Source organism: Adiantum capillus-veneris, chromosome 12 (assembly GCF_014529385.1).
Source record: "Adiantum capillus-veneris isolate H3 chromosome 12, ASM1452938v2, whole genome shotgun sequence".
NCBI classification, from domain to species: domain Eukaryota; kingdom Viridiplantae; phylum Streptophyta; class Polypodiopsida; order Polypodiales; family Pteridaceae; genus Adiantum; species Adiantum capillus-veneris.
In genome coordinates, this window is record NC_140942.1 from 147,261,139 (window position 1) to 147,405,317 (window position 144,179).

At 42.7% G+C, this 144,179-nt stretch overlaps 1 protein-coding gene across 2 annotated transcripts; it reads left to right on the forward strand.

Moving 5' to 3' along the window:
* Window positions 1-38,203: 38,203 nt before the first annotated feature.
* LOC147446653 (splicing factor U2af large subunit A-like) lies at window positions 38,204-106,155 on the forward strand. Of its 2 annotated transcripts, none has more exons than XM_086525843.1 (18): window positions 38,204-38,443; window positions 39,673-39,863; window positions 39,942-40,061; window positions 78,444-78,511; window positions 78,589-78,659; window positions 78,740-78,784; window positions 101,394-101,453; window positions 103,980-104,040; window positions 104,128-104,240; window positions 104,326-104,441; window positions 104,536-104,634; window positions 104,722-104,797; window positions 104,881-104,969; window positions 105,050-105,113; window positions 105,199-105,321; window positions 105,406-105,487; window positions 105,562-105,629; window positions 105,769-106,155. In XM_086525843.1, exons 1-18 carry the CDS (start codon window positions 38,384-38,386, stop codon window positions 105,904-105,906), a joined length of 1,644 nt encoding a protein of 547 aa, XP_086381969.1. In that variant the 5' UTR covers window positions 38,204-38,383; the 3' UTR covers window positions 105,907-106,155. The 2 variants fall into 2 exon arrangements, with proteins under 2 accessions (XP_086381969.1, XP_086381968.1); XM_086525842.1 differs by having other exon boundaries at window positions 38,205-38,443; window positions 105,196-105,321.
* Window positions 106,156-144,179: the final 38,024 nt, after the last annotated feature.

A 144,179-nucleotide genomic window follows, 5' to 3' on the forward strand; every position in this document is an offset into this window, starting at 1 on the left:
GAGAGGAAGAAGGAGTATTCTTACGAGAAAGATGTACATCTCCTCACATAATCACTCATATTAGCATAGCTTAGCTTAGTAATTAGCATGGTAGAGGAGATGAGCATGCATTGAAGCTTGGCTCTTGGTTGGATTTGCATCACAAAGCCAAGAGTTGTTGGTGTAGGCCTCCCTTCTCACAAGCTTGGAGTAGGTGATAAGCCTTCCATTAAAGCTTGAGAAGGAGAGAGAGTCTTCTTTACTTCACACATGAGATTGTGTGAGTGTGTGTGTGATAATGCCTTCCAAAAATCAGCCCCCTCTCTCTCTTGGTCGACCCCTATTGCTATTTGCTCATGCCTCCCTCTCATTGGACCTCCCCAGGGCTAGCCAATGACAATTAAGCAGCATAAGTGATAGCCTTCTGACATGTGTCCCCCTTTCCCCTTTTGTGAGAGCTTTAGGTAATTTAATAATTCAACTAAACTCTCATTGGACTCTTTTGCCTCCTGGCCAATAGGAATCAGGCAAGCCATTGGGCTGTTGAATGATCATTGGACCCCTTGGGAGACTGTCCAATAGTCTTCTAGAGGACTTAATTCTCATTGGTTCTTTTATTAAGTGTTTTCAAATTAATTAAACAAGATTTACTATAGCCTAATTCTCATTGGTCCACCTCCAAGGCCATCCAATAGGAATTGGGTACACCTTGTGGGCATCTGGGCTAGGGAGCTGGCATGTGTCCCTCATTCCCTTTGTGTAAAGGGAGCTTGTGTGTGTGTGTGTGTGTGTGTGTGTGTGACTTTCTCTCTCATCCCCGACAAGCAAGGCTCGCCCCCTCCTATGTAGGGATTTGTAAAGACTTTTGGGACACACACAAAGCATCCAATTCCTCCCATGGTTGACCTTTGGACACAACCTTTGAATTTTGGAACCTTAGCATTTTGAAAGTCTTAATGGGCTAAACCTTAGGGTCTTTTTAGCCCATTGTTGCACATGGCTCTTTTGCAGATGGCCCCCCCTTTGGATCCCTATTTTCCCTCCTTTGGATCCCTACTGTGGCCGGTCTGCTAGCTTAACCAATATTCTAGCTTTTTCTCCCCTGGCACTTCCCCATATTAAATGATCAGTTTAACATGAGAAAATCATTTAGGAGAATTAGATATTGATTATTATGACTCTCTCTCTCTCTCTCTCTCTCTCTCTCTCTCTCACACACACACACACACACACACACACACACACACACACACACGCATACACACACACACAAGGAGATGAAGAAGAAGAAGATGGAGATGGAGCAAGAGCAGTCTTCAATTGCACAAATGAGAGAATGAGTGAATTTTAGGTTTAGTTGACTTTTATATGAGCTCGTCCCATTCACACTTGGGCGCCCATGCTTAGCCAACCTTGAATGTTCCAGTTAGAGTGCGCCTCTCATCAGCGATCACTCTTACCCTTTTCCTATTGGACCGACAAGCCCGGTACCTGACTCTACCAAATAAATAATATAGCATCGTTCGTAGGTGATAGGAATGTGTGTAAGGGTTAACATTGCCCCCCTTCCTGATGTAGATTCCGTCCTCGGAAGCTATTGAGTTGAAGCTCGTTCATTGAGGTGGGAGAGCATTTAAAATGAATGTCCTTAGCCTTCTTCAACCACTGCAAAATCAAAAAACATTGGCACGATAATTGCATTCTCATATACAATTAAAAAGCATATGCAATTGTAGGTAGCCAATTTGATTGGTAGCATAATTCTTAACCATTTGTCATCAATAAACATTAAATTATAATATAATCAAACGCATAAACAGTTGTTAAGATAAGAAATTAAACAAGTCTGGGGTCGCTAATTTAATGGTCGAAAGGCACTAAATATCGACTATTATTATTACCATGGGCAAGCTTCTCAATTTTCTCTGGTCAATTAAGTTGTTTAATCGCGAGAGCCAAGTATTTCATGTCCGAGGGCTGACTAGAGGCTATACCTAGAAGACCTTGTAGTTAAGCTACAATAAAAGGAATTGCTCGTGAAATCATTGCCATACTTATTTCCTTTTCTTTCACCCCCCAAAGTCTTTTCACATTGTTTCAATTTTGATGTGTGTGCTTATTTTGTATGCCTTGGGTTTTTTGCTTTCAACAAAAAGCACCCACACTGGGAACCTCTAGGGCTCTAGTACCATAGGCGATACATGTGACTAAAGTACCAAATCAAGCTGAGATTTTTCTTCCAGCTTAAGATTTTACATTGTGGCACTTTGATTTGTTTCTGTTTGTTTGTTTTCAGCATTTTCATTTTGTAACTTTTGGGGGATCATATAACATTGTTACACCTCCCAAGCTCATCACACTAGTAAACTCCCTTTATAATACTTGAGCTAAAGGTCAATAGGGACTAAGCCCACTAGACATCCCTAGTACATTTCACACAATAATGCCTAAATCGGATTAAGAATCTAAGTAACCATTGATAATTAGGAAGGCATTCCCCATGGTATTAAGAGAAGATCTCTAATGCCTACCTTGGTCAAACTAGCTTAGTCGGACTACTCAATTTTTAGACCTGGACAAGTGATTATGACAAAAAATCACATTGAATTTAATGTTTGATACTAAGAAAATGTGTTGAATTTAATGTTTGATACTAAGCAAATGTGTTTAATAGTATGCTACCAATCACAATTAAACCAGACAAACATGGATGCAAAAAGATAAGGGGCAATGCTAATGGACAAGAAACACCTGTTTGTGTTGATGGTCGTACTTGAGTTGAAGTGTGAACGAGAGAAAGATTCTATGAAGGTCCAAATCCTAACCACAGCAACATGTTCCTGTACACACGAGGAAACACAAAGAATACCTCTAGGAGGCGCATCAGTGGGAAGAAAGAACTTTGCTAATCACTAAATTCTAAACAGAAACACTCTTATCATACTAATCCTACCTACCCTCCATCACTCGAGTGATGAGGATCAAAGGTGTTTTATGACATAGGTTTCTGTTTCAATGTACCGGATGTGAATGTGTAGGTCTGGGTCAATGTTTTGACTTTTATTGTGCATAATCATTTGCTAATTGCTCTTGCTCTTTATTATTTTTGTTTTTTGTGAGTATAAGGCTATATATATACATTCCCTAAGATTGGGAGATTGAGAGGTCAGGGAGGAAGGTTGAGAGGGGAGTGAGTGAATGATGACTGTCAGCAAACACTCCCCCCTTCCTTGGGTAGATCATACTGTTTGAAATGTGCTTGTCACCCTTTGAAACCAATTGTTCCAGTTGGTAATAGGTGAGGATTTTTGCCAGTAGTTTTCTATTACCTTAGGTGCCTTGTCGAGTTGCAAGGGTGGTAAGGTACTCTCCCATGATTTTATTTGCAACATTGTTGTAGGTGGTGAATTTACAACGGGAGGTGCAAGCTCTTTCTTGCTTGTATGGATATGTACAGTGGTAGGTGGACGTTGTGTTGAGGCTTCTATTTCTGTATAGGAACTACACGAAGATCAAGAGGCTTCATTTGATTTCGTTGTTCCTGAGCTAGGTGGAACAAATTGTTCTTTCTTTGGTACCCAAACTAGCTCTGGAGCGGGTGTGTAGCATTTTGTGATTTTTTTCTTTCCACGATCGTCGATTTTTTTCGGAGCTACGAGATTGGGCTCACATGGATTAGGTGACAAATAAGAACACAATCTACGTTTTGGCACCCAGATGTTATCATTTCCTTGATAGTAGCCTTGGGCTTGCAATAGTCGTTTAGGAATCCACCGTCACGTTTCCGTACATTTTTTGGAGCGAGTGGGACGTTTCTTACAAGGCTTCTGTTTTTTAGCACTAGCTATGGTCGCTAAAGAAGCTTTAGGGACCCACTTGTATGTTTTCTTTGTTATATGAGGATGAGTCTTCTCAGAAGCTATATGCATTGCTTCTAGCATATTTAAGGGTACGAGTGGTAGCATTTCATCCCCCTCATTTGTTACGCAGGTCGTCCCCCTATTTCCCCAAGTGTCTATGGTTGCTGCTAGGTGGACCCAATCCACATTGTCCGACTCAGTCATCCAAGGTAGTACATCCACATAAGGAGAATCTTCCCCAACATCAGTGTCCGCTTTACATGTGTAGAAATACTGCAATGGGGCCGAGTGAACTGTTGTGTCAGATCTATGATCAATTATAAACCTGTTTCCTAGAGGATGTGCTCAACCAATTACAAGATCCACTCTAATGACAAAATCTTGGAACTGCAGGTAGACATGGTTTTTAGACTAGTCATGCACCATTTTTGCTTCCCTCAAGAAAGGACGTCCTAAGATCATCTCCGATGCCATAGTGTGCTTGGAGAAATCCATAACAATGAGGTAATTCTTATTTTATGTCCAAAGACCTTGATCTTGAGATCTTCTAGCATCCCAATAGGTTTAACAATAGACCCATTGGCTATCTTCACTACTATGGGTGTGGTCGCAAGGTGAGGTCTTCCCATAGTTTCCCATCAATTTTTAGTCACAATGCTAACCCCAACGCCACCATCAAGGATTCCCTTTACAATTAATCCCTTGGTAGTGATTGGTATGGTCGCATTGGATTCATCGCCCTCAAAGTATTGTCCCAACTTGATAATAGGTATTTCTATAACAAGGTTCTCATCTAGGTTGGGTTGTGGATCTAAGTGTTCCTCCTCTTTTGGCATCTCCCCAGCTCCATCTATCTGTGCAAATTGTGGTAGCCCAAACTTTAGTTCTCCATTGAGGAAGTCTCAAAGAGCTGAGATAGGTCAGGGTCTTTATATAGTTTGGACATGATGGTGGTTCTAACTTCTAAAGACATGAAATCCATCAATTTGGCAATGTTTAACGACACCTTTGGGACTTCAGTCCCTTGACATGGGGAGGATGGTATCTCCATTTCTTTGATAGGATCAGGTAGTCCCTTTGTAAACATTCTTTCCATCAAGAAGTGAGTACGCCCACTTTCCCATGACTTTAAGTCACTTTCTTCTTGGATGACACTAGGTATGGCTAAGGGTCTATGGACTTGGTGAGGTTGTTGTTGCGTAGGGAACATGGTGTCTGTAATCTGGATCTGCTTAGGTGCTGGTTCTCGATCCCTTTGGTATCTTCTACCAAACTCCTTAATTGCTTGACTCGCTCAACCTCCTCTGTAGGGTTTGGATAAGTTCCTATCTTCTTCTTGGATCCTGGCCAGTGTGGCTCATGAAGATCTTCCTTGTTGGTTTGTATCTTAGTGGTTGTCTTGGTCTCCATGGTTTCACCTGAATCAGAATCCTCTTCAGCGTCGTTCATATATACGGGGTCGTCACCAGTCCCTATGTTGGTCTTTGAACTGGGGCTTGACTTCGCTGCTTTTTGCGATCTCTTCCTTCGTGTTTTCTTCTTTTTCTGAGATTGGGCAATTGATGCCGTGTCTCTTTCCTCAAGAATATAATTTTGTTTTTTAAGTATCGATCGTGGGAGTACGGTTACTGGTACACAAGTGTACTTTGTGATGGCTCCTCAGCAACTTCAATCAAGTTTAATAGCGTGATCTTCGGTGCATTTGGATTATTTGGACATTGGGCAATCAAATGATCTATGGCACATTGATTACATATGAGTATTGGCATTGTAGACGTGCTCGCTTGATTGGTTTGCATTAGTGTGGTGTTCTTTTGTAGCCTAATAGGACACTCGGCTACACGATGTGGACCTCCACACTCATAGCATTGAAGAGGTTGTCTCTTAGAAGTGTAATTGATATTTTGGCCTCTTGTCGCAAGAGCAGCTACTTGATATACAGGTTTGACTTGTCCCCAATAGTCCTCCATGTAGTATTGTGGACTTTCTTCAAGCACATCCATCCCATAGGCAATATTAGGATCTATATCTTCCTCACAGTCTTCCAAACAAGCCATAGATGACTCACAACCCACTTGATTCACAAAAGTGATTCTCGGATGTGGTGGTTGCGGTCCTAGCACTGGAGGTGGTAAAGGTGTTGTTTGAACAACATTTTGGGCCCTAGGGACCATGTGTTGTGTTGTTTGTTCAAGAGGTGGGGCCGGCATCAATGCAGGCACTCGAGGTGTGTCTGTCCATGCTAAGGTTGGTCTATTGGCCATCGCGCGCTTAAATACTATGCAATCCTTAGCTTGATGACCATACCTTCCACATGCATTGCAATTCCCATTGAATTTTACTCTAAAAGTAGGGCATTCATTGCTATGCGGTCCATAGCATACTGAGCACCATTGTTGCTCCCTTCTTGGATACATATGATTGTTTTGCGGAGCATAATTGTCTCTAAGACTCTCTTGAATAGCCTTGGTGAGATCTGCTAAAGTCATCTCAGATATCTTTGGCTCCTTACCAATAGGCTTTAGGGTCATTGACTGATGCCCCGATCCTTGTGAGCTAATAGAGTTAGACTCAACAGACACTCTTTCTCCTTTAATCATTAAATTATCCTCCAATTGGATTGCATTAGTGGTGACTGCTTCCCAAGTGGTGATACCTCTAATGACTAGGCCATGGTAGATATCCTCATGTCGTAATCCCCTAATGAATCTATCAAGCAATTGATTATTATTGAAGCGGTCATTTGGATTACAACGAGAATTCAAATGCTTCAGTCGACTAATAAAGTCTCTCACCGACTCTCCTTACTCTCGTTGGGCTTTCTGGAGCTGAGAGGCTACACCCCAAAGTACTCCCTCTCGTATGTATTCTTTCAAGAACAGTCTCCTAAGAGTAGGGTAAATCGTTTTTTCTTCCACCCTTAGGGTTATATACCAATCCCTTGCCTTCCCACTTAAGGTTAGGCTTAAAGCATTACTCTTATGCGGGTCATTGTGTTCTCCTAGAAAATTGCATATTTGTTCAAACACTTCGATATGCTTTTTCACATCCCCGTCTCCACTAAATTTTTGTGTGAGCTTGGCTATTTGTAGTGCCTTACTTCTATGCTCTCTATCAGGCGTGTTACGCATATTCTCAGCAATAGATCGACCAATAGCTTGAGTAAATGTTGCCAAGTAACCTAAGTGAGCAGGCACCGTGAAGGCGCTCCAGAGACTATATGTGGAGTAGGTATTGGCATTGGGCTTGGCGCATAGGAAGCCCTTGGGTTCCACGTTGGGTATGATGTTGTGCCATGTGGTGGTCCATAGTTCATATGTGTGGCCCTAGGCATAGCAGACGTCGTATGTGACATGCTAATGCTAGCCGGTATAGTCCCATGGAAATAAGAACTTGGGTGTTGTGGTTGTGGAACATAGGTGGTTGAAACAATGGGAGGGGTAGGGACTACATGAGTACGAGGACCCATGGGTGTATACGATTGGTACACACTTGTAGGTACTATTGCAGGCACTGAGCTACCATGTAGTGGTGCTTTACTAACAAATGTGGTCCATGGCGTGTTTCTTGGCATGCCCATCATTGGGGTAGGCATGGTATCCGTGGTGTCATCAAGGGAAAGATGAGCTAGACTTGGAAAGGTAAAGCTATCACTTGTTGGCTCAGATTGCACTGAGACCCCTGGCGAAACAACATATGGGGGATCCATCGGACTTACCAAGGGAGTCTCCATTTGCAATAAGGTCGGTTGTTTAGCATTTCCAGTATCCAAAAATCTCATGAGACCCGTTGAAGGCATGTTGATCCCCTTGTTCTGTCTCTCTAACTCAATGACCCTATGGATGACCTCACAAACTCTTTGTTGTTGATCCTCCACACTAGTAGCACCCATTGTGGATTGTAGGACATCTAACCAACCCACGTGATAGGTGTGACCTGTGTATAAGTCGGTTAGAGTTTCCATTTGTAGTTCGTACTCCCAGTTCTCATTTAAGAATGCTCCATCTAGGATTGAGGTGCTAGGGGTGTCCTTTGAGCTAGATGCAATGTTGCTTTCTAGGGGTTGGCCCTTAGCGGTTGCTAAGTCAAGAGCACTCGATTGCTCTCCTCGCAAGAATATTGACATAGGGGCTTTCGCTTTTAACTCTCTTCGTTGCTCCACCTTGCGTAAGCTCTCGATTTCCTTTTCCCTTGCTGTAAGGATAATCGCTCAATCTCTTGCACTTCGGCAAGGCTTCTACCATCGAGTAATATGACCTCGGAGGGGTATAGTTCTGAAGAGTCAGGGGGTGCAGTGAATGGAGTATTCACGTGCACATTCTCTAAGGGCATAGGGTCTACGTTGGCCATGAATGGAGAATTTACTTCCCCACCCCCCTCATTTACATCATTAGCTCCATGTTCGGAGCGAGTGGCTCTACTAAAGGTTTCCTTCAAGCGGCTAAGCACACTCAGCCCGGACCGTGGACCCATGTCATGCATGTCTTGGCTTAAGCTATCGGGATTAGGCATTGGGAAACCCTCCATGACATCGTAGTCATAGGAAGAGTCACTAGCTGCTATGTTCTTGTCTTGGTTTGTACTACCTTGGGTCCCCGCCGAGGGCCCGGAACGTAAGGTAGGTGGATAATAAGAAATCGCGTAAGTCAAAATTCTCTCTAGTTGCTCCATCTCTAGCACACGACCAAAGTGCAGATGCATGTGCCTTTTGCACCCTACAAGCGTTGGCAAATAACCTCGAAGGTTAACCGCTTACTTTTTTAGGCATTCGTTTTTACTCGTTTTTTTAATGTTTTTTAATGATCGATTTTTTGATTAAAGTGTGTGATAGCTCAAAACGAGCGTATCACTCAGAGGGTCGCGGTATGTTTTACGGCACAATGTTCGGTCACCTGAAGCTCCGTTGGTCCTCTAAAAAGTTGATTTTTAGCTACGTGTGAAGCTAAGATACGTAATTTTAAAGGGCGACTGATGTCTGAGCCTGAGCGTGAGCTTCAGCTTGGGTCTGGGAGATATTCCCGATCCCGGTCCTACCTTTAAATTTTATTTTATTTTTATTTTTTTATTTTTTATTTTTTTAAAGAATAAGGTCGTCGCGGCCTGCGCGTGAGCACACACACACTCTACCTACCCACTTACAACTAATACACCTACTATTACACACTAACACACTTCATTAGCTCTCACAAATCTACTTCCTACTTATTGTACTTTACATTACACAGAACTAACAACCTTAATACTAATACCTTAGCATAGAGAAAACACAGTAACCTTTCAAAATTTCATTAACAAAGAAATACACAGTAGCAACACAAAATCCTTCTTCTCAACACACTCACCTTCCTTCCCTACCTTTCCTACAATTGAAATTGCACCACAAAAGAAGCACAGAATGCCATTCAAGCTTAGTGTATGGCATTCCCGACAGCGGCACCAAAAATGTGCGTGTCTGTCGCACTTGTCAATGCAAGGAACTTGCCGATACACTGTGTGTGAGCCACAAATGGCTCCAAGCATACAACAAGCCTAAACTAGTAATCTCAAAGATGGCGATGGCGTGTCACTCACCGCTCTACGCTTGCTATCGTAGAGGATTCCTCGCCGCGAAGAAGAGGGAGACACCACTACGCCGCACTCAACCGCCTCGCCGCCGTCGTGCCGCTGCAATGCTCTCTCTCTCTCTCTCTCTCTCTCTCTCTCTCTCTCTCTCTCTCTCTCTCTCTCTGTCTCTCTCTCTCTCTCTCTCTCTCTCTCTCTCACGCATACACACACACACACACAAGGAGATGAAAAGGTCATAATCGGAGTTTAAAAGAAGTCAAATGGCGGGAACCAATTCTATTATGTACCCCAGGACTGGTTCAATAGAGTCTACGGACCCATTCTCAAATACAATCCTCACAATGTCACTATTACCTTTGAAGACTATGAAAATCCCAGATGCATTAGTGACTTTGCTCAAGTGTATCCAATGGCAGTGAACTCGAGTGGATATTTCTACAAAGTTTTTGTAAATGAACGGCACACTCATGTAAACTGCATTAATGCAATACCAGCCACAAATGTATCATGAGGAGAACAATGGTACGAAAAGGAAGACGTGAATTTTAGTGCACAAGTTGACGTTCTAAACTTTAGGAACCAATAACTAGTTCAGAGGACCCTTTCGTCTTCATGTATCTTTCTAAAGACACTATGTATCTTTTTGGTTTTTTGCGGTTATTAAAATTTGATTTTGGTATGACTCGTATTGTTTTGAGGTCATAATGCAAATGCTTCCGCAACTCTGATGTATATTGAAAATTGTATAAAGGTGTAAATTGTGTATTTTGTGCATACACCCCTAGGGAGGGGGATCTCTCACTTGGTATCACAGCCTATGCTTAAGGTTATGGGGATAGCGTAAAGCCTGATACTAGTCGGCTTAGTTACGCATCGTGCACGCATTCATGCATGTTGTTTGGGAAAGGATATTGAATTCATGATGCATCTATGAGTGACATTGGTTGGTGGTACGTATTTGACTTGTCTTCTTGAATGGAAGTATTTGGTTTGAGTTATGGTGAAGTGGTTAAAGTGTTCAACAACTACGTTGTTATTTCTTTGAATGTTTGTTTTGTAGTAACAAATGCCCCCCCTAGTGACGTCGGAATGCTTTAGCCAAGGGAATGAGGTTTTGGTCATAGTGTTCAACAATATGGCAACATGGTTATCAAGAGATGCAAGGGAACTCTTTTACTTAGAAATCGGGACCAAAGTATTTGGCATCCCAGGAAGCACAACTTGTTGGAAGAGTGTTGACCGTACTTACCTTTTCCGTCACGAAGAACCCTTTCATCGATTCTTTATTTACATTGACGATAGTCCAAGAGACTCGTTTTCCAACCTCAGGCTACTTCAACTCAGAATATGGTTAGGCCTGGAAGACATGTTCTACTACTTGGCAATTCGCACCCAAATGTTAAGGATTGTCAAAGTTGCGAAGAAGTTTGAAGCTCTCGCAATAGCTGTCACAGAGAAAGAAAAACTAGAAGATAACTATAGACCACGTTGTCGTCTGGGAGGTCTCAGAGAATACCGTGTCATGAGAGTTGAAATAATATTTAGAGAGTTGGCTCCGAGACATCCATAATATTGTAAGGAAATCATAAAAATCAAATTTATATGAAAAAAAGAGACATAGACTCGGTTTTTGTTTTGGTTCACATGTGTATTAAGTTTTCTCCCTCCTTGTCTTGTTTTTAGATGGATCTTCTTAATTGTCTAGATGAACTCCTAAGTGATTTTGCACAAAGGGTCTTTTTCAATTACGCGGTCTGATTCAATATCCATTGGAGAGTTAAAGTGGTTCAAACTTCAAAGGGAACTAGAGACTACCTTAAACCGAAGACTTGCGTAGCATGGCAGTTGTATGTTGAAGCCCAACCTGAACATCGGACACAAGTGCCTGATAGGTTTATGACCGATCCACAGCTTTGGGTCAAGGAAAAGATCCAGGAAGGCGACGTCAATGTACATGGATATGTTATGTACCTTAACTTGTGTTCGCTTTTGGGCATACCAAGTCGAGAGCTCATTCTTAGAAAGAAGGCCCTCATGCTAAACCAAAAATGCGATTCATTTGAAAAGGTCATAATCAGAGTTTAAAAGAAGTCAAATGGCGACAACCGATTCTATTATGTACCCCAGGACTGGTTCAATAGAGTTTACGGACCCATTCTCAAATACAGTCCTCACAATGTCACTATTATCTTTGATGACTACGAAAATCCCAGATGCATTAGTGTCTTTGCTCAAGTGCATCCAATGACAGTGAACTTGAGTGGATATTTCTATAGAGTTTATGTAAATGAACGGCATGCTCATGTAAACTGCATTAATGCAATACCACCCACAGATGTATCACGAGGAGAACAATGGTACGAGAAGGAAGACGTGCATTTTAGTGAACAAGTTGAAGTTCTAAACTTTGAAATTCGAGATGTGAACAAATATAAGGGTAGGACCTCGGTTGTAGGAACCAACAACTGGTTCATAGGACCCTTTCGTGTTCATGTATCTTCCTAAAGACACTATGTATCTTTTTTATTTTTTGCGGTTATAAAAATTTGATTTCGATATGACTCGTATTGTTTGAGGTCATAATGCAAATGCTTTCGCAACTCTGACGTATATGAAAATTGTATAAAGGTGTAAATTTTATATTTTGTGCATAGACCCCTAGGGAGGGGAATCTCTCACTTGGTATCACATCCTATGCTTAAGGTTATTGGGATAGTATAAAGCTTGATACTAGTCGGGTTAGTTATGCATTGTGCACGCATTCATGCACGCTGTTTGGGAAAGGATATTGAATTCATGATGCATCTATGAGTGAGAGTGGTTGGTGGTACCTGCTTGACTTGTCTTCTTGCATGGAAGTATTTGGTTTGAGTTATGGTGAAGTGGTTGAAGTGTTCAACAACTACGTTGTTATTTCTTTGAATGTTTGTTTTGTACTAACAAATGGCCCCCCTAGTGACGACGGAATGCTTTAGCGAGGGGAAGGAGGTTTTGGCCATAGTGTTCAACAATATGGCAACACGGTTATCAAGAGATGCAAGGGAACTCTTTTACTTAGAAATCGGAACCAAAGTATCTGGCATGCTAGGAAGCACAACTTGTTGGAAGAGTGTTCACCGTACTTACCTTATCCGTCACGAAGAACCCTTCCGTCAATTCTTTATCTACATTGACGATAGTTGTCATAAAATCTAATATCTAACCAACCCAAATGATTTTCTCATATTAAATTGATCACTTAATGTGGGAGAATAAACGGGAACAAGTGTTAAGATATAGATATGTGCTTATAGATCTATCTCAACACGGGGCCAATGGTAAAGGGGCCCAAATGAGAGATGGTCTATCAAAGAGCAAGGCTAACCAATGGAGCATAAGACCTTAGGGTTAGCTTCATTGAAGACCTCCAATAATGTGTGTAAAAGTCCTTTGACCTTAGGTAAGCTAGGGTTGAGCTTGAGGCGGGAACCCGGCCCAAGCTCGAGGTGCTTGTCGTGCTTGAGGTGCTTGTCATGCTTGAGGTGCTTGACTTGCTACTTGATTAAGGTGCTTGAGGTGCTTTGACATGCTTGCCTGAGATGCTTGTGGGAATACACCCTAGTCCAAGTGCTTAGTCATGCTTGATGACTAAGGTGCTTGAGCACCAAAAGTCAAAAGATCCCTACAAGAGGGGGGGCGAGCCCTTTTCCTAGGGGCTAGAGAGAGAACACACACTCACACACACAAAGAAGGCCCAAGCTTGAAGAGGCAGCAAGGACACATGTCAGGCCCCTGCCTATGTTACCTTCATGAGATGCATGAAGCCTATTGGTTGGCCATCCAAGGGGTCCAATAGTAATTTAGGAGATTTAATTAATTGATTTAGCATTTATCTAGCTCTCTCTCTCAAATGGGAAAGGGGGACACTTGTCTCAAGGCTACCCCTACTGCTTGTAATGCCTCCTGCTTATGATTGGCTAGGCCTGAAGGGGTCCAATGAGCTTCAAGCATGAGCTACAAGGGAGGGTCGACCCAAGCTAGCTAGGGGGTTGCTTAGGGGGTATACTCACCCACACACACTCACAAACACTCTCATTGTGTGCTATCCAAAGTGCAAGAGCTCCCTCTCCTTCTCCAAGCAAGTAGAGGTTGAGAGCCTACACCAACACTCTTGGCTATGGAGTGCAAATCCAACCAAGAGCCATGCTTCAATGCTTAATCTTGCCATCTCCTTCTTCTTCATTACTATGCTATTATGTATGCTAGCAACAAGAGTATGATAAGTGAGGAGCTAATTCTTTCTCCTACGAAATGTTTCTTCTTCCTCTTCCCTACCCTCATTCCCTTCTAGCTCTCTCCACCTTCGAAGGTGTTTGAGGTCTTGGGACTGAGGCCTAGGATAGTTAAAGCTTTCTTCAAGTTTATGTTATGTTTGTGATGCATGAAGCTTTCCATCTTCATTGCATCACCTAGGTCACAAGGAACACAAAGATTGTATTGTAACAAGTCTCTCTTAATGGGAGAAATCATAATACAAATGCCTATTGGAGGGGGGACCGGCTCCACATAAATCCGGTCTTCAACTGTTGTCACGTTCTCTAAATTCTCTCTCTTGCAAAAGTATTGTTCATGCCAAGTTAACTAATTGCTATGATTATGTTTCTATCTTCAATTATGTTCACCCGTTATGCTCACAAAGTTATTTCTCAAAAGTACTCTCATTAATTTTCGCTACTCTCAAGTTAAATAGGCCAATTTCATTACAATAGTCCAAGAGACTTGTTTTCCAACCTCAGGTTACTTCAACTCAGAATATGAATAGGCCTGGAAGACATGTTCTACTACTTGGCAATTTGCTCCCAAATGTTAAGGATTGTCAAAGTTGCGAAGAAGTTTGAAGCTCTCGCAACAGCTGTCATAGAGAAAGAAAAACTAGAAGATAACTATAGACCACGTTGTCGCGTGGGAGGGCTCAAAGAATACCATGTCATGAGAGTTAAAATAATATTTATAGAGTTGGCTCCGAGACATCCATGATATTGTAATGAAATCATAAAAAACAAATTTTGATGAATAAAAGAGACATAGACTCTATTTTGGTTCACACGTGTACTAAGTTTTCTCTCTCCTTGTCTTATTTTAAGATGCATCTATTTAATTGTCTAGATGAACTCTCAAGTGATTTTGCACAAAGGGTCTTTTTCAATTACGCGGTCTGATTCAATATCCATTGGGGAGTTAAAGTGGTTCAAACTTCAAAGGGAACTAGAGACTACCTTAACCCGAACACTTACGTAGCATGGCAGTTGTATGTTGAAGCCCAACCTGAACATCGGACACAAAGTGCCTGATAGGTTTAAGACCGATCCACAGCTTTGGGTCAAGGAAAAGATCCAAGAAGGCGACATCAATGTACACAGATATGTTTTGTACCTTAACTTGTGTTCGCTTTTGGACATACCAAGTCGAGAGCTCGTTCTTAGAAAGAAGGCCCTCATGCTAAAGCGAAGATAGGATTTCTTTGAAAAGGTCATAATCGGAGTTTAAAAGAAGTCAACTGGAGGCAACCGTTTCTATTACGTACCCCAAGACTGGTTCAATAGAGTCTACAGGCCCATTCTTAAATACAATCCTCACAATGTCACTATTACCTTTGATGACTACGAAAATCCCAGATGCATTAGTGACTTTGCTCAAGTGCATCCAATCACAATGAACTCGAGTGGATATTTCTACAGAGTTTATGTAAATGAACGGCATGCTCATGTAAACTGCATTAATGCAATACCACCCACAAATGTATCACGAGGAGAAGAATGGTACAAAAAGGAAGACGTGAATTTTAGTGCACAAGTTGAAGTTCTAAACTTTGAAACTCGAGATGTGAACAAATATAAGGGTAGGACCTCGGTTGTAGGAACCAAGAACTGGTTCATAGGACCCTTTCGTATTCATGTATCTTCCTAAAGACACTATCTATCTTTTTGGTTTTTTGCGGTTATAAAAATTTGATTTTGATATGACTCATATTGTTTTGAGGTCATAATGCAAACGCTTCCGCAACTCTGATGTATATTGAATATTTTATAAAGGTGTAAATTGTATATTTTGTGCATAGACCCCTAGGGAGGGGATCTCTCACTTGGTATCAGAGCTAAGATTGTTTTCAAGCTAAGATTGATTATTGATATTATGCAAAAGCTTGGTATATGAAGCTTCCACCTTCATACTACCAAAGAGGTCTCAAGGAACACAAAGATTGTATTGTACCAAGTCTCTCTTAATGAGAGAATCTATAATACAAATGCCTTTTGGAGGGGGGACCGGCTCCACATAAATCCGATCCTCAACTGTTGTCATATTCTCTAAACTCTCTCTCTCTCTCTCTCTCTCTCTCTCTCTCTCTCTCTCTCTCTCTCGCAAAAGTATTGCTCATGCCTAGTTAATTAAGTGTTATGATTAAGTTGCTACTATCAATTAAGTTCACCATCTATGCTCTCAAAGTTTCTCACTCTAATTCTCTTAATTCCGCTATTCTCTAAGTTCATAGGCCATTTCCATTACATTGGTATCAGAGCATTTGGTTTCTCTTTTCTTGCTTAAGAAGAGAGGTCCTTAAGTAGCCTGTAAATGGTTGATGTTGTTAATTATATTAGGGCAAGTGGAACTGGGATCTATTATCGGTTTTGTTGAGCCCACTATGTGGGATATGGTGCACACCTCGGGAGCTTTGGACTTAATACTGGAGTCTTTTTAGACTTGCCTACGGCTTTACCATTATTGAGCCATAAGAAGTCCGAAAGGAGCTAACCCTCGGCAACTCTGCTATGTTAGACCTACTCCTCTACTCTCTATAATTAACCACTTTGAGCCATGGGTGTAGATACTTAAGAGCCGATTTTCAAAGGCTAAGAGGAGTGGTAACTAAGGTTTTGAATTGCCAAATCATACACTAAGTACATACATAAATTTTGTTAACATGGCTGACAATAATCAAGAGAGTAGAACTAGCGTTGATAACTTTGATTTTACACATGAAGTTGCTAATGATGATGCTCCCATGTTTATCAAGTGTCTCGTTTCTAAGCTGCAACAAGCTATGGGAAACCCAGCCCTACAAGTTGAAGTTTTCCAACAACTTCATAGTTATGGGATTCTCCAAACTCCCCCAAAAGAGAGAGCACCTGAGAAGTCTCTTCAAGAGATTTCCAAGAGAGGGATCTCTATGGTGAGAGAAGAGGAGAATCCATATGAAGCGCTTAAACGATTACTAGCGGGCTTACCTCCATCCAAGAAGAAAGGTGAAGTCTCTACTATAGAGCCTTCCCCAAGAGAAGGAGAAAGAAGTGACTCTCCCAATACTTCTGAAGATGTGGCTCCAAGAAGACGGCAACCTCAACGATCTCCAACTCCCCTCAAGAGAGAAAGATTGCCGGAAAGTCCTCCTCCTCGTTATCACAAAAAGGAAGAGAGGTACCAAAAGGAAAAGGAGAGAAAGAGGTCACCCTCTTCTCCATCTTCATCATCTTCCTCATATTCCAATGAAGGTAGCGGCTCTTCTCTCAAAGAGCCCAAAAGGAAAGGCCATCGCAAGCCCTATCCGGTATGGAGAAGGTCCAAGAAGCTGAAGAAGTTCAAGGAGGGAGGAAAGGACACCACTTTTCTTACCTATGATGGCACCTTTGGTGCTACGGACAAGATCTTGGCCTTTATCAAACAGTTTGATGTGGCCTTTGGTGATGAGGACTTCATTGAGTCCTCTAAACTTCGTCAGGTATCTATGCATTTTCAGAGCTCCGCTCGTCAATGGTGGGCTAGCCTACGAGCCGAAAGGAAAGCTCCAAGGACATGGAAGGCTTTAAGAGCCTCCATCATGAAACAATTTCTGGCAAGGAACACTAAAGACAATGTCCTCACAGAATGGAAAATCTTGAAACTCTCTCCCTACGAGTCTATCCAGAAGTATGTAGATAAGTTTTGGGATTTAGTTCTCAAAGCTCAATCGGATGTGAGAAGTGGAACTGGAGATCTTCGACATGATTGGGTGTAATTTTATCATACTCACCGAGTAGCGGATTGGGTGACCATGGCATGCCATGTGTACGATCCAAGGTTCAATATTTTAGCAATATATTTTTCAATTTTGACATAGCTTAAGAAACAACTATCAATATGTATACTAATTTGAATGTCTTACATGTTATTGACATATCTTAAGAAACAACTATCAACATGTATACTAATTTGAATGTCTTTATCTCCAATATTGCAACTTGTGAGATGAAAGAGAAGGACATGGAAGCACAAATTCTTTTTTGGCAGTGCATAAATGAAGTTATGGAGGGGCATGAATGTGAGAGAGCGGATTGGATTTCCATGGATTCATGGGCGACAAAGCTCAAGCCAACTAGAATGCAACGCGCACTGTGTTCAATGGTGGGAAAAACAAGGTTCTTTAACATCGAGAGAGATCTTGCGTGTTTCATTGAAAGCAAATCATGGTGGCGCACACAACAAAGTACATCGTTTCTTCATCTCAACAAACTCACAAAGACATGTGCAAAAAGTGGCATTTAGCCCCCTCTAGAGAGGCAGTGGCAGAAGAGTCTTAGCTCCTTTGACAATGGTGGCGCAATGGACCTTGCATGGATAAGAACATCCCCGCAGTAAACTCTTGGTTGAGTTGCTGGGAGGTTTATATTGCACATTGGGGAGCATCATGAAAGCAGTAGAAAGAAGTAGTGATGGGGCAAACACTCCAAGAACCAACTTGGTCGAGAGTAAGCATGGGACCTGGCTTGCAGGCGAGGGATTCAAATAAAAATTCTTACTGTATGATGCATATACTTCAAATATGGCGAATGCAATACTACAAAGTATGAAGGCAGATTCTTACTCTCAAGGTAAACTTCATTAGAGAGACTCAAGGAGAGAGTTTCCTTCTTGTCTAGTGCAAGTGATAAGAGTAGTAAACGAGGCTACATCTGGAACACCCATGTATAAGGCTTGCACACCTCTCGAAGGAGACTAAGAAACCGTTCAACAAAAGTGAGGGCCATCGATTGTGATTGATGTTGAGGATGAATCCATAGACTAGAGTACAATGTAAAAACATGTGACTGCACATCACGTGGAAGGCCGAGAAGATCATTTTCTAGGAGGATTCAGGGGCTACATATGGGAGTAAGAATTTTGAAGACAAGGTGAAGGTTTTTGTTTTGGAACAAAAGGTCAATGAATCTATGAGGGCAATTATAAAAACTCCTCTCGGTAACCGTGTAACATATATTGGCACCCCAATGGTGAAAAAAGATGTGGACAAAATATAATGGCATGTAGTAAAGGGACTCCTGCACCATCTTTTAAAGGGTATAGAAAACATCCAAACGGGCTATTCATGCAATGGTTTTGATTCTATCCCAACCATGTTATTCATTGTTATGTGGTGGATCGTAACATAGATCCAAGGCCAACTCCTTTACCAACAATTTGGTCGGTTGAGATCTAGGAACAAATCTTATTGATGAAGAAGTTGAGATATTGCTCGAAGGAAGATTTCAAGTAGAGACAATTGGGAAAGAACAAATGGGTGCAACTACAATGTAGACCCTTCCTAGGGGTGAAGATGATTCCTCTTTTGCTTCAACAAAAGCAGGTAGTAATGGTTCAATACTAAGACATGGCATGAGAGTCAAATTTTGTACTCTATTTTCAGAGGAGGCAACAAAGAAAATTGCTTTGGCGCTTTCTTTAAAGGCTAAGGTGATTGAAGAGAAAAACCATCGGAGACAATATACATGAAGTTGTCAAGGTGGAGTCTCAAGCAGGAGACGGACATGTGGGGGTGTAGGAAGTGCACATCAAGGTTGAGCCCTACTGCACATGCCTCGATTTCATTGACAGGGTAGCCGATAAAAAATTGTATATGGCTTGCAAGCACTCGTACTTAATTTTCTTGAGAGTTATTGGATTGAGCCAAAATGAAAACATGTTTATACATCAACCTTTTCTAGGCAAGGGAGATGTCTACAATGCTCTTAGCCATGAACACACATATCCAAACTTAGAGTAAAGCTCCATGTAGCCTATAATTTTGTGAAACCTTTTCCGTCATGTATTAAATCTGGCGAGGTTGGTTTGGATTGTTTTGGTATTGAACCACTAGCGAAGATGTTTTGGATTGTTTTTGTTTAAAATTCATTTTGTCTCTCTACATAGAACCTGGGCAAAAAAAGAGGGAGATTTGTAAATGATGGATGTTTGATCAAGGTGTGTTCGCCAAGGGAAAATGAGAGAGAGATAGATAGATAGATTGAATTATCGTCCACGGAGGTCATATATGACCTATGGGACCAGAAACAAAACAGTACAAAGGATCTGTCTGATACATATCAGTTAAGGACTGAGGGTCCATCGAGTGGTGTGAAAAAAAGATAAGGTGGGATGGGGGATGGACAAAAACCTAAGATGAGATAGGTGAGGAGGGGGGAGCTGGTTTGGGAGTTCGAAACTCTTGGATGATGGCTTTACCTCCTCGGTACACTGCCCATTTCCCTGTTGTGCGTGCTTCGCGCATCTTTTGGAGTTCGGCCTTCTTCTGTTTGAGTTGGGTGGGTGTGAGATCTTCAGCAAACCAAATTTTTGTGTTCTTGAGAAGCTTCGATTGCTCAAGGAGCTTGACTCGATCCGCTTTGGTCTTGAAGGTAAGAATTGCATGGTTGGTGCGATGCTCGTGAGCGAGAGTGGTGATTGTCGATGGATCCCATTGTATCATGGGGGTTGTTGTTTGGATGCGAGCAAAAGACTCGTGGAACTTGGGGTTCTCCTTTCCTTGCCAATCGCTCGGGAGCCTGCCAATGCGAACATTGAGAGCAATGGCCTCTTGTCGTTGTTGTTCGCGTAGCGTAGACGCCACACGGTCTTCTACTTTGCGGAGGATGACACCTTGCACTTTAGTCTTGACCTTCTCGGTGAGTGTAATTTCTGCCTCCGTATTGAGCTTGATTTCCTTTTGTTCCATCTTCCCCTTGTTGAAGTTCTCCGCTGTGGTGAGGTGAGACTCAATGGCTGTGAGTCTTTCCTTCAGAGCGTCGTTTTCCTTGCGAAGTTTTTTGACTTCATGTTGAAGCCGGGCTATACTGTCCACTTGTGGGGGTGTTGCCATGACACCGGTGAATGTGAGCTTCTCGCGAGATGAAGCCCGAGTGGCCATGGTGGGCACTCAGTCCAGGAAGCAAATTCAAAATGAAGGCTTTGGCTTCGTTTAATTAAAAGCTGCCTGTGTGTGGCACGTCGAGAGCAGCAAAGCGAGCATCGCGAGAGCAGCAAAGCAAGCCTCTGTCCGAGTCTGGGCGCAATCAGGCAGAGGTCAAGTCATCAGAGCTTGAGCTTAGGTGGCTAGGGCCGGGGCAAAGACGACCAGCATCGTACAGAGCTTCGAAGGGGATCTCACTGTTGAGGGGGGTTGAGCTGAGGCTTAACGCCTCCCCCAAGGGCAACCCCTCGCCCAGGGGGGGCTGAGGAGGACGTTGGAGCTAGGTGCTAGGGTTACGTGCTCTGAGTGAGAGAGAGAGAGAGAGAGAGAGAGAGAGAGAGAGAGAGAGAGAGAGAGAGAGAGAGGGAGGGAGGATCAGGAGAGAGGAAAAGGAAGTGGATCCTCAACTATGAAGGGTTGAGAAAGAAAAAGAATCTTTTTGGAATTTGCTCGCTAGACTCCAAAAAAGTGCTCGTCAAAAAATGCTTGCCAGAAAATATTTCCCCATCCATGATGAGGGTGAAGCGGTCGATAGCGCACGGCTGCATTGGGAGGCTACAAGCAAATATTTCTAGTTAGGCCCACTAAGGGAAGAGGCAGGAGCACACATTTCTCTCTTTCTCCCTCACGAGTAGCCTACGCAAAGCTCTCTCTCTCTCTCTCTCTCTCTCTCTCTCTCTCTCTCTCTCTCTCTCTCTCTCTAGCTCAGACGGGTGTAGAGTGGAAAGGAGGGAAGGGTACAAGGAATGTTTTTAGGAGTATCTTTTAGAAATGTGGTTTCTTTTAGAAGAAGTTAATAGAAAAACATGGTTCTGTAAAATAAAAAAACTATAGACTCTCTCTCTCTCTCTCTCTCTCTCTCTCTCTCTCTCTCTCTCTCTCTCTCTCTCTCTCTCTCTCTCTCTCTCTCTCTCTCTCTCTCTCTCTCTCGCTGTTTTCTATCTATGGCACTCGTCGTGTCTCTCTATTGTTGCCCCTATCTATCTTTCACTCATGCAGTTGGCAAACCTCCCTAGTTCAGTGGCTGCGCACTCTCTCTCTCTCTCTCATGTGCTGGGCAGACGTCTGTTTTTATAAACCTTCAAGGTACGAGCATAGGGATTGCCTATGTGATAGTTGGAAATGACCTCTCATTTGTAACAAGGGGACCTTAAAGTGAGCAAATCACAGGTGCTCAGTTCTCTAGTTGTAGCAATAGAAGGGCAGGGCGAGGAGGAGATGGAGAAGGTGAGGGTGGTGAGAAGAGGTTTTGATGTAGAGGAGGTAGGCGGGGAGTAGATGGTCAAACAAGAAGAGGTGGGAGACGAAGATACCTTTTTTTTTTTTGGGGGGGGGGGGGGGGATCTTGGCTATAATCTATTTTTTTAAAGATAGACCTAGCAGTAGGGGATACCAATTTCAAAAATTCATCTTAGAGGGGAAGCTTGGGACATCCTCAAAGGAGACCTCTCTTTTTCTCTCTCGTTCTCTGAACAGGCAAAAAGTGCAAGGGACGTGTGTGGATTCTCTCTTTATTTCTTTGTAGCAAAGCTTGTGAAGGCCATTCTCTCTCTCTCTCTCTCTCTCTCTCTCTCTCTCTCTCTCTCTCTCTCTCTCTCTCTCTCTCTCTCTCTAGCATGTGTTGGGAAGTCCAAAAGCGTTTTCTCACAAAATTTATCTAATTTAAGACACAAACACCATATACGCTCCTACTTCTTGAGTCCTAACTTCTCTCTCTCTCTCTCTCTCTCTCTCTCTCTCTCTCTCTCTCTCTCTCTCTCTCTCACACACACACACACACACACACACACACACACACACACACACATGTTGGAAAGTCCAAAAGCGTTTTCTCACAAAATTTCTCCAAGTTAAGATACAAACACCATATATGCTCCTACTTCTTGAGTCAAGATCTCTTCGTATCGAGGTTATGGGCATGGAAAGGGTTGTGGATTCATGATAAAAGATGGGTCAAAATACCTCACCACTTTCTACAATTGCATGGGAAGCAAGCAAAAAAGTTCAAAAGACGCATAAAAGCAAGATCTTGATGGATGAAATACATAAAGAAGTGGTTTGAGAGATGGGATGCATTACACTTGCTAAATGATGCCTCAACCGACTCCCAAGTGAATGAAGTTTTTTTACAACGCCCGTGTATTATGACTCATCACCACAATTTTGGAGCAATGAGAATCACTTATCAGCCCCATACATACTACATCACATGTATTTTTAGTCCTTTAGGTCATATTTACTTGGTGAGCCAAAGGTCCTTTTTTGGATCTTTGAGCCTACAAGTGGCCACTTGGCATGATCAAAGCCATTGCACACAACTCGAATCGCATGGCCAGGAGCCTCGCAGGAACAAGTAAAAACAGGGCAAAAACATCGCTGCTTTTTACAGTGGCAGGATCTGCACCTGCGGACCCGCTATAACTAGGCAAAAAACTGTTCTCGTGTTTACCAAATAGTTACTTGGCATATTTACTTGGTGAGCCAAAGGTCCTTTTTTGGATCTTTGAGCCTACAAGTGGCCACTTGGCATGATCAAAGCCATTGCACACAACTCGAATCGCATGGCCAGGAGCCTCGCAGGAACAAGTAAAAACAGGGCAAAAACATCGCTGCTTTTTACAGTGGCAGGATCTGCACCTGCGGACCCGCTATAACTAGGCAAAAAACTGTTCTCGTGTTTACCAAAGAGAGGGCATCTGCAATCACCTACGCTTCTATGTTGAAGGCATGTCGCATTGAGCTTCCGATACAATGACCTAATGTGCATCTGGAAGGCATCTGGCATCATGCAAGATGTTGGTATGGGCAAAAGATTTCACGGTGATATTGTTAGTCAGGGGCTGACGTCGTGCATTTTGAAGGCATGTGGCTCTACCCAAGGTGTTGATATGAGCTCTTCCATGTTGTCTTTTGAAATGCTCTGATCGCGGAATATGCCCAACACTGGCAAGGCCAAGAAGCTCTAGGCTGTTTTCAGCAGATGCAAAGAGAGGGCAGCTCTCCAAATGCAATCACCTACGCTTCTATCTTGAAGGCATGTGAAATTATGCAAGATGCTGATATGGGCAAAAGAATTCATGATGATATTGTTAGTCAGGGACCATTGAGAAAAAACTACGTACTTGGCACTGCCTTCGCATGTATGCCAAATGTCGTGCACTTGAGAAAGCACAAAAAGTGCTTGAGGAGCTTCACGTTCGGAGCGGCGCCTCTTAGAATGCATTGATTGCAAGTTACACACAAACAGGATCAGGGCTAGAAATGTCTAGCTATGAGTCACCTATGCATGCATCTTGAAGGCATGTGGCTCTACCCAAGGTGCTGATATGGGCTTTTCCATGTCGTGTCATTTTATCTAATGTCTAACCAACCCAAATGATTTTCTCATATTAAACTAATCATTTAATGTGGGATAATAAACGGGAACAATGGTTAGAACATAGACATGTGCTTACAGGTCTATCTCAACACGAGGCCAATGGTAAAGGGACCCAAATGAGAGATGGTATGTCAAAGAGCAAGGTTAACTAATGGAGCTTAAAAGACCTTAGGGTTAGCTTCATTAAAGACCTCCAATGGTTAGTGTTAAAAGTCCTTTGACCTTAGGCAAGCTAGGGTTGAGCTTGAGGTAGGAACCCGACTTAAACTTACCTTTAACGTTAGGCAAGCTAGGACTGAGCTTGAGGTAGGAACCCGACCTAAACTTACCTTTGACCTTAGGCAAGCTAGGGCTGAGCTTGAGGTGGGAACCCGACCTAAACTTGCCTTTGACCTAGCTTGAGGTGGGAACTCCACCTAAGGTGCTTGTCATGCTTGATGACCAAGGTACTTGAGGTACTTGTCATACTTAACGAGGAAGGTGCTTGAGAAGCTTCCTATGCATGGGGGGTAAGGTGCTTGAGTAAAAAAGAGACTCTACAAACTTAATGAGGAAGTTGCTTGAGAAGCTTCCTATGCATGAAAGTCCCAAAGATAGGGGAATCTTTAACCTAACCTTCCACTCACCCAAAGGGCACCCCTTTTCTAAAAGGACACATGGGACACATGTCAGACTCTCACTAAGCTTAACCACATGGTGTACTTGAATGCTATTGGTTGGGCTAAAGAGGGGTCCAATGAGCTTCTAGTTCCATCCAACAAATATCTATATATTTTCAAGCTCTCTCTCTCTCTCTCTCTCTCTCTCTCTCTCTAAGGACACTTGTCAAATGACTACCCATGTACTTGACTGCATGCTGCATGTGATTGGCTAGGGGAGAGAGGGGTCCAATAAGCTCGAAGCATGTGGAAAAGCAACAACTCACCCCAAGAAAGCTAGGGGGGTGTTAGGGGGGTATACACCACACACACACACTCATTTTGGGGAACCATTCTCACTTGGTGAAAGTTGAGGAACACCACCTCCTTCTCCAGGCTTGTGAGAAGTGAGAGCCTCCATCAACACTCTTGGATATGGAATGCAAATCCAACCAAGAGCCATGCTTCAATGATTAAGCTTGCCACCTTCTCCATCTTCATTACTATGCTATTATCTATGCTAGCAAGAAGAGTAATGATAAGTGAGTAACTATTTCTTTCTCCTATGGAATGTTTCTTCTTTCTCTTCCCTATCCTCATTCCTCACTAGCTCTCTCCACCTTCGAAGGTGTTTGAGGCCTTGGGACTGAGGCTTGGGATAGTTAATACTTTCTATAACGTTTATGTTATGCTTGTGATGCGTGAAGCTTTCCATCTTCATTGCATCACATAGGTCACAAGGAACACAAAGATTGTATTGTACCAAGTCTCTCTTGATGGGAGAAACTATAATACAAATGCCTATTGGAGGGGGGACCGGCTCCGTATGAATCCTGTCCTCAACTATTATCATGTTCTCTAAACTCTCTCTCTCTTGCAAAAGTATTGTTCATGCCAAGTTAACTAAGAACCATGTTTATGTTGCTACCATCAATTAAGTTCACCCGCTATGCTCACAAAGTAATCTCACAAAAGTGCTTCATCTTATTTCCTAATTCCGCTACCCTCAAAATTCATAGCCCATTTCCATTACATGTCGTCTCTTGGAATGCTTTGATCATGGGATATGCCCAATTGTGGCAGGGTAGGAAGCTTCAAGCTGTTTTCAGCAGATGCAAAGAGAGGGCAGCTCTCCAAATGCATTCACCTGTGCTTCTTATCTTGAAGGCATGTGGCATTGAGCTCCCGATGCAATGACCTAGTCTCTTGGGATAATCCGATCGCGGGATATGCCCAACAATAGCAAGGCTAGGAAGCTCTGGATTGTTTACCTTGATTATATAATATCGTTTTTGAGAATGCTTCAAGAAGACTAACGCCGCTTGGTAGCATCTCATTAGACGGAGTTAATTATTATTAAAGAATAGAGAGGGCGAACAGAGAGAGAGAGAGAGAGAGAGAGAGAGAGAGAGAGAGAGAGAGAGAGAGCAAAGCTTCTTGTTCCGAATCATGTCTATTGGAGTGCATTGATTGCGGGATATGCCTAACAGGGGCGGAGCCAGGAAGCTCTGGACTGTTTTCCAGAGAGAGAGAGAGAGAGAGAGAGAGAGAGAGAGAGAGAGAGAGAGAGAGAGAGAGAGGGAGAGATAGATAGATAGTTCTATTATCGTCCTGGGAGGTCAAATATGACCTATGGGACCAAATGAACATGTCACGTGGTGTGAGTGGAGTTCATAAGTGACTCTCGATGCTCAAAAATGGTTGAAATGAGCGTCGCAATAGAGAGTCCACATCGTGGTTGGGAGAGGAAGGTATGTAGGGAGAGATCATGGCTGAATATATGGGGAAAAGAGGACATAATGTGGTCAAAAGCTGAGCACTCAAGTAGTGTGTGGTACTCACTCTCTCGCACATGACGAAGGCATAAGGTACAAAGTCGATGACACTCCTCGCCAGTGCCCCAACGTCCTGTCTCGCAGCGTAGAGAATGGGAGCTAAGACGAATGGAGGCAATGGTGCGGATCGCACTCAACGGGATGGGCTCAAGGATGTAGGAATGGGTTCGGTTACCTCGTTCCGAGAAGAAGAGAGATTTGTAGTTTGGGGCAACGTGTGTGGTGTAATGGCTGAAGCGAGAACCTCCGGATTTCTCCCAAGCCGTGATACATTGGCGTTGTAAGAAGGCCTCATTAACGTGGGAGTCGATCGACGCATCCTTGACCAAGTGACATGCATCCCATCTTCCAAACCATTTCTTGATATCAAGCATCCACCCCGAACTTAGTATTTTGCTCTTGCATGTCTTTTGAACCATTTGACTTGCTTCATATGCGATTCTAGGAAGTCGATGCAAAGGGCTACGTTGTGTCTTACGCATGTACTCCACAACCCTTTGCATGCCCAAGACCTCAATGGGAAGCAATCCGGACTCAAGAAGTAAGAGCATGTAGGGTGTTTGTGTCTTGACTTGGAGAAAGTTGGTGAGAAAACGCTTTTGGACATTCTCAAACTCTTTCCAAGTAGACTTCCCAATACTTCCACCCCACACCTCCACTCCATAAAGAAGCACCGGTGTCACCAATGTATCAAAGAGGTACTTTTTGAGAGCCCAACACTTGATCTCTCCTGCATTGCACATGTTCTCAAATGCATAATAGGCCCTCTTTCCGGCTTCCAAGCGACGCATTGCACAATCCTTCCATTTATGATTGGATGGAACCTCAAGGCCAAGGTACTTGAAGTGATCTACCACTTCAAGTTTCTCATTGTTATATACAATGCATGGATTTTCATCATTGAGGGTCTTTACAAGCATAACCTTGGTTTTGGATCCATTCACGATCAGCCCGCTATGTAGGCAAAAGTGTTCCAAGACACTCATAAGCTTTCGTGCATCTTCTAAGGTATGTGCCAAGAGCACTACATCATTGGCATAAAGCAAAAGCATGATCACCGCATTTCCAATCCTAACCTCTTCTATGCCTTCTTGCTGCATAAAGTCAAGAACCATGCATTCCAATTCATCAATGAGTAGCCCAAAGAGGGTTGGGGAAAGTGGGCATCCTTGTTTGACACCAATAGTGCTTGCAAAAAATTCTGAAATTCCATCTCTCATACGTAATCGACATATCACTTTTTGGTAGATGCGAAAGATTGCATGCATAAATTCTCTCGGCACTTAAAGGCTTTGCATACGTCTCCAAAGATTTCCTCGCGGTACCATGTCAAAATCTTTCTTGAAATCCACAAAGCAACAATACAACTTTTTTCCTTTCAATCAAGACGCTTCCATAAGAACTCGAAGAGTGACAAGGTGATCAATAGTGCTATGATGCTTTCGAAAACCTGCTTGGCCAAGTGCACGTTTGCCATTCTTTTCAGCCCATTCACTTATCTTCATCTCCATGATACATCCAAATAACTTTGCCATTAAAGAACCAACCATTATAGTGCGATAGTTGTTCACATTGTTTATATCTCCTCCTTTGTGCAAAGGTTTGATCCAATTTGCACTCCAATCATGAGGCATGCCATACTGAAGTGCAAGGTTAAACATATCGCATATCCAATATCGTGTTTTCTTGCTTGTCCATTTAATCATTTCAGCCTTGACACCTTGAAGGTCACCTGTCTTGCGAGTAGCAAGTTTCTCAAGCGCGCGGCAAGAGAGAGAGAGAGAGAGAGAGAGAGAGAGAGAGAGAGAGAGAGAGAGAGAGAGAGAGAGAGAATCAACAAAGCTTCGTGTTTGGAATCTTGTCTCTTGAAGTGCATCGACCGTGGGATATGTCCAATTGAGGCGTTTTCTGCTGCACAAAGAGAGAGAGAGAGAGAGAGAGAGAGAGAGAGAGAGAGAGAGAGAGAGAGAGAGAGAGAGAGAGAGAGAGAGAGAGAGAGAAGAATGTTTGTACACTGAGAGTAGCCAAGAAAAGCTACATGGAAGTTCAATAGCCCGTCACGAATAGGGATCATTGGCTCTGTGCACTGGACCAATCATTGTCTCCGCACAGAGGGGCTATGCATCCAATCACAAGGACACACAAAGGTGACGTTTTGCAGATCGACACCCTGGACGCATAGTAGGAGGATTCGGCTAGAGAAAGAGGCCGAATAAATAGGATGACCACTCGAGACCACAAAGAGAAATTGGAGAAAATATAGGAAGGTCGACGAAAAGGGTGTGCCAAAGCCGCAAGGGGAGGAGGGCACAAATAACAAAGTAGGAGGGGATTTCAGGAGCCCTCCAATGTGGACGACGGGGGGAACGGTCAGCAGGAGGAGCAGGAGCCAGAGCAAAAGCTAGTCTTGCCCGATGATGTTGTTTTGAACAATGTCCTACCATGTCTGGCCCTCCCCCTACATCTATCAATTGCTATGCGTGTCCTGGGCATGGAACTCTTGGCTCTGCTCCCCTCAAGTAATGTAGAACATCCTTTTAGGCCAGCATCAATTGGAGCAACATCAAATGGTGAGGAAGGTCCCATGCTCCAACTTATTTGCTAAGGAGTTTACCACCTATATTTCCTCCCTCAGTCGATGGTTCGATTTCCCCCTTCATCGCTTTCGCCACATTTCCAACGCACTCATAACTGATTCACATCGCTTGTGTTTTTACCTGCAAACAACTGGGGACTATTCTGCTGGAAACTTCCAAATAGCATCAGCTGGAGGCCTCATCTGCTACATGGTCTACAATGTGTCACTAGTGCCCGTGCCCTTTCATCAAGGAGATTGGAAGAAGATTACATATCCATTTGCCTTATTCCCAGATGATCAGCTTGCCTTGCTGGTATACCTACGAACAACCGGGGACTATTATGTCGGAAACTTCCAAATAGCATCAACTGGAGGCCTCATCTGCTACATGGTCTACAATGTGTCACGAGTGCCCGTGCCCTTCCATCAAGGAGACTAGAAGAAGATTGCAGATCCATTTGCGTTATTCCCAGATGATCATTTTACCTTATTGGTATTCAACGTGCTTACATGCCACATGAAGGCATTGCCACCATGACCACGTGATATTGTGCCCCTGCTCTTTCTCTTGTCCATGGATTATGACCAAGCTGGCGAGTCCTACACGGTAGTGTTGTCTCCTTGTGTGTGACACCCAAGGCCTGCAGAAGCACATGTTTATGATTCTAAGAGCGAGTCTTGGAAGATTCTTAAACCCACGGTCATCACAAGAAATGACATCACCAATGCTAACTTTTTTTTTAATCCTTTCCAGGGAAGTGCTGAAGGTAGGTGTATGCTCTAGGGCTACCACACAAAGTCAGATACATGGAGTTGTAAAAAGGTTTCTGCTCCGAATTCTCTAAAACACACTAGTAGAGTGTATGCTTGTATGTAAGCTTCAAATCCAGAATGACTGTTCTCAAGCGTGCTGGGTCCAGTTGGCAGCAAGATGGTGGTGTGCCAGAGAGCTTGTTGAACCATACGATGCATATTTTCTTAGTGAGCATGACATCTCCTTTGCTACTGATGGAAGGCATATATGTATGATGGTTGTTGATTATTTGGATGAGTATAAGGAAGGACTTTATAGTGCTCCCCTTCTCTATGATGTGGAGCATGGATCATGGAGTCAAATGTCATCCTACAAGGGTTTTTCAAGCTTTAATGGCATGCTTCTATTTTCAGCCTACTTCAAACCTACCTCAACATGTCTAGAAGTGAGAGGGGAAGACAAGGCATGGAAGAGAAGGCAGCAACCTATTGCAGAATGCATGATGGAGCTAATGCAACAAATCTAATTGTTGGTACAGATTTTGTTTTGAACTAGAACTGCAATGACATTCGATAGGTAGGCAATGTATTGTTGATTATGAATTGTTGTTTTTTGTTTGACTATGAAATGTTCTGCCTACTTGAGTTAGAGAGGAAGCAAAGGCATGGAATTGAGCACTAGCATATTCCAAAATGCATGGTGGAGCAATAACTTATTGTAGTATGCATGGAAGAGTGCTTGTGTATTTCAATATGACGCCATGACATGTGCCCCATATAGATTTCTCATTATCTGGCCAGCTTTGTTGGGGGCTTCATGTGGCACACTATTTCTGTTCCTTCTTATCCACCATGTTCATCTCGGTAATCGCCTTCACAGACGTGGGTTTGTGGAGTCAAAGTACTTGCATGCTTTTGGTATTGTTTATGCCAAGTGTGTAGAGCTTCATAAAATACACGTTTAGATGATAAGTAGTATCCCCTGGACTACATTACTAGCAGCCTATGCCTATGTGGGAATGGGGAACAATGCTGAGAGAGAGAGAGAGAGAGAGAGAGAGAGAGAGAGAGAGAGAGAGAGAGAGAGAGAGAGAGAGAGAGAGAGAGAGAGAGAGAGAGAGAGAGAGAGAGAGAGAGAGAGAGAGAGAGAGAGAGAGAGAGAATCAACACGGTTGAATCAGCTTCCTGTCCAAAATCTTGGCTCTTGGAGTGCATTGCTTGTGGGATATACCCAAGTTGGGCAGGGCCAGGAATCTCTGGACTGTTTTTAGTAGATGCAATGAGAGGACCTCAAAGCTCCAGATATAATCACCTACATGTGCATCTCGCATCATCCAAGGTGTTGGTATGGGCAAAAGAGTTCACGATGATCTTGTTAGTCAGAGGCTATTGACATAAAACGTCATGGTTGGCACTACCTTGCTTGACATGTATGCCAAATGTGGTGCACTGCAAAAAGCACAGAAAGTGCTTGAGGAGCTGTGTACTTGTCTAAGCGCAACGAGCAGTCGTGCTTAGCACAAGAGGAGCAAGGCGAGAAAGCTCTAGGTTGTTTTCAGCACATGCAAAGTGAGGGCCTCTGTCTAGATGCAATCACCTTTGCATGCATCTTGAAGGCATGTGACTCTACCCAACATGCTGATATGGGCTTCAATATTTTATCTTGTATTGTTAGCCAAGGGCTATTGCAAAAAATTTCATGCTTGGCGATGCCTTGGTCGACATGTATGCCAAATTGGTGCACTTCAAAAAGCATAGAAAGTGCTTGAGGAGCTTTGTACTTGTAAGAGCGCAATGAGCTATCGTGCTTGGCACTGCTCGATATGTATGCCAAACGTGGTGCACTTCAGAAGTAGCTCGAGGAGCTTACTGTTTGAAACGACGTCTCTTGGAATGTATTGATTGCAGGACACCCACAACAGGAGCAGGGACAAAAAACTCAAGGCTATTTTTAGTGGATGCAAAGTGATGGCCTTCGTCGAGATGAAATCACCTATGTGTGCATCTTGAAGGCATGCAGAGCTAGGTAGCTCGAGGGTAGCTCTGGGCTATTTTTAGCAAATGCAAAGAGAGGGCATCTTTCCAAATGCAATCACCTACACGTGCACATTGAAGGCATCTAGCATCATGCAAGATGTTGGTATCGACAAAAGAGTTCAAGATGATATTGTTAACTACGGGCTGTTGCCAAAAAGCGTCATGCTTGGCACTGCCTTGGTCGACATGTATGCTAGATGTGGTGTACTTCATAAATCACAAAAATGCTCGCTGTTTGGAATGTAGTCTTCTCGAATTCATTGATCGAGGGATATGTCCAGCAGAGGCAACACCCTTAGCATCGGCTGATTGGAGGGGGAATGGTAAAATGTAGAGAAGATAGTCTTAACTGAGCGAGTGTCATTGAAAAAACAATGCTATCATGTGTCTATACTACACGAATGCAATTGAAGCGAGGAGAGGAAAGGGAGCACTATTGCCAAAATATTGCAAGGCCGTGGGTTTGAAAAGTGGCATCCTTCCACCACAGGATGGTGCATGCCTCCCTGAAGAGACCATGACTGCAGATGCATGTCGTGCAATATCAACGTACTGATCCAAACCCCATCTTGCTAATGTCATCTCTTGGAATACCTTGACTTCCCATAAAGAAGCTCTAGGCTGTTTTCAGCCGATGCAAATTGAGGGCCTCTCCCCTTATGCAATCACATACGCGTGCATCTTGAAAAATTGTGACTCGATGCAAGATGTTGATATAGGCATAAAAATTCACATTGATATTGTTAGTCAAGGGGTGTTGAAAAAGATGTCATGCTTGGCAATTCCTTGGTTAACATGTTTGCTAGATGTCGTGTAGTCTGGAGAGCATCAGAACCTCTCAAAATACTCCTTGTCATGAGCAGGGACTCTTGGAATGCACTGATTGTAGGATTTTTGCCATAGCGACAGGGCCAGAAAGCTCTAGTCCGTTTTTGGTAGATGCGGAGCGATGGCCTCTCCCCTGATTGTAGGATTTGCTCCCCAAGGGCAATGCCAGAAAGCTCTAGGCTGTTTTTAGCAGATGTAAGGTGAGGGCTCTTGCAGAAAGATAGCGTGCTTGAGGACTCTTGGAGAAAGATAGCCTGCTTGGCTGTGATTTGATCAATATTTATGCCACATGAGATGCTCAAAATATTGCGAGTTTGTGTATGTGTATGTATGCCACATAAGGTGCCCAAAATATTGCGAGTTTGTGTATGCGTGTGAGCTTATAGACGAATAATTCGGTAGATTCAACCTACCCTAAGACCACGAACATTAAAAGTAGTGTAGGTAATGGTAGGCATGATAGAAAAAGTGAATGTGACAGTCGACATGTTGGTAGAAATCGCAGAAGGGATGATGATGACATAACACATACTAGCTGGAAGGTGATGGAACAATGCAAGGAAGGTCTAGCAGTTGATCCATCCAAGATTGTGTTTCGATGCAGACGACGGGTATCAAAGGTAAACTTGTATTCTGTGTTTTGATTTCCTCTATGTGATCTCAAAAGCTCTTAGATTACATCATGTATATATTAAACTAATGAATTTACACCATTTTTATTGAAAAGATTTTAGATGAAGGTGACAAGGACTAGTTGTCCTCAACAAAGGGACATGTGGACGATACACCACGACATGGCAATGTGAAAAGATACATGTCTTTATAAAACATCGGTAATGAGTTCTTCCTTGTACAACTAAAATATTTTTACATTAAAAAAGTCCCTCCAATATCAGAGGAGAAGCATGAGTCCCCCTACAACACTGGAGGGGATAAAAGTGGCGGGGGAAGGGCATGTTCCCTACGGTATTATTATAAATGTGGAGAATGGTGCCAACTCCACACCATACATATGTATGGTTTTTCTTTTTCGTTTTGGTCACAAGCATCGCAATGCACAAAATGCATCTCTCTCAATCTTTATTGTTATCAAATAAATTTCACATCCATGCATCTTTTAATGCACAATATTCTTTGTGATGCGAGGTCATAGAGTTTTGGGCGAAATCTTTGAGGAGAGATTCCATGGAGCCATCACCAAAAGCTACACCTTGCGGTAAAATCCATACTATTATCACTTATTTACTTCTGTCCATGTACATAGTGAAGCAATCAAGGCATACTAGTTTCAACAGATACAAAGAGAGGGAAGCTAGCAGCAATAAAGGCTACACAAGCAAAAATAGAGAGCAAGAAAATGAGTCTTTGTTTTGCGAGCTCACTTAAAGACTGTGCTAAGGAGAAGGTTTTGTACTAAGGTAGTAGGATTCATGCTGATATTCCGATAGTGGGTTACTTGAAAAGAATGCATACTTCGGAAAAATGTTGGTCGATATATATGTCAAGTGCGGTGCACCTGTCAGTGTGCAACAAGTCTTTGTTGAGCTTACTGTGCAGGATGTCATCTTGTGGAACACATTGATTGCATGGTATGCCCAATAGAGATCCAATCATCTCGAGGATGCTCGTAGATTTTCAACCACCTCTCAGGTAAAGATGTTATAATATGGGCAATCATGATGACGGGCTATCTGGAGTCTAGATTAAGCCAAGAAGTCTGAAACTTATTGCACGATTCACAAGAGGGTGGAGTTGTTGAATCGAATCACAGTATCATGGTTTTTGCTCTCAAAGCACGCTCTCTTCTAGCTGCACTGGATGAGGGGAGGTTGATCCATTGTACTACATTGGAAAATGGATGCAAGCTGGATGTGTACGTCGGAAGCTCATTAATCAACATGTATTCCAAATGTGGGAGTCTTCTTGATGCTTGCAAGATGTTCCCCCTTTGCCTGCACCCCCCCAACCTACTTCTTTAGGTCCAAGCTCCCCGACATATACATACCTGACCATCTAAAAGGTTGACGAGCTAGATAGTTTGGACCTGCCAAGAATCGGATGTGGAACCCCTTGGAGTTGGTATAGGATTCATGGTAACGAGACACAATATATTGAAGATGTCAGGAATGGGCATGCCATGTGGGCTATCAGATTCCCTTATGAAAAACATGGGAAGGCACGACAGCTCAAGCACAAGCAAGTCTTTTCAAGCGACAACGACAGATTTTTAAGATGTCTTTCAATACAGACTTGGAGAGTCTTCCATTGCTAGAACCCAATTCCCCTCTTCAAGACTATTGTAAGCGTCAAAGTGAGAGTGTGCCTTGGGAGTAGAATGGGAAGGAACACCAAGAGACAAATGGGGCGAGCTATTTGGATCCCGTACGCTCGATCTTAATGAGAGAGGATGGAAAGCATGCAGCATCAGAAATACATGCCCATAGCATTCGATGACATTGTGAGCCAGAATCTTGTCATACAAGCTCTGATCTATAATGCTTTATCAAGAGGTAAAATTGCACCCATAATGTACATTTTCTATGGTCTGCACGGAACAAGTAAAATCTCTTGCACTCAGATTTTTGCGGCAGCATTGAATTGCCTTTCAGTAGAGGGGTAGAGACCATGTGCTACTTGCATAAAATGTGAATTTGGAAAGTATTCTAAAGTTAAAGAATACAATGTAGGGGGCAAGAATGGTACTCGAGGAGTCAAGTTGTTGATGCATGATGTCATTTGGTCTTCATCTGCTCATTATGAAGTGTATGCCGTCAATTGTTCTTCCCATCTCATAGATGGGGTTGATTCTTGACAATAAGCTAGTAGATTTACTAGACTTTGCCTTGTTACTTGGTGAGCCTAACCTGCTTTTCTCTTTTCTTGAGCCTGGAGTGAACCATTTGGCACAACAATAGCCTTTGATAAAAACTTGATCAAATCTACCACGATGCTTTTTTAGCAGCAAAACACTACGCTCGTAACAATACGATGCAGAAGAACAGCTAGTTGTGCTTTGATGCTGCAACAAAACCTCCACGACAAGGATCTGCAGTCTAGACTTATCACTTGAGTAATGGGTATGGATCCCCTCTTGGAGCTGGTGACTACAGAAATTGAATTCGTACATGTTTGAAGAAAAACTATAGCTCTGCGCATGTCAAGATTTTGATAATATATGTGACGCTTATAGATGTGTGAAGGGTGAAGGGGTGTGGGTCGGCCGTCATCAGGCCTAGCTTTGTTCTACTTCGTGGCTCTCACTAACAATAAACAACAGGCTGATACAGGCACCAAGATGATTCATGTTGCAGGGAACTCAAAGCAGAATCGTGACCAAAGGTATATAAGCTGGTGAAACCAGTAATACTAGTGCAACATGAATAAACAGGACTAACAATTTTTAGTTCTCATGAGCTGCTCTAACCATGTCAATTTTCATATTGTAATTGACGAGAGAGAGAGAGAGAGAGAGAGAGAGAGAGAGAGAGAGAGAGAGGAGAGAGAGAGAGAGAGAGAGAGAGAGAGAGAGAGAGAGAGAGAGAGAGAGAGATGAAAATCGTTCTCATCAATTAGTAGAGAGTGGGGACGCAAGTGATGAAAGGGCACCATGCTTGCTCAGAAAATGCCATCGCCATGCTAACTCGCCTTTGGTTATATAGTTCAGAATCCGGCTATGGCGACTCTGCGCGTGGAAAGGAGAGCATATCACGAGCCCTCGTTTGTTGCCTTGCGTACCTCGGTCTCTCGACGTGTTTGGTTGTATGTGTGTGTGTGTGTGTGTGTTCATGTTTAGTGTCGGTTATTCATGGTTGACTGGCCAACACTTTGAGAGGCTGGTTGTCAAGCCTCCTTGGCCCGATGCCAGTCCCAAGCTCGGGCTGATGAGGTAGTTTGTGAGAGCATTCAGTCCATGACGTAGATTCTGATACTCTAAGAGCCGTTTTGCACGAGGCAGCCTCCTAGAGTCTATTCACTGTTAAGCCTGGGATAAATCCTCACACAAAACTCATTGTCAGTCTCTTGTCACACACATTGCATCCTCGCCATCTGCGCTGACACACACCCTTTTGTGCTAACTGGACTTGCTTGGTGGGCGTTGCTATAGAACATCTATAGAATATAACATGACATATGCAGATTGATATCAAGCATCTAGCACTGAAGTAAACAAGTACAAAGTTCACCAGATTCGCATAATTGCATAATTGAGGAGAAGCCTTGTTTGGTCTACAAGAAGAGGACGCACTACAAATAGGGAACTGGCTACAACATAAGGCATGAGAAAGAGTCGACGGTCGAGCAGGGAAAGAGAGTGTAGTTTTAACAAGGGAAAATCCATCGAAAAGCACCCATAACTCTTTATGTAGCGAACCTTTGATATAGAATATAAAATTATATATGCTTCTCTTTAAGCTTAATCAATATGCCACATCTCCTATATTTGTTTTAATGCGTGTTTTGTGTATGTCAGTGAGGATATATATTCACAACATTGGACGTTTAATTGCACAAGTGCGACTCCAGCTCGACAACACTACAAGGTTCGTTTTCTGTATCCAGCACCGCATGACTATGCGTTTGCTTGGTGCAACACATAAACGCTACAGGGCAGGGCACGGCTTCCGTTTCTTATAATTTGTGGAGAGACCACAGTGCCAGCTCTCGACCATACTTTTGTATGGCACCTTTGCATGACGTGCACTATATACTTTGCAGTTTTAGTCTATGACGTTTCATGCAATACGATATGTTTTAGCTGTTCACATTGCTTTTTTGTAGCTTGACTCAATCATTGTTCTCCGGCTTGCACAATTGGATGACATTTGTGTATAATTATCAGGTAGGTAGTGTTGTTCAATTTTTATAGTTTGTTTCTGTATTTTTGAGTTTGTAAAAGCTTCCTTAAGTTTAGTTTAGTCACATGTTTTTTTCTCGCTAATGCATGCTCAATTTCGATCCTCATATCTATATATCAAATAGACATGCATTTCTTTTCTCAGAGTTTGGTAAATCAGCCTATATATTGAAATAAAGGAAAATTGACTACGCTTGATTGAGAATAAGATGGGTGTCTCAAATATGGTTCCACGGTTTAGAGACTAAATGGTCGATATTACTAGGTTGAATGGTGCAATTTGCAAACAACTACCAAAGTACGTTAAGTTGCCAACCCTTTTGCTTGATTCAATTATCCTCTTTAGTAGCCCTTTGTTGTATATGGAGCTCATCAAGTTCCAAGCTGAGCTATTATTGGTGCTTATCAATTGGTTTTACTCATTTTCTCGTGTCACCACAACAAAACCCAAGGCTACCACAATCACAACCAAGTAACCAAGTAACCAACATCATTCCAACATCTATCAGATTATGTGCGGCAAAGGCCCACCAAGCAAGACTAGTTGACTTCCGAGGACAATAATACAATCTCTCTCTCTCTCTCTCTCTCTCTCTCGCAATGTGCAAAACCCAGCAGCATCTACGAAACTTAAATAGTTTCACCTCTGTATATAATATATAACCTCTCTCTCTCTTCAATACAAAACCCTCGCCCAATCTTTGTCGTATAAGCACAGACGCTGTTCTTTGTTGCCGTGAGGAACGTGTCGGCGATGCGATAGGAGGCGGTGTACAGCAGCACAGTTGCCAACAATTTTTTTTGCCAGGGGGTGTATTGCTGTGCTGCTTCTTTTGCTGAGCTATGGGGAGCTTTGAAGATAACGGTGAAGACGCAGCCAATGGAGAGTGGGCGCGAAGCGAGGTAGTTTGCTTTTCCTTTTTCTGCTTCGATGTTCAGATCATGTGTTAATCAGGGACTGAAACGATGGCGTTCATTTCCTCAGACCTAGAGAGAGAGAGAGAGAGAGAGAGAGAGAGAGAGAGAGAGAGAGAGAGAGAGAGAGAGAGAGAGAGAGAGAGAGAGAGAGACTTTTTTTGGTTTTGGAGAAAGAAACCCAAAGTATCCAAGGCTTGGCAAGAAGGTTTGATTTCCCACTTCAGACTGCAGAAAGTTAGCTTTAACATTGCATCACAGCAATGCAAAAAGTTTACATTTTATTTGTTGCTTGGCCAAAACTGCATGATTTTATGGACACACATGTGATGCCATCATTTAATGCCCATTGAGTGTGGAGGAACATGCTGTGATATGGTAAGTATTCCGAGCATAATCTTTAAGATTGTGAAAAGTATTGGGCCCTCTGTTTCTTATCCTCACTGCAGAGTTTTGAGCAAATCATTTGGTTTGGTCGAATCAAACCATTTTTCCTTTTGCATTGCCATGGATGCCTGTCACATATGTGGAAACATATGCATCGTTTCTGTGGTGTGAATGTATATCTAAGAAATCATGTCAAAGTGTGCAATAATTCAATCTCTTGTGTATGCTTTTGAATTATGAAGGTAGGACATCCTCTTGCGAAGACAGTTGAAACCCTTCTGTAAGCACGCTATCTAGAATGCGATTACGTATTGGCTTTTTACAGTTGAAAAGAAGGCTCAGAAATCAGTGTCTTTTTGTGTTTTCTGTACTTTTTTGTTTCTACCTACTTTGTGATGCTGTCGGGGCTTGAACCTTTGACCTCAAGGATGGAAGCAAATTGCATCATCTTTTAAGGTAAATTACACTGGCACTTCCTTTGCTTTCCGAACCTGGCATTCAACGCTTCCTAAAATGCTGACGCTGTGTATTGTGTTTATTTTGTTTTGAAAAGTTTTGCATGCAGACATTTTTCTTTTCTGGATATTAGACACCCATAATGTCTCGGTATACTTTTCTCGCACTATATGAAGACAGGCACTGCTCATCGTAATGTTTCTCATTCCAGATTGTTATATGTTCGCATTTTTCAATGATGTGCACTATGCATGTTTCATATGCTTACTTGGCTTTAGGTAACTTAACTGTCAGTAACATCTGGTTTTTGAATCTTTGGAATGCTTTCATGGAAGCATACTTTATATTTGTTGAGGTTTTATTCTGGCTCACAGGCAGTGTCCCAAGATTCTCACAAAGAAAGAGAGAGAAGTCAAGGGCGTCATCGCCATAGAGATAGGGATCATGGAAGTGAGAGGTCTGATCGTGAGCATGACAGGGAGCGTCATCACCGTCGAAGCCATGAGAGGGAAAGGAGTCGAGATAGAGATCGCAGAAGTCAAGACAGGAGCAGAGATCGTGACAGGTATTTATCTCAGAACCCCTGATTTATTGAGTCTCACTTTTTATGTATGTTGGCTTTCATTTTTGTTTTTTTGCATAGGCATCATCGGGATTATGATGGTGATAGGAGACACAGACCTAGAACCAGGTCACGTTCTAGAGGAAGATCTAGCTCGCGATCCAGGGGAAGGTCGCGTTCGCGCTCTCGAGATCGCAAAAGGTGCAACTATTACCTAAAGTATTTACAGGCAAAGTGTAAAGATATTTGCCAGTTTGAAGCTAATGCCCACTCTACAAAGAAAGATGTCTTAGATGAATGTTTATGGAATACTTTTTTGGACTGTCTACTTTAATTATTAGTTAGCGGTGTTGTCAATAATGAAGGAGAAACTTGAAGTTGCTTTCATTATGTTTGAAATCTTTATGGCACCGTAGAAGGTCCTTGTATCATTGCATGCATGGAAGGTGTGCATTCTTATACCTTTAAATGGACTTTTCAAAGCTCTTGTAGGCTGGCGTCTGTAGCTAGAGTACCTCTTGTGTAATTTGAGCAATTTGGCAACTCATCTCCAATCTCCAAAGAAGAGTTTTCGCTTAGGAATCAGGGTTAGTGGTTTGATTCTGGTACATGATGTTCACAATTTATGATGTACTTAGTTTTTAGGACCTTTGTTCCTACTCTCAACGATTTAATAGAGGCATTGTCAAAAAATGAAACTGCAAGTGAACTTTGGTACCTATGAGAAAATAAAAATCTTGTAGAAGTAAGTTTTGAGATAAGAGAGGCCCTCCGGAACGTTTCCAGAATGGCCCCTCCCTAGAAAAACGGAAAGGGAACGGGGGCCGGAATGGTAAGCTTAAAATATATTAGGTTGGATTTAATTATATGTTAGTAGAGAGCCATACACACCAATTAGTCCAAGTAGAATCCTATTTAGGCATGCTTTGTAATGATTCTGCAGTCTTAAGGCTTACACGCGGTTGCTCACTACACACTTCCTTTACAAAAGCAACTCGATTCTTCATAGAAAGAACATTAACTTAAAGTTGAATAGAGTCCAGACTCCACACAGAAGCTTGGAGCAAAAAGATAGATTATAAAGATGGCTTACAAGGCCAGCCAAGGCACTACAAAAAGACATGTAGAGGCTTGAGCCTTGAAGGCTTGAGGCCCAAGCGATGCAGAGAGACTCGAGAGAGGCTTGAGGGAGAGACTAGAGCATGTGAGGCTTGAGGCTTGAGCGACGTCGCGACCAGCCTTGAGGCTTGAGGTTGAGAGCACGAAGGCTTGAGGGAGGGATGAGCCATTATATAGGATAGCGCGCCCCCCCCCATTATGCAAGGTACTGAGGCGGCATAAACCGCGCCTTGAGCTTGTCTTGGAAATCAGCCCAACTAAAAGAGAGGGACGTGAAATCGTCGGCTGCCTCTAGGTGCGCGGCTAGCTGTGCCTCTTGCCATGCGTGGTACCAATTAATGGCATCACCGGCAAGGTACATAGCTGCCATCAAAACTTTGCCATTGCTTGTCTTCTTAGTTGTTGCAAAATAAGCATTAAATTGATGCAACCAAGAATGAATCACCGTAGCATCCATCTTACCATCATACTTATTGAAAGTCAACTTTTTTGTAATTGGATGGTTGGAATCCGCGTCATGGCTTGCGCCTCTTGACGAACTTCCACGATCTTTGGGTGGTTCAGTCTTCAAGGCTAGGATGTGGGAAATAAACTCTTGATGACGAATCTCCCTTTGAGCCTCTCGTTCATCGCGCTCACGTTCGAAAGCAAGTCGATTTTCTTCTTGTTTTGCGGCAAGAGCAATGCGCTCACGCTCTTGAGCAAGGCGCTCGTCGTCCTGTCGATCCATCATGGCCATCATTTGCTTCATCATTGTCTCCATAAGGTCTGGCGTAGATGGCGAAGGGGGAGGGTTGGAAAAACCTCCTGGTGGGGAGAATCCTTCGTCGCCTCTCTCATGCTCATCACCTGAAGGCAAAGTATCCATGCCGCTTCGGGTGACGACCATGCACTATGATCTTGGGGTCTTAAGCTCGCGAGGAACTTGGTTCTTGAGGGTCTTGAGGTTCTTGAGGTCCTTGATTCGTGAGAATTTAGGGTTCTTGAGGGTCTTGAGGTCCTTGATTCGTGAGAATCTTGGGTTCTTGAGGGTCTTGAGGTCCCTGATTCGTGAGAATCTTGGGTTCTTGAGGTTCTTGAGGGTTTCTTTTGCTTGCGAATCGTGTTGGAGAAGGATCTTCTCTTCACCCGAGTTCTACCCTTTTCTGCGGGCGCACCCCTTGGCGGCCTTGCGCTCACACCAAGGTTGCTTTTTCCCATCTTACGTCGATTGGCCGGCCGCTAGGTGCACGGTCCGCTCTCAATGAGTGAAAAGAAACACAAGGGAAGGCTGGACAAGCCCTTCTTTCTTGGGATTCCTGTCACTCTTCAACAAAACACGATTAGGAATCGCCACGCCCAAGTAAACTCTATGGAGAAAACGCCAGAGTAGTCGCGGGGGTTGGTCTTGCTGAGAAGTTGCCTGTTGAGCAAGGTGCTCCTGCTGCCTCTTCTGCCATTTAGTGCTAACTTGGGTTTGCTTATATATTAACTTAGCAAAATTGCCCTACCTACTTTTGTTGGAAAGTCACTTAAAAATAATAAGTGAAAATCTCAATAAATAGGAAAATAGTCTAAATGCACTGGAAAATTCCCCTAACTGATGCTAATGGATTCTGATGGGAATTCCGATGATCATGCTGTGTGCAACCGGAGGATATGCATCTATGCTAAGTGACTGGGCATGCACGGTCTACGAATAGACTCACAAAAGTGCCAAATCACTGCTAATCTAAACTGATCGGACTGACTGAACCTTGCTGTGGTGTAGCTTGTCCACGGACACATAGGGTTGGGATGTGTCACGTGACATCGCCCTTCTTTAGCCTTATCCCAACACCTAGTTTTGTAGACATTTCGACACGACTTGCATCTGTAGAGCACACACGAACGTCATTGCGGTGGTGAATATAGGAGGGCAAGCACGATTAGGAACTTGTATGAAAGCTTTGCCTAGGTTTGTAGAATAGTGAACTAACATCCTTGGAGTGATACTTATGAATTTTTTATCAAGTATAGACCGTATCGTGGGTTTTTGGCATTTAAAAAAAAAACCTACAAATTTTACGGATCTAACAACTCTATCCATTTGGTACTACATACAGGTCGGTACCGAATACGTATCGTACCTTACGCACCTTACCACCTTGAACCAGCAACACCGGCGAACAAAATGGTGATTTGATTGAGAGCAATGCACGTGCTCTTGATTCATTTTTCTTTGAAACTAGCAACACCGGCGAACAAAATCGTGAAGTACTACGTTGGTTAAGACCCTTCTCAAGAAGTTCTTTTACGTGGTTCATCATTTCCTTTTTTTGGGCTCGGCTAACTCGATAAGGTGGCCAGTTTGGTGTTGTACTACTGGGAATCAAATCTATTGTGTGATCTTCAAGACGTGAACGATGCAATTGGTAGGTAAGCCCTCAGAGAAACAGTTAGCTTGAGCTTGCAGAAACCTTGTTGTTCTTTTTCCGTGGCGTCCGTGGATGCAACCTCATGCATAGATGCAATACGGGAAAGCATTTGGCTTCTCGAGAAGCACTAAAAAATATTTCGCTTTTTAGAAAAAGCTTTGTCCCATACCAATGGAGTATTCCTTGTCTGATGCACCCGTTGCCCATCATGTGACGGGTTTCTTTCACCCAACTAAAGGTACAACTCCTTCGCGATGCTTAATGCGACCCATCATATGACATCATCTGGCAACTTCAGTATGAAGGATACATCATTTATCTTCTCTTGAATCTGGAAAGGGCCATGTACCTTAGCTTTGAAAAAACTTTCAAAAAAGCCGCTTCTTTCTCTTTCGTTTCCTTAGGCGTGTCTTCTCAAATTGTAAGAGCACCCAATCATCTTTCTTAAACTGCAAGTTCGTCGATGTCTATCAGCTACCTTGTTATGCTGCGCTTGAGACTTCTCAAGAGCCTCGCGAACCTTGGCAAAAGCAGTATCTAAACGGATCGTATATTGATCCGCTTCAACAATCTTGTCTTTGATGCTTAGAAATGGAGGAACCTTCCTAGCACTGTCGATTATTTCAGATGGCGCCTTCCCCGTCGATGAATGAACTGTGTTGTTGTAGGCAAACACCACCAGGGGCAAGTACTTTTCCCATTGAGTCTTTTGATCCGAAATGTAAGACTTCAATAAATCAAAAAACCATTGAATTGGTTATCTCAGACTGCCCATCTGTTTGTGGGTGGAACGAGGATGAGAACTGCAACCTCATGCCAATGTTCTCCCAGATTGCCCTCCAAAACAAACTAGTAAAATCGGGGGTCTCTGTTTGAGACTATGGAGTCAGGCATGCCATGTAGTCAAAAAATCTGTGAAACAAATAGTCTCGCCAAATGATAGGTTTAATTGTCTTCTTTATCGGAATAAAGTGGGCCTGTTTATTGAATCTGTCGATGTTTGTCCACATGCCATCATGCCCACTTTGAGTCTTGGGAAGATCAAAAATAAAATCCATTGCAATGCTTTCCGAGGGATGGGAGGGTAAGGGTAAAGGATGTAGAAGTCCCTGTGCCTTATGTCTGTCAAACTTGACATTTTGGCATACTAAATTACTACGAACAAACTTGTCCACATCCTTTTTGAGCCTCGGCCAGTAAAAGTAACGCTCAAGACCCTTCAAGGTGGTATCTATGCCGCGGTGGCCGAAAAAAGTGGACAATGGCACTCTGTCAAAACCTTTTTGTAAGGTGCAGCGGAAGTGAATCTTGAACTTTGCTCAAGATGAGTTCTCCTGTCATGTGACACATCCAACCCTATGTCTTCGTGGACAAGCTACCGCATGACCAGGGTTCAGTTCAGTCAAGTTAGTCTAGAATAGGAAGTGATCTGGCACTTTTGTGAGTCTGTTCGCAGACCGTGCATGTCCAGGCACTTAGATTAGATGCACATCCTCTGGTTGCACACAGGTTGCACACAGCATGATCATCATATTTCCATCAGAACCCATCAGGAGCATTTTTACAGTGCATAGACCTATTTTCCCTATTTTTGACATTTTTTACTTATTATTTTTAAGTGATTTTTGTTGGGAACTAGGTAGGGCGAATTTGATAAGCTTGTATATATAGAAAACTAGCGCTAGCACTTTCTGGCAGAAGAGGCAGCAGGAGCACCTTGCTTAACAGGCAACTTCTCAGCAAGACCCCCAAGAGGCCCATCGTTTTTGCAAGAGACAACAGAACATAGCGTTTTTGGATTCAAGACCAACTCTGGCGTTTTGCACAGTAGATCAGCCCCGGCGACAACAGAAGACAGCAGATTCCCTAGCGCTAGCAGATTCCACAATAGATAGCATTTTTCAGCCCTAGCGTTTTTGCATCAGCCTGAGACCATCATCGTTTTTGCAGACCTTTGCAACAAGACCTCAATTAGCATCAGCGTTTTCAGTTTTTAGCAGTGAGTACCAGGAGTAGAACCCCCAAACCTCGCAGATCTCACCTTCCCGCAACAGATCCTCGTTGCACGATCAGATCCCGCGAAGTTTGCAGATTCAGCCCGGAAAATGCAGATTTCAGCATCTGCGTTTTCAGCGCGTCGTCGTCGCATCATCGTCATCGACATCGACATCGACATCGTCACCGACATAGAGTTAGAATTTAGCATATGAAGATTTGCAGATTTCAGCCCCATTAGCGTTTTCAGATTTCAACCCGTCTCGTCGTCATCCTCATCGTCATCAACATCGTCGGCAAGTCCAAATCATTGTAGAGATTTGTGCAATCATAAGTAGACCGCTCTAGCCATAGAGAGTGGGGCCTTCGGAGGAGGGTTTTGACAACATTCTGGTGTCGTATTCTTCTCTCTCTATCTCTCAGTCTCAGCACCTTCATTCAAAGTGTTCACCACTTCATTTGTGTTCATTGCATTCTCTCACTAAAGGAATGGAAGGCTCTCCCTTTAGTAAGTAAAAGGAACCCTTGAGCACAGTTCGGAGCACTCATCTTGAGCAAAGTTCAATATTCACTTCCGCTGCACCTTACAACTCCGAACTGTGCTCAAGGATTTCTTTTACTTACGGAAGGGAGAGCCTTCCATTCCTTTAATGAGAGAGTGCAATGAACACAAACAAAGTGGTGAACACTGTGAATGAAGGTGCTGAGACTGAGAGATAGAGAGAGAAGAATACGACACCAGAAAAGTTGTCAAACCCTCCTCCGAAGGCCCCACTTTCTATGGCAATAGCGGTCTACTATTGATTGCACAAATCTCTACAATGCAATGGACTTGCCAATGATGTCGACAACGATGAGGACGACGACGACGACGAGGCGGGCTGAAATCTGAAAACGCTAATGGCTGAAATCTGTGAATCTTTATCTGCTGAATTTTGACTCTATGTCAATGACAACGGTGACGGCGAGGATGCGAGATGACACCCTGAAAACGCAGATGCTGAAATCTGCGGTTTTCGGGCTGAATCTGCAAACCTTCGCTGATCTGAGGGTTCTACTGCGGAGTCCAAATGTTGAAAACTTAAAATACTGATGCTTCTAGTTATTCTCTCGGGACAAATCTGCAAAACACTAGGCTGCTTGCTGATTCAAAAACGCTAGTGCTGCTCTGGGGTTTGCTGCAAAAACGGTATGCTTCTGCTTGGTCTTGCTGTTGTTGTTGTGACCTGCAAGTTGCAAAACGTTGGTTGGTTTGCAATTTGCTGAAAACGCTGGCTGTTCTTGTGGCTGAAAACGCTATGTCTCCTGTCGGGGAGAGGAGTCTTGCTGAGCAGGTGCACTGTTGGACACAGGTCCCTGCTGCCTCTTCTGCCAGAAAGTGCTAGTGCTAGGCTTTTCTTATGTAGTTCCTTACTCATTTTGCCCTACCCAGTTCTCCAACAAAAGTTACTTAAAAATAATAAGTGAAAATTGGAAAATAGGTCTATGCACTGTAAAAATGCTCTTGATGGGTTCCGATGGAAATCTGATGATCATGCTGTGTGCAACCAGAGGATATGCATCTACTCTAAGTGTTTGGAGATGCACGGTCTGAGAAGAGACTCACAAAACTGCCAGAACTCTTCCTAAGCTAACTGAACTGAACTTAATTGAACCGAACCCATGTCATGAAGTAGCTTGTCCACGTACACATAGGGTTAGATGTGCACGTGACATCCCCTCCTTTTCAAAGTGAGATACTGGTATCGAATTGTATGGCGTCGAGGGGGATTTCCAATAGCGTATGGAATCCTGGAAAGGACTCTTCGTCGGCCCACTCTGAAGCGTGGGTCATGCGATACTTGAGCTTCATAAAGGTTTGCAACGCTTGCTTCTTTGGGCCGCGCCGAAAGCGACAGTCATTTGTGGCTCCTTCAATGCTTCCTCTTCGTCTATAGTCATGCGTCTACCTTCTTCAAGAATCGCCGAGGATGAAAATTTTTGAAACCACTTTCAACACAAAAACATGAACATACCCATTCCATGTAAAGTGATTGGAAAAATACTATTCTTCTTTAAAGACCGTGCATGCAATGTAGATGAATATATATAGACGGAGTGCCAAACCGTTCATCAAACACACACAAACAATGGATTCAAAACTTGTCTTTCTGATCTAAATCTATCAACTGTGGCAATTCACAATGGAAATGCAGATGCTTGATGCTCAATCCTTCTTGTGCTGTTTCGGATACTGTGTCATGCCAAGGAATAGACATTCCATGCCAAGGAATAGACATGGAATGTGAATTCCTTGGGTGCAAACATTTCATCTTTTCATGAGTAATCCGCATACATCCATGCTCATTCATGAGTGAATTGTGCTCATTATACAATATGGCATGCCTATGAAAAGGGATCACATAAGGACGGTGATTAAAATACAGGAAAGCATCACGAATGAAACACTCGAACAATGCGTACTGATGAATCATGCGCATACACAATACTTCCTGTGGGGGTTACTTTGGACCTCGACTCGAGAGCCAAGATCGATCGTCGTGATTGATCGAATCTGCAATGAGGTTAGCTTTACTAGACAAAGTACAACTAAACCATTATCCTGGTGAACAATCACATCTTTATTCTATAAATCATCATGCTCGTGAATAATCACATCTTGATCATGCAAATCATTATGCTTATTATTATCATGTAAATCATGTGTATCGTGTTTTGGAAAAGAAGAGACTAAGAGAGTCTCCTTCTCCTGATTCTTTTCAATCTTCGTCTGCACATCAGAAATGAGAGATGAAGAATGAACAACGTGCTCTGCATGAATGACAATGGGAGAGTCACTATTGGCATTGAAATAAAAGTATTGGCTGCCCAATCAATGAGAGGGTTATGCTCACAGAACCATCGAATGCCCAAAAGCATATCACAGCCTGAAAGAGGATAGACTACAAATTTCTTGCGGAAGGACAATTGTTGAACACTGAACAAAACATCAAAGCACTCTTGCGTGATGAGGGAGTCCATACTAGGAGCGAAGCCCGACACCTCGAAAGGAGATGTCTTGCTAACCTCCAAGCGGGCTCTTTCAACAAGAGAGTCACTAATCACATCATGCATATTACCTTGGTCAAACAATATGACAAAACGTTGACCCTTCACATGACCATAACACTTAATGAGAGACTGATCAATGGGAGGATCATGAGAAACTTGGGTCACACTCGTGTTCTCATTTATTGCATTGATAGAGGAAGTGGGTTCTTTAGATTCATTAGACTCAAGCTTAGGATATGTTCTTTTTATGTGACCCTTGATGTGACAATGAAAACAATGACCTTACTTAGAATAAATGCTTTGTTCTTCCGACGTGATGTATCCTCCTCAAATTTCTTTTTTTTGCTTTTCATTTGGAGTGAGCTTAGGTATAGCAATTGTGTTAGCTTTACCCTTAGGTTCATTTGGAGAGTTCTTTTCTAAGAGACTAGAGAAAGATTGGTTAGAAGAGTTACGATTCTTACGATTCTTACCATTCTTACCGTTCTTACCGTTTTGAGAAGTCTGAGTGGTACTTGGGAGAAGTCTTGTTTTCCTTAGGCTTTCCCTTGTTGTGCATCATCTCCTGTGAGAGCAATCTCTACCGCCTTGTTGAGATCGATTGGGTTGAGGACTTCGACATGAAACCTGATATAGTCGTCCAACCCGAAAATGAAAGCCTCCTTGCGCTCATCATCCGATTTGCGTAATTGGGTGTCGAGCTGTAAAACACGATTAGAGAAAAACATAATTGGCATACCATTTTGCTTGAGATTGCGCCAATCGTCTCTCAACTGTGCTAGGTACTGTGGTGGCATAAACCACGCCTTGAGCTTGTCTTGGAAGTCGGCCCAATTGAAAGAAAGGGACGCGTCTTCCTCGGCTTCCTCTAGGTGCGCGGTTAACTGTGCTGCTTGCCATGCGTGGTACCAATTAATGGCATCACTGGCAAGGTACATAGCTGTCGTCAAAACCTTGCTATTTCCTGTCTTCTTAGTTGTCGCAAAATTATCATTAAATTGATGCAACTAAGAATGAGTAATAGTAGCATCCATCTTATCGTCATACTTACTGAATGTGATCTTCTCTGTGACCGGGTTGTTGGAGTCCGAATCTCGGCTTGTGCCACTTGATGAACTACCAGCATCTTTGGCCGGCTCGGGTTTCGAGGTGAGAGCTTGTCGGACCAACTCTTGCATGCAGAGGTCTCTCCGTATCTCACACTCTAACTCCGAGGCCGCTCTTCTTTCTTCGCGTGCTCCGCGCTTGCGCTCCAAGGCAACGCGATTCTCTTCTTGTTGTGACATCATGTCCATCATCGACTTGACCAAAGCCTCTATAGGATTTGGTGCAAACCGTGGCGTAGATGGAGAAGCAGGAGGGTCGGAAAAACCTCCTGATGGGGAAAATTCTTCTTCACCTTCTTCATGCTGATCACCTCATGCAAAGTATCCATTCCGCTTCGGGTGATGACCATACACTTAGATCTTTGGTTCTGAAGTTCACGAGCAACTTGGGTTCTTGTGGGCCTTGGTTCTTGAGGTGCTTGAGGGTCTTGAGTCTTGAGGTTTTTGAGGATCTTGAGGTTCTTGAGTTCTTGAGGATCATCTTTCGCTTGCAATCTGTGTTAGAGAAGAATCTTCTCTTCACCCGAGCTCTTCTTTTTTCCGCGGGGCACCCCTTGGCGGCCTTGCGCTCACACCAAGGTTGCTTTTTTCCACCTCACATCGATTGGCCGGCCGCAGTGCACGGTCCGCTCTCAATGAGTGAAAAGAGAAACAAGGGGAGGTTGGACAAGCCCTTCTTTCTTGGGTTTCTTGTCACTCTTTAAAAGCCCGATTAGGAATCGACACGCCGAAGTAGACTTGGGTTACGTGCGACCGCAACAAGCAAAAAAAATAATTCTTGTGCTTCTTTCCTTTAGTGATACAGAACACTACCAAAGCTTTGATACCAATGTAAGGTGCAGCGGAAGTGAATGTTGAACTTTGCTCAAGATGAGTGCTCCGAATTGTGCTCAATTTCACAAGGCAGGCACTACGTGCCAATAGAAAAGAACAGACTGAACACACTTTTAGCACTTCAACAACAACTGGATTGAAAGAGAGAGAGACGACACGCGACATGGAGTGGCGGAATTCCACCCCAGAGAGAGTTGGCCCCAAACCTTGGCGCCCCTTTCGGTATTTCTTTAAATTGCATCAACATAGTACAAGCAGGTACCCAAACTCTGCACCTTCTCTAGGAAGCATGCCAGAGAATGGGCCCTAGCCTCACATTTAAAGGCCCTTGGCCTGAAAAGCAGTTACAGTAAAAAGCCTTTTAAACTAAAAAGCTTCTGGTCCAAAAGCAAAGCCAAAAAGCTGTCAGTGCAATTTTTGGAAATCTCCCTACTACCCTTAGGGTTAGGGTTAGGGTTTTTGAAGTTTTAGGGTTAGGGTTTCCAGAATTAGGCTTTCAGCAGTTAGGGTTTCTTGCAGAAATTAGTGTTAAGATTTCTGCTCTCGGGCAGCCACGTCATCTGTAAGTTGGCTCCATTCTTTAGGCTTTGACACGTCAGCAGTTTGTTACATCTCCCCCTCTTTAAAGAGAGTAATCGTCCGCGATTACAACATATCTGCAAAACAACTCAAGTTAGCTCAAAAATTCCCGAGGGACATTCCGAGGGACAATCAGTTTGCTCTTTTTATTAAGGAGTTAGCTTCTCCTTTCTGCTCTTTTGATCAAGGAGTTAGCTTCTTCTTTCTGCTCTTTTGATCAAGGAGTTAGCTTCTCCTTTCTGCTCTCTTGATCAAGGAGTTAGCTTCTTCTTTCGTCCATGTCGAAAATCTTGATATTCCGGCGTAGTAAAATTAGCGATCACACCCAGACCGTACTGATCTTCCACGGGTGTCTTGATGCACTAAAATTACATACCCAGGCAATCTCATCCAATTAGGAATATTCAGTAATTGATACATTCACAATGCAACACAAATGCTTACATATGCATGTTACAAGACACAACAAACAGTGCCGTTGAGCACTCCCCCGAGACAAATGGTCTGCGGTTTGAAGCTACTCAATGACTATCTCGTCACCCCCCCGCAAATAACCTAAAAAGATCGGGGTCATGTTGTACTATGTTGATGTAATATAAAGAAATACCGAGAGGGGCGCCAAGGTTTGGGGCCAATACTCTCTGGGGTGAAATTCCGCCACTCCATGTCCCGTGTCGTCTCTTTTTCTTTCAGTTCTTGTTGAAGTGCTAAAAGTGTGTTCAGTCTGTTATTTTCTATTGGCACGTGGTGCCCGCCTTGTGACAGTGGTATCAGAGCATCAGGCGTGTGCTTTTGTGAAAGCGTACCGGTCCTACAAAAGAGCAGACAGAGCTATTGATGGAATTTTATTTCAGAGATCTTCGGTCTCGAACCCGCACCTATTAGCCACTCCCACCCTTACTTCATCGCGCATCGGCCCGTCTTCACCGCTCATGTCTTACAGGGCATAAGCCATTAATATCACTTGCAAGAGAAGGATCCAGATTTGTTTCAAGTCGCTGTTTTTCTCAGAAGCAGTGCCATGGAGATGTTGATGTCTACAGCTACCAAGCAGCACACTCCAAGGACTTGGCAAGCTTTCAAGAAAAATTTTGCCCGAAGTTATATGGTTTCCGACATCTTCCTTCGGAGTGCAACTTCTGGCAAAGTGGGGTATCTTGAAATACTTGCCATGGAAACCCTAGCAGATTATATCTTGAAATTTCTCGACAGCTCTCAGTAGATGTCTCTTCTCGAGTTAATAACCTTGGTAGTTCGGTGCGATTGCTATCTTGGGACTACCATCGCTGCCAAATAAACACTGTCTGTCCAAGAGTTGATGGACCATACTGTGCTCGGCTACGACCTCATGGAAGGAACCTAACCCTAAATTTTCGTGCAGGTTTCAAGATGGAAAGTCAGTCGACTTTTCGAGCTCGACTGCTGTCGAGATTGCTTTTTAAGTTTGAGTTCTATTTGATCTTGTTTGGAATTTGTTTAAAATGGATAGTATCTGTCTTGAACCTGTTTTGGTTCCGATTTGTATTGTTTGACTGTGGTTTGATACTAGTTTCAATGATTGGTGATTTTACTCCCGGGTGGAGAAGCGAGAAATATTGTTTTGGTATTGTTTGAACCTCGGATCGATGCAGGACGATGCCTGGGGAGCGTTTCGTTGTATGTTTGAAAACCTCGGAACGACGCAGGCTGATGCTTGGGGAGCGTTTCGTTGTATGCTAGAAAACCTCCGAACCAGTGTTAGAAAAAAACCGGGGTCTAGTGTTTTTTAACCGACTGAAATCCTAAAATCCCGGTTAGATTTTGAGCTTGCCTCTAAGAAAACCGGGCAATTTTCATAAGTTTTAGTGTAATTACCGGCAAAAGCTTCAAATTTCGATCTAAGAACCGAGAGTATTTCAAGTTTGCCCTTATTTTCTTCGGTTAGGAGAAATGTTTTTTTCTAGCCCTGCTCCGAACGAACTTGGCCGATGCCTGGGGAGCGTTTGGTTGTATGCTTGAACCTCCAAGCGACGCAGACTGCGGTCTGGGGAGCGTTTGGTTGTACAGTCCTCTGAGCTCGCAGGTACCTAGATTGTAACAGACTTTGGACACTGCAAGTGAAGAATCAACCGCGACAGCACCAAATAACCACTTCAAAACAAGTCACAGATCACAATAGATGTACACTGGCCCGACGGAGTTTCGTGCCTAGAGATATTGGCCCCAAAGACTGGCGCCCCTTTCGGTATTTCTTTTTATATTAATCAGATCAAAGTACAAGAGAGTGGCTAGGGTTTCACTCTCAGACTCTGCGTCCCAAAAGCAGAGCCCCAAAAGCTTGAAAGCAAAAGCAGATTCTCTCTCTCTCTCAATGAGAGTCAATAAAAAGCAAGTTCTCTTTTTCTCTTTCTTTCTCCCAAATCATAACAGAAAGCTAAGATTTGCGTCGCTCATTTTTTTTTCTCCCTCCGCGATTTTCGGAAATTAGGGTTTTTGGCAAAAATTAGGGTTTGCAAGAATTTTAGGGTTTCTGCTGTCTGTAATCGATCGCGATTACGCCTACAGAACCGACAAAAGCCATAAACCGTCGCAGCAGACACTGACGGTTAGTACCTACGTACTAGGACATCACAGGACATCACCAGACATCACAAGACATCACATGACATTCAACATTCATTCGGATCTTAGAGCATGATTTATCGGCAATGTAGCTAGCAATCACATCTAGGTCCAATCGGGACCTCATCGATGTCCGATTGACTAACCCCTATTGCAACCATGTCTATTCGAGATCAATCAGACCAAAATGTTGCAGTCATTTCGGCTATCAGTTCCTGCACTCAAAAGAAGTCAAGAACAAATCAGTATCATTATTAGGAATTCCATTTCATAAAGTCATCCAACAGAATATTGTCAGCTATCAATATCCCTGAAGCTCAAAGAGACATCAATGACTTTAGTATCAAAATCGAGGCATCTGTTGACAAGGGAGCGGAGTGACTCCCCTCTTGTGCATCCCACTGCACCAGATCTTTGGCCAAGCTCAATTCTGGGTTCCGTTTGGAGTAGACTATCCTAAACCAAAACATCGAGGTAAAGTTTCACAATCCGAGGAGTATCTGCTAGGTCCTCCTCCTCCATCCACTTTGCATCAAATGCAGGAAAGTTCTTGAACTTAACCAAGAACCGCCTTCGGACTTTACCTTTCTTCGTATCGTTATGTGCCAAAATCTGTTCAGGAACAAGGATCTCCTCGTTTTCCACTTTGGGTTGCTCATTAGGCTCCCCATCATCAGACACATCACCCTTAACAGGTTTCAAGAGACTCACATGCAATGCATTGTGAATCCTACAAGTATCTTGTAGTTTCAATCGGAAGGAGACATCATTTATCTTGTCAGTGATTTGGAAAGGTCCGCAGTATCGCATACTAGGCTTTGGAAAAAGCCTCTCCTTTCCCTTTTTCTTTCGTAGGCGTGCCTTCTCAAAACGTAAGAGCACCCAATCATCCTCCTTCAATTTCAAGTCGCGACGATGGCGATCCGTTGCCTTTTTTTGTCGTTCTTGAGACTCCTGCAAAGTCTCGCGAACCTTGGCAAAAGCCGTATCCTAATCTCGCGAATATTCATCCGCTTCAAATATCTAATCTTTCGTGCTCAGGAAGGATGGAACCTTCGTAGCACTTTCAACAATCTCACATGGCGTCTTCCCCGTCGAAGAGTGTATCGTGTCATTGTAGGAAAATTCCACCAAAGGTAAGTTCTTTTCCCATTGAGTCTTCTGATCCAAGATACAAGACTTCAATAAATCTAAAATCACTGAGTTGGCAATGTCAAATTGCCCGTCAATCTGCAAGTGGAACGATGACGAGAACTGCAACTGCGTGCCAATGTTCTCCCAAATTGCCTTCCAAAACAAACTCATAAATCTGGGGTCTCTGTTGGAGACAATCGTCTCAGACGTGCCATGTAATCGGAAAATTATCGTGATCATTTTGTGTTCTCGGGATATCAAAAATGAAATCCATTTCAATATTTTTCCAGGGGCGGGTGGGTATGAGTAAAGGCTGTAACAATTCCTGTGCCTTATGCCTGTCAAACTTGACCTTTTGGCATACTGCGCACAAACTCTTCCACATCCTTTTTGAGTCTCGGCCAAAAGAAGTATCTCTCTATCCTTCATGGTGGTAGCAATGCCGTGGTGACCCGTAAGAGGTGGACAGTGGCATTCAGTCATAACCTTTTCTCGCAACGGCTGTGTAACGCACAACATAGTCTTTCTCATCAAGTAGCCTTCCCGAAGGGAGTATCCAGCTACTGTCTCCCCATTCCTCATTCGTGTGAAAATATTTGCAAAATCTGTATTTGTGGCATACTGATCGACCATATCCTCGAAGCTCCTATGATGTATCGCGGAAATAGCCAGAACCAATGGCTTCCTAGACAAAGCATCTGCTACCACATTCTTCTGTCCCTGCACATGGACAATCTGGAAGTGAAACTGTGACAAGATGTTCGCCCACCGCATCTGCTTTTCCAGAAGCTGCTTCTGTGGCAAGAAGTAGCGCAAACTCTGATGGTTTGTAAAGACAGTAAAATCCGCTCCGAGTAGGTAATGCCGCCACTGAGTAAGAGCATGGATAACCACCAAAAGCTCTTTCTCATAAATCTGTGCTGTCATCTCCGGCCTACAGAACAATCGGCTCTCGTAAGCAATGACATGGCCTTCTTGCATCAAGACTGCACCCAGACTACGACCACAAGCATCACAATATACGTCAAATGACTTCTGCAAGTCCGGCAAAGTCAAAACAAGTCCTGTAGTCAATTTCTCTTTCAAGGTCTGAAAGGCAGTCACTTCTGTGGATCCCCACGAGAAAGGTACTCCTTTTTGTGTCAAGATATGCAAAGGGGAAGGAACCTCTGCAATCTTTCGTATGAACCGCCTGTAGTACGAACACACTCCCTAGAAGCTTCTAACTTCATGGACATTCCTTAAATCGGGCCAATCACAGATAGTCTCTATCTCCTCCGGGTCCATTTGCACTCTTGCTGCTGACACAATGTGTCCCAAAAAGTGTATCTTTGGTAGGAAAAATTCACTTTTCTTTGCATTAATCACTACCGTGTGACTTCGTAATGCCTGAAAGACTTGAAGCAGATGATCTCTGTGTTCTGCCTCATTCGTGGAGAAAACAATGATGTCGTCAAAGAAAGTGCCAACAAATAGCCTGTACTCTCGAAAAATCATGTCCATCATTCGGTTAAATGTCGCAGGAGCATTGGTTAAGCCAAAAGGCATCACCAAAAAACTCAAATAACCGAAAAGTCGTCCGCAAAGTTGTCTTGTAGACATCTCCTGGCGCAATCCTGATCTGATGATATCCACTCTTCAAGTCAATCCTGCTAAAGCACGAGGATCCTTGTAACTTGTCAAGTATATCATCGATCCTAGGAATCGGAAATCTGTTCTTGATGGTGATTTCGTTGAGAGTGCTATAATGGATGCACATTCTCCAAGATCCGTCTTTCTTCAAAACCAACAACATTGGAGAGCAATACGGTGAAGTACTAGGCTGGACAAGACCCTTTTCCAAGAGGTCTTTCACTGGGTTCATAATCTTTTCATTTTGTACTCGGCTCACACGATAAGGTGGCCGATTCGGTGGCGTGCTTCCAGGTATCAGATTAATGGTTTGATCTTCAGGCCCTCTGAAAAGTAATTGGCATGAGTGTGGAGAAAAATCTTGGCGTTCTTTTGATCAGGTCAAAACATATTCAACCTTTATCCATCGTTCAGTTCTCTCCCAAAAGAATGAGTAAGAAACTGAAGTTCATCAAGTACAATCTCTAAGCCCTTCATTTATCAAAGTCGCTTTCTCGGCCCGGTAGTCAACCACGGCGTAGTTCTGGTGGTACCAAGGGATTCCGAGTAGAACGTCACTCGCGTGCCTTGAACACCCGTGTCATTGCAAACGAAGTTTGCCAATGCTCGGTGTAATGGCAACATCCCATCCGGGTGCCAGTCGAACTACCTCCGCCTGTGGCGTCAGTCTGTCGGGCGTAATTCCAAATCGAGCCGCCAATTCCAAGTGAAAAGAAGTTGGCTGTGGCTCCTTCAAAAGAACTTTCTGATCCTTCACTTTGCCCCAAAAGCGGCAAAGTTTGTACTTTCATTCGTTAGATTCGGTGCAGGTTCCACGCCATGTGGTACCAGTTATGTTTTTCTATCTGCCTTTTCTGCCACGTTCCTCAGCTGCTCTCGAACTCTCAGGCCTGTCGTCGTCTTTATCATTCTGTTCTTTCTGTGCCTTTTTAGGGCACTTTGCGGAGACATGTCCATGTTCCCCGCATCCAAAGCACTTCCCCTCTCTGATGAAGCGAGCTCTCTCCTCAGGAGTAAGCTTGGGTTGTGCATCCTTTTTCTCTGGGTTGCTCTTTTTCTTTCTACTTTCATTCGCAGAAGTCTGTTCGGCTCGTTGTGTCATGGCCTCAGCTGTGGGGTAGGTCAGACTGCCAGAGTGAATGGCAAAGCCTTTCTTCGCATGACTCATCAACTCCTGAATAGAAGCTGACTTCTGTTCCAAGCAGTGATCTCGGATCTCTGTAGGTAGACCCAAGGTAAACCTCTCAATCTGTTCTCTGAATGAGATCTTCTTGAATGAAGAGGCGGATAGAAAAGAGCTCCAGAGTCTTTCACAATAAGCATTGATTGTATCTTTCTTGGTCATCCGAAGATGGTTCCAAGCAGCTCGTATATCTCGTTCATATTCGTGCGTCAACCAAGAAGAAGTAAAAAGCTTCTTAAATTTCAGCCATTTAACTGGTGCAGTCTTGTTTAAAAGAAGCGTAGACCACCAAGTACGAGCATTCCTCTTAAAGTAAGAGGCAGCTCTCCGAATCTTAAAGTGCTTTGAATAGCGTCCTTCCGCGAAAGCGATGTCAAACTGCTGTATAAAAGACAAAGCCTTCGAAGCATCTGAGTATCCTGAAAAAGTATCAAACTTGATCGAGTGGCTACCTTCCTTAAACTCTCGGACTTTCTTGCTTTTATCTTCGAGAAAGTCATACTGGTTAGCTTTGTAAAAATTCTTCTTGTTCGCATAAAAGTTTCCGTAGTCAGAGTCTGAACTGTCCGTAGACGTGTCCTCTGTAGAAGTGTCACTCACTGGGCGAGACTTAGACTTCCTTGCCTTTTTCTTGCCCTTTCCGAAGCGTTGTTTCTTGCGTCGCTTTTTGCTTTTCTCGTCTTCTTCGCTCGAGTCGGAAGAGCTAGAAGAACTGTCAGAAGAAGAAGAAGAAGAAGAAGAACTCGGTAAGCCTTCAAACCTGACGCGCTTCTTCAGTTTCTTTGCCTTGTCGAATGTCGACCGACGACCCAGATATCCCGGGAAGTCATTGCCTGTCTTCTGCTTTTTGCCGTGCTTTTTGTCTTTCTTTTGCACGTTGAAAAGCTGAGCAATCCGTGCATCAACCACGTTCTCCAGTTCCTTCTCCGTATATTTCTTGGAGGCAGAAGGTTTCTTGAGAGCGGGTTTCGGGAGTGGTGTTGTGGTTCTCTGCCACTCCGTCTGTACCTCTTCGAAAGAGGTCTGGTTCATATATTTTGCCATCTTCGGGTCCTTGGCAAAATTGAGCATCATCTTTGTTGCATCGCCAATCAATTGACGACGCTCCATCTCTTGCTCCTCCGCCTGAGTGGGCGAGGCGGGCCATACTCTCTATCGGAATCTTTGTTGTGATCCCTGCCCGCATCTCCAGGTGCAGAGGGAGTTGACTGATCCTTGCGTGAAGCCATAGGTGCCACGGAAAAAAAAATGGGGATCAGATTTCCCGTAGAAGAGAAATCGGCCGTGCTCTGATACCACTCTAACAGACTTGGACACTCCAAGTCAAGAATCAACCGCGACAGCACCAAGTAACCACTTCAAAACATCACAGATCACAATAGATGTACACTGGCCCGGCGGAGTTTCGTGCCTAGAGATATTGGCCCCAAAGATTGGCGCCCCTTTCGGTATTTCTTTTTATATTAATCAGATCAAAGTACAAGAGAGTGGCTAGGGTTTCACTCTCAGACTCTGCGTCCAGATGCTCTGAGAAGTGAGGCCTTCACCGCTAATTTAAAGATTACAAGGGATGCCCAAAAGCAGAGCCCCAAAAGCTTGAAAGCAAAAGCAGATTCTCTCTCTCTCTCTCTCTCTCTCTCTCTCAATGAGAGTCGGTAAAAAGCAAGTTCTCTTTTTCTCTTTTTTCTTCGGCCTCCGCAATTTTCGGAAATTAGGGTTTTGGCAAAAATTAGGGTCTGTAGGAATTTTAGGGTTTCTGCTGTCCGCCATGTCATCACTTTGTGACATAGACTCTGCACCTTCTCCAGAAAGCATGCCAGAGAATGAGCCCTAGCCTCATATTTAAAGGCCCTTGGCCTGAAAAGCAGTTACAATAAAAAGCCTTTAAAACTCAAAAGCTTTTGGTCCAAAAGCAAAGAATTTTCGGAAATCTCCTTGCTGCCCTTAGGGTTAGGGTTAGGGTTTCTGCAGTTTTAGGGTAAGGGTTTCCAAAATTAGGGTTTGCAAGTTTTAGGGTTAGGCTTTTCAGAATTAGGGTTTGCAGGTTTTAGGGTTAGGGTTTTCAGAATTAGGGTTTGCAGGTTTTAGGGTTAGGGTTAGTACACAGAAGTATCAAAAGATTATATACCCATTGGTCGCTAAGGTATTGCAAAATGCAGGTTACGTCGCTCTCGGGCAGCCACGTTATCTGTAAGTTGGCTCCATTCTTTAGGCTTTGAAACGTCAGCAGTTTGTTACACTCAAGGATTCCTTTTACTTACGGAAGGGAGAGCCTTCCGTTTCTTTAATGAGAAAGTGCAATGAACACAAACAAAGTGGTGAACACTGTGAATGAAGGTGTTGAGACTGAGAGATAGAGAGAGAAGAATACGACACCAGAAAAGTTGTCAAAGTGTTAGAGAATGGACTCGGGTTGCAGCGCCTCTTCTTGGTACTTGATCTCCGGTGGGTCTTCAATGATTGCTTCTTGATGTGGCTCTCGTTTGTAAGACTTTAGTAGGTTCACGTGGAAAGCATTGTGTATGAGCCAATGGTTGGGCAACTTAAGTTGATAGGTCATCTCATTGATTGGCCTAAGAATCTGAAAGGGAGGGGATGACAGGTCGAAAGAGAAGTTTAGCCTTGTACCTTAATTCAGAAAGATACCCTTCCAAAAATTACTGGTCATTCTAGGATCTCTATCCGACACTATAGACATTGGCAAGCCGTGGTATTTGAAGATTTGTGATATAAAGAGGGTTGCCATTTGATGGGCCTTGATAGTCTTTTGAACAGGTATGAAATGTGCTTGTTTGCTAAACCTGTCTACTATTGTCCATATTCCCGTATTCCCATGGATAGACTTGGGTAATCCAAAGATAAAATCCATGGATATGCTCTCCCATGGTGAATTAGGGATTGGCAACGATTGAAGCAATCCAGGCTGCTTCAAGCAAAATTCGTCTTTTGGCATACTACACATTTTGAAACATACTCTTGTATGTTTGCTTTCATGACAGGCCAATAGAAATATGTTTCTATCCCTTTTACGGTAGATTGAATCCCTCTATGCCCCGCATAAGAAGGAGCATGAGATTCATACATCACTTTCTCACGTAGTGAGTTAGCAACGCGTAGTCTATTGCCATAGAGAAGATAACCATCTTGTAGGGTATTCTTCTTCCCTAGTGCAAGGGTTGAAATCCTATCTCTAAAATCGGGATTGATAGCGTACTAATCTATCATAGAAGATAGATCATTGTGAGTTGCTATGGATACTACATTCACTCGCTTCCCAGGAATGTGAGCAATATGAGCAATATGAAAGTGAAATTGCGAAAGGAAATTTACCCACCTCATTTGTTTGTTGGAGAGCTTGGTCTCATGAAGTAGTCCCCAATAAATAGTGCTTCCACGAATCTAGAGCATGTAGAACTGCTAAGAGTTCCTTTTCATATATGCCTAGAGTTTGCTCAACAGGGTCGAGCCTTCGACTTTCAAAGGCGATTGCGTGCCCTTCTTGGAGCAAAACAGCTCCAAGGCAATCACCACAAGCGTCGCATTGGACCTCAAATGGCTTTGAGAGATCCGGTAGTGTAAGCACATGTTAAGAGATCAGCTTCTCTTTAAGCTTTTCGAAAGCATTGTTCTCCTTGGTGGACCATATATACCTAACATTTTTCTTTGTTAGGTCATGTAATGGTCCCCCGATTTGTGAGAATTTTTCAATGAAGAGTCTATAGTATGCACACATACCTATAAACCTTCTTAATTCATGCAGATTCCTTGGATTAGGCCATCCTTTTATTACCTCTAACTTTTATGGATCCATTTCGATGCCATCTTGAGAGATAATGTGACCTAAATACTGAATCTCTTGTAAGAAAAATTCACTTTTCTTTCGATTTATGTAAAGCTTATTCTCTTGCAAAACTTGAAATATTACTTGGAGGTGTTGTTTGTGTTCGTCTAATGAATTAGAGTAGATGATTATATCATCAAAGAACATTCCAGTAAAGGTTCGATAAGGCTTGAATAGCTTCTCCATCAAGCGGTTAAATGTGGCTGGTGCATTTGTCAAGCCAAAAGGCATAACAATGTTTCGTAAAGACCAAACATAGTGCGAAATGAGGTCTTTACAATGTCTTGATCAACTATCCTTATTTGATGGTAGCCACTTTTTAGGTCAATCCTACTGAAGTAGGTCGACTCTTGTAACTTATCAAATACGTCTTCTACTTGTGGAATGACAAACCTATTCTTGATAGTGATCCATCTACTGCTCTATAGTCGACACACATACGATATGTGCCATCTTTCTTTTGCACTAATAACACTGGTGAACAAAATGGAGATGAGCTAGGCCTAATCATGCCTTTCTGTTGCTAAATTGGCTTTATCTAATAAATGAATTGTTACTATTTTAAGTGAGAGGGTTTTCTCGCTTTGAACACTGAGGAACAATAATTCTAAATGAATTACTGGAATTTCAAGTGAGGGTTTTTCTCACTGGAGACATCTGAGTACAGAGTATTCCTAGTGCGTCGTTTGGAGTAATGACGGGAACATTGTGAACGGGAATATTTGTAAGGCCACCAGGATCGGGTACTTTTGATGCGTCACATCGGATGGGTGACAAGGAGCATCGAGAAGAAGTATCTGACCATCCGGGAATGGACATCTTTGATGCGTCATAGGATGGGTGACACAGAGCATCGCGAAGGAGATTGTACCATAAGCTCGGTAGGAAAGGACTAGGTGATGGGTATTATTTATTCGTCACGGGTGCATCAGAAAGGGGATATCCATAGTCAGGAGGAAATTCCGAATTGTGTTGGAATTGTGCACAAGGAAAAGCAAGCACTTGAATGAAGATGGGTTCAAAGGAAACTTTGAGGAAAACAGATGCTTTCTAAGAAAGCGGAATTGCTTTTGAGGAAAGCAGATGCTTTCTGGTGAGGAAGTCTATGTCTGCATTGCAACTGTGCCTGTGATTGCATCAAGGGACGTCTGGGAAGTGCCGTGAAAGCATTGCTTTTAACCTCTAAGGTTTTATTGAGTTTATGAACAGATTCAGACCATTTTTAAAGGTGACTGGCCGTCCACTTAATAAGTGGGTAGCCTATGATTAAATAAAGCAGTATAAACCATCCAGCGATGTTCTCTCTTTTTCTGGCAGAACAACGCGGGAAAAAAAAACGACGGCGATCTCTACGTGAGCAACCAATGCTCTACTATCTTTACAGTGGCCAGGGAGCTATAAAAGAAGAAGATGCTGTTGCAGATTTCATCCGCAAAGAAGACATTGCCGATGATGGCCATGGCTGTCCCAAGTGTACCAAACGTCGCCAAGACTTAGTGCGCGCAAAGAAGTGCTAACGGAACGTGTTTCCATCGTGACAAGTTGTTGTTTTTCTCTGTTTTCAGCCCATATATGTCGTAGACGGGCTCATTTATGAGAAGGAATCCAAGAACACATCGTTTTTGTGTGTAGGATTGGAAGAGAAGATTTTGTATGTAGAGATCTCTTCCGGGGAATTGCTTTTCGAGAACCGAATTGTGATTCGAGCGTCGAGACTTTGAAGGTAATGATTTTCATGTTATGATCTCTAAGTATTTGTTTGCAGGTGTACTTCTTCTTAGTAAGGGAGTAGGAGCAGAGGAAGGCACGAGCCTCTGCAAGAGAAAGCGTGTCACCAGCGTGTGACTACTATCTATCCTTTTTGTTGATTTCTTTCTTATTATTTATTTACTTTCATTGTTTGGAAACACCCCTCGGGAAATCTAACTGCCCTGCATTGCATAGCTAGTGTGAAACTGTCCAGAGGAAGTCCAAGCCTGAGGGTAAGAGAGCACTAAGGTTGGACAAGGACTATGGTTAGCCAAGTGGGGTCATTGACTAGCCAAACTTGAATCCTTTGTTACAGAGGCTACATTTCAGTTCTGGGTGTGGCTGCAGTGTACAAAGAGGGTCAGATGACCTAGAAAGATACAATGGCAGCATCTCCTAAAATTTAGGGAACTGCTATTTTGGGACCTGAAAATGTGTTTGCGTCATTACCTCCGGAATGACAAGGAGAACATTTTCTTACTTTGCCGTGAAGTCAACTGTGCGACCGGTTGGGAGATTTTTAGGCGGCAACCCCGAAACGGGAAAATGCTTATAAATGTGCCAAGTGGCACCTTCTGGTGCACTTTCCTCATGCAAGAGAAGGGGGCGCTGATTTTAGAGAGGAGAAGGGCTCATTTGCAGATTTTTGTCACAGGTTAAGAGCTATGGAGTGCGTGCTTTCCCTCCTATGTACAGTGCGGTGCCAGGAGTGATGCCCTGCACGTTACGCACTCCATAGCTCTTAACCTGTGGCAGTATGTTATGCCCCTCTAGTGGGCTTTTCATTTGACCAATGTACAGTTGTGTGGGTTCATGCGCGATTGCTGAGGCAAGAGCCTCTTGCACAGATATTGGATTAGCTAGCGGCTAATCCCCCGCAGGTACAGGTGAATTCGGAGAGGTTTCACGCTAGAAATCTCGTCCGATTCAAAGGGCAAGTAGCTCTACAGGTGAGGGAGCTCGAGGACTTGCTACGGATGCGACCGGCACGCGAAACGGAGCCCGAAACAGTAAATTACAGCCTGCTGTGTATTTTTGCAGGTTTAGGGTTTTGGCCCTAAACGGTCCCTAATACCCCCAGGAGGTTGGGGGACGCGAGGGGACCGCTGTAAAGGTAATCTGGGGCTGAAAACAGAGAATTCAGCGTGCTGCAGATTCTCGCCAGGTTTTGCAAAGTGCCCGTATGCGTCGGGAAGGTCCTTCAATGCGTGGGACTACTGACTGTGAAGGATCCTAGTACAGTTATGTTGCCGAAATTGGGCCGGAACAGTTGAAATTCAGCCAAGTTTGTGCGGGGCAGCTTGTAGGGAACCACAACGTTTATTCCCTCTTTTAAACAATAAAGAAATACCGAAAGGGGCGCCTAAGTTAGGGGCCAATCTGGTGTCGGTCTTCTCATACAGGTGCATTCTAGCAGCTTGTATCCCTTTCCCCCGTGTTGTGTCTTGAAAGTATAGGTAGAATAGGCGACTAATAATGGGTGAAAGCTAAATCAAGGTTTGAAGTAAAGTCTACTGCCCTTTTTGAAAGTACAGGCCGGTTTCATGGTTCCATCGACGGGATTAAATCACTTTTTCCATAGAAGTGAGCCTTGGTCAGGTTGGGCTTGAAGACACAAGGGATCGTAGACCAGACACAGGAAATTGCAATTATGGTTGACAGACCATATGATGTGACTGAAGAGGTTTCCTCTTCACAGGGTCAACAGACACATGAAGTGGGCGAGTCTTCAAGACCACCACAGACGGATGATGATATATTCAGGACCCAGTTGGCTACTGCTGTGGCTATGTTCCCACAAGTAATGCAGAACCTGAGGTTTTTAGCGTTTCTGCAACCTTCTCTTCCGTCTCAGCAAGTTGGGTCACTGGATCATATTCAAAAGCCTGTTAAGGCTCGAGCACAGGTGATTCATACTACACAGTCAATGGAAACACCTGTACACTTGACGGAGAACATGCAGTCTCCACGACCTGTGCCTAAGGTGCAAGAACAGGTGGCTGAGATGCCAGTCTATCAAGCTGTACCAGTTCAGCCAGCCACTTTTCAGCAGCCTATAGCTGGTTCTAATGGGCAGGGAAGCAACCTACAGACTATGCAACAAGTCTTCCCACCACCTTCAATACACCCTGGCTATTTTGGAGGTGGATCGGTATTCTAGAGCATGGTTGGTCATGCACCTGGAAATCAGTTTTACACGCCAGGAACAGTGTTTGGGGGGGCTCAAACGATGATGCCTAACCCCATGTATGGTGTCACGGGCATGCTACCAGGGTTTCAAAGCACTCAGGGCCAATTTGGGATGCCACATGCAAATTTTGGTATGGCTGGAATTACAAATGAGCAGCCAAATATGGCATTTCCAGGTCAACTTAATTGCGGTCAGGGGACACAAATGAACCCTAAGAGTGTTCCCATGTTTCAGTCACTTCCATATGACAACTTAACGCCGCTCGAGAGGCCAACTCCGTACAAAGAAGGTGGCAAAGGTGTGACTTTCACTACGGGTTTGATGATAGGAAGAAGGCTCTCTCATTCCTTCAGCAGTTTGACAAGGCCTATGTAGGGGGAAACTTTATAGAGGCTTCAAACTTTACAAAGCTTGTAGGGAACCACAGCGTTTATTCCCTTTTTTAAACAATAAAGAAATACCAAAAGGGGCGCCTAAGTTAGGGGCCAATCTGGTGTCGGTCGTCTCATACAGGTGCATTCTAGCAGCCTGTATCCCTTTCCCCCGTGTTGTGTCTTGAAAGTACAGGTAGAATAGACGACTAATAATGGGTGAAAGCTAAATCAATGTTTGAAGTAAAGTCTACCGCCCTTTTTGAAAGAACAGGCCGGTTTCAAAGCGCTCTGAGGAACTAGAGCCAGATCAGCCCAAGGGTTTCGTGAAGCAGATCCATAGATCGAAGGGAGGTAGACTCTCGAGATGTGATGTGGAAGTTGAAATTTCCAAAGGAAGGACTTCGTGTCTAGGAAAGCGGAGTTATTCTGCAGGAAGAGGACTTTGGAAACAGAGTCGGAAAAGAGTTAAAGGGATGCCATGCCTTGAGTTTGGAATGTGAGATCCAGAGGGGCGAGAACCTTGACTCTCGAGGATTTGGAATAGAAGTTTCTTGGAATAGGGTTTTGCCCTAGGAATAGGAAGCCGATGCTTTCGGAAACCATCAAGTCTTATTCTAGAACGTATTACCACGTTCGGTTCAAGTGCTTGTATAGAGGTCTCCTCAGTAATAAAGATACTATTACTGAAGGGGACCAACCCATTTTTTGGTCCCCAGTACTGTGTCGATCTTCTCACTCTCTATCTCCTCTATCTATTTCTCTCTTATCCTCTGGCTTCAGTACGAAGTGATAAATTCTATTTATCCGAGTCTATTTTATATTGCTATGCGCTCCCGCTTGTGACACTTTCTCAACTAACTCATGCACTTGCCTCATAATCTCCTCTTCTTGAGCTTGAGAAACTCGATAAGGAGGTTTATTAGGCGGTGAGGTTCCTGGAAGAAATTCAATTGCATGGTAGTCATTGCCTCGTTTGGGAGGTAGTTCACAAGGGATATCGTCAATAAAGACATCTTGGAACCCCTTGAGGAAATTGGATAACTCTAATTCCTTTTGATTGTTTATATTTTCTTTTGCTAAAGCATTAGGTTCATTTTGAGAATCTTTAAAATCATGTACACGGAAATAGAGCTCTCTATTAACTTATTGAAAGCTTGCTTATGTACAAGGGGTATGGTACTACCCAACTCCTTAGCATCTATGTACATATCTTTTTCCTTGAACCTAAATTAGATTTGCCTTTCAAGGAATATTACATTGGCAACCATGTGATCAAATCATGGTGCCCCTAGGATTACATCCTCATGCTTGAGAGGAGAGAGGAAGAAATCCTCCTTGTCCACATTGTCACAAACGGGAGCGCATAACAATATAAAATATACTCGGATAAATAGAATTCATCACTTAATACCGAAGCCAAAGGATATATATATATATATATATATATATATATATATATATATATATATATATATATATATAGAGAGAGAGAGAGAGAGAGAGAGAGAGAGAGAGAGAGAGAGAGAGAGAGAGAGAGAGAAGATCGACACAGTACTGGGGACCAGAAGATGGGCTGGTCCCCCCCTTAAAGAGAATTCTTTATTAGGGAGAATCTTTTTAGAAGCACAAGAGCCGGAGAAAACCCCTCCGTTCTAATTCCCTGACTCGATGGTCGTTCCTTCCCGTAAGGAAAATCCGAGAGACGAGCTCTCAATCCTTTTTCCGTTTGTACTCGAGTCGAGACTTCGTAGACAATTTCCGAATTCTGTTTCCGGAATTCCCAAGCGTAGGCCGAAGCCTTCTCGCTTCTCCTTCGCGATGAAGTACTTGCAAACACACGATAACAATTCGTATGGCGAATCCAAATAGATACCTGTCGCTCTTGCGCGGGAAAAAGCGAAGTCTCGCGATCTCTCGCATCTTCTGGCGGCAGAGTGTTCTCTTGTTGGCGCTGGCAACCATTTTTCAGTGAGGGCATGTGGTGCTTTTATAGCTTCTTCGCCACGGCACGAATAGCTGCTCACGTATAGATCGCGGCTGTTTTTTTTTTCCAATTTTTTTTTTCCATTTTCTTTCTCTTCGTTGTTCTTCCAGAAAAAGAGAAAGAGAAAACGCTGCCTGATCTGTTGCCTTATTTATCGGATGGCTGCCCACTTATAAATGGGCGGCTGGCGTATTTTAAAAATTGTCTGAATCTGCCCAAAAACTCAATAGAACCTTATAAGTTAAAAACAATGCTGAGGCAGCCATGCTACTGTGCATGGAGTCGAGCTAGCAGCTTGGGAGAGGTTGTGTATGACTTTGAGGGTCTCGGATACATGGCAGCACTCTGGCTTTGTGAGGCCTCCAGCTAGTCTTGCCTTCTCTAGATCGGACTGCAGAGTGGGAGGAGTGAATCTATCGAGGATAGATCGCTTCTACACTAGTGACCACAGGAGCTTGCTAGCACAGAGGAGAGGCGTCATGAGTTTGCCTTTCACCGACAGGCATCTCAGTGGACTCAGGTGGGTGACAAAGTGACAGGTGTTTTTTTTTGAGACAGTGGGACCTCGGCACTCGCATGCCAAGGTCAATCAGTTGAGGAGACCCGATGGGTCAGTTGTTTGTGAGCCCGAGGATATGCATGCAGTTGCTACTGACTTTTATCGTGAGTTACTGTCGGCTGAGCCCCAGTTAGAGCGGCACGATGCATGCAAGGAGCAGGTTTGGGCACAGATGCCTTGTCTTGTGACTGAGGAGATGGGGCAGAGGCTAGAGATGCCACTTCAGCTTGAGGAGCTGCACACGGCTCTTAGGGCCCTCCCTCGTGGTAGCTGTCCAGGTGAGGATGGGCTGACTGCCAGCTTTTTCTTGGAGTATTGGGACCTGCTTGGCCCAGATATGTGTAGTGCCTTTCAGTACATTTTGCACAGAGGAGAGATGTCTGATAGCATGAGTGAGGGCCTGATTTACCTCATTTCAAAGGAGGGTGGCTCCTTGGATGAGATTCGACAGTGGCACCCCATCACCATCCTCAACTCAGCCTACGAAATTCTTGCCAAGGCTCTCAGTTTGAGGATTCAGCCACTTTTGGAAAGCCTTATACATGGGACTCAGACAGGTTTTGTCAAGGAACGCAGTATCCTTGACAACATCTTCACTTTCTGGGAGGCTTCTGCCTTGGCACGGCTCCGTGGGGAGGACCTTGTGATTCTTTCTTCTCGATTTTGAGAAGGCATACGACAAAGTTGACTGGGACTTTCTAGAGGGCACTCTACGCAGGATGGGCTTCTCAGATGCTTGGATCAGAGGGGTGTCAGCTTTGTACAGACAGACTCACAGTCAGGTGCTTTTGGCAGGAGGTGGAGGTGAGCGCTTCATGCTCACACGCTCGGTCAGACAGGGCTGTCCTCTTGCCCCCTTTCTCTTTTTGTTCTATGCGGAGGCGATGAGCAGATTTTTTGGTGTCACAGCAGGTTGGTTTGAGGGGCTTAGCACTCCCTATTCGGGGAGATGAGCTACTGGACGCTGAGTTTGCCGATGACTCAGCCTTGTACTTAGAGGGCCAGGAGGCCAATCTGCACATATGTGAGCAGGCTTTGGAGACCTTCTGTTGTGCATCGGGCGCATTGATCAACTGGAGAAAGACAGTGGCTTTCTCGGTTGGCAGTGCTTCTGTGCCATATTGGATGCCAGGAGAGGGTTTCAGGTGGATTCTCAGGGATTGCAGTTCAGTACTTGGGTTGTCAGGTTGGTTTGGACTTGTCCCCCGAGCAGCAGATTGCTCCTCTTCTCCTTTCCATCAGGAGAAAGCTGTTACATTGGAGCTCAGCATGACTTTCGCTGGCCGGTCTGAGGGGCTTAGCACTCCTTGTTCGGGGAGATGAGCTACTGGATGCTGAGTTTGCCGATGACTCAGCCTTGTACTCAGAGGGCCAGGAGGCCAATCTGCACAGATGTGAGCAGGCTTTGGAGACCTTCTGTTGTGCATCGGGCGCACTGATCAATTGGAGAAAGACAGTGGCTTTCTCGGTTGGCAGTGCTCCTGTGCCGGATTGGATGTCGGGAGAGGGTTTCAGGTGGATTCTCAAGGACTGCAGTTCGGTACTTGGGTTGTCAGGTTGGTTTGGGCTTGTCCCCCGAGCAGCAGATTGCTCCTCTTTTCCTATCCATCAGGAGAAAGCTGTTACATTGGAGCTCAGCATGACTTTTGCTGGCTGGTAGAGTAGTAGTTGCCAACCAGGTATTGTTGGCGACTATGTGGTATATCACTTCTTGCTGGATCTTTTCGAGTTCTTGTATCAGCCAGGGAGAGATGCTGATCAAGAACTTCCTTTGGTCAGGACGTGACACTTAGATTGCCCGAGCCAAGGTGGCTTGGTCGGTCATCACACTTTCTTGTTCTCAGGGAGGGCTTGGGATCATTGATCCAGCACAGCAGAGCAGAGCCCTTCTTGGGAAGTTCGTAGTCAGAGGACTTCTTCCAGGAGAGGAGCCCTAGAAGGACTTCTTACTGCAGAGGCTTCGTGCCAGGGTGCCTCATTCAGGATGCCCTTGGCAACCTTTGACCAGATGGATCTTTACAGAGATGCACCGAGTTGGTTTGAGCAAGAGACTGGAGGACCGCTTCGCTGTGAGTTTGCTTCGATCTTGGGAGCTCTTACGGCGTGGCCTAGAGCAGAGACAGCCGACGTGCACGGAGGAGTGCCTACGGCAGCCCCTCGTCTGGAACCCCGTGGTTAGCACTCAGAGAGGCCACTTGGTTGGTAGTCGGCCTCATGTTTCTTGGGGTCCCATGGCAGCAGGTCGAGCGCGCTCTCTAGGTGACTGGCTAGAGCTCACAGGTTTGTCAGAGGAGGTGTAGGGTTTCCAGCTACAAGGCATGAGAGGGGTGCAGAGCATGTGTCAGGACATCTCAGAGTCAGTTCCTGCTGAGTGGCTCACGCCTCTCGAGTCAATACCATCCCGGTGGATGGGAGCCTTCACACGACTGGAGGTTCTCATTTCAGTCAGGGCCTGCTCAGAGTCTGTCTCAGCCCTGTTCTTCAAGCTTCAGGGTGGGGGACGACTATAGCGAGTTGTAATAGAGGCCCCGCAGGTAGCAGAGTGCTGTTTTTAGAGGATCCGAGTAGTGGGCATGAGTGGGCAGACCTGCGTCATAGACCCTGACCCAGCAGTTCTTGAGACAGGACACTGGAGGCTATGGGCTTGGGAGTGTTGTCCGTTGGCACGAGTACAGTGGGATCCTGGTGAGTGGCTATGGAGGGACCCCTTCTCTTCTGCAGACCACCCAGGAGTCCCGTTCTTTCAGTACACCGTTCGACTGGGACGTCATATACTAGCATCACAGAGGGAGGCCCTCCCCGTTGCAGCATGTCATTGGCAGGAGGAGGGTCTCACAGTTGAGTTCTTGGTAGACTTTTGGGAGAGGTTGTGGGACTCCTGACAACCGAGGCGAGTCACCTTGTTTTAGTGGCTGGTTGCACACAGAGCCACAGCAGTAGGGAGCTGGCTAGTGCATAGTGGTCTCTCGGCCACATGTGCAGCTTGTGACTATTTGGTGGAGAGTCAGCGTCACTGTCTTTGGGACTGTCCCTCGGCCCAGCAGGTGTGGCTACGAGTTCTTCGGCTGATGCCTGCTCTCTCCACGGCTCGACAGTACACTTGGGGGGCAGCGGCTTGGTCCACCCTTACGGGCCCGACACTTCAGTTTGAGCTATCTTCCACAAGCAGGATGATAGTGATGCAGGGGGGGCGACCTACACTCTAGCCTCCTACAGAGCTTACTCCACAGAAGTGGTGCAGTGATAGAGAGGAGTGTTGGGAGCTCATCAGTGGCCTGACACTTTGGTTCATCTGGCGGGCGCGATGTTTCCGCTTCTTTGAGGGTCGCCCTATGCCACCAGCAGAGACTGTTCGCGACTTTTGGCTTGAGCTGATTCATACTCTCAGAGGATAGCTTGAGGGACTAGAGGGCAGCTCTGACCGCATGCGGGAGCGTCGCGAGGCTTTACTTCGACTCTGGTGCCTTGGGCCTTTCTACACCATAGTCCAAGGGGTGCTCAGATGGCACTACTGTCCACCTGTGTGGCTCTTCCCTCCTCCCATCTCTTGATCTAGCCTCATTGTATATATGCTGTTTTTTCATTGGGAGAGTCTCCCCATCATGCTTGTTGTAGCCCTCTCTTGTAGAGGTGGTTGTAGCCCTATGGGCAGTTTTCATTAACTAATAGAAGAATCTTTTTTTGGGAAAAAAAAAAGTTAAAAACAATGCTTTCACAGCACTTCCCAGGCGTCCCTGGATGCAACCACATGCACAAATGCAATGCAGACATAGATTGGTCGCGGGAAGGCGTTTGCTTTTCCCGGAAAACTCGTTCAAATTTTTCGCTTTTTAAGAAAAGCTTCTCAGAAACCATCTTTATTCTTGTGCTTGCGTCTTTACGTGTATTCCTCTTTTCCAGTTCGGATTTCCTCTCGACGATGGATCCCCTTTTCGATGCACCCGTCACCCACCTTGTGACGTATCAGGAATACCCATCACCTAGTCCTTTCCTACCGAACTTACGGTACAATCTCCTTCACGATGCTCTGTCACCCATCCTATGACGCATCAGAGATGTCCGTTCCCGAATGGTCGGATACTTTTTCCCGATGCTCCTTGTCACCCATCCGATGTGACGCATCAGAAGTACCCGTTCCTGGTGGCCTTACAGATATTCCCGTTCACAGTGCTCCCGTCATTGCTTTGAATGACGCACTAGGAATACTCTGTACTCGGATGTCTCCAGTGAGAAAAATCCTCTCGCTTAAAATTCCATAATTCATTTAGAATTATTTCTTGGTGTTCCAAGCGAGAAAACCCTCTCACTTATAAATCCAATAATTCATTTTGAATTATTTTCCTGTTTGATAAAGCCAATTTAGCAACACACATAGCTTTGGACATGGAGCCTCAATTTCCCATTTAAGGGAGTGACCGAGGCTTCTTGCCCCTTGAAGGCACCATCGACAGGTAGGACATCTCCCATCTCATAGGCTTGGATGTCTAGCTTGGTGGCCAACTCTTTGGATATGAAATTGTGAGTAGAACCAGGGTCAAAGAGAATAAAAGCATCATGTTCTCTTACCTTTCCCCAAGCATGGCATAGAGGAGATCCTTTGTGATGAGCATCCTCCTTTTGAATTTCGACCAAGGTAGCTCTAGGAGGCTCATTACGTGTATACTTGTGGGGACAAGCACGATAGGCATGCCCTTGCTCCCTGCACTTAAAACAACGGTTATCTTGAAACATCAAGACTTTTGTAAGTCTTTTGGTTTCAAGTGCCAGCCTAAATTACCTTTTTTATATACCGTTTGGAAGTTCCACAAGAACCCTATAAAGCCTAGATTTATAGCTGCTTCTTGCAACACCTCTTTGACCGAGGTTGCCAAATGGCTTAGTTATTGTTTCAAAGCCATTTTACCTAGCGTAAATGAATTGTGGAATAATATGCTAAAGGAAACAGACGTATCTACCGATTCAAGTTGGATTTTAAATGATTCAGTAGGTGTGATTCCTGTTTTAAAGTTTTTGAACTCTTTAAGAAGCCTTAAGGAGAAATCTTCTCCTTAATGTCTCCAAACTTTTGACTTTACAACGCTATACACGAAGCTAAATTTGGAGGAGCTTAAATTTAGAGTCCAGTCTCTTATTTCAAAAGTTTTTGCGTACAAGCTTGAGAAGGATAGGTACAAGGCATTGCTAATAATAGAAAAGTCAGCCTTGAACTTTGACTTCTTATGGCTCAAAAATAAGAATGTAGATGTAGACAAACGAAGAAAGAGATTCACTAGGATTGTAGATGACATTGACATCATATCTTGGTTAGATTTTCTTTTGGACAATTTATATATAACCATCAGCGACTCTTTTTTCAAGCAAACAATTGGTATCCCTATGGGCACCAATTGTGCTGTTTTTCTTGCTAATTTCTATCTTTTTACTTATGAGTTTGATTTTATGGAGCGTCTTGTCCTTACTAACACTTGGCCAATATTTTTGCACAAGTTATGCAATGTAAGACGCTCTGTAGATGATCTTTTTGTCCCTGACGTTCCTTCTTTTCAAGATTTTATGTACTTGAATTCGAGTTCTGTAGGTAGAGGAATTTATCCCAAGGAGTTTTGTGAACTTAATTGTACCACAAATAGTGATTGTTGTGCCTTTTTTGGGATTAGAAGTAGATATCTATGATAAGCACCTTGAACCAGAATATGCCAATCTCAAAATCATCCGTATGCATCACATTTCTTCGAACATTTCTCTTTTAGCTAAGTACGGTGTCATATGCTCTCAACTATTTAGATTTTCTCGTCTTTGTTCTAGTAAATCTACTTTTGTTGTTCAATCTTGCCATCTTATTTCTTTACTAGTTGAAAAAGGATACTCATTCAAAAGAATTAGGAAAAAAGTTCGTTCATTTTTGCATCGTAGTAAGTTTATTTTTAGTGTTTCTTCCTTTGGAATGTTCAAGATAATTAGTAGTAAATTCAATAGAAGTGGGGAGCTAAAAAGCCCACTTTTTGTTTGACTTAATAACACCTCATGTTGTTGTTTTGATCTTTAGCGCTTCTAGTTTTTTCACTATAGCTTGACAATTGCTAGCCTTTATCATGGCTTGAGTATGCCCATCACCTCCGGAGGGTGATAGAAACTCAGCTCGTTGGTTTTGTAGAGTACGTTCAAAGCATGAATGACCTCTATATAAACCTGCACCTACTCTTGAGCACTGACGACGTGAGTAGGGATGTCATAGCTGTTGTCTAAGCTATGCATGATAAAGGTGATAATCTTATTCTTCTTGTTTGGACAAGCAGTGAAGTTGAGATCACATATTGTCAAGTTTGGTTCTTTGCTCTTCGTAGGTTTGTAGTAGTATTGATTTTTTGATTTCATATTTAGCTTATCTGAGGACTTACGAATGTGTTCCGTTAGAAGTTGTTGTGTGAAGTTTGATTTCTAGGATTAAGTTTTTAAGATGTCTTATCCTTTTTTTGCTTAAAGTTGAGTACTTGTTTTAAGCCAAGTAAGTTGCATCAACTTATTTTACACATGCCTTTTCTAAAAACATTTTTAAGTTAATAATGTTTTGTTTTATCTAGTTTTGTTTCATAGCAAACAAAGTGATTTAGTTTGTTTGTTGTTTGTTTTTGTTTTTCTTTTCTTTTCTTGTGTCCCTTGCTTTTATAGTTTTGGGAGTGCTCTATTTCCTCTTATAATTCGTGAGTCCAGACTATTCTGAACTTATGAAGGTATATCCTTTTTCCTTAGCTTTTTTGTTGTTGGCGTTGCCTTTGGGAGACTTTTGTCCTTCCCCTTAGGCTTGTTACGGTGCTTGGTTTCCGTGGGCTTAAGATTTCTCTTAGTCCCTTGTTGGAAATTGATTCTTGAAGCCACCATGGTATGGTGTATGACCACAGATATGGTGCGTAGCCTTTGGGAGTTAACATATTCTTGGTTAAACACGCACAAAATTGTTGTTTTTGCTCTCCAAAATCCATGACAATGGCTTTGAGGTGTAAATCCCAAAACTTGTCTACATATTTGTGAATAGATTCGTAGGGAGAGAGGTTCAAGCTTTGCCATTCGGTGAGTACTTTGTCTTTGGCATCGGTAGCCAAAAACTGCTTCATGATGGAAGCTCTTAAAGCTTTCCATGTTCGTGGAGCTTGACTGTTTGCTTGTAGGCTAGACCACCATTGCCTGGCGGACTTTTGAAAATGCATAGCTACGTGACGTAGCTTAGAGGACTCCGTGAAGCCCTCACCTCCAAACGCCGCATCAAATTGTTGGATAAAGGCCAAGACTTTGTCCGTAGCACCAAAAGTGCCATTGTAGGTAAGGAAAGAGATGTTCTTTCCTCCTCGTTTGAACTTTTTGAGCTTGGACGACCTCTTCCAGGCGGCATAGGATTTCCTATGGCCTCTTCTCTTAGGTGGTTCGAGAGCTGCACCATCACTTTCTTCAGAAGAGGAAGATTATGAGGAGGATGGAGAAGAGGGTGACCTCTTTCTCAACTTTTTCTTCCCTTGTTGCTCCTTTAAATAAGTCATCTAAACTCTCATTGGACCTTTTTGTCTTTTGGCCAATAGGAATTAGGCAAGCCATTGGGTTGCTGAATGCTCATTGGACCCCAGTAGATTGTCGAATAGTCTTCTAGGGAGCTTAATTTCTATTGGTTCTTTTATCAAGCATTTTTAAATTGATTAGACTAAATTTACTCTAGCCTAATTCTCATTGGTCCACCTCTATGGCCATCCAATAGGATTTGAGGGGAGATTGGGAGCAGCTGGGCTAGGAGCCTGACATGTGTCCAGTATTCCCTTTGTGTATAGGGGGAGCTTTGGGGAGAGAGAGAAACACTCTCTCATCCCCTACAATAAGGGCTCGCCCCCTCCTTCCTAGGGATGTGGGAAGACTTTTTAGTCTTCCCATGACCATCCAATATATCCCCTACTTTGGCCTTTGGACAATACAATTAAAATTAGGATCTTCATCCTATGGAAGTCTTGATGGGGTTAAACCTTAGGTCTTTTTAAACCCCATTGAAGCACATTGCTTTTTTGCAGACTGTCTCCCTTTGGATCCCTATTTTCAATCCTTTGGATCCGTGACAGAGACCGGTCTGGCAACTTTACCAATATTCTAGCTTTTACTCTCCCGGTACTTCCTCATATCAAATGATCAGTTGAACATGAGAAAATCATTTGGGAGTAATAGATAATAGTTTTTATGACAAACATAGTTATAGGGAATGACAATTTTCATGCCTGACGTTCCCCGTTTCGTGTTTGAGACATGGGTGTTCGTAACAAGTAATGGCATTTCATGTGCATTGCCATTCCGCGTTCCCCGTACTGATTTCCTGTTCCGGGTAACTATAGATTTTACAATGGGACAAGGTGTGCTTATATAGTCACCTTAGCAAATTACCCTACCCAAGAATTGAAAAATAAGTAAATTAAATACTTAAAGCCAAAATAAATATTAGGATCACATTGGGCTATTCACTTGAGATGCTATAAACAAAGGGGTGCAGCCCTTTCTGGTCTAGTAACGTGTCGATCTTCTACCCTTTGTCTCTCCCTATTTCAATTGGCTTCAATATTAAACGATAAAGTCTATTTATCAGAGTACATTTGATATTGTTATGTGCTTCCGTTTGGTGGTGTAATTCTGCCACTCTGCGTCGCGTGTGTGTTCTCTGTTTCAGTTCACTTCTTATTGAAGTGCTAAAAGACTGTTCAGTCTATTCTTTTCTATTGGCACGTGGTGCCCGTCTCGTGACAATGGTATCAGAGCTTCAAGCGTGTGCTTTTTTGAAAGCATACCGGTCCCACCAAAGAGCAGATAGAGCAAACCGGCGAAGCTTTTTACAGGGCCGTGGTTGTTGATGTAACAATTTTTAAGGCATGTAGCTTTATTAACCAGCTAATGTAAAAATGAGAGCACGATTATAGATAGCATATGATTTAAAGTTGCTTATGGGTCAAGTGTCTATAAATTAATAGCGTAGGTGCTAATTCTGTATTAGATTAAGTGTGAGTGCACATAGAACAATTGCAGCCGCAACACTTCATTGAAATAATAAACAAATATCGAGGGCAGGGGTGCCTATTTGGGGTCCAATGCTCTACTCTTCCACGTGGACTCAAAATTCAAGTGTAAAGTTGCTTTTCTATTCTTTCTACTTTTTTAAAGTTTGTATTATTGACTTTGTTATTGGCACGTTGTCGGGCCAGTAACATAGCTGCATGCTTTTTTCGCCAAATCAATATACTATTTTGTTACATTACTTTTAGGTACAAATGTTTCGAGAAAATTGTTCGTACGTCTAGCCTAAGTGTCATAAGACGGGCACGGGCACCACGTGCCAATAGAAAAGAACAGACTGAACAAACTTTTAACACTTCAATAACAACTGAATTGAAAGAGAGGTGACACGGAGTGGAGGAATTCCACCCCAGAGAGTATTGGCCCCAAACCTTGGCCCCCCTGTCGGTATTTCTTTATATTGCATCAACTCAGTACAAGCTGTTACTCCAAACTTTGCACCTTCTCTAGGAAGCATGCCAGAGAATGAGCCCTAGCCTCATATTTAAAGGCCCTAGGCCCCAAAAGCAGTTTTACATGAAAAGCCTTCAAACTCAAAAGCTTCTGGTTCAAAAGCATTGCCAAAAAGTTGCTAGCGTAAATCATGGAAATCTGTACAGCAGTCTGCGCAAAACGCGGAAATCCAATTTTCGGAAATCTGCCACGTCATCAACTTTTTCGTGGGTTTTGCTTTATTTTAATTTCTTTATGTCTCTGGGGCCCCATCGAACGGGGTCCCCATAGGTTGGTAGGACTTCTTCTTCTGTTACTTGTTCTCCTTAAGGTTTAGGCCCCTCGGCCGGCTTCTGTAAGTTGGCTCCATTCTTCAGGGCTTTGACACGTTATTAGTTTGTGAGACTAAGCCAATTAACAATGTGATCTCCCTTTGTCGTTTTGATGTTGAGAGAATCGGGACTAGGCCTATAAATGCCCAATTGCCTTTGTGAATTTTGGTTGTTGTATGTGGCTTGACATGTTATAGAAAAATAATAGGAGGCTCAGCCTAAGCCTCTTAACAACCCGTTGATCTTCATTTTTTTGCATACCAGTTTGTAACATGCACATGACAAATTCCGATGTAAGAAAAATGCAGCTAACTTACAGAGCAATGAATATTTTTGGTGGGTGAATAGGTCTGTAGTTAAAAAGCATGTTGTATAATACTTTGTGTTTTGAAATGCAGCAAGCGAGTTAGTGGGTTTGATATGGCTCCTTCTAATGCTGCATCTATCCCAGGAGTTGCATTGCCAGGTGTGGCTTTTTAAGAGAATTAAGGCTTTCTATATAATGAAGTCATTGAAAGCTCTAACTTGTTCTTTCTGTGACAGGCCAATTGACTGGAGTCCCCCAAGCAATACCTAGTGTCTTACCGGGGACATTTCCGTTTGCTGGTACCCAGGTATGTAAATTGTAAATGAAATTTGTAAGCCAATTTCAGTTAAGAAGTCTTTTCAGCCTTGTGATTCTTGACCTATCCAGTTTGGAGCATTTTCGACTGTCCCAATGCAAGCAATGACACAACAGGTTTGTTTGTACTCTCTCTCTCTCCCCCTCTCTCTCTCTCTCTCTCATGTGTACGTGTGTGTGTGTGTGTGTGTGTGTGAGAGAGAGAGAGAGAGAGAGAGAGAGAGAGAGAGAGAGAGAGAGAGATGGAATGAAATGAAATGTTATATTAACGTCTTCAAGAGGCCAGTTTACAACGCGGTGAATACAATGTTTGTGTACCGAAAATAAGAATTAAAAGGTTCTGGAAAAGGAGTAATATATAAAATCCTAAACTGCTAGATGTGAACTGGGCAGCGGCATGTGTAGTGCAAGTTGTCTCAGGCTCCATGTGACATAGGGGACATGTTCTGGTCTCTGCTGGTACTCCGTTGTATCTACCTGTCTCGATCTGAAACTGGTGTGTATCTGGCCAATAGCACATCGTATCCCATGGGATAACTGGGTGTCCATGTATTTGGGCCTTGTCACAAAACCATCCTTAGTAAGCTGGAGAAGATGCTCTCTATAGAAAGCCATCTTCGTGCCCAACAAGTCCTCCTTGTATCTAGTTGAGTCAGGTCCTAGCGGATGAGCCTGGTGATCTCGGAGTATGTAAGTCAGGGGGTGCATCCAATGAGTACTAGAAGGAGGGCAATCTGTCCATGTTGAACCCATGTACCTGAAACCATGATGTCATCTCCCCATACCAGCATGCTGTATCTCTGTGCATAGCTAACTGTTGAGAGGACTCAAGTGCTAGGCGGGCATATTTGTCTTTGGGGAGGTCCCACAAGCGGTGTATAAAGGAGACTGACCCTGGTAAGCACCTCAACCACTAATGTGTTTGGGGGAGGGGGGGGGGGGAGGGGAGGGGTGACCGCTAGCTCTGCCCGAGTAATGTCATGTGGTACTGAAGCCTTGGCTCTAATAAGCTGCGAGATCATAGAGACTAGAGGCTTCTCCATGTAAAGACCACCCCAAGATAGGTGTAAACATTTGTATACTCCACTATCTCATGGTTGTATGTGAACTGTGGGGTGGTGTTAAACACCATAACCAAGGTTGACAAACAAACCATTGTTGTGGGCAAAACTATGCAAAGCATCCAAGTGACGTTGCATCTCCTACGGGGAGTCTGAGATCAGCACAATATCATCAACATATAACAATAGTGGAATCCATGTCCCTACAAGTTGTGCACCTCTATCACCCTCTCTCTCAATATAGTCAGAAATCTTATCCACATACATACCAAATAGAGTAGGTGATGAACATGGACAATCTGGAAGTGAAACTGTGACAAGATGTTAGCCCACGGCTTCTGCTTTTTTGAATGTTGCTTCTGTGACAAGTAGTAGTGTAAACTCTTATGATCAGTAAAGATCGTGAAATTAGCTCCGAGTAGATAATGTCTCCACTGAGTAAGAGCATGGATTATTGCCAATTAACTCTTTCTCATAAATCTGTGCTACCAATTTTGGCCTTGAAAACATTCTGCCATAAGCAATCACATGGCCTTCTTGCATAAAGACCGCTCCCAGACTATGACCACAAGCATCACAATAAACTTTGAATGGCTTATGCAAGTCTTGCAAAGCGAACACTGGTCTAGTAGTTAGTTTTTTTTAAAGTGTCTGAACGGCAGTCACCTCTCCGGTCCCCATGAGAAAGGGACTCCTTTCTGAATCAATATGTGCAAAGGGGAAGCTACCCCTGCAAACTTCCCAATGAACCGCAGATAGTAACACAAGCCCAAAAAGCTTCTAGCTTCATGAACATTCTTCAAGTCCGCCAATCGCGAATAGTCTCAATCTTGGCCGGGTCCATCTGTACTCCTCCTGCCGTTGAAATGGTGTCCCAGGAAGTGTATCTCCGGCAAGAAAAACTCGCTCTTTTTGGCATTGATAACTAATCTATGATTGCGCAATGCCTGAAAGAGGTGTAGCAGATGGTGCCAATGCTCTGCTTCATCCTTGGAGAAAACTATAATATCATGAAAGAAAGTATCGATGCTCTCGGAAAATCCTATCCATCATTTGTTGAAAGTCGTCGGAGCATTGGTGAGTCTAAAAGGCATCACCAAAAATTCGTATAAATCAAAACTTGTCCGAAAGGCTTTCGTCTCTTCTTTCTCGTTCTCTAGCACTCTCTTGCTGTCACAAACATGAGCGCATAACAATATAGTATATACTCGGATAAATAGAATTTATCCCTTAATACTGAAGCTAGAGGGTATAAAGAGAAATAGAGAGAGAAAAAGAGAGAGAAGATCGACATAGTACTCGGGATAAGAAGATGGGCCGGTCTCCTCCGTAATAGTATCTTTATTACTGAGGAGAAGTTTATACAAGCACTTGAACCGAACGTATTACCACGTTTGTTCTAGAATAAAACTTGATGGTTCGCGCATCCCTGCAACTCTTTTCCGACTCTGTTTCCAGAGTCCTCTTCCTGCAGAACAGCTCTGCTTTCCCGGACGCAAAAACCTTGGGAATCCCCACTTCCGGATCACAACTCGAGAGACTATCTCTCTCCGATTTGTGGATCTACTTCCCAAACTTGGGTACAAAACCCTTGGATGATCTGGCTCTAGTTCCTCATAGCACTCTCTCTTGCAGAGGCTCATGGCTTCCTATGCTCCTACTCCCTCGTGAAGAGGAAGTACACCTGCAAATACACACAAACAGGGGGCAACAATTCGTATGGCAATTGATACCTCTCGCTCTTTGCGCGGGAAAAGCGACTTCCGTGCTTCGTAGTCTCGTGATCTCTTTCGTCTTTTGGTGGCAGAGTCTCCTCTTTGCTGGCGCTGGCAACTCCCTCTTTGAGAGAGGGCGTGTGATACTTTTATAGCTCTCTGGTTACGGCAGGAATAGCTGAGCGTTGGTTGCCTGCTTCGAGATCGCGACGGATTTTTTTTTGCTCTTCTGCGAGAGAGAGAGAGAGAGAGAGAGAGAGAGAGAGAGAGAGAGAGAGAGAGAGAGAGAGAGAGAGAGAGAGAGAGAGAGAGAGAGAGAGAGAGAGAGAGAGAGCTGGCTGGTTTTTTGCTTTATTTTCCAGGTGGTTGCCCACTTATTTAGTGGGCGACTGGCATATTTTAAAAATAGTCTGAATCTACCCAACAACTCAATAAAACCTTATAAGTTAAAAACAATGCTTTCATAGCACTTCCCAGGCGTCAATGGATGCAATCACATGCACATTTGCAATGCAAACATAGCAAGGTTGCATCCAAACAATGTACGGATAGGTCCGTGCTGAACAGCCATACAATATAGATCCGTATGTATGGATAGGGATCCGTACAGATGCTTTTTTTCAAAGAAAAAAAATCGTGCATTGTGAGGTTTGCAAAACTTATTAGGGTTAGGACTTCATACTTCAGTCTTGGATTATCATTATGTACTTATTTTTTATGCTCTTAGGTTTATGAGACCATGTCATGAGACATTTGACACTGTTTGGCTGTAGACATTGATCAGCTTTGTGTTTTCGCTGTTCGGTTAGAGTCGTGGACTCTAGTCTTTATTTGAAGTCTTGGTGAATAATAAATAAAGGTATGAAGTGCTCTCAGTTTTAGGCTTTTTGAAAAAAAAGGACAAATTTTTACGTACCTAAAAACTCAATCCATTCTGTACTACGTACCTTACATATTGAGTTTGTACCGGACACTAGCTACCTAGCTACCTTGAGACATAGACTTCCTTGCGGGAAAGCATGTGCTTTTCCGAAAAGCAACCTACTTTCTCAGAAAGCAATTGTATTTCCTCGTGGACAATTGTCACAAAACGGGCACCACGTGCCAACGAACAAGAACAGACCGAACAGACTTTTAGCACTTCAATAACAGCTGAAACTGAAAGAGAGAGACAACACGTGTCACGGAGTGGCGCCAGAGAGTATTGGCCCCAAACTTTTGTGCCCCTTTCGGTATTTCTTTATACTCCATCATCAAAGTACAAGCCGGTACGCCATCCTCTGCACCTTTGTCGAGAAGTGTGGCAAAGAATGAGGCCATGGCCTCATATTTAAAGACCCTAGGCAAAAAGCAGTTTACATGAAAAGCTTTTAACTCAAAAGCATCTGGTCCAAAAGCAATGCCTAAAAGTTGTCATCGTGATTTATGAAAATACGTACAAGTGTCCCGTCAGCAACGCAAATCGAGGAAATTTGTACATGCTGCCACATCAACAAAGTCAATGGAAAATTGGTATAGTTCTGCCACGTGAGCAATCAGCGGATGATCCGGGCTGTCCGTACATTCTGCCACGTCATCAGTTGATTGCGTTTCATTTGTGTGTGTTGGTCTTGCTCCATGTTGTGATGCTTCTGCTTTTTTACTTAGGGTTTAGGCCCCTCTGCCAGGATCTGCACAGTGTCTCCGTTCTTTAGTGACTTGACATGTCAGCAGTTTGTGAGACCCCCCCTTCTTGAAAGGAAGTAATCGTCCGCGATTACAGCATATCTACAAAACAGCTCAAAAATTTCCGAGGGTCATTCCGAGGGACAATCAGCTTGCTCTTTTTTTGTTAAGGAGTTGGCTTCTCCTTTCGGCTCTTTTGATCAAGGAGTTGGCTTCTCCCTTCGTCCAGGTCGAAACTCTTGATATTCCGGCGTAGTAAAGTTAGCCATCACACCCAGACTGCACTCGAGACTGCACTGATCTTCCACGGGTGTCTTGATGCACTAAAACTACATACCCAAGCAATCTCATCCGATTAGGAATATTCAGTGGTTGGCACATCACAATGCAACACAAATGCTCACATATGCATGTTACATGACATATAAACATAAAGTCGCAGATGAACACTTCCTCGGCAAATAGCCATCCGGGTCCGGGCCATGAGTTGTTTAATTACTCCCTCATCACTCCTCTCGCAAATAACCTTAAAATGTCACGTGACACATCCAACCCTATGTGTCCGTGGACAAGCTACAGCATGATCAGGGTTCAGTCAGTCCAGTCAGTCTAGATTAGAAGTGATCTGGCTCTTCTGTGAGTCTATTCGTAGACCGTGCATGCCTAGACACTTAGTGTATATGCATATCCTGTGGTTGCACATAGCATGATCATAAGCATTCCCATCAGAATCCATCAGAATCCTTCAGAGGAATTTTCGAGTGCATTTAGCCTACGTTCCCTATTTTTGACATTTTTCACTTATTATTTTTAAGTGACTTTTGTTGGAAAGTAGGTAGGGCAAATTGAGTAAGTTTGTATATAAGCAAACCTAGACTAGCACTAAATGGCAGAGGAGGCAACAGGAGCCAAGCTCAGTAGGTAGCTTCTCAACAGGACCCTTGGTGGATTTCCTCCAAGCAAGAAGACCATTCCCATCAGACCCCTTCACTAGCGTTTTTGGAAACTGCTCCATCCTGGCGTTTTTGCATCAACAACTTTCATCGCCAGGAGCAAGTCCCTAGCATAGCGTTTTTGCATCAGCTTCCTCGCCACCAGAACCCAACAGATAGCGTCTTTGAAGACCAGCAAGCTTGCGTTTTTGGAACACATCAACCTAGCGTTTTTGAAGGTCCCAATATCAGCCTTTGCAGATTTAGCATGCAATGTTTTTCATCATTAAAGAACCTGCAAGATCAGCCCTAACAGGTAGCAGATTCAGCCCGGTAAGAACCTCAGTTTTCAGCCTAAAGAGACCTCAGTTTTGAGCCCTAAACCTACAGATTTTCAGCGACAAAGACCCACAAAAAACAGCCCCCAAATTAGCGTTTTTGGACCTGTAGCAGATTTCAGCCCATAGCGTTTTTGGATAGCAGTAGAAAGATTGCAGATTTCAGCCCTTAGGTCGACTTCGTCATCCCCGTCGTCATCGTCGACATAGTCTAGACTTGCATCAATCACTTGCATTCAGTTGTACCAGTTGTTGCAATCATAAGTAGATCACTCTCGCCGACGAGAGTGGGGCCTTCGGAGGAGGGTTTTACAAGGTCTCTGGTGTCCCATCTCTCTTCTTTCTCTATCTCTCAGTCTCATACACTTGCACACATAGTGTCCGTTCACTTTGTTTGTGATCATAGCATTCTCTCATTAAGAACGGAAGGCTCTACCTTCCATAAGAACAAAAGGAACCTTTAGCACAGCTCGAAGCACTCATCTTGAGCAAAGCGCAAACATTCATTCCGTTGCACCATACGCTTTGGCAGTGTTTTGTATCACTCAAGGAAAGAACCACAAGACCCACATAATTTTTTTTGCTTGTTGCAGTCGCACGAATCCAAGTTCGCTTGGGCGTGTTGATTCCTAATCGTGTTTTTGAAGAGTGATAGGAATCCAAGGAAAGAAGGGCTTGTCCAACCTCCCCTTGTGTCACTTTTCACTCATTGAGAGCGGACCGTGCATTTAGCAGCCGGCCTATCGACGTGAGGTGGGAAAAAGTCACCTTGGTGTGAGCGCAAGGACGCCAAGGACACACCCACGGAAAGGAGTAGAACTCAGGTGAAGAGAAGATCCTTCTCAAACGCGGTTTGCAAGCGCAAGAAAACCTCAAGAAGCTCAAGACCCTCAAGAACCTCAAGAACATCAAGACCTTCAAGAACCCAAGAACCCAAGACCCTAGTGCATGGTCATCACCCGAAGCGGAATGGATACTTCGTATACAGGTGGTGAGCATGATAGAGGCGACGAAGAGTTCTCCCCACCAAGAGATTTTTCCGAGCTTCCCCCTTCGCCATCTACGCCACGAGTTGTACCAACTGCTATGGAGGAGATGGTCAAGTCGATGTTGGACATGATGGCACAACAACAAGAAACGAATCGAGTTGCGTTGGCACAACTAGCAAGAAAAGCAAAACAACAAGAGCTAAGGACCGCGAGCGCTACGAAAGAATTGTCGCACAACAAGAAGCAAATCGCATTAACATGATGGTCAAACAAGAAGAAACTCGCATTGCTTTGGAACGCGAATGCGACGAACGAAAAGAAAGAAAAGAACAAAGAAAGGAGGAAGCGGCAGCACGAAGCGCAGCCTTGGAGGCTGAGCGTGAAGCTCAAAGAGTGGCCTTGGAGATCGAGCCTGAGGCTCAAAGAGAACTACGCGCTCAAGAGTTGATTCGACAAGTACTTGCCTCGAAATCCAAACCAGCCAAAGATCGTGGGAGCTCCTCAAGTGGCGCAAGCCACAATGCGGATTCCAACCATCCAGTCACAGAGAAGTCGACTTTCAGTAAGTATGATGGTAAGATGGATGCTACGGTTATTCATTCTTGGTTGCATCAATTTAATGCTTATTTTGCGACGACTAAGAAGACAAGGAATAACAAAGTTTTGGCGACAGCTATGTACTTTGCCGGTGATGCCATCATTTGGTACCACGCATGGCAAGAGGCAGAGCTAGCCGTGCACATAGAGGAAGGCGACGAATTCACGCCCCTTTCCTTCAATTGGGCTGATTTCCAAGACAAGCTCAAGGCGCGGTTTATGCCACCTCAGTACCTCGCACGATTGAAGGACGATTGGCACACTCTCAAGCAAAATGGTATGCCGGTTATGTCTTTTTCTAATCGTGTTTTGTAGCTAGGTACCCAATTACGCAAGTCGGATGATGAACGCAAAGAGGCATTCTTTTATGGATTGGACGAGTATATCAAGTACGATGTTGAGGTGCTCGATCCAATTGATCTTAACAAGGCGGTAGCGATTGCTCTCGCACAGGGGATGAAGCACAACAAGGGAAAGCCTAAGGAGAACAAGACTTCCACAAGTACCTCGCAGACTTCTCAGAACCCTCAGAACGGTAAGAATGGTAACTCTACTAACCAATCTTTCAACAGTCTCAGAGAAAAGAATTCTTCCAATGAATCTAAGGGTAAGGCTAACACAATGGCTAAACCTAAGCTTACTCCAGATAAAAAGGTAGCACAAGGAAGTGTAGGAGAATACATCACGTTGGAAGAGCAAAGCACTTATTCTAAGGAAGGTCGTTGTTTTCATTGTCACATTAAGGGTCACATAAAAAGAACATGTCCTAAGCTTGAATCGAATGAATCTAAAGAATCCACAGAATCCACTTCCTCTGTCAATGGAATTAATGATAACACGAGTGTGCCCCAAGTTTCTCTTGACCCTCCCATTGATGATTCTCTCATTAAATGTTATGGTCAGGTGTCGGGGCAACGTTTTATCTTATTGTTTGACTCAGTTAGTATGTATGATGTGATCAGTCCCTCTCTGGTTGAGAGAGCCCGCCTAGAAGTTAGTCATAAATCTCCTCTTGAGGTCTCTGGCTTTGTTCCCGGTATGGACGCTCTCATCACGCAGGAGTGTCTTGGTGTGTTGTTTGCAATTCAACAAGCTGCCTTCTCTAGAAAATTTGTTGTCTCTCCTCTTTCAGGATGTGATATGATTTTGGGCATTCGATGGTTTCATGATGTTAACCCTCTCATTGATTGGGAGGCTAACACTTTCACTCTGAATGCCAAAAGTGATTCTCCCATTGTCATTCATGGAGAGGACATTGTTTATTCTCCATCTCTCATTGCTAATATGCAGGACAAGATTGAACGGATTCATGAGAAGGAGACTCTCAGTGTCTTTTTCTCCAAAGCATGACACACAGGATTTGCATGATGATTTGGATGATAATGAACGGCATGATGATGTGCATGATCAAGATGTGATATCTCACAAGCATGATGAGTTGCATGAAGAAGATGTGATTGTTCACAAGCATGATGTGTTAGGGGATGCTTTTTCTAGCGAAGCTAACCTCGTTGCAAATTCGATCAATCACGAAGGACCGATCTTGGCTCTTGAGTCGAGGTCTAAAGAACCCCCTCAAGAAGAAGCGATCTTGGCTCTCGAGCCTAGGTCCAAAGAACCCTCACAGGAAGTATTATGTGTTCGCATGATTGATACGCACACATTGTTCGAGTGTTTCATTTGTGATCGTTTCTTGTATTTTAGTCAGCGTCTTTATGTGATCCCTTTTACTAGGCATGACATATTGTATGTTGAGCACGTTTCACTCATGAATGAGCATGAATGTATGCGGATTTTTCATGAAAAGTTGAAAAGTAGGTATGTAAGGAAGTCACATTCCATGTCTCTTCCTTGGCATGACACATTTGTAGAACGAGCACATGAAAGTATGAGTACCAAGCATGGGCATTTCCATTATGAATTGCCAAAGTTGATTGCTCTAGATCAAAAGAGAAAGATTCGATCTCATTGTTTGCATGTGTTTGATGAACGGGTTGTCACTCCGTCTCTATGTTCATCGACAGTGCATACACAGTCTTTAGAGAAGAACAATGTTTTTTCCACTCACTTTACATGGAATAGGTATGTTCATGGTTTTGTGTTCGAAATGGTTCCAGGAATTTTCAGCCATGGAGATTCTTGAAGAAGGAAGCATGACTAAAGACGAAGTTGAAGCATCGAAGAACTACAGAAGACTTTGTGTCGCTTTCGGCGCGGCTCAAAGAAGCAAGCGTTGCAAACCTTTATGAAGTTCAAGTACCGTACGACCCACACATCAGTGTGGGCCGGCGAAGAGTCCCTTCGCCCTCGACGCCATACAGTTCGGTACCAGTTCCTCACTTTGAAAGGGAGGGGATGTCACGTGACACATCCAACCCTATGTGTCCGTGGACAAGCTACAGCATGATCAGGGTTCAGTCAGTCCAGTAAGTCTAGATTAGAAGTGATCTGGCACTTTTATGAGTCTATTCGTTAACCGTGCATGCCCAAACACTTAGTGTAGATGCATATCCTTTGGTTGCACACAACATGATCATAAGCATTCCCATCAGAATCCATCAGAATCCTTCAGGGGAATTTTCGAGTGCATTTAGCCTATTTTCCCTATTTTTGACATTTTTCACTTATTATTTTTAAGTGACTTTTGTTGGAAAGTAGGTAGGGCAAATTGAGTAAGTTTGTATATAAGCAAACCTAGACTAACACTAAATGGCAGAGGAGGCAACATGAGCCAAGCTTAGCAGGCAACTTCTCAATAGGACCCTTGGTGGATTTCCTCCAAGCAAGAAGACCATCGCCATTAGACCCCTCAGTAGCGTTTTTGGAAACTGCTCAAGCCTGGCGTTTTTTGCATCAGCAACTTTCATCGCCAGAAGCAAGTTCCGAGCATAGCGTTTTTGCATCAGCATCCTTGCCACCAGAACAAAGCAGATAGCGTTTTTGAAGACCAGCAAGCTGGCGTTTTTAGAACACATCAGCCTGGCGTTTTTGAAGGTCCCAATTTCAGCCTTTGCAGATTTAGCATGCAGCGTTTTTCATCATTAAAGAACTTGCAAGATCCGCCCTAAAAGGTAGCAAATTCAGCCCGGTAAGAACCTCAGTTTTAAGCCTAAAGAGACCTCAGTTTTCAGCCCTAAACCTGCAGATTTTTAGCGACAAAGCCCCACAGAAAACAACCCCCAAATCAGCGTTTTTGGACCCGTAGCAGATTTCAGCCCATAGCGTTTTTGGACAATAGTAGAAAGATTGCAGATTTCAGCCCTTAGGTCGACTTCGTCATCCCCGTCATCATCGTCGACATGGTCTAGACTTGCATCAATCACTTGCATTCAGTTGTACCAGTTTGTGCAATCATAAGTAGACCACTCTCGTTGACGAGAGTGGGGCCTTCGGAGGAGGGTTTTACAACGTCTCTGGTGTCGCATCTCTCTTCTCTCTCTATCTCTGTCTTATATACTTGCACGCACAATGTCCATTCACTTTGTTTGTGATCATAGCATTCTCTCATTAAGAACGGAAGGCTCTACCCTCCATAAGAACAAAAGGAACCTTGAGCACAGTTCAGAGCACTCATCTTGAGCAAAGCGCAAACATTCATTCCGCTGCATCTTACAAAAAAGGTCCGAGCAATGAGATATAGAGGCCTTTTACAACCAAACGTCCCCTAGGCCGTAGCCTGCGTCGTTTGGAGGTGCTGAGAGTAACGACTGCTTAGACTTATTAATACTCCCTCCGCAAATAATTATCCAGGTGCGGGTCATAAGTAACAACAACTATAGCCCCCCCGTACATAAACACAATGGTCCGGGCCATGAGTAAAAACAACACTTTTCAAACATTTCAATACTGCCCCCGCAAGTAACCACAAGGGTCCGAGCCATGAGTATGAACACGCAGTCTCAAACATTATTTTTTAGTACTCCACCCGGGAGTAAAATCACCAATCATTGAAACTAGGATTAAAGACAGAGTCAGGCAATTCAAATCGGCACCATGGCAGGTTTAAAACTGATACCATCCACTTCAAACAAATTCCAAACAAGATTATTAAACAAGTTCTCAAATAGAACTCAAGGTTACGAAAAGTCGATTGACTTTCTATCCTGAAACTTGCACCAAAAATTAGGGTCAGGTTTCTTCCATAAGGTTGCAGCCGACCACTGTCCATCAGCTCTGGGATAGCGAATCTTCCTCCGGGGGCGATTGTAACAGACTTCGACAGTCCAAGTCAAGAATCAATCACGACAACACCAAATAACCACTTTAAAACAGTTCACAGTTCACAATAGATTTGCACGGACCCGACAGAGTTTCGTGCCAAGAGATATTGGCCCCGAAGACTGGCGCCGCTTTTGGTATTTCTTTTTTGTATTAATCAATGTTCAAAGTACAAGAGAGCGGTTAGGGTTTCTCTCTGACTCTGCGTCCAGATGCCGTGCAGAGTGAGTCCTAGCCGCTTATTTATTGTTTACAAGGGATACCAAAAGTAGAGCCTCAAAAGCTTCCAATAAAAAACAAACTCTATTCCTCTCACAAGTCCTCTCTAGGGCTTTAATAAAAATAAAGCAATGTCTCTCTCTCTCTCTCTCTCTCTCTCTCTCTCTCTCTCTCTCTCTCTCACACACACACACACACACACACACACACACACACACAAAGTGCGTAAAGAAAAGTAGCAAAACTGTCGTCGCTCAAAAGCTGAAAAACCAACCAGTAAATCCCGCCGCAAATCTCGGAAGTTCGTACTGTTGCCACGTGGCATTTCTGCCGCCAAAATTAGGGCTTCAGCCACAGTTAGGGTTAGGGTTTCTAGTAAGGTTTCTGTATATTAGTGTTTCTGGCAAAAATTAGGGTTTGCAGGTTATAGGGTTTCTGGCATCTGCAGAGTAGCCACGTCATCACTTTGTGAGATACCCTCCTCTTGAAAGCATTGTAATCGCCCTCGATTACGCCTGCAAAACAGAGAGGCCATAAACCGTCTTAGTAGACACTGACTACTAGTACCTATGTACTAGGAACACATAACTAGCACATGTACCAATCGAGAGTCACATCACAGGACATTCAACATTCAGTCGGATCTTAGACCATGATGTATCGGCAATGTAGCTAGCAATCACATCTAGATCCAATCGGGACCTCATCGATGTCCAATTGACTAACTCCTATTGCAATCATGTATATTCGAGATCAATCAGACCAAAATGCTGCAGTCATTTCGTCTATCAGTTCCTGCACTTAAAAGAAGTCAAGAACAAATCAATATCATAATCAAGAATTCCATTTCATAAAGTCATACAACAGAATACTGTCAGCTCTCAGTATCCCTGAAGCTCAAAGAGACATCAGTGACTCTAGTACCTAAATCAAGGCATCTGTTGGCAAAGGAGCGGAGTGACTCCCCTCTTGTGCATCTCACTGTACCAGATCTCCGGCCAAGCTGAATTCTGTGTTCCATTTGGTGTAGACTATGCTAAACCAAAAGCATCGAGGTAAAGTTTCACAATCTGACGAGTATCTGCCATGTTCTCCTCCTCCATCCACTTCGCATCCAATGCAGGATAGTTCGCTTAACTAAGAACCGCCTTCGGACTTTACCTTTATTCTTCATATCCGTATGTGCCAAAATCTGTTTAGGAACAAGGATCTCCTCGTTTTCTTCCACTTGGGGTTGCTCATCAGGCTCCCCATCAACAGGCACATCACCCTTAAAAGGTTTCAAGCGACTCACATGAAATGCATTGTGAATCCTCCAAGTATCAAGCAATTTCAGTCGGAAGGAGACATCATTTATCTTTTCAGCGATCTGGAAAGGTCCGTAGTGTCGCATACTAAGCTTTGGAAAAAGCCTCTCCTTTCCCTTTTTTTTCTCAGGCGTTCCTTCTCAAAACGTAAGAGCACCCAATCATCCTCCTTCAATTTCAACTTGTGACGATGACGATCCGTTGTCTTTTTCTGTCGTTCTTGAGACTTCTGCAAAGTCTCACGAACCTTGGCAAAAGCCGTATCTAAGTCTCGCGTATATTCATCCGTTTCAAAAATCTTATCTTTCGTGCTTAGGAAGGGTGGAACCTTTGCAGCACCTTCAACAATCTCAAATGGCGCCTTCCTCGTCGAAGAGTGTATTGTGTTATTGTAGGCAAATTCCACCAAAGGTAAGTACTTTTCCCATTGAGTCTTCTGATCCGAGATATAAGACTTCAATAAATCGAAAACCATTGAATTTGCAATCTCAGATTGCCCATCAGTTTGCGGGTGAAACGATGACGAGAACTGTAGCCGCGTGCCAATGTTCTCCCAAATTTCCTTCCAAAACAAACTCGTAAATCTCGGGTCCCTGTCGGAGACAATCGTCTTAGGCATGCCATGTAATTTGAAAATTTGGGCCACAAACAGTATCGCTAAGTGATCCGGCTTGACTGTTTTCTTCACTGGAATGAAATGAGTCTGTTTGCTTAATCTGCCAATAACAGTCCAGATACCATCGTGACTACTCTGTGTTTTCGGGAGATCAAAAATGAAATCCATTGCAATACTTTCTGAGGGGCGGGTGGGTATGGGTAAAGGCTGTAACAATCCCTGTGCTTTATGCTTGTCAAACTTGACGTTCTGGCATACTAAGCAACTGCACAACATGGTTTTTCTCATCAAGTAGCTATCCTGAATGGAATATCCCGCTACTATCTCCCCATCTCGTATCCGTGTGAAAATGTCTGCAAAATCTGTATCTGTGGCATATTGGTCGACCATATCCTCGAAGCTCCTATGATGTATCGCGGAAATAGCCAGAACCAACGGCTTCCGAGACGAAGTATCTGCCACCACATTCTTCTGTCCCTGCACATGGACAATCTAGAAGTGAAACTGTGACAGGATGTTCACCCACCGCATGTGCTTTTCTGAAAGCTGCTTCTGTGACAAGTAGTAGCGGAAACTCTGATGGTCTGTAAAGACAGTAAAATCCGCTCCGAGTAGGTAATGTCGCCACCGAGTAAAAGCATGGATAACGGCCAAAAGCTCTTTCTCATAAATCTGTGCTGTCATCTCCGGCCTTGAGAACAGTCGGCTCTTGTAAGCAATGACATGGCCTTCTTGCATTAAGAGCGCACGCAGACTACGACCACAAGCATCACAATGTACTTCAAATGACTTCTGCAAGTCCGGCAAAGTCAAAACTTGTCCTGTAGTCAATTTCTCTTTCAATGTCTGAAAGGCAGTCACCTCTGTGGATCCCCACGAGAAAGAGACTCCTTGTTGTGTCAAGATATGCAAAGGGGAAGCAACCTCTGCAAACTTTCGAATGAACCGCCTGTAGTACGAACACACTCCCAAGAAGCTTCTAATTTCATGGACATTCCTCAAATCGGGCCAATCACGGATAGTCTCTATCTCAGCCGGGTCCATTTGCACTCGTGCTGCTGACACAATGTGTCCCAAAAAGTGTATCTCTGGTAGGAAAAATTCACTTTTCTTTGCATTAATCACTAACGTGTGATCTCGTAATGCCTGAAAGACTTGAAGCAGATGATCTCTGTGTTCTGCCTCATTCTTGGAGAAAACAATGATGTCGTCAAAGAAAGTGCCAACAAATAGCCTATACTCTCGAAAAATCCTGTCCATCATCCGGTTAAATGTCGCGGGAGCATTGGTTAAGCCAAAAGGCATCACCAAAAACTTAAATAACCCAAAAGTCGTCCGAAAGGTTGTCTTGTAGACGTCTCCTGGCGTTATTCTAATCTGATGATATCCACTCTTCAGATCAATCCTGCTAAAGCACGAGGATCTCTGTAATCTGTCGAGTATATCATCGATCCTAGGAATCGGAAATCTGTTCTTGATGGTGATTTTGTTGAGAGCTCTATAATCGATGCACATTCTCCAATATCCGTCTTCATTCAAGTGGTTGCTTATCCTTGTGCACAATTGTCACAAAACGGTTACCTCGTCCAACGAACAAGAACAAGCCCAACAGACTTTTAGCACTTCAATAACAATTGAAACTGAAAGAGAGACGGCACGTGTCACGGAGTGTCGCCAAAGAGTATTGACCCAAACCTTGGCACCTCTTTCGGTATTTCTTTATATAGCATCATCAAAGTACAAGCCGGTACTCCATCTTTTGTACCTTGGCCAAAGAATGAGCCCATGGCCTCGTATTTAAAGGCCCTAGACCCAAAAGCAGTGTACATGAAAGCTTCAAACTCAAAAGCATTTGGTCCAAAAGCAATGCCTAAAAGCTTCCAGCGTGATTTACGGAAATCCGTACAAGTGCCACATCAACATAGTCAACAGAAAATCCGTAAATCCTTACGGTTCTGCCACGTCAGCAGTCAACGGATAATCCGGGCTGTCCATAGAGGTCTGCCACGTTATCAGTTGGTTGCGTATCTTTTGTGTGTGTTGTTCCTGCTTCATCTTGTGTTGATTTTGCGTCTTTACTTAGGGTTTAGGCCCCTCTGCCGGGATCTGCACAATGGCTCCGTTCTTTAGTGGCTTGACACGTTAACAGTTTGTGACAACAATTCTAACACATTTCGGAATTTGCTCCTGACTATGGATATTCCCTTTCTGATGCACGTGTCATGCACCTTGTGACGCTTCAAGAATACACATCACCTAGTCCTTTCCTACGGAACTTACGGCACAATCTCCTTCACGATGCTCTATGTTACCCATCTTATGATACATCAGAGATGTCCGTTCTCCCGGATGGTCGGATACTTCTTTTCGATGCTTCTTGTCACTCATCCGATGTGACACATTAGAAGTACCCGTTCCTGGTGGTCTTACAAATATTCTCTTTCATAGTGCTCCCATCATTACTCTAAATGACGCACTAGAAATATTTGTACTCGGATGTCTCCCGTGAGAAAAACCCTCCCACTTAAAATTCCAATAATTTATTTAGAATTATTTTTCCTCGTATTCCAAGCGAGAAAACCCTCTTACTTATAAATCCAATAATTCATTTAGATTTGATTTTGTGTCAAATAAAGCCAATTTAGAAACACTTGTACACTCACTGATAGTTTGCATTCCACTCTCTTGTTTTTGTTATTGCACATTCTCTCATTAAGTCAAGGAAGGCTCTTCCTTCTCGTGACTAAAAGGAACTTTGAGCATGTACTCCTCACTCATCCTGAGCCATACACCATCATTCACTTTCGCTGCACATTACATCTGGAGAATCAGACGGTAGCACATCCGAAGGTTCTAACGAACTAAGGGAACCAGAATCAAGTTCATCAGAGGATTCCGAAGAAGAAAGGGAATCATATGATAGTGCCTCTCGGAATTTTGGTGATTGAGACTGACGTGCCAATCATCACCACGGTCGTGATTAGGCGGATCACTACGAGGAGAAGGAAGGACACCGGCAAGGGGGAGCTTAAGATACTTGAAAAGAGAAACTTCTTCCATCCCAACCAAGCAAGATTCCGTGCTAACGAGGAATGCATAGGACAAGTTGCATGTATGAAGGAATTCGTGAAACTCCGTCATAAGGATTGGAAACCAACCTATGCAGCCTACATTGATTTCAAGAAGACATATGACACAGTACTGCACGAGCGCTGTTCCTGAAGCTCTCTTATAGAGCGCTTCGAAAAATCTAAGTGCTCGACCATGCAAGCCAGCCGCAGCGTAGCGGATTGAATTAAAGTCGGTCGTTGTGATATACCTATTCATCCAATTCTAGATTCTTGTCGTCCAAGTCCACTTCTTAAACGGTTGGTTCTTAGGCTTCTTGTTTACCAAGGAGCCTATCCAAGTGGATGAAACAGAGTGGTACTTGTCAAGAGCCCTTGCTCGTTGTCCCCCACAAAAGGAAGGTACGGGTGGGATGTTAAACTCGTGGTGGAGAGTTGGCGTCCCTCCAAAGGTTGACCTTGCTCTCTCACCGAGTAGCATTCGCATCCCGGTGGCGACGAGACGTTGCAAAGAGTGAAGGACAGGCTGATCGTGGGCTCCCATAATTTCCGCGCCATAACAAATCACTAGATACACGCACGCCTTAAAAACAATTAGTCGAGACCAGATTGGGATGGCTCGGTTTGCCAACAAGTGCTGACGTGTGAATAGGCTATTCCTACCCTAGTCCGCTCGTTCCTTGACGATGCGTTCATTGGAGAAGGTTGAATCTGCACGATGCCTAGGTACTCGTACGTTTCACCTACTACAATATCTCACCACCCAGAAGAAAGATTCTCATAGAGAGATCCTGCAGGTCCTGGTGGAACACCATGACCATGCATTTTACAATTGCAAAGGTCATGCCCCAGGTCTTGGCCCATTCACTTACCACGCATGGGACAAGTGGGACGAGAGGCATTCGTGCCCTGGCATTGGAGCCCTATAAGACTGCTGGCTTTGAATAAACACGTGGATACTTGCTGCAGCTCAATAGGAGCACTATCTTGAATAGAAAAGAAGAGAGTGCTGGCTCTCACGAGAGTAGGCGGAGTAAAACTGGGTGATAGTTCGAGGCGCGGAAATAGTATTTGCTCGCCATGCTCCCAGTTAGAGGGTCGTTTGCTTTCACATTTTCTGGTGTCTTGTTCGGCGACGATGATTCTAGGGGGGAGTTGGCTAAACCGATTCAACTCCACCTTCAATGATATCGACCCGCCGTTGGACCTTGAAGAAAGGACCGCTATCCTCCTTGGTGGGGAGGCTCGCGGGAAACGGCTGCCCTTCTCGGTACGCCATGAACCGCACGCGAGGAATGGAATTGCAGGACGCGTGTCTGTGGCGAAGTTCCTGGATGAGGTTGTACCCCGGTACTTGGGTGCTCTGCATAGGCGGATGGGGGGATAATGCCCCCCTTCCTATGCTTTATTCTCTAATCCGATTCCTTTTGATGGAAATGACATCATTCTCTCCAAGCGAAGCCAAATGAGCTACAAGAGCGCCCAAGTGCTTTGTCTCCCCAGGGGGGTCAATCTCACCAAAAAGGGGGTTAAGAGGTGCAAAGGGAGACACCACCAACCTCAGCGGACGCCACCTATGAGCCGACTCCCTGCCAAACGGGTATGGCATTTCCTAGGGGAAAACAGTTGGTTTCAAAGGCAGTTTAGTGAGGTGAGCGATAAGTTACCTTGAGGAGGCAACTCCAAGGGGAAGACCGAAGCAAGTCCCGCAGTACCCGGGCCTCTGAACAAAGGTACTTGGTCGCTGTCACACCCATAACTAGTCAGCGAGAGGTGTTTCGCAAGGGCATTGCTTTAAGAGTGTATATAATTCAGATTTCTCGTAATCCTCTCGTAGTCCAGAGGAAACTAGTGACAAAAGCGTCTGCCCTAGGAGCCTGGGTGCATAGTCTTGGTTGTTCTTGTGCACTTTTTTGGTGTATGAGGAGAGTGGCCGGGAGTGCCCAACCCGACTCCTAAAACAAAACAAAAACTGACGTGCCAATGGATAGGGGAGGCTAGCTACCCACACGTCCCATGGCACAAGGAAATAAAGCAAAAAGGGAATTAGCTGGTAGATTTGAGAATTCCCAAGATCCTTGTGAGGTGCTGGTGGACAAGGAGTCTGAGGAGCAACCTGAAGTGGAAGAGAACGAGGGAGATTCTTCTCCCGGAATAGATACTCGCTCACAGAGTCACAAGGAAAGGAAAGTGAAATGTAAAGTGAACGGCGGTTCTTAGTCTATAACTATCCGGCATTGTCCTTAAACCGGCCCCTTTTCGAATGGAAAGGACTACTGGTATGGTCCAGAGCTTGCTTGGTGTTGGTTAGCGTTGGCAGGGTCTAGATGTTTGTGTCCAGGCTCGCGGTGTTTTATTAAAATGTAAATTTGCTTACTTTTTGTGAAAAAAGTATGACATAGAACGAACATTGAGGGATTTATTCTCCTCTCGGAGGTATGGCTGAGCCGCTTAAGGCATTGGTTTGCTAAATCAACATACAATGCATTGTATCATGGGTTCGAGTCCCATTTCCTCCAAGCAATAATTGTAGTTTTTCAATTTAATTTGATTAAATAATTCATTCCATTCATAAAAACGTAGGTTACGGCAAGCGTAGCTCTGGATTCTCGGGGGGAAGCCAGAGCGTAGCGATAGGGCTGTTCCTTAAACTAACTCATGCAAAGCTAAAATGTCTAAGTTACAGTTTTAGATTGATAGACCCCAAACATTCAGTTTACAAACTCAGTGTCGATAGACCTGGCGATTGAAATTAGGTTTGCCACCGGACTTTGCAATTGTTTGGTCTTGTCATTGATACTTTGCTTTGTAAATTGCCGGGAATGGCAAACATACCTTGCCCCCACATCAGATCAATAACGGGATGTTCATGCAGCAGGTCGCTAGTGCCTGGCGCAGCTCCCTGCCTTCTTCATACGCGTGGAGGAGTTTTGACCTACCGGCTTGGTCGAGTTTTTTGTGTGTGTGGAGTAGGTAATCGGGTTGCGCCATTGGCGGGTCTGCCCTATGGGTCACTATGGTGCTTACCACGCCGATGGCTTTCCATTTGGTTGGCCGTGATCACATCACGCTAGTACTCCTGAGCGAGCCAGAAGAGTTGACATGTCCCTTGAACTGTAGCCACTTGGTTGGTGCTTCTTTTCGTAGTAGTACATGCCCAATTATGTAATCTCTTGATGGGAAAGACAACATATGTATTCTTTCTTTGGTTCATGGGTTTGTATGCAAAGGTTGACGATCCACTAACATATGAGCTTATAATATATATAACATTTATAGTTTCTTTCGTCAACTGTTCCGGCCCCATTCTTGTTTTGACCCCCCTCCCCCCTCATTTGTGTCCTATTTCGCACCCTCCCATTCCGGGTAACTTTGGCCTGCTCTTGTTCCGCTACAACTCTGTTTTATAGTCGTTCATCACTCCCTTACTTTTGGCTCTTCGATGTATCTCCCTAATATTTCTCTGTATCAAGGATGGTTTTTCCTATGGTTTTGGAATTTGTGTCATATCTTAGGTGCTCTCTCACTACACGATTTGCTATTTTTACTGCCTATGGGCTACATGTAGTGCATACAAGTTCTTTTGTACTTGGTTTCATGTTATCAAAGGGTTTAAGCCCCACTTTGTGATTTTTGAACTACATGATCTCCCCGAGTTTCAAAATGTAATCCACTATGGTCTTCCTCGTCATCATAGTTGCTAAGAAACTTGTGGAACGTTTCAAACAATATTTTGAAACCTTTCTTGAAGCTTTTAAAGGCGAACGCTTTCTACTAGTTCTAAGTCACATGGTCATCCATATAATACTTTAATTGAATTTTTCAACTTCAAAGTGAGTTTTTTAATCTCCTAGTCTTTTTATGGTGATATGTGTGTAAGCAGACATGGAGACTTCACGTTGTGAAGTTTTCGTCCGAGTTACGACCAGTTGATATTGTGCTAATTCTTTCTATCTTTTGTGGTGCGTATGTACTATGACCTATCAACTACCTCGTTTTTGTGCTAATTTTTTCGATTTAATGCTTCTTTTAATGCTAGGCTTCATTATGGCCGAGTCTGCCGTGATCTCCGGAGTCATGATAAAAACTCAGTACATTGAACTTCATGTTGATGTATGCTCGTGTGTGTGTGTGTGGTGTTGTGCTTGGGATCATATGTTAGTACCTACTTCTACACCCACTATTGGGCACTGACGACGTTAGTGGGGATGTTGTGGTATCTAGTCAATACTATTGTCTTGTGGGTGACTACCATGGGTCTATACGTTGCACTTTCCTTTATGGGTGAATTTGGGCTTATCTTGGATTCATGATATGTGTGTAAGCTCTTAAGTATTATGGCTTGACACTCAAAATGTGAGGTGCAGCGGAAATGAGTGTTTGAAATTTGCTCAAGTTAAGTGCTCCGAACTGTGCTCAAGGTTCCTTTTGTTCTTATGGAAGGGAGAGCCTTCCGTTCTTAATGAGAGAGTGCAATGAACACAAACAAAGTGAATGGACACTGTGCGTGAAAGTGTATGAGACTGAGAGATAGAGAGAGAAGAGAATACGCCACCAGAGACATTGTAAAACCCTCCTCTGAAGGCCCCACTCTTGTTGGCGAGAGTGGTCTACTATTGATTGCACAAACTGATACGAAGTGGATGAACGAGAACTGATGCAAGTCTAGGCTATGTCGATGTCAATGACGGGGATGATGAGACAGACTCTATGGCTGAAAACTGATGCACTTTCTCTGCTGTCCAAAAACGCCAATGGGCTGAAATCTGCCGAAGCCAAAAACGCTGGTTTAGGCTGAGATCTGCTGGCTGAGAACGCTGTTTTAGGCTGCGTTTTCTGGTGCTTCAACCCGCTGAAATTCTGATGTCTTATTGCTGAATGGCTGAGACTATGGCGCTGCTGAAAAACGCTAAGGAAAAGGCTATGATGTTGATGTTGAAAAACGCTAGGGGTCGTGGGGTCTATGGCAATGAAGGCTTTGATGGAAACGCCAGGTGCTAGGGTCTTATGGCGATGAGGACTTTGATGAAAAACGCTAGCATGTGGGAGATCTGTGGTGATGAAGCTTGGCTGAAAACGCTAGGTGCTGGGGTCTATGGCAATGAAGACTTTGATGGAAACACCAGGTGCTGGGGTCTTATGGCGATGAGGACTTTGATGAAAAACGCTAGCATGTGGGAGATCTTGCTTGGAGAAAAATTGCCACCAAGGGGGAAAGTCTTGTTGAGAGAGAGAAAAGGGGAACTTGCTGCCTGTGGCCTTTGTTCTCCTTGCTCTCCTGCCAATTAGTGCTAGCTTAGGTTTGCTTATATATTATCTGACCCAATTTGCCCTACTCAGTTCCCAACAAAAGTCACTTAAAATAATAAGTGAAAAATGTCAAAAATAGGGAAAATAGGTTAAATGCACTGGAAAATTCCCTTGAAGGATTCTGACGGGAATGCTTATGATCATGCTGTGTGCAACCGGAGGATATGCTTTTACACTAAGTGCCTGAGCATGCACGGCTGCGAACAAACTCACAAAAGTACTAGAACACTTGCTAATCTAGACTGTCTGGACTGATGGAACCCTTGTCATGAAGTAGCTTGTCCACGGACACATAGGGTTGGATGTGTCACGTGACACAAATATTTTAACAATCCTGCATTGTCATGTTTCATAAACTAGTAATACCATTTCGAAACTTTTTTTATACAAACATTTCTAAACTTTATGGCTAGTATGCTCCGCATTGACACAAGGAAAAGAAGTTCGAATCTACTATGGTGTGCAATGAGTGCCACAAGGTTTTTTTGACGCCTATGTATTTTAATTTTGATTCTATGGACGAGGGATTTTCTGATTCTTGAATTTGGGTGGTTCCAATCCTTTTGCAAGGATGTACATTGAGGCGAGGATGCGAGGGGGAGAGGATTTTTGGGTTGGGGGGTTTTAATTTAGTCATGATAGCTCCAATATCATATGGTTGATGCTTGAAATTGGTTTCTTTTTGTGGCAGGCAACAAGACATGCTCGGAGGATTTATGTGGGTGGCCTTCCCCCTTTAGCAAACGAGCAGGTAAAAACATGACAGTTAAAGAGCAAAGCTAATTGTACAAATTTTACGAAGGGTCGCTTTTCAGCAAATTTTCAGGGTCTTGTGAAAATATGTCTTGCAGCAAACATTAAGATTCAAGAGGAACTATCCTTTGTTGATTATTGAAACACTTTTCCAAGTTTCTTTATTGGGTTTGTTGAATGTCAATGTGTCATAATAGCAAACATAAATAGTAGGGCAGGAAGCATATACCTCAACTGGGTGTTACATCACTGATAGTGTACTATGCCTGATGGTCCTTATTGTTTTATGTCTAAGAAATGGGGGCTCGTCTAGGATACGTGTATAGAGACTACTCGTGCGGACTCATAAACACTCTTTTCCTGGAACTGATGGTGTATTGGGGTGCTTAGGGACAGGCTGTGCTGCATCGTCTGATTTTTCATTCTTGTTTTGGGTTCTCTCTTTTTTTAAGCACGAGTGTGAAACATGTCTCTCAAAGGTGGAGAAGATGACCTCAGAGAAAACCTCTGTTGTGGTGGATCTTACCTTGTGTTTCCTTTTGTTATTGGTATGCCCTTCCTCTGTTTAATGAAGTTGTATTCTCAAATAGTCCTGATCTTTGCCAGCCTGTGTGGGGGTTTGTGTGTACTTTGATCGTCCTTGTAACTTGGAAGGGTATTGCTATCTTGGAGCTTTAATTGTAGAAATGGAAGTATTAATTTTCGTGAGGTAGCTATCCCTTTTTCACTGAAAGGAATGCTTTAGATATCTAGCAGCTGCCTTGTTGAAGATTGCCTCCAGGTAGGCAAGCTAGAGGATTCCAGAGGCTCTCTCTATTTTTGCGAGAATTTTACTTTGGTCTACATCTGGTTGGTCCTTGCTTGTGCCGTGTACCAAATTGGGTTGGCTTCTTTTTGAAAGAGAAATTTAAAGTAGTGCTTTACTTGTTCATGTATGCAAGGCTTAATGACGAAATAGGACCATAAGTCTTAAGAAGCTCAATGGGGATACCCTTGGCAAAGAACCTGTCTTGTACCAGGTTTTTTTACACCTAACATCCTTGGTTAGTCACATTAAGTCGTCCCCCCCCCCCCCCCCCCCCCCCTCTCTCTCTCTCTCTCATGCACTCTCATGATTGTACTACTTTGAGCATATAGACGTGCATACACCTCTAGAGATAGAACTCCATCCCTCCTCAGATACTCCACTACCTACATTCAGTTCAGTTTTGTATCAGTTTTGTTTCATTTGTCTTTCCGATAGACGGATGACATACACACCATGTACACTTGATTTGTCTCATAGGCCGATTTCGGCCTGACATAGACGTTAAAAAATCTTTCTTTCTTTCTTTCTTTCTCTCTCTCTCTCTCTCTCTCTCTCTCTCTCTCTCTCTCTCTCTCTCTCTCTCTCTCTCTCTCTCTCTCTCCACACACACATGCGCACACATGGGTTTTAGGGTTTTTGTTAGGTGCAGTTTTTGTTATTAGTAGAAATAGCGTAGGGATTGCGGGAGTATTAAAAAACTATTTGGACAAAGGTGGTACTTGATTCAAAATGTTGTCGTCAATTCGAATTTTAATAGCCTAGGTTCAGTAGATTTTCTTCTGGCTTCTATGGAAAGAGGCACTAGAGAGACATGTTAATCAAAGTGCAAGCTGCGGCTTGATCTCCGGCGTCATGACAGAAACTCAGTACGCTGAACTTTGTGTTGATGTATGCTCATGTGTGTGTGCGTGTGGTGCGTGTTGTGTGTTTTGGAGCATATGTTAGTACCTAGTTCTATACCCACTACTGGGCACTGACGACGTTAGTGGGGTTGTCGTGGTATTTAATCAGTACTGTGCTTAATGGAGCTGATGGTTATATTGTCTTGTGGGTGACTACCATGGGTCTATACCTTGCACTTTCCTTTAAGGGTGAATCTGGGCTTATCCTGGATTCATGTAGGTATATGTTAATCAAAGTACAAGCTGTGGCTTTCAGATTTTCTTTGACTGCCCTTAGTAGGTGGAACGTAATGATTTATGAAAAAAAAGGGGCCAAGGGAGGATTAAGGAGGGGGGCCCGTGCCTTCTCTTCTTGAGTATAAGGTGGTACTGCAGTGGGTTGTCCTTTAGGGTTTGTGAAGTCAAGTATGGGCGTTGGGTTTTAGATCGTCACATCTATGATAATGGACGCTTTTGGTTGTTATAATTTGTATCTGGTGTAATTGTGAGAAAGTTGCAATGGTTGTTTTCTTTGGAACCTGTGTGCCCCGCAAATCAGCTGTATGACAGATACCTAGGATCCTGTTATCCAAATTTTCAAGGATCAATGTTATTGTTTTTAGAGATTTTAAGCTGGTTATTACTTCTGGTTTAGCAAGCTAGATTCAAAAGACGGGAGAGACTGAATGATGATAAAGTAGTCTATTTAGACCTTACTGTCCAGCTTCATTGCAACTTGAACAGTTTGTGCCCTTTACTAGTCAATTGTCAGAAAGCGTTACTAGTTTGTCTAATTTTGTGGTGCTTACACTAATATGTATGATGTTTCCTGCAGACAATAGCAACATTTTTCAGCCAGGTTATGGCAGCAATTGGTGGAAACACAGCAGGGCCAGGTAAAACCCTTTGTGTGACAGTCTTAACATTCATGCGATAACAATTTTCATATTAAGATCGTAACTTTCTCGAGGATATTCTTTCAGGCGATGCAGTCGTGAACGTTTACATCAATCATGAAAAGAAATTCGCATTTGTGGAGATGAGGAGTGTTGAGGAAGCAAGTAATGCTATGGCCCTGAATGGCATAATGTTTGAGGTGACACAGTTGCTCCAGGACTTTGGGAAAAGTGTACAATTCTCAATCTTCCTTTAAACTTCAATCTTGTGGACTTTGTCGCCAGGGTATGCCTGTTAGAGTTCGAAGGCCAACTGACTACAATCCAACACTGGCTGCTACACTAGGTCCAAGTCAGCCAAGCCCCCATTTGAATCTGGGTGCAGTTGGGCTGACACCTGGGTGATTCTCCTTAGGCTGTCTAGTCATTCACTCAGTTTTGAAGCATTGGGAAAAGGAAGAACATGTTATTACCATTATTTGTTGGTTGTTCCAGCTGTTCAAGTGGTGCTGATGGACCTGACAAACTTTTTGTTGGTGGTGTGCCATATTATCTAACTGAAACTCAGATAAAGGAACTGCTGGAATCGTTTGGGTTAGTCCTCTTTACCAGAGCTCAAAATGATAACATGAAAAACTTATTGACTGTTGTGAGTGACTTGTTCCTTGTATATTCTTGTAGACCATTGCGAGGTTTTGACCTTGTCAAAGATTGGGAGACTGGTAACTCAAAAGGCTATGCATTCTGTGTTTATCAGGTGATTGCTTGTGTGACTATTTGCTAGCAGTTGCATTATTGTTGGAGTTTGATGAGTTGCTAAATACCTTATTTATTCATCAGGATCCTGCAGTCACGGATGTGGTGTGCGCCGCCTTGAATGGTTTGAAAATGGGTGACAAGACACTCACAGTTCGACGCGCATCTGCGGGGTAGGAATGTAGTGTTTGCTATGCTCTATATGTACATTGTCTGTTTAGTCTTTTACGTAAGGGTGTATAACTGTATGCAGTAGTGAACCTAGACCGGATCAACCAGACATCTTCCAGCAAGCCCAACAGCAAATAGCTATTCAGGTAGAACCACTTTTTTTTTTTCCTGACAACAGAGTGCTTGTAGTCACGTAATATTCTAATTGTTGTCTTGCTTGGATGACAGAAGCTTGCTCTGCAGGCTGTGGGGGCTGGCACAATGGGCCTAGGTGGATTCATGCCTGGATACACTGTCGGGCAGGCTGGGAATGCTCCGGCCGAGGTGCCAACCAAAGTTGTGAGCTTGAATCAAGTACGCTCCGTGCTGTAACCAACTGCCTTCCGTGTGCTGAGCTTTGATGGTCTGTTTTTAGCTTACACTGGGAAATGTTTCCAGCTGGTTGCAGTGGATGACTTGAGGGATGATCAAGAGTATGCAGACATATTCGATGACATTAAGGAGGAGTGTAGTAAGTTTGGTGAGTGCTGGCTGACTTAGCACCTTCTGCTAGTTGTTGTCTCCTGTTGCTTTAGGTTCAATGCTTTTTTGCAGGCATGGTAACCAAGCTCATCATTCCTCGCCCTCAAACTACAGGAGGAGAGGTTTCTGGACTTGGAAAGGTAATTCTCTGGTTCTAAGGAGATGGAGTTCTTAGAATTGGCATTGAACTGCTCCACTATATTTGTATTACATGACTGACAGGATCTGGATTCCTTAAATCTGTTTACCATTGGTTTGATTTGAGCCCTTGTATGTCAGGCTTTTGTAGAGTACTCGGACACTGAAGGGGCAAGAAAAGCAAAAGCTTCCTTACATCAGAGAAAGTTTGCTGGCAACTCTGTCATTGCCACATACTACCCAGAAGACAAGTTTGAGAGGGGAGAACTTGGCGACTAGTTTAAGATTTGAAAACTTGATTACGATATTACCCCTCTTTAGTGTGCATTGTTGTTGGCTTGTAGGATTTACTCCGATGCATTTTCTTCATAATAGATCAGGGTATTAATATTCATTAAGATTCGTTGGTTGTTATGGAAGATTGGGGTGTCTGCAGTCCATCCGCAGTGTAAGTTTTTAGTGCTATTCCAACTAAAAGTAAAATAGTATGCTTGTAAAGGTGGTTTGAGGACAATTTTTTGTCCAGCATATGCACGTGCAGTGTAATTTGTGGTCGAAAATCCATGCCAAGAGTGGTTTTCCTGTTTAGAAATGACATCTATATTGAGGTTTTGGCTGAAGTACTTGACATTTGTAGCGGTATTGTCTCTTGAAGTCTTTTCCCATAATTTTTTACTGCCCGTGGACTACCAGATAACGGTTTCTTCTTTGTTGAGGCCCTTCGTAGTTCTTCTTGTACCCTTTTCTAGGAGCCTATTGAAGATATGTGAATGTGAGTGCACTTGGGGAGAGACCCTCATCTTGCACGCCATTCAAAAAGGTTCTGAAATGCATCTAAAGAGAACTGCATTTGGAAAGAGCCCTTGTCGTGCACCTAGAACAATGCGAGGTAGCAAATTTTTGGCCTTTTAAGGAGGCCCTTAGAGGTATTCCTAGTGTCATACTATAGAAGGCCCACGGGAGTTGATAGCTTGCATAGCTTTATGCGAAGCTCTTCCTAGTGTCATACCACCCTGTTTGCCTAGAGAGCGTAGAGCTTCCACGTGACACCTTCCTCCGCTCTCCTCTGCAACTGCCTTAGATAAGCATGCAGGTAGGTGTATGTTCGTTTGTGTGCAATGACAGGAAAAGTAAGAGGAGACGAAAGAAGCTAAATCGACTAAGGCTACTTATACATAGTCCACCCAATCTTTGGTGTGCAGACGTGGTCGCCATTTGGCACTAAACTATTGACAAGGCAAAAGAGGCTGTTGGTATTTGTGTGTGCAACTGATATTATCTACCCAAGTGTGGCGGGGACCGAGCTGCTGTCTAATGCCATAGGGAACGGCAAACCAATATGCTGCAAATTGAAGCTGAGAGAGCTGGCATGTTGAATTGGGTTGAGATGTAATGGGTGCCTGCCCTCAAAAGTGATGGGTAGTGCTGGTCTAGATCATTCGAACTAAATCCAACACTCCCCAAAAGTGATGGGTCGGCTCATGTTTAGTGTATATCTAGCCTAACATCTACCCTCCAACGGAAAAACAAAAGCAGAAGGGATACCATGCTTGAACTATAAAGCTATATGCAATACCAATGATGTATTGATTGTTGTAGTTGTAATTTAAGGGTGTGTTTGATTGCGCACACCCATTCCTTGACAAACTAATGTTATGCTTTTTTGTTTGCGAAACCTACAATATGTGGATGAATCTATGAGATAAACCATAAAATTACTCTCTTATCACGAGCCACGGATGCAAAATACAACTGTCAGGTTTGAGAAACAACGAATACATAGTAGTGACATCTAGGGGTTGCCACGGCCCATGGCAGGATTGCCTCACCAAGTATAGGTCATCCCCAAGATGCATTAAACAAGACGGTCCTTAATACATTGGCTAATCAGGGTGCCGCCCTCAACAAAGATGAAACACCATATCATCGAAGAAGGGGTAGGGCCCGTAGTTCCCATCACCTGTATGGATCTCCTGGGTACCATCACAAAGCAGCCCAACACAAGGCCAAGGAGGGACAGTCTCCGCCTCGTCCAAAAAGAGAGGGGGAAGGGCATGGGTGGGGCTGCCAATACTTGGCCGAACCCGTTGGGTCCTCTACCCCAAGGAGCACTCGCTTCATCTCGAGAAAGCCCCTGCGATTCGTAGCTACTCCATTTACGCCTACCAATTCGTTGTCCCGTTGCACGCTGCTCGAGGCCTGCCTGCCCGTGCGCTCCTCGCAGCTTGCAACAAAGCGACAGAGGAGCTCCCTCGTTCAACCCTAACAAGCTAATGTTATGTTAATGCGAAGTCCCCCTAGGCACTAATGATAATAGTGAAATTAAGAAAATACTATTGAATGTGTTCTATGTTGCATGGGATGATACTTCTTTTATGGAAGATACTATGGGGAGCCTTGGTGACTGTGTGAAGGTTCTAGGCACAGGTATTGATCCAAATAGATGCTCACAATGCAGAATGGCTAGTGAGTACCTCCCTCACTTATTCAACGAGTGCTTGACGATCTGTGGCTTGGTGGGCAAGATTTTCAAATGGATTCTAGAGACATGGAAGATGGGGTTCTTCAAGAATGATCTTTTGTTGGAAAGGAAAATGATGGAAAGCCAAGTACTGCTTATTTGTACGCAAATTGATAGACTCTGTTACTTTAAGCAAGTATGGAAGGTCAGGAACTTTCAGGTCCTTGAGAATGCCCTGGAAATAGCTAGATTATACAAGAAAGTAGGGAATTGAGTGTCGCCATTGGGAAATGGAAGGATGTTTGACTTGCGTTTATGAGTGTATGGGTTGTGATCCACCTCTGTCTAGTGCCTTGGAGCTCTTCGGTGTATCAAGAGATCCCTAAAAGTTGGACACGATCTTGATGACACTTTCTACATTTCTTTTAATGTAATATAATACATCCACTCAAAATTGTGAGTTTGGCTAGAAGAAAAAAGAAAATAGTACTAGACGTAGGTCACACAACTCTTGTACGTTTTGAGCAATATTAAGGGAACATGAACCTCAAATACTCCTAATACTCACATTTTTCTTCACTACTATGATTAAGAAAACTAGTATGGGACCTGCGCATTGCTTGCGGCTAATTAGAAGCAAGGCTAAACTTTGTGATACTCTTCTCTAGTGCTCTAAAAAACCTAGGTTTAGTGTAATCCCACTTACAAATTTTGAGATTTATCTCTAAATTTTAAACTTGAAGGTGAGAAAACCTACAAAATTTATTGTAGAAACCTTCAAATCTAGTCAAGTTATCTCCTAAAATTTCTCACCTATAGGTTTGCCAAGTTTTTGAAAAGAAGTTTTCTTTCAAGCAATGCTCCTCCCTCACCTTCCCCCCAAGGTGGCAACGTGTGGAAAAATTCTCGATGTATCAATAGGGTAGTGCGAAATATATCCTTGGATGCTTCATCATGAAATAAAATCATCCTCCAAAGCGATGATAAGGCAACTCTAGGTAACTACCAAGAATGACATCTCGTATTAAAAAGTGGAGAAGATTACATTTAAAACCTCTCAAAAGACAATCCAATGAAAGTTCACACACATTAAAATGTTTTATCCTTGTAACCTTCTTGAAACTTAAAAATAATTGTTGGTTCCTTCAAGTTGCTTCGTTGTTCCATAGAATAGACTATTCTTTGATATTCATTCGTTGACAAGGGGCTTAGAGGTGATACATTTTTTTGCTCGTAGCATGAACCATTGTTTAAAATCTATAGATAGGATGTATAACCATGGGATATGGCTTTGGAGCATCGATTTTCATACCATGAAATTATTCTTTAAAACTGATACCCCACCCATATTGTTACTAATGCTTTGATAATGAATGATGATATGAGAGAGTCGCATTGAATCATGATAGCCTCCCCCCCCCCCCCCCCCCCCCCCCCCCCAAAAAAAAAAAAAAAAAAAAAAAAAACCCTCACAATAGTGAGGGTGTGTGTGTGTGTGTATATGTATATACATTACGAAATAAAAAAAAGTTACATAGTTAGCTATGCTCCTCTCGAGTCATGGTATTAACAAGTAGCCAAAACATAAGGCAAAAAGAAACTGTTACATTGGCTGACAAAGGGAGCCACCTGGAAAGCATACTTCTGCAGCACAAAAGGGACTTAGATTGGCTTGGGGTTGCACCAAGGAGAGAGCTTTGCCTGAACACACCGCTTGCCCTCCAAGTCAAAAACATATCCATCGAGATGAGACCATGCCAATATAACTTTTTTTCTTTGTAACAAACTTACAATGGTGGTTGTAGGGCCACATCTCTTGACAATATGGCTTATGAGGTCCAGTTTTTGGCCCTATAATCCCACTTCCCTAGTGTCTTGTCTTGCATTAGCACCAAAGGGCACTCTGTTTTCTTTGCTACTCCTACCAGGGTTCATGATCTCTATGCTAATTGACTTTGGCTTATCTTGACCTCATCAACAAAGCGCTCTGTCTCTTTGCTGAACTCATCCTGCTGCATCTCACTGGGCTGTCAATGACCTCCTCCACAAGTAGATTGGAATTTGAAGGAGGCCTTGTCACCTTGGACACCGATCTCTAGGTTGTCTTGCACACCGGGTTGCTTGTAGCTACCGCATCATGGAAGTTCCTAGCATAATGACCAATTCTTTGACACTTGTAACTGGCGTTGGGCCGAATCATGATATCCTTAATCATACTATTGTGATGGATGAAGAGTTCAAACATCAAATAAATAGTGAAGTAATGAAAACTCATAACAATCCAAATTACCACACAATTTCCATCAATCACTAAATCTGAGAGATGATCTACTAAACTCATCTTCAAATACTTGAGCCTAACTTCTCATATGCACTTTGCTCCTCACTAATGATCCAACTTAGCTCCCATTTCCTTTGATATGAGACATAATATTGGGGTGTTTTAGAAGTGCTCTCCATTGTTGCACACTATACCCCTTGCAAGCTCAATAGGCTTTTCACACCCTGTTTGAGTGCTCCGATTTTATCACGTTCAAATTTTCTTTCCTCACATTTCTAGCCTCCCAACTACTTCATGGATGCTCAAGTGCCACCCTCATCTCCATAATCCTTACGCATCAAGAGTCAGTAGTCAAGTTACAATAAAGATATATAGGTGCACACACACATACACCCATGTATGTATATACATATCTATCTTTTGATTTTGTTGGCTCTATGAGAACCCCCCCCCCCCCCCCCCCCCCCTCTCTCTCTCAAATCATCTCTCTGAGTAACAAATCTTGAGTTTGACTTGTCACCTTGATCTCGAAGATCCCTTGGGTTTTTTTACAACATTAGAAATTCTTCTTGTGGGGTTATGTGTGTGTGTCAGAGAGAGAGAGAGAGAGAGAGAGAGAGAGAGAGAGAGAGAGAGAGAGAGAGAGAGAGAGAGAGAGAGAGAGAGACGCACACCAACACCCACGCCCATAGATATTTATACATACATTAGAAGTTCTTCTCATGTGTGTGTGTGTGTGTGTGTAAGAGAGAGAGAGAGAGAGAGAGAGAGAGAGAGAGAGAGAGAGAGAGAGAGAGAGAGAGAGAGAGAGAGATTGTGGAGTGTGCTTTCGGTGGAAGTGCCTATCTTTTGAGGCTGATGTCATCCTCTCTCCAGTTAGGTCACCATGGGAAAATTTTAATCTCTTTAAGAGGCGGATGTCATCCTCTCTCTTATCTTTTTGAGGCTGATGTCATCCTCTCTCCATTTAGCTTACCATGGGAAAATTTTAATCCATTTAAGAGAGTTTTTTCATTTGGCTTTTGGTTTTTCCAATTTGCCTATTGCTATTTGTACTCAATTCACACAATTCCAATTTGTTGCTTCCGTGTCGTCCGAATCATCACCATTTGGGCATTCTTAGAGATGTTTTCAAGTAGTACAAATCAACCACACACACACACACACACACACAGAGAGAGAGAGAGAGAGAGAGAGAGAGAGAGAGAGAGAGAGAGAGATTCCTTTTATTGCCCAGATGTAGTAGAATGGAGATTGAAATTTCCCTCTAAGAAGAAGGTTTAGAGTCCAACTAGAGATGACAATTGGAGATGACAGTCCTACCGGACTTAAAGAAAGTTGTGAAGGAATGCTTCCTTCGAAAAATATCACAAGTACCTAGAAAATGGTTATCCTCGGATGAATCCTGGCTTACATCACAGCTAGCTTTTGATTTTCAAAATATTTTTGATAAATGGTTTGTTGTCGAGCTTGACAAAAGCTCTACCTGCCCCACTCTTATTTGCAAATACCTTGCTTGGAAGGCTGCCCGCGATCGAGTACCTGGAAAGGAATTCTGTAGTATTAACTCTTCACTACAAACAATGACCAATAACATCACCAAATGCCTAGGGAATCTAGGCTACCTTGTACAGAACACTAAGCTACCAGTATTATTTCCCACCTATAAGATTCATAAGCATAAGTTCAGGTGGATATCGGATGCTTCCAATGGTATCTTTACTGATATCACCAAGGATATTATGCTTTGCCTTGATCTTCTACTTGCCGAATTTGAGCTTATTTATGCCACTAAACAAAAATCTGCCATGACTTCCTTCATATATAGTACAACCCCTTTTGGCTTACGAAAAACTCTACTGAAGTCTCGCTTAACCTTCCACAACAAATCTTTCACATTCTTTCTACGGACATTACACAATGCTACGAAAACATTCCCCTTGATGGGGATTTTGGCCTTAAGACGATTCTTGCCAAGGTGATTAAAATGGTTTTCTCCAATGCTAGGATGAAGAAACTTTTTTACATCTCTCTATCCAAAAAACCAAGGTGGATTAAGAAAACTCACTCCTTACAGTCCTTAACACTTCAACGAGGAAAAGCTTTGCTTTTACATCTGATGGCTACTTAATAACTATACTATAGTTTCCGGCGGTCTTTGCTTCAACCAATGCTTAGGCATCCCCATGGGATTCTCATGTTCTCCACTTATGTTTAATATCTACCTCGCTTTCTTTGAGTACGAATGGTTTCTCAAAACCATGGAATCTTGCAAAAATAATCTTTCACAGTTCAGACATACCTTTAGATATACAAATGACTTATTAAGTGTCAACAATAAAGCTTTCCTCAAAGAAATTTGTTTAATCTATCCTCACTGCCTTAAAATTGAACCTACATCTTTACATGGGATCATTACACCCAATGGGGTTTTTTTCACATCAGTCCAATTCCTTAACCTTTCTATCTCTCTTCATGTTCCGTCTGTTGGAGAATATGACCTAAGGTTTGTTTGGAAAAGAGATCTCCTGAAACTGCCACTTGTGGAGTTCGTAAAAAGAAATAGCAATAGGCCTCACAAGGTTGCCATTAGCTCATGTATCAGCTTACTACACTTAATTTGCTATTTGTCCTCTAATTATTTCCTTGCCTGGGAAGATGTTAATTTACTAATCAGAAAGTATTGCCTCAATGGGTTTAATAGAAACTAGGTATGTGACATAATTACACAATCTCTCACCCAACATAATCGGCATGGGTTACACTTTAACCAAGATAATCTCATATCTCTAATTAGGTAGTAGGCCCATGCACAATGGGCCTACTACCAACCCATTGTGTATGACGCCTGGGTTAGGACAGACACACACACACACACACACACACACACACACACACACACACACACACACACACACACACACACACACACACACACACAGAGCAGTACTTAGCTATAGTTTCTGGTTAAAAAAAAAACCCCACACCATGGGACTAGGCCCGTATATATTACCTACAAGTAGGTTTTTCTTTATGGTTTACTACCCTTCTACCATTATTTTCCCTGAAGGCGGAGGGGCTCTCTCTGCAACTAGAGGCGGCCTCACTGCCGTGTAATAGAGTCAGTATACTCATGGCGATTCTACTCATGGCTTCGATTAAGCGGACTACCTCTCTCCCTCATTCCTCTATTTAATGAGGTGAGGGCACCTCTCTGGCCCTCACTTAGCTTTGTTTTGTTGTTGCCTTGCCTTGAAAATTCTGCGTGGTACTGAAGCATGGAGCTCACTTCGTCTAACACACAGGTCTGCTTCCTTGGCCATATGTTTTATGATTGCAGGTTTTTTTGAAAGAACTATTGTTGAGGATGGTTTTTTATGTCGCTCTTGCTCTGTTATCGGGTTATGATACTCTTAGATGAGAAGCACACATGGATTATCATAACATGGCATGGTGACTATGGTAATGTCGCGGACACTGTTAATGTTTAAGATGATTTTTAGTTGCCTATTACATGAGATTTTTTCTGTGCTGCATGTTTCTGTTAACGATAACGTATTAAAATGGGTTTTTTGCATATCGGTGGCTAGACCACTCGTTTGGCTATGGCCTTGTACCCTGGTAACTGACTGGCCGGCTATTAGGCGCCTTGATTACATGGGTTGTTGCCTTTTAAGTGGGCTTGGATGGTGAACTAGGAAATGGAGGGGGTATGGTATCCCACCCTCTGCACACTGATTGTGTGTTTTGCGTTGTGCCAGGCTGTACGTTATGGCAGTTTCTGAACGAACCTTCATTGTGGAAAAATGATGTACTCTACGTTTTAATATGCCCATTGATAATTGATATTCCCTTTAAAGGACTTGATGCTATGGGCTAATGCTGTCTGCATTTTTTTGACTGATTTTTTGAAAAGGAAAGGGGGTATACTACTTTGGCTGCACTTTGGCAAGGTAAGATGCATTCAATTACGACTTTTTTGACCGTTTGCTAAAATACTGCTTTTTTGTTACTTCAATAGCATCTTGTTTTTTAAACACAAAGTGATAAAACTTCACCTTGCTGCTTATTGGTGTTAGATGGTTCTACTTCTTTCCGGTAACCCGGTTGCACACTATGGTAGTTCTTGGTCTTTACTGTAGATAGGATAGGATATACATTACTAGTTGTTTTTTTTGCATTCACCCAGGCAGATGTCATTCCTGTTATAACTTTGGAGATTGTTATTAGACTAGCACTTTAAACATGGTTCATCTTTTCCCTTAAAAGCTTCATGGTTCGCATTATGGCCTGGCTTTTTAGCAACGCTCCTTGCTACTTGGATTGCTTAAGGAGAAGTAAATGGTAAATGATGTATGATTTGGAATTCATTCAGTGTGATAGGTATCTAACCTAAAAAGAAGTTTTAACAAGCTTGATACTTTATAGAAACTGTAAATGAAACTTTTTTTAAAACTTCATTTGGTGGACCTTTTAGAACTGATAAAATTGTTGAAACTTTTAAAAAAAAGGGGGGATTCAGACACTTGGATTAGAAGGGGTGATGGCCTTCTACTCAAAATGATACTCTTTTAACAAAAACTTTGGGTTTTTAAAAAAAAAATGATGAAAGAAATCACAAATTTTTATACTAAGCTTGTAAAGTTTAAAAAAAAGTTTGTAAGATGGACATGGATAACAACTGGTATAGTCCATTGATACCTGTAAAACACATCCAAGGCTAATTGAATTGTTGTCTTGTTTGAATGGATGCAGGTAAGGACTCTATCTTATCTTGGAGGTTTTGTACATAAACGATTCTAATACTGAGTTGTTTCTGTACTTATCTGTTCTAATTTGTTCCCGTGCCAGCTGTCTTTTGAATGTAAAAGCTCAATTATGTCTTATTATCTATGAATAAAGAGCTACACACTCATCCTATACATAAGGTTTTTCTTTCTAGTGAAACCGGGATGCTGGCTTTGGAAATTAACTTCGAAATTGAGCTCTAGGTTGGACCCACAGTCTATAATCCCTTGACTGGTTGAGTGGTGTTAGGTGGTCCTTCATAGGCTCTTTTTTTGGTCCCCTGCTTCTCACAGCTACTATAGTCTTTGACTTTGCCGGTTTAAGGTTTGCAGGCCCAAAACTACAGTTACTGTTTCTACTGTTATTTATGTTTAAACTATTCCTTTTTCAGGACTGCATACCCTATAGAAAGAGAGCCCGCATGAGTACTAAACACAACCCTGAGAATCATGCAAAGATTCTCGAACAGATTAAGCTATACCTTAAGGACCATAAACCAAAAAATGCTTTGGCAGTTAGAACTAGGCCCTTCCTTACTAGGAAAGCCAAAGATTGTATTACTTACTACGGTAAGAAAAAGTAAACGTCACCACACTTTTTTGAAATATTGCAGACTCTTGCTCTCTCACAAGGATTGGAATTGACCTCGGAGCCCCTCTCAGTGGCCACATCTCTTGTACTCAGATGTATTAGCAGCTTGGATGCTTCTCAACTAATATATGAATCGGCTCTTACCTCTGACAAGAAATTGTCTTCTTACATATGCTGTCTTTTAATGATTGGGTCAAAATTTTGGCTACTCTGGATAAAGACTCCATGGAAGGGGTGAATTTAATTGCCCAATACATAGCCCAACTTCCCTTACTGTCTTCCTAATACCAACAAGAGCTTGCCCTATTCTCTTCCTCAGGTGCTGAACTGTTTAACTTTCTAAGGAAACTCTGCGGTCTCAATCCCTCTTTTGTCTGTACACCGGCTACTCCAACTATCCCACAAAGTGGTGGTTTTTTTTGTCGGGATAGTGCAGCCCTTGCAGCAGTTAAGGAATTTCAGAGTAATCTTTGTTCCCTCAATGACTCCAACCTCTTGGAGATGGTGCCTAAGATCTTTAAAGTTTTTCGTGTCTTACCTGTTAGACAAATTGAAATTGAATCCCTTGGGGTTGACCATCAGATTTAGGTCCTGCCCACCAAAGCAATCTTAGCACCCATTTTAAGTGAAACTTGGGTTTACCTTTCCAACCTCCCTGCCTCTACTCTGGAGGACTGCAGACTCAAGATATTGAAAGAAGGACAATTTCTGGACAAAGGGGAGCTCATCAAAGCACCCTTCAACCTCAATCTCATTGACCACTCCAAATGTCCCTCTAATACCGGCCTCTACATCCGTACTAAAGGAAACATGGAATTTGCCAAGACTAACCCGGATTTTTACACTGAATCCATCTGAAATATCTTACCTTATGTAAAATGTGCCTGTAGATTTCTTGACCCCAAAGCCTCTTGTGAATCCAATATCATGTGGTTCGATCATACCATTTGATTTATTCTCAACCATTTGGACCTACTCTCCTGGAAAAACCTGTGGATTTTCACCTCTCTCTCATTTGGTCTTGGTTGGGTGGCCAAGCTAAGCAAATCGTAATTACATAGATTGCCTTTAACATCTTTCGTGGACTAATGTTGGATATCCTGAAGGAGTTAAAATCTGATGAGTCTGAGATTTACTTAACTACTTATGCAAATTATAAAGGTGTTGAAATCATCACTAGTTTACTTAAACCATGTATTGATGAAGATGACTCCCTTGCTCTTAAAAGACCCAACTCTTTGACTACCCCCAACTCCTTCACTTCCTTTTTAACACCTAGCTCATCCTCTAACCAGGGAAAAGCTCGTAGCTACACTAGGGGAAGAGGCAAGATTTTCCCCATAAGGAATTTCCTTGAATTTAATCCTTGGTGATATTGCAAGTTACTACAAGCCCTTGCGGAAGAAGAACTCTCGATAAAGTGGATCCGAACAAAGGATATATCTACATACACTGTCTCTTTCACAATGTACTTCTCAATTGGATTCAACCAAAAAACCTTTTTTGTGAGTGCTTTGACCTATTTTTGGCTATCACAAATTACTTGATAATATACTCATAGGATGGAAGTATCAACAACCCGTGAAGAATTTGGTTTACAGTAATGACTTTCTTCGGCGTGATTCTATTCTCGAATGTACATGCTATCGTTTTGCCACCTTTTGCAGGAACTTTGAGGCATATGGAAAACATGTTTGTACCTGTGATCTTAGCATTATTGAAAATATTAAAGTACGTAGAATCTTGGCCAATGGGCTCAATCATATACCTAACTTTCCCAAAGACCCCTACCTTGCTCTATGAGCTATTCTAAGCTCCCTCACTGACCTTGTCAGTGCTCTCCAACTAGAGATGACAGTCCTACTGGACTTAGAGAAAGTTGTGAAGGAATGCTTCCTTAAAAAACTATCACAAGTACCTAGAAAATGGTTGTCCTCGGATGAATCCTCGCTTACATCACAGCTAGCTTTTGATTTTCAAAATATTTCTGATAAATGGTTTGTTGTCGGGCTTGAAAAAAGCTCTAACTACCCCACTCTTATTTGCAAATACCTTGCTTGGAAGGCTACCCGCCCTCGAGTATCTGGAAAGGAATTTTGTAGTATTAACTCTTCACTACAAACAGTGACCAATAACATCTCAAAATGCGTAGGGAATCTAGGCTACCTTGTACAAAACACTAAGCTACCAGTATTATTTCCCACCTATAAGATTCCTAAGCATAAGTTCAGGTGGATATCGAATGCTTCCAATGGTATCTTTACTGATATCACCAAGAATATTACGCTTTGCCTTGATCTTATACTAGCCGAATTTGAGCTTATTTGTGCCACTAAACAAAAAATCTGCCGTGACTTCCTTCATATACATTACAACCCCTTTTGGCTTACGAAAAACTCTACTGAAGTCTCGCTTAACCTTCCACAACAAATCTTTCACATTTTTTATGCGGACATTACACAATGCTACGAAAACATTCCCCTTGATAGGGATCTTGGCCTTAAGACCGTTCTTGCCAAGGTGATTAAAATGGCTTTCTCCAATGCTAGAATGAAGAAACTTTTTTACATCTCTCTATCCAAAAAATCCAAGTGGAGTAAAAAAACTCACTCCTTACACTTCAACGAGAAAAAGCTTTGCTTTTACATCTCATGGCTGCTTAATAACTTTATTATAGTTTCCGGCGGTCTTTGGTTCAACCAATGCTTAGGCATCCCCATGGGGTCCTCATGTTCTCCACTTATGTGTAATATCTACCTTGCTTTCTTCGAGTACGAATGGTTTCTCAAAACCATGGAATCTTGCAAAAATAATCTTTCACAGTTCAGATATACCTTTAGATATATGGATGACTTACTAAGTGTCAACAATAAAGCTTTCCTCAGAGAAATTTGTCTAATCTATTCTCACTGCCTTAAAATTGAACCTACATCTTTACATGGGATCATTACACCCAATGGGGTTTTTTTCACATCAGCCCAATTCCTTAACCTTTCTATCTCTCTTCATGTTCGGTCTGTCGGAGGATATGACCTAAGGATTGTTTGGAAAAGAGATCTCCTGAAACTGCCACTTGTGGAGTTCGTAAAAAGGAATAGCAATAGGCCTCACAAGGCTGCCATTAGCTCATATATAAGTTTACTACACTTAATTTGTTATTCATTTTCTAATTATTTCCTTGCCTTGGAGGATGTTAATTTACTAATCAGAAAGTATTGCCTCAACGTGTTTAATAGAAACCAGGTCTGTGACATAATTACACAATCTCTCACCCAACATAATTGGCCTGGGTTACACTTTAACCAAGATAACCTCATATCTCTAATTAGGTAGTAGGCCCATGCACAATTGGCCTACTACTGACCCATTGTGTATGGCGCTTGCGTTAGGGCGGGTACACAACACACACACGCACACACGCACACACACACACACACACACACACGCATCCAGACACACACACACACACACACACACTGTAGTACTTAGCTATAGTTTCTGGTTGAAAATAAAAACCCCACACCATGGGACTAGGCCTGTATATATTACCTACAAGTAGGTTTTTCTTTATGGTTTACTACCCTACTACCATTATTTGCCGTGAAGGCGTAGGGGCTCTCTCTGCAACTAGAGGCGGCCTCATTGTTGTGTAATACATTCGGTATACTCATGAAGATTCTACTCATGGCTTCGATCTAAGCGGACCGCCTCTCTCCCTCCTTCCTCTATATATTGAGGTGAGGGCACCTCTCTTGCCCTCACTTAGCTTTGTTTTGTTGTTGCCTTGCCTTGAATATTCTACATGGGGCTGAAGCATGGAGCTCACTTGATCTAGCACATAGGTCCACTTCCTTGGCCATATATTTTATGATTGCAAGTTTTTTTTGAAAGAACTACTGTTGAAGACGGTTTTTTATGTTGCTCTTGCTCTGTTATCGGGTTATGATACTCTTAGTTGAGAAGCACACATGGATTATCATAACATGGCATAGTGACTATGGTAATGTCGCGGACACTATTAATGTTTTAGATGATTTTGGTTGCCTATTACACGAGGTTTTTTTTGTGCTGCGTTTTTCTATTAACGATAATGTATTGAAATGGGTTTTTTTGCATATCGGTGGTTGGACCACTCGTTTGGCTATGGCCTTGTACCCTGGTAACTGACTGGCCGGCTAATAGGCGCCTTGATTGCATGGGTTGTTGCGACTGATTTTTTGAAAAGGAAAGGGGGTATACTACTTTGGCTTCACTTTGGTAAGGTAAGATGCATTCAGTTACGACTTTTGTGACTGTTCCCTAAACTCGGGCTGATATACTACTTTTTTGTTATTTGCACTAGCATCTTATTTTGTAAATACAAAGCAATAAAACTTCACTGTGCTGCTTACGGGTGTTAGACGGTTCTACTTCTTTCGAGTAACCCGGTTGCACACTATGGTAGTTCTTGGTCTTTACAGTAGATGTATAGGATATACATTACTGGTTTGTTTTTTTGCATTCACCCAGACAGATGTTGTTCCTGTTATAACTTTGGAGATTGTTATGGGACAGCACTTTAAACATGGTTCATCTTTTCCCTTAAAAACTTCATGGTTCGGATTATGGCCCAGTTTTTTAGCAACGCTCCTTGCTACTTGGATTTCTTAAGGAGAAATATATGGTAAATAATGTATGATTTGGAATTCATTCATTGCGATAGGTATCTAACCTAAAAACAAGTTTTAACGAGCTTGATACTATAGAAACTGTAAATGAAAAACTTTTTTTAAAACTTCATTTGGTGGAGCTTTCAGAACTGATAAATTTGTTGAAATTTTTTAAAAAAGGGGGGATTGAGACACTTGGATTAGAAGGGGTGATGGCCTTCTAATCAAAATGATATTCTTTTGCTAAAAACTTTGGGTTAAAAAAAAAAAAAAGAATGATGAAAGAAATCACAGTTTTTTATACTAAGCTTGTAAAGTTTTAAAAAAAGTTTGTAAGATGGACGTGGATAACAACTGGTATAGTCCATTGATACCTGTAAAACACATCCAAGGCTAACTGAATTGTTGTCTTGTTTGGATGGATGCAGGTAAGGACTCTATCTTATCTTGGAGGTTTTTTTTTGACTTTGGCAAGCTGACCTACACTGGATTGCACACTCACTTATGATTTGGGAAGTTTTTCTACTATCTGTATACTGGAATGGGACCTCATTCCTACAAACATTGTACATAAATGATTCTAATACTGAGTTGTTTTGTACTTATCTGTTCTTCGTTCCATTGCCAGCTGTATTTTGAATGTAAAAGTTCAATTATGTCTTATTATCTAAGATTAAACAGCTACACACACACACACACACACACACACACACACACACACACACACACACACACACACACACACACACACACACACACACACACACACAGACACATGTGTGTTGACAATGGCCTATTTACGATCCCAGAAGGCAATTCACACAAGCCGATGTGCTCCTACCAAATTTGCTAGTGGACTGCCCACGAACCTCCTCTTGCTATCTCTCTCTCTCTCTCTCTCTCTCTCTCTCTCTCTCTCTCTCTCTCTCTCTCTCTCTCTCTCTCTCTCTCTCTCTCTCTCTTTCTCTCGATGAGGTGCACACCTGCCCCCGGTACGACCTGCTGTGGTCTGCACATCTGCTCCCGCAATGACAACCAAATTTCTTGAGCATCTGTGGACCTGCACATCTGTGTGTCCCAGCCGCCACCGCGAGCTGTAGCCTATACATATGTGAGTGCCACTCTGAAGCTCTGTTAGTGCTTCCCACAAGAAGCCCGTCCTTGCAAACGATGGCTACTCAGGCTTCATCCCAAGGCAAGCTTAGATTTGTCAAGGTTGTGGCAACACCCCCAAAGATGGACATCGCTTGCCTCCAAATAGAAGTCGAAAGACTCCACAAAGAGAACAACAAGCTGAAACAATGACTTGTGACCTTCGAGACTCGGCTTGCCATAATGGAGAATTATAAGAAGGAAGAGTTGGAACAAATGGAAGAAAAGTTTAACAAAGCAAAGATTGACGTAGAGACCACCCTCACAAAGGTGGTCAATAATCATGTGCAAGAGCTAATCTCTACAAGGTCAAAGATCGTGTGATGCCCATGCTATGTGAACAACAACGGCAAGAGGATATCGCCCTCAGTGTTCGCATTGGTGGGCTCCCAAACAACTGGAAAAGGGAGGGGGACCTCAAGTTCCACGAGTCCTTTGCCCGCATCGAAACAAAAATCCACATGGTACAATGGGATCCAACAACAATCAGTTCTCTGACACACAAACATCGCACCAACCATGCAATCCTCACCTTCAAGACTAAGGTGGATCAAATCAAACTCCTCGAGCAATGGAGGCTCCTCAAGGACACTAAAATATGGTTTGGATAAGATCTTACACCAGCTCAACTCAAACAAAGAAGACAAAACTCCAAAACATACAAGAAGTGCACTCAGCAGGGAAATGGGAAGTCTATCGAGGAGGTAAAGCCATTATGCAGGAGTTTCAAATTCCCAAACCGGCTCCTTGCCCCCCATAGGTTTTGTTCATTTCATCTTATCTCCCCTCCCCCCCCTTGTTGGACCGTCTGTCCTTAACTGAGATGTACCTCACAACCCCCTCGCTTAGAAGAACCCTTTGTAATGTTTTGTTTCCGGTCTCATACGTCATATCTAACCTCTGTGGACGATAAATCAATCTATCTATCTATCTCTGTCTCCCCGATGACATCTTCAGCTGCATCTAGAGCTAGCTCATGGATGGCCCAATGTTGCCGTAAGCAGTCGAGTCCCCGTCTCTTTGTAGAAACATACTAAATGTTTGAGTTTTTTATAGTGTCTCTATAGTGTGCGTGCATGTACATACACACACTCATTGCAATAACCGGTGAACTGGGGGAGGAGGGGCATCAACAAAGGTGTCTAGCATTCAACAATTTTGCAAGCACATTAAGAAAGAGTACAAAAGTGTCTCTTTAAATTTTAATTTTTGAAAAAAAATAAATTTAACTTACACAAATTTATAAAAATATCAATATTGGTCTATAAGAAGCCCTTTGAAAAAACAAAGTTAAATATAATTCCAAAAATCAACTTTCCATCATTAAATAAAGAAATCTCCACCAAAATTTCTTTTTTTGTTGTGTGCACTTAAAGTGGTAAATTTATTTTCTCTCCAAACTAGAAAAGGGTTCAAGAAACCCTTTCTAGAGGGAGGCTGCACGCAAGGTGAACAACAAAGGCATCACTAAACTATCTCACCTTTGTGATGGTAGAAACCTTTGCTCGAAGGACGTAGAGCTTTTAGTGCAACAACATAATTTGGGATTTGTACGAAAGGCTTCTGGTCAATAGACTCTTGGAAGTGTTGTCTTCTGTACCATTACCGGTCTTTGAGTTTGAGTTAGACGAAAAATCCTAGCATTAGCCCCAAGATAGAGTGTTTGCACTCCCCAAGACCCAAGATGCCTATATTTAGCTGGTTTACTAAGCGGACTTGTTTGCCCCAATCGTTAGATTATGGAAGAAAAACCGATCGAAAGAGCGGTGGTAGAGAAGTGTGAATACCATATGGGAGATCAAATGGCATTACATGAAGATTTTAATCTGGAAAGTGATGTGGGGAGCCTTGCCGGCTGGGGTTAAGGTGCATGCTAGAGAGATAGGCAGTGACATCTTCTCTGGTTGTAGCTCGTCGGCTTTGGAGGGCCCACTACTTTTTTTTTTCAAGTGCCTTGCCTCGTGGGGTATGTCCACTAAATGGGTATGGACAACATGGAAGGTAATCTTCTTTATAGATGACCTGATCTTGGGAGGGCTCAAATTTCAAAGCCAGGTGGTTTTGTTGTGCACCGAAATCATCAGATTTTGTTACCTTAATCAGGTCTAGAAGTCTAGGAACTTTCGGGTTTTTGAGGCCAAATTGGTTGCGGTGCAATATTATGTAAAGTAGAAAGTCTTTTGACTCTCCATTGCCAAGTCTTTTTTTTTGTTGTTGCAAAACTCACATTTGTGAGTGAATTATATTAAGCACAACATAAAAATTACAAAACAACCTCAAGCTCAGGTCGAGCCTTGAGGTGTTGAAGATTACAAATCGGATGTCTACAGCCTCTCACCGAGGCTAACCATAACCGGCTTTACAAAGTAGGTGAATTGTAGTTCTAAGCTTTTACTTATCGCATGGGTATCCCTACTTATCGCATGGGTATCCCTAGACCAATCTCCCGAGCCTTGCTTGCTTCCGACCACATAGATCATCACTCTACTTTCTTGTTTAACCTCTGAGAAGCTTGCCACATCAAGATCTCCAAACACACGACTGTTCCATCGTACAATCTTACCCTTTTTCATTATTAATCTTCTAAGTCTTCACTTTTGCATTTTAGAGTTGTGTTGTTAGAGTTTCTTTGAAGTCAACCAATGTCTGGATGCCTTTTCTTGAAAATTTAAAGCTCCATTAGGGTAAAGCCCCCAACTTAAGGACAAAGAAGTTGGGGGTCTCTAGTTAGTGCTGGAGGTGGCCCGTTTCATGCCCTGAAGGGTGCAATTGATAGCATAGAGCTTCGACTATCTACAGGAATGGTGCTGCGTGCTCCAATGAAGCATGCAAGAAATGCGCACAGGTTTTCAAAAATGCTATGTAACAAAACGTCATGGGTGAAGGAGGACATACCACGAGGGTAAATCAGGACAAATGGCTGACATGTATCTCAGATCCAATGTAAGTCAGAGAGTACCAAGCTACCAACAATCCACTCTTGCGTGCACTTTTACTAGCCCACACATTGTGTTTATAATGGGGCCTCGTAAGTCCTTCTCTGGGGGGTGTCCCAATATTGGGGGTTTTACCCTATATATAGTGTAGATGATAGCAAATAAGAATTCTTCCTTTTTCTAAGGTGCCAGTTGCACGTTCTCTTTCCATTAGATTTTAACAATTTCACTTTAAGGCCCCTTATGTAGCAGGGCTACAGTGTCACTGGCACATGACAAGCAGTTAGTAGTTGGACTGGAATTCACACTGGATGGACTCACCTAGGTGACACGTGGCAAGTGATACGGATGGTGGTCCAATGGACAACGTGGCCATATCACCACCACCTTAGTTTGGAGATAGGCTTAGCTGGATTGGGATATCTGGTAGCCGTTGGTGGCTCTTTAGGAGATACATATGTGTGGTTGGTTCCACTTGTGAATGACACTACTATCATCTACTTTATGTGGTCAGTAGTGTAGAGTCTATCACCTTGTGTTATGAAGAGCGCGTGTGAGAGCGTGGTGTGTGCAGCAATGGAGAAGAGAGGAGACACAGGTTTGGTTGGACTCCAAACACAATAGTGTTAGGGTTATGAGTCCATATTCTTTTATGTAGAATGAATGGTCAGTGTTAGTTCCCGATAGTCTTCGGCCACCCAACACTTAGGCACGGCACATTGGGCTTTACCACCCCAACAACATCCCACTTAAAGGACAATGTGCCTTTAAGCTGGGGTGACAATGTATATATATATGTACAATAGAGGTAGACAATGACCATGATCATCTACCCAATGCCCATGAGTGCCCGACAATGTGAAAACCGCTCTGAAGGTAAGCCCTTTGGTAGAAGATCAGAAGGGTTTTTAGTGGTGTGAATCTTGGCAAGCTGCAATCGCTTGTCCTCAAGAATGAAGTGATACTTCACATCCACATGCTTTGTCTTTGCATGAAACACTGGATTCTTTGCCAATTGTATAGCACTTTGGCTATCACAATGTAACACAGGCATCTCAACATTGATTCCCAAGTCTCCCACCAACTGACCAAGCCATATAGCTTCCTTGCAAGCTTCTAAAGCTGCAACATATTCAGCCTCTGTAGTAGACAAGGTAACACAATCTTGCAAACGAGTTCGCCATGAATTGCACCTCCAGTGAATTCAAAAACATAGCCTGAAGTGGACCTTCTCTGTCCAAGTCTCCTACATAATCTGCATCCGTGTAACCAATTACACATGCTTCCTTTCTTCCAAAGCAAATGCACATGTCTTTTGTACCATTCAAAAATCACATAACCCCTTTCACTGCCTCCCAATGTTTCTTGCTTGGATTTGACATATAACTGCTAACAACTCCCACTACAAAAGCAATATCTTAGTAATCATAGCATACATCAAACTCCCAATTGCAGATGAATAAGGCACTTGTGCCATTTCAGCCTTTTCCTCTTTAGACTTAGGAAAATCATTTAAAAAAATTTTCACATATGGAGGCAATGGAGTACTCAATGCCTTCCCCTTCTCCATATTGAAATGCTTGAGTACTTTAGCAATGTACTCAGATTGAGAAAAATATACCAATTTCTTGCATTTGTCTCGCTTAATGCGCATGCCAAGGATATCGCTTGCTTCACCCATGTATTTCATTTCAAAGTTTGCATGTAACTCTGACTTCAAGGTTGAAATCTCATCCTTGCATTTCCCGGCAATTAACATATCATCCACATAAAGGACCAAAATCAGCAAACTACCATCGTTAGCTCACTTAGTGTAGAGGCAATGGTCCATATTGTTATGTTTGTAGCCTTGAGAGAGCATGAACGAGTAGAATTTACGATACCACTCCCTTGATAACTGTTTTAGACCATAAAGAGTCTTTTCTAACTGACACACCAAGTCTTATTGCCCTTCTCAACAAAATTTTCTGGCTGCTACATATAAACTTCTTCTTGAAGATCACCATGCAAGAACATCGTCTTGACATCCATCCGGTCAAGTTCCATGTTGTCTTTAGCAACCAACGCAAGTGCACACCGCAGAGTAGTCATCTTGACAACCGGACAAAAAATCTCATCAAAGTCAATACCCTGCTACTGCTTAAATCCTTTAGCAACAAGTCGTGCCTTGTACTTGGGTTTATTATCATGAGGTGTAGTTTTTTTCTTGTACACCCATTTGCATGGTAATGCCTTTTTACCTTTAGGCAACATAACCAACTTCCAAGTTTGATTCTTATGCAACGAGTCCATTTATGATTGCATAGCTTTCTCCCACTTTGCCTTGTCATCCATTGACATGGCTTCCTTATAGCAGGAAGGTTCTCCGCAATCTGTCAACATAATGTAGTCCAATGAGGGAGTAAATCTATCAGGAGGCCTTGAAACTCTTGTAGACCTTCTAATAACTGCATGAGCCGGTTGTCCCGCAGCAACATCTTGTACTGCAGAAGGATTCTGTACTTGTTGTCTGACATTAGGCACTTCAACCCTATTGTGGACAATTCCATCTTCTTGGAAGATAACTCTCCTGACCTCCGCTGTATACACAGGCTTCTTATGCATATTTTCTTCATCGAAGTATACGTCATCACTGCGAACTATCTTTTTAGCTTTAGGATCCCATAACCAAAATCCCATCTCGCCAGGATTGCCATAGCCAAGAAATATGCATTTCTTTGACTTAGGAGCCAACTTGCTTCGAAACTCCTTTGGAACATGGCAATATGCTTCACAGCCAAAGACTCTAAGATGCTTGTAAGAAGGTGGCTTCCCATACCAAAGCTCTTCAGGTACCTTCTTATCTAAAGCCTTGTTAGGAGATCTATTAATAAGATGGACAACAGTTGCTAACACTTCCGCCCAAAATCCATTAGGCAACTCTGCATTAAACAATATGCTATGTAACTTCTCTTGTATGGTATGGTCATCCTCTCAGCAACACCATTTTGTGGAGGGTTATATGGAGCAATCAACTCTCTTTTGATGCCTTTGGAATCACAAAAATTGTGAAAGGCTTTAGTGACATACTCACCACCATTGTCTGACCTCAAGCACTTTACTTTCTTGCCATACTGATTCTCCAATAATGCCACAAAATTCTGAAATTTTGAAAGAACTTCATCCTTCTTCCCGAGAGGATATACCCACACTTTCCTTGAGAAATCATCGATGAATGTAACAAAGTACAATGAACCTCCCATGGATACGTTAGGCATAGGTCCACAGACATCACTATGCACTAACTCTAATGGCTTACTTTTTCGAGTGCTTCCCCTTTTGTGTGGTGACTGTGTTTGTTTACCATAAAGACAATGCTCACAAACTAAAAAGTCTGAGAAATTGAAGCCAGGCACATAACCAAAACGATATAAGATTTTCATTCCCTTTTGAGACATATGTCCTAACCGGCGATGCCACAAAGAAACACTTGGCTGCTCGGTTACACAAATTACATGGTTTTTAACATTGGATACATGTAGCATGTACAAAGTCCCAGACTTTGAACCATGTGCTACCACTAAAGAACCTTTGGTGATCTTCCACGAACTATCATCAAATGTGCAGTAATATTCTACGTCATCCAATTGTCCTGTACTAATCAATGGTAAGCTTCGGCACATGTCTCACATTCTTGAGCATGAATGAAGAACCATTGTGAAATTTCAGCTGCACATTGCCGACACCAACTATGTCGCAAGCAAAATCATTGCCAAGACGAACACGAACTTTACGGGCTGCATCATATGTACCGAACCACTCTCTGTGAGGAGTCACATGAAACGATGCACCTGAGTCAATAACCCAACCCTGTAAAGCATAGTCATCAGTGGCAACCAAAAGTGCTGAATCCATGGCAGATGTGAGATAAATATCTCCATCAGAATCTTCAACAAAAACATTGTTGATCTCTTCAATCTTTATACTGCTTTCCTTAGTCTTGCCTTCTTCCGACTTCTTGTCTTTACCTTTCTCTTGTTTCCACTTTTGACAGTCTTTCTTCATATGACCCTTTTTGTGACAATGATAGCACTCAATGTCTTTTTGGCCACGTGATTTGCTATGAGATTTTCCTCTCTGATTTTGCTTGCCCTTTTCTTGTGATCGACCACGAACAACGAGAGCATTGCTAGAACCACGAGAAGTATCAAGATTCTTCCTACTAACCTCTTTAGTAAGCAAACTGCCCCCAACATCAGCACATGTTAAACCATCAGGAGGTGCTGAGTTACGTATGGCTGTGCGAAAAGTATCCCAACTTTCTGGCAGCGTAACTAGCAAGAACATTGCTTTGACCGAATTGTCAAAATTGACTCCCTGCGTCGAAAGCTGACTGAAAATTGTGTTGAACTCGTTGAGATGGGTGCACATGGGTGTTCCCTCATCCATCTTCAAATCAACTAAATTTTTCAGCCAATAAACTTGTGATGCTGCACTTTGCTTCTCATACAGGTCAAATAACTTCTTCCACAACTCATAACTAGTCTTTTCCATGTTGACATTGAAGTACAAATTCTTTGACAAAGTCAGCATGATGGTGGACTTGACAAGCTCATCCAACTCCTACCAATCATACTCATCCATATCCTCAGGCTTTATCCCTTTCATATTTATCGCCCGGATTTGCTTCTTATGTACTAAGACATTGTAAATTTGTTCCTTCCAAAATGGGAAGTTAGTGCCATCTAACTTCTCAATGTTGAACAAAGAGCTCTCCGATGATGAAGCCATCGTTTGACAAGGAACGAAAGTGATAGATGCGCTTCACTAAAGAAGATGATAGGAAACCTGGAAAATTTTGGTAGAGTCTCCCCTGCAAAACTGACTTCTGAACCCAAAACAAATGTGTTCAATGACTGAAATGCTGATCAAAGTGGCTAAACCGGCAAGTTAAAATCTCAAAGAACTGTCATTCTCAATGTCTCCAACCCTAGAAGAGTGTCTCTAACCAACTGAACACTATCAAAGGAATATGCATAAAGATGATAGCAATGCCAACAATGGCGGGTCAGCAGATGCACACCAATACTGCACTAACCGCATAAACATACATCCTATGTCGATGCCGAAACTATGGGGATGTCGGGGGCTCGCTCCAAAACCTGTATCACCAAAAGGATCTCCACATTTGAGAATCCCCCAGCTCAATAAAACCTTACCACGACCCTCAACAATAGGCTTTGCATATTTCTATCACAATACATAAACCGCATAAGATCTTACATCAACCACAAAAACCCTTTTCTGTAACCACTGTGGCGGTTTGTCTGATATAACAGACCTTCAAGACCTTACATCAAATATGCATGTGATAGACATTGCAAAAAGAGTCTGCAACGAAAACCTGTACGCAGAAGAATCGATGAGGGTAGACCACCCTGCTATCTGAACTGAATATCTCTCAAACCGTGCAGACCACCCTGCTGTCTGAACTGAATATCTCTCAAACTGTGTAAAATTTGTAGAAACTTCCTTCTGCAAAGTTGTAGACCACACTAAAACGGTTGGGAACAAGCGGAATGGACTTGAAATAAACTTTTTTTACAGATCAAAACAAATTTGTAAAAATCTGCAGCTTCTACTTCACGACCTACAGGCAGTCTGAGTGACGTATCTCAAAATAGGTGAAGATTTTGAGAAAACTTTCTTCTGCAAAGTTGAAGAAGACAAAAAACTGGTCAGGCATAGAATCGGCTTAAATGAAGATGTTTTGGTAGGTCAAAATAAATATGCAAAAACATGCTGTAGTTTTTGGTGCTTCTCCGCTTGCCTCCCCGTTGAGCTCTAATGGTGCTCCCAATCCTTGAGCTCTGATACCAGTTGAAGAGCACGTGTGAGAGCATGTGTGTGTGTGCAATAATGGAGAAGAGAGGAGACACAGGTTTTGGCGGACTCCAAACAAAATAGTGTTAGGGTTATGAGTCCTTATTCTTTTATGTAGAATGAATGGTCAGTGTTAGTTCCCAGTAGTCTCCGACCGCCCAACACTTAGGCGTGGCACATTGGGCTTTACCACCCCAGCAAGTTATACAAAGTACATCGGCACCATCCCTGCACGGTCGAGCCTCAACACGGCTCAACACCCCCATTGTACCCATTAGTTATGGGCTGGAGTTGAGTGTGCTGCCACGCTAGTGTTTGTATTGGTTTCTTTGAGCTAGTCAATGTTCATACTGTTTAGGTTTCACTGATGAGTCTTGCTATTGTTTCCTTGTTATTCATTGTCTTTTGTGTTTTCATTATGTGGAGTGAGATCTCATGCACACTACATTGAGGGGCACCCACTATAGAGAGCACGACACATTATCTCCACTACACCTTCTTTCACTCTTGAATGGGACTACAACTTCACATTAAAAAATTGTTAGAGCTACTAGTATCACTAATACAATGAGAGACTCTTTTTTTTTTTTTTTTTTTTGGAAAACTCACAATGGTGAGTAAATTATATGGACAACTAGAGAAAAGTACAAATTCTTTCCATGCTCTTGCCGAGCCATGACATATCTAAGATGATCACTAATACATAAGCTAATAGGGGAACCACCCCTCAGCTAATATAGGGTCCTTATCTATGAGAGTCAATTACTGCGGTTCACAGAGATAATACAAGATGGAAGACTCGGTTCTTAAACTACATTATGAGAAGCGATGAATGGAGACGGACGTGTTGGCTGTGGTAAAGGCCGTGGAGCAATGGGATCAAATGTTTGACATACACTCGTATTTCTCACTAAAAAGGAGTTGGACATGCTTTTGTTCAAATGATTGGAGACCACCCACATTAATGGAGGGTCTGAAACATTGTCAATGTTTTTTTGGCGAATTGCAAGTTGGCACGTCTATGGCGGCATACCTTGTCATCTAGAGTTTGAACCTTGCCTAATATAAACATTTAGTTGCATAAGTTTTATGTATGTGTATTGGGGTGTTGAATTCCATGAATCAAGAGCAAGCTTCAGAGAGATAATTCAAGAAAGCAGGGGTGCGATCTTAGCCTTTGGGAAACGTAAGAACTCTGATGAATGGAACATGATAATTGGTACTGAACCTCATAGATAAGGGTAGGGGCCCTACCTTGCCGCGGGGTGGCTCCCCTTTCAGTCGATGTATCTATGGTCTCTTGGAGATGCCATGGCTCGGCATGAGCATGGCAAGAATTTGTAATTTTTGAGGTTGTCAATACAATTTACTCACCATTGTGAGTTTTGAAAAAAAAAAGAGCAAGTTTTCCTTTGCAAAACTCACAATTGTGAGTGATTAAATTAGAATGTCATAGAGAGAATTGTAGAAAAACCTCAAGCCCATGCCAAGCCTTGGGGTTCAAAGATTACTTTTGATTCAAGCTAGAACACTACTATTAAGATCACTGTTCAAGATTCGTTTGAATGGCCTGGGTCGCCCTGAGCCAGTCATCCGAGTGATGACTTTTACCTATCACATATATAAGCTCCTCACTTTCTTGTAAAATTACTGAGAAGCTAGCCATAGAAAGGTTATTATCGAAGACATGGTAGTTATTAACATTCCTAATGTTATAAAAGAAGAAAAATCTAACAATTTGGGTACACACAAGAAGGGCGGGAAACTGCCACATTCTTTGTATCCACTTGCACATCTTCCCTGCCATTCCTCTAACAGTCGAACAGTCCATGAAAAGGTGTGCGAGGTCTTCGCTAACCCCTCGACACCCTGAGCACCTATCGAATCCTATGCCTCGTGCCTGAATCTTGATGCCCGTCGGCAAGGCCCCCCATAGCACTAACGACACCCAATATTTTGTGCAATTTAGTATATTTTATGGACTACATCGGTAAACCATTAGCATTTTGGCTACAACCATTCATAAAATTGATCTTTCCATCGTAAAATGTGATGTAATTTGGTTTGGCATATTTAGTGGGTCCGCAAAATGTAAAATGCCACGTCCAATATGTATGTGTGTATCTCAAAAATTGAAGGGGTTTAGGAGTTCTTTTTTAGGTGCAAAATGACACGTCAAAGACCTTAGCCAATATTGTACTCATTTCAAAATTTGAATATCAAGAAAGAAAAGGGAAAGGAGAGGAGAAAGAAAAGGGAAAGAAGAGGAGCCGTGGACGATCATTAGTTGCCTGAATATCTTATTGTATGGCTTTGGTCTAGGCTTCCATTTCTTCCAACATTTTCTTTGAGGCTTCCACCCTTATAGTAGGGTCAGAAAAATTCAATAGTGATATGCATTCATGCCCATATAGAGCATTGAAAGTTGACATCCCAATGCTTTTATGGAAAGAGGAGTTATAGGCAAATTCTACCAAGGGAAGAAATTGAATCCACTTATGGGGCTCTCTACTGCAATAAGCTCGAAGGACATCTTCAATTACTTGGTTTACCCGTTCTTTTGTCCGTCTGTTTGAGGATGATATGCCAAGCTGACGCATAGTTGTGTTCCTAAAGCTTCAAATAGAGCCTTCCAAAACTTGGAAGTGAACTTTGCATCTGTGTCACTGATAATTCTCTTTAGAAGCCCATGTAGCCTAAAGATTTCCTTAACAAAGATCCTGGTTATATATGAGGTTGTATAAGTGTTTTTTACTGGTATTAGATGGGAGGCTTTAGTAAGCTTATCCACAACTACCATTAGGGAATCATACCTCTCCTTGAACTATGGGGAGGTCTGTGATGAAATCCATGCTAATGAATTCCCACTTCATTTGAGGTGTGTCTAAGGGTTGCATCTTTCTTGGCATCATTACTCGTTCAGCCTCCTTGATTCTCTGACAAGAGAGGCATTGTATGCTGTATAGAAGTACATTCCGCTTCATTCCTGTCCAGAAGTAGCTTTTCCTCAAGGTATTAAGAGTTTTTGCATACCCCAGGTGCCCCGATACTGGAATATCATGACCTTCATGAAGAATTAACTGCTTTAGGGAGGTATCCTTAGGAATGTAAAGTCGATGTTTGTAGTAAAGAAGGCCATCCTCCATAGAATTGTCCTTTACTAGGGCCTTTTATTTTTCAACTGCATCTTCTTGGCTAAGAATTTGAATGAGTTGAAGATAGGATTCACCTTTCTGTGAGCATTCCCTCACCTTATCCAATATTGGATTGTTGGCCATGGAGATGGCTCCAAGGAAGGTTTTTTTGCTAAGGGCATCGGCAATCACATTTTCCTTTCTAAGTCGATATTTTATTTGGAAATCATAATCCTAAAGAAGTTCTATCCAGCGTCTTTGTCTCATGTTAAGGGTTGGTTGGGAAAAAATCCATTTGGTGATCAATAATCAACTGAAATTGGCATCCCAATAGATAATGTCTCCATAACTTGAGGGAATGTATAACAGCTAATAATTCTAAGTCATGAGTTGGATAGTTCAATTCATGAAGCCTTAATTTTTTGGAAGTGTAGGCAACTGGTCGGCCTTCCTATGTTAAAACTCCTCCGAGAGCGAGTCCACTTGCGTCTGTTACCACCTCAAAATCTTGAGTAAAATCGGGTAGCTTGAGTACGAGAGCGAGTTGTTGTTTCACTTGTTGGATACAATCTTCTTGTTTTCTCTCCCATGTGAGCTTAGAGGATTTCTTGAGTAGCGGAGTCAAGGGTGCATCAATGAGTGCATAATCTTTGATGAATATTCTATACCATCGTGTAATACCTAGAAACCTTCTAATTTCACTGATAGTTTTGGGTTGTGGCCGTTCTATAATGTCCTTAACCTTTGCAGAGTCCACTGAGATCCCTTTAGAAGATATGATAAATCCAAGATAACTAACTTCAGGAGTGCAAAAGACAGATTTTCTCATCTTGGCATACAACCGATCTTGTCGAAGAATACTCAAGACCTTGCATACATGCTCATCATGCTCCTTAGCATCTTTTGAATAGACCAATATATCATCAAAGAATACCAGAACAACATCATCCAAGTATTCTCAAAATATATCCTACATGAGCCGATTAAAAGTTACTGGTGCATTTGTAAGGCCAAAGGGCATGACTATGAACTCATAGTCCTTGTAGCGAGTGTTGAATGCAGTCTTGTATATGTCTGCTTCTTTGATCTGGATTTGATGATACCCTGACCTTAGATCAATTTTTGTGAACATTTCGACCCGGTGAAATCTGTGTAGAAGTTCGTCTATGCGTGGTATAGGATACTTGTTCTTTATGGATACCTGATTAAGGCCTCGGTAATCTATACAGAGGCGTAAATATCCATCCTTCTTTTTGTGAAATAAAACAGGTGCTCCCCATGGAGAAATAATTCGTAGGATGAACCCTTTAGTTGTCAAAGCTGTTCCTTGAGTTCTATGGCTTCGGGTAGAGACATTTTGTAAGGTCTTTTGGAAATAGGCTCACTACCAGGAAATGTTTCTATCTCATGGTCTATGTCCCTTGGGGGAGGTAAATTTGAGAGGTCCTCTGTAAACACATCTGAAAATTTCTTAAGCCACTCAGAAAGTTGGCTCGTCCCTGAATCTTTGGCTTTGTTTAGTTTGACCATGAAGATTTGTCGTCCCTTATGTAGACCTTTAATAAGTCTACTAGCCTTAACCAGATCAGCTTTTGGCTTCCCATTATGTCCTTGAACTAAAATCTCCTCCCCTAGTTCATTCGTAAAGGATAGGCTACCTTCAACACAGTGAATGTGTGCTTGGTTTTTGATTAGTCAATCCATTTCCAAGATACCATCGTAGATTGCAATAGGTAGGGTGCAGAAGTAAGATGAGGGAGAAACTCCTCCTAATTCAAATTCTACTTTTTCGGTTGAATGTTGAGAAAGGAATTGTTTTCCATTTGCTAATTCCACTACCATTCTTTTGATTGGGTACTGATTCAACTTAAGCTTCCTTAAAAATTTTGGAGAAAGAAAAGAATGGGTGCTACCACAATCTATAAGTAATTCAAACTTTTCACCTTGTCGGTTTGCAGTAGTTTGAATGACTGCATATTGTTGGCACGCTCCAAGATTGTCAATTGCGGCAAACAAGGTTGCTCTTTCATCTTCCTCATTCATTAGAGTAGGATCTCCTACTGTTGCATAATCTTGGGCTCCTCTTGCTCTTCCTCCTCCCCTACCACGTCCTCCATTTCTTCCTCCTCTTTGTAAGTTACCTTGGTTGACTTGAGGTTGGCGGTTAGGCCTAGTCGTAGCTCTAGGGTCTAATTCTTGGGGACAGTTGCGCTTGTAGTGTCCCATCTGACCACATCCATAACATCTTACATCAAGGAAGGTTTGATTTAGAGTTGCTGCAATAGTTATTGTACGTCGTTGACTTACTTGGTTAAAATTTCCTCTGGCTCTTCCTCTATAATTACTATAGTTGGGATAGTTTCTGGTGGGGTTGTTTCCTTTAGCTGGAAGAGGTCTGGCCCTAAGAAGGGCATCCTGGATTGATATAGGTCTCATGGCTTCGAGACGTGTGCTCAAGGGTTTGTTGAGACCGTGACAGAATCGGGCAGTTTGTTGTTCCATGGTCATCTACGGAGCATAACATACAAACTTCATATAGTACTCCTCCAATGAAAGCCCTAACTGGTGTAGACCAAAGAATTCATTCATCTTAATGGCTTGGTGAGCAGGAGGAAGATAACATTCTATAATGACCTGCTTCATCTTCTCCCAAGTTGGCTTATTAGTGGGATTATCTATACAGCGTTGTTTCCACCACAGCTTGGCATCCCAATTAAGACGGAACATACCCAACATTGTTTGGTTTTCTTGAACAGTTCCTGCGGCTATGAAATAATCATCAATAGCTTCTAACCATGCTTTTGCATCTCTCTCTAGATTTGGGCCCTTCTCCCTTAAAGAAAGGGAGTTGGATATGCTTTAGTAGTAGTTTTGTTTCTTGTGTAACAGTGTAGAGGCTATTTGTGTGAGGGTTACATGAACTTATGGAGTTTAGTGTTTATTTAATTTTTATCTATTTTACTTATTACCAAAACATTTAGAACTTCATTCACATTGCAATGATCAAACAATAAATCCACTAATCTTTATTCCAATAACAAGACATACAGTATTCCAAGAAACTCATGGTATATACAATGACTAATACAAGAAAAACTAATATGTACAAGGACATCAACACTCCTATAAAAAAAGCCTATGCATCATGGGCGAGTCGGATACAGGATCATAAAATGAAGTGCGTGAGCGAGAGCGTGTGTGAGTGTGTGCAGCGATGGAGAAGAGAGGAGACCTTGTGTTTGCAGGGGCTAAAACTGACTCTCTACATGTGAGCCCTCTTATTCTATTACGTACATAATGCATAAGTATAGTGGGTGGGCACCTGGCCTAACCGGCCACATGGGGCTTTACCCCAATAACCTCCCACGTAAAGGCCAATGTGGCCATGAGAGAGAAAAGAAAACCAAACAAAACATGTACAAGGCCATCACAAGTATGAACTCAGCCAACGCCTACTGGTTCACTGAATCTGTGTGCATCGAGCTTTAATCATAGAGAAAGTATAGAGATATCGACACCATACTCCTCACCAAAGCCGCACACATCCTGCATGTATCTCACCATATACTGCAAAGTGGCCCTATGCTCAAGGCCAACGTCAATCACTGCATGACTAACTGCTCCCACTGCAAATGCACCTACTGCAAATGCAATGTCGGGTCTCGAGATTAGTATCTCGTACAAGAGACTCCCAAATGCTGATGCAATCCTAGAAATATCTTCCAATTTGACCATCTCAGTCAAATCTGGCTCAGAACTCCACTCATGGAAATCACCCTGACACCCAAACTCTGATCCCTGAAATCTATCCTTGTGTCCATCTCATGTCAGATGTGCACCAAGAGCATCTGTTTGTCCTGAACCCTATGTGGTAAGAGCAATGCCTAACTCTAACTCACACATCAGCCTCTCGCCTAAGAATATCCATGAATGACTGAATCACGGCTGAATCCTCAACACTCAAGTCATCCATATCCGTCATCGTATCCACGAATGACATGCCTTGCTGCACAACTGTGCACACAACTGGCTCAACATGCTCACAAACTGGAGAATCATGCAACCTATCCTCAAAGGAGACATGCCTTGTCTCTTTGCATGGCTACATACTCACAAAAACCGGGCCATCTTTTACGTGATGTACTCGCATCGCATGAATTGTGCCAACACTAGCACCTCTCGCTATGACTACCTATGCACGATGCAATCTAAAATATGCTCATCTAGCACTACATGGCATCCACTGTCTTGTAACTGACTCACAGAGATCAAGCTCTGTGTCAAACCTGGCACATGGCATATATCTCGCAACACATGATGCACCACTCGGCAACAATAGTCTGACATCTCCTGCACCAACTATGTCATGCACTGAACCATCAACTAGACACATGTGTCCAAGCATACCACTAGCATATGTGCTAAACCACTCACGACTCGGCGTGACATGAAATCTAGCACTCACATCTAGTATCCAATGCGAAGGTAATGTGTCGTCAAATCCGACATAAGAAAGTCAAGAGTAAACATGGAAGCAAAGGCGACATCTCTGTCATGCGTAGCCACATACGCTACATCTGCTCCCACATCATCCAAAGTGATAGCATCCCTCTTGTGTTGTCTCCTACGCTGTCTCATCCGTCGAAAACAATGCCTACGTACATGCCCTGTATGACTACAATGCCAACACACAACATCTCTATGTCTGCGAGATCGTCCTTTGATTGTAGGCATCTGTCCAGACTCATTTGTACCAAAAGCATTGCTCAATCGTTGCCATAACTCTCTAGCTGTACATACATTCAAACCAATGCGATAGACAGACTCACCAAGGTGTAACATGATCGTCAAATGTGCAAGCTCATCCAAGTCCTCCCACTGATTGTTAGTCATAGAGTCTTGCCTAGCATCCATGCCCTGTAGTGGCAACACTTGACCCAACTGAGTCAATGCATCATGCATACCTGCTTTCCAATGCTCAAAGTTTGAACCATCAAACTTTGTATGGAAAAGCACAAACCCTGATAATGATGTACATGCCAAATCCATGGTGATAACCTGTGACAAGACCAAGCACAAATCAATCAACTAACAATAGCCAAAGCCTGGCTAACTCATACACCAAGTACTATCATAATACAACATAAGTTGTCTAAGAGAAGTGTCAGCAAATATGGCGATCAATGTAACGAACAAGTGAGCAAAACCGCTCTAATGATGCCAAAAAATTTTAATCCAAGAGCACTATGTGGTAATCGATGAAACTATCATCAACAATCTCCCTTCTGAAGAGATTACCACAAGTATGTCAAATGACATAATCCGGTGAGAAAACACTCTCACAATACGATGCCAAAACACTATGGTAAAGCAACCACTGAGTGCCAAATGCAATCAAAACACGATTGCAAACCGTGCACATAAACAAATAAACTCGCAAGAAAAATCTGGCAGAGTTTCGACAGTATTTGGCTATCTAACCATAATAACCATACATGCCATAAACATGCTCAAAACCATGAGCAAATCATGCGCAAAATCCGCACTCAAGCATACCTAAGGTTCCCCAAAGTCTCAACTCCCTAAACTTGGAAAACAATCCTGTAATCCGAAACACAAAGTGCATCAACCGCACTCTACAAGCAAGGCATATACTAGCATAAACTTGGATACAAACCAACCAAAACTTGGATACAAACCAACCAAAATATGACAAAAATTGATGCTCAAAACAATTGAAAATCAGCCCACATATGCCATTGCAAGGCAAAGAATATCATCCGCTGAAAAGGGCACATCATGTGCAGCCACATGGAAATATAAACGAGCATCAAGCATGTACCAGCTGTGTAGCAAATGAGCATCCAAATTAGCTGAAAATTTAGCTCGCAATCATGCCAGAAATGCTTGCAAAACTCTTTACAAATCTGTGCACCACACTTTTTGAAATCTGCTCAATCGCATAAGTCAATGCACATAACCTGTGATACATCCAACTCTCGATCCTTAGAGTCCACAAAAATGCATACATCCACAAAGTATTCTCAACGCATGGGCATAAAAATGTTGAGAATATCAACGCACACTCTCTTCACTGAGAGCAAAATATCATTGCGCAAAACAAGAGAATGACAAAGCTCAATCCGAGCTCTCTAAATGTAGCAAATCATCACAATAGGCATACATTATCTTCAACTTTCCAAATACCCTACAGCCGGTCAACCCATATCTTCCAAACGGTTCAGAATTTGCAGAAACTTCCTTCTGCAAAGTTGTAGACCACGCAAAAATGGTTGAGAAATCAAGGAATGAACCTGAAATGTGTTGTGTTTACAGGTCGAAACAGATCTGTAGAAATCTGCACCTGTGTACCCTAGACGTGCATGCAGTTTGAGTGACGTATCTCAAAATTGGTGAAGATTTTGAGAAAACTTTCTTCTGCAAAGTTGAAGAGGAAAAAAATCGTTACAGGAGTGCGAGAATCAGCTTGAATGAAGACGTTTTAGTAGGCCAAAATAGATCTACAAAAACGTGCTGCAGTTTTTGTTACTTCTTTGCCTGCTTCCCCATTGAGCTCCAATGGTGCTCCCAATCCCTGAGCTCTGATACCAGTTGAAGTGCGCGAGCGAGAACGTGTGTGAGTGTGTGCAGCAATGGAGAAAAGAGGAGAAGAGGAGACCTTGTGTTTGCAGGGGCTAAAACTCACTCTCTACATGTGAGCCCCCTTATTCTATTATGTACATAATGAATAAGTATATCGGGCACTAACCGGCCATACGGGGCTTTACCCCAACACAGAATACAACATCTCTTGGTCCTCTAAAGCTAGGACCTACCCTCATAGGCCTAATTTTTCCTGGGTAGACTATGGTAGTTATTTGATCAAATACCCATTGGTTTTGTGACACTAAAACACCACCATCTATTGCTCTATTTTCATTTGGATCTTCTGTTCCTGTGAACAAGTACAATTACTCAAAGCTCCTCTGCCCATTTGAGTCTTTTGAGATTTGAACCAAATCCTTCTAGCTCTCCCGCATCTATTAGAAAAACTCCACCAAACCTTTCCTAGCTAATTCCCTAAGTAGGTGGGAAAAACATGTAATCCAATAGCTTCATTACACTCTTCCGTACTGTGTATTTTCGGGATGTGCATGCTCCCATAAACATGATGTTGAAGACCAAAAACTTGCTGAAGGCTTGATGGAATTCTTCCTGCACAAATGGGGACAATGTTTCTCTTTTCTCTTTCTCTCTCATATTTCAATTACACTCTTTTAATCACTTTTTATCAAAACCTAGTTTTCCCTAGTACCTTAACGTTTTTCTTCTAGGTCCAAGACCTTAATTAACCTTGCTCTCATACCACTTGTGAGATCCCCAACCCACCAAAACCAAGATTGGGATGGGGTCCTTGATAGGTCTCTAGGCCTATTGAAAGTCAGAGTCTCTAAATAAGAAAAATCCAGGGAATAGACCTTTACCATTGACAATGGCTTGGGTCTATAGCCCTAGAAGAAATACCTAGTCTTGTCTCATAGCAGAAACGAGACAAAATTTAAAAATCTAAAACTGTTTCAACCCTATAACTTCAACAATCTGGGCTAAGGTATTCTCAACCAACGCTTTTTCCCCCCTAATAGATGTGAGGGCACAACCGTTGTGAAGTCCTCTTCCAATTGGAGAAGTTTACTAAATGCTTTTAGTGCACGGGAATGGATAATTATCTGACTAATCAGGTCCACCCATCCATGATTGACAGCCTTAGTCAATCCCCACTTACCACCCCACACTCACACACGATCCTTTTGTTTCCTAATTACTACCACATGTGTTTTAAGACTTAAAATAATGGATTCCTTTTTAACTTTTCATCATAGTTATTCACTAAGACAAGTCATTGAAATCAACATTGAAAACAATATTTTAGAAAACAAACATCTTTAGACTTAAGACAAGGTACGATCACTTATAATATATCTTGAAAAATCTTGACACGTACTCCACTTGTCTCAAGCACACCTATACATGGGTGAACAAACAACACCCTTCCTTATTTATAAACAGGGTGAAAATCCATCACCCAAAAGTTCGGGGCGTCCATACGCCAATACCAGTTGCCCATACAACCGGGGGGTTCCCTTAGGATAAAAACAGTATCTTAAGTAGTATCCACAAACATACACATGTAGGAGGTACAGACTCCACGTACATGGGGAAAACCGACTCATCCATGGCTGACCAACCATCATTACTCATCACCTGAAGTGAAAATATTCCAAAGAATCACAGGTGTCTTGAGACAATCTGTCTTAAGAATGACCAATCATTCTTTCCTAAGTCAACCAGCCTTATCCCAAACATTTCCTTCCTAATTTACAAACTAGTGCTCGTGGGTTTCTTGAAGATGTCTTCCGTGTCGGCCAGTTTTACTTTTCTTAATTCCTTACTCCCTCTTTACGTATGCAATATTAACAATTAAGAAAAAAACTTGAATTAGCTAAACTTAATTATAACAAAGAACCACCTCGGACTGATTAGACATTTCTTGTAGCATCGGGGCTTGAACGCTCTTGTCAGTGGGCCTACTACTAGGGCCGGCTTCGTCGTGTGCAATGCTCTAGTTCGTTTAGGAACACTACCCTCATCATCAGAAGTAGGATTGGGCTCGGGTACTTTTGGGTGCCATGACTTCTTATTGTTATAAAAAAGGCGTCTAATTATTAGGTAAATCATCCAAAAGATAGACTTAACCTTCGCATTCAATCTAGTTCTTCTTCTAACCGAATCAAGGTTAAATTTGTAATCCTAGAGGGTAATTTCTTGACCTTGTAATTTCTTAATTGCTTATATGGAGAAGATATCTTCATCGAAGCTTCCTTAAGGGTTTTCTAAGCTCTCGTAATTTTCTTATAAATTTATACATCTTTTTCCTAATTCCCCCATCTTTATTAAGCTTAATATTTATGATTTTCTCTTAAAGACTACATTTCCTCAGCTTTAAACCAATGGTTTACACTTACAATAAATTTTCTAGAGACTTTTGAAAGTAGGTTCCTATTTATCTTAATCAATCTATTTATCACAGGTAGATAATGTATTTCCTAACATTGGTAATTACCTTGTAAATATAAAAATTAGTTATATAATTTTTCCCTTTCATTTCTAACTAAAATTAGACTGTCTAGGCCAAAATATATAGCTCGATTATTTTTTTTGACCTTAATATAATTTTCAAGGCTTAATTATAATGCAAAATAACTTTGATAAATAGCACATAATTATCTAATTTGATTTACTCATTTTCCCCTTTTAATTTCAGCTAGAATTACTCTATTTTGGCTTAGATAAATAGCTAAACTAATTTTAACCTTAAGATAATTATCACAGCTTAATTACAATGTAAACTAACTCTGATAAATAATACATAGCTATCTAACTTGATTTACTGATTTCCCCTTTTAGTTTCAGCTAGAATTAGTCTGTTTTGGCTTAGAACAATAGTTAAAATAATTTTTTGACCTTAAGATAATTATCACCACTTAATTATAATGTAAAATAATTGTGATAAATATCACATAATTATTTACCTTGATTTACTAATTTTTCTTTTTAATTCCAGTTAGAATTAGTCTATTTTGGCTTAGAAAAATAATTAAACTAATTTTTTGACCTTGAGAAAACTATCACGGCTTAATTAAAATGTAAAAGTATTCTGCTAAATAACACATAATTATCTAGCTTGATTTACTAATTTTTCCCTTTAATTTGTGGCTAAAAATAGCTAATTTTAGTTTAATTAAATACTTAGATTAAGTTTTTGTTAAGGAGGTAATTGCCTCGTGTGCCTAACAATGGTTCCTAATTGTGGTAATTAACTTAAGAGTTTTTGAAATAATTAAGTAGGTTTTGCATCAAATTTTTGACTAAAAACAACTAATTTCTACCTAATTAATTATTAAAACTAATAAAAAATTACAATATATATATTTTAGCTTCTTAACAATCTAATACAGCTATGATAATTATCTTATATTAATATAAGCTTAATTACCCTTAATTTAAGTCTAAAAAATTAATTTCAACCATAATATGGCTTAATAATTAATTAGATCAATATCCCTAATCTTCATCTAAGTAATTAGAAAAATGTTAAGAGTTAAGAGTTAAGAGAGTAATTTAGATTATAAAGAAGTTTAATCTTCTTTATTAATTAGATTAATTAAGAAAATAGAGATAAATTAGTATAATTTTGCTAATTAAAAAGGGATTAGGCTAATTATCGTGGTTAATCAGCTAGAGGTTTGCTCTCGAATGATTTTTGGGTAGAGTTTCCTCTCTATGTGAGAGAGAAACGGCCAGGACTTCGAGTCTGTGTGAGAATGAGAGGCCTAGGGCCCTATTTATAAATTTTTTGGGCCTTCTAGACTTTCCCTGGCTGGAACAGACAGCTGCTTGCAGCTCAAGCAGCCCCCAAGCTCAAGAAGGCACCACCTGCTGCTATTTTTGTGCATGACAGTCCCTACTACCTCCCCCCATAGCCTGCCCGATAAAAAAATTCAACCCTGCTAAATTTCTAGGCTATTTTTTGCTATTTTCATAAATATCTGGGAGGCCTTAGTAAAAGTCTATGCTTAAATGGTTACTGCAACCGTCCAATTTTTCTTAACAATTTAATTTACATTGAATCTTTCGGAG

Coding starts and splice junctions, on each gene's coding strand:
- LOC147446653 (XM_086525842.1), top strand. CDS start 38,384: ATGGGGAGCTTTGAAGATAACGGTGAAGACGCAGCCAATGGAGAGTGG. Junction 101,454..103,979: donor CCCCTTTAGCAAACGAGCAG/GTAAAAACATGA, acceptor TGTTTCCTGCAG/ACAATAGCAACATTTTTCAG. Junction 104,635..104,721: donor GAACTGCTGGAATCGTTTGG/GTTAGTCCTCTT, acceptor ATATTCTTGTAG/ACCATTGCGAGGTTTTGACC.